At 39.6% G+C, this 144179-nt stretch overlaps 4 protein-coding genes, 3 non-coding genes and 2 pseudogenes across 20 annotated transcripts; 7 read left to right on the forward strand and 2 right to left on the reverse strand.

Annotated features, from left to right (window-relative positions):
- The first annotated feature begins 5705 nt into the window (after positions 1-5705).
- On the forward strand, positions 5706-38905 carry CCNT1 (cyclin T1). Of its 2 annotated transcripts, XM_032645814.1 has the most exons (9): positions 5726-6025; positions 9583-9664; positions 16144-16272; positions 18386-18446; positions 20057-20119; positions 21868-21913; positions 23064-23227; positions 23392-23462; positions 32911-38905. In XM_032645814.1, exons 1-9 carry the CDS (start codon positions 5865-5867, stop codon positions 34315-34317), a joined length of 2184 nt encoding a protein of 727 aa, XP_032501705.1. In that variant the 5' UTR covers positions 5726-5864; the 3' UTR covers positions 34318-38905. The 2 variants fall into 2 exon arrangements, with proteins under 2 accessions (XP_032501706.1, XP_032501705.1); XM_032645815.1 differs by lacking the exon at positions 23064-23227 and having other exon boundaries at positions 5706-6025; positions 32911-34312.
- Positions 38906-43303: 4398 nt separating this feature from the next.
- Positions 43304-62831, forward strand: KANSL2 (KAT8 regulatory NSL complex subunit 2). Of its 13 annotated transcripts, none has more exons than XM_032646171.1 (11): positions 43304-43369; positions 43929-44187; positions 44440-44472; positions 44982-45160; positions 45671-45785; positions 50386-50549; positions 50760-50926; positions 52251-52347; positions 56314-56567; positions 61323-61442; positions 62129-62831. In XM_032646171.1, the coding sequence occupies exons 2-11, from the start codon at positions 43937-43939 to the stop codon at positions 62258-62260; spliced, it is 1512 nt and encodes a 503-aa protein (XP_032502062.1). In that variant the 5' UTR covers positions 43304-43369; positions 43929-43936; the 3' UTR covers positions 62261-62831. The 13 variants fall into 13 exon arrangements, with proteins under 13 accessions (XP_032502062.1, XP_032502067.1, XP_032502066.1 ...); XM_032646176.1 differs by having other exon boundaries at positions 56314-56465; XM_032646179.1 differs by having other exon boundaries at positions 43319-43369; positions 43929-43998.
- On the forward strand, positions 52438-52574 carry LOC116761401. The gene has a single exon (XR_004351972.1). It is a non-coding gene; the product is annotated as a small nucleolar RNA SNORA2/SNORA34 family (small nucleolar RNA).
- LOC116761403 lies at positions 60014-60145 on the forward strand. Its single transcript, XR_004351974.1, has one exon. It is a non-coding gene; the product is annotated as a small nucleolar RNA SNORA2/SNORA34 family (small nucleolar RNA).
- LOC116761402 lies at positions 61773-61909 on the forward strand. The gene has a single exon (XR_004351973.1). It is a non-coding gene; the product is annotated as a small nucleolar RNA SNORA2/SNORA34 family (small nucleolar RNA).
- Positions 62832-86445: 23614 nt separating the features above from the next.
- Positions 86446-87235, reverse strand: LOC116761182 (annotated as a pseudogene).
- A 16038-nt stretch (positions 87236-103273) lies between these two features.
- LALBA (lactalbumin alpha) lies at positions 103274-105279 on the forward strand. The gene is made up of 4 exons (XM_032646039.1): positions 103274-103426; positions 103751-103909; positions 104387-104462; positions 104947-105279. Exons 1-4 carry the CDS (start codon positions 103297-103299, stop codon positions 105005-105007), a joined length of 426 nt encoding a protein of 141 aa, XP_032501930.1. The 5' UTR covers positions 103274-103296; the 3' UTR covers positions 105008-105279.
- A 3883-nt stretch (positions 105280-109162) lies between these two features.
- On the reverse strand, positions 109163-110510 carry LOC116761183 (annotated as a pseudogene).
- Positions 110511-137111: 26601 nt separating this feature from the next.
- Positions 137112-138110, forward strand: LOC116761184 (olfactory receptor 8S1). The gene has a single exon (XM_032646948.1). It carries the CDS (start codon positions 137193-137195, stop codon positions 138108-138110), a length of 918 nt encoding a protein of 305 aa, XP_032502839.1. The 5' UTR covers positions 137112-137192.
- The last annotated feature ends 6069 nt before the right edge of the window (positions 138111-144179 follow it).

Raw genomic sequence — 144179 nt, forward strand, 5'->3', positions numbered from 1 at the left:
TTCTGTTACAGTGTTTTTGATTTCTAGCCTTTCCTTTTGCTTCTTATCGAGTTTTCATCCCTCTGCTTACATCACTCATTTATTCTTGCATGTTATCCACTTTTTCCATTTGAGTCCTTAGCATATTAATTATAGTTTAATTCCTAGTTTTATAATCCCTAAGTTTTTGCCACATATGAGTCTGGTTCTAATGCTTACTTTGTCTCTTTAGACTGTGTTTTTTGCCTTTTAGCATGCCTTGTAATTTTTTTATAGAAAGTGAGACATGATATATTGGGTCAAAGGAACTGAGGTTCTATGTTTATCTGGCTGGGAGTTAAGCTGTGTTTCCTGTTTGTTATAGCTGTAGGTGTCAGAGGCTAAAATTTCCTCTGATGTCCTTGTCTTTGTCTTCCCTGTTGTCTTTGGGTTTCCCAAGAAACTCCTTCTTTTTTTAAAAAAAATTAATTATATTTTTGGCTGCATTGGGTCTTCGTTGCTGCACGTGGGCTCTCTCTAGTTGCATCAAGTGGAGGCCACTCTTCGTTGTGGTGTGCAGTCTTCTCATTGCGGTGGCTTCTCTTGTTGCGGAGCACGGGCTCTAGGTGCGTGGGCTTCAGTAGTTGTAGCACGTGGGCTCAGTAGTTGTGGCATGCGGGCCCTAGAGTGCAGGCTCAGTAGTTGTGGTGCATGGGCTTAGTTGCTCCTCGGCATGTGGGATCTTCCCAGACCAGGGCTCAAACCTGTGTCCCTGCATTGGCAGGTGGATTCTCAACCACTGCACCACCAGGGAAACCCTAGAAACCCTTTTTTTTTTTTTTTTTTTTGTCTCTCACCATTTTTATTCAACATTGTATGGGTGATTCTACTCAGGGCGATTAGGTAAGAAAGAGAAATTTTTTAATTAGTGGTTGCTTAGGGTTTGGGGAGTGGGGGTAGGAGGGTGATAGCTAAAGTAGAAACTCCTTCTTAAATAGGGTCTGAGTTTATAGTTCTTTCATATGTAGTTACCTGTTACAGCAGCCCAACTGATGTGTTGGTGAAGTGCAGGGGAGGGGAAGTGTCCTATAATTCTATTCGGTCTGGGTCTTTTAGTGAACTTGTGTCCCTGGTCTGTGACCTTCACAGGTGCTTCTTGTCTTTTTTCCCTCTTAGATGAAACAAGACAGCTATAGGAAGCTGGAGTTGGTTATTTTCCTTCTCCCACGTTGGTTAGGCTCTGTTAAATAGTTTCCCTTGAGGGAAGGTCTTTGTTAAGGAGAATGGAATGCTGTGGTATATTTCAAAATGGCTACTTTTTCCCTCTCCCTGCTGGAAGGATGAAGGGATTTTTCTCCAATCTTCATAGTAAGACCTGTGGGGCTCCTAGAGGTAAAACTCATGAAAATGTGGGCAACCCCTTAGGCTGGGCCTCCAGAAGTTTTTAAAAAAATCTTTCAATCTAGTTCAGTCTCCACCAATTAGTCAATTGCCCTTTAAGTATTCCTGTCAGTTGCTGGTTCCAGTAGTAGTTTTTGCTCCTAGTAAGCCATGATTCTGTGTTCTGCCTGTTCTGATCTTGCCTGTCTCTCTAGTTTTTGTGGTGGAGATTTGCCCTGTCACTTCAATTCTCTGATGGATCTAAGAAGGGTTATTGATTTTCAGTTTGTTCAGTTTTTTTGTTGTTGTGAAAACAGGAGTGATAATTTCCAAGCTCTTTACATGTCAGATGGGAAACCAGAAGTCCCTGTCTATTGCACCTGTATGGAGGAAATACTATGTGATGGTATGTTCGTTCATCTCTTCCCAATTTCATGATCAGTGATGTCACATTGGTAGTTTGAAATTGACCATGGTGGGAGAGTTTACACTATAGAAATTGGCAAATACTACAAACAAGGTCTTAATTTGTTTTGTTGATTGTCAAGAAAGTGATCAAGAAAATGTTAATAATGTAGGTTAAGTTTAAAAGTGTATCATATCTGTAGCCATTACATTGTCAAAAGCACAAAAAATCGAAATATTTTTGCAGTATTCAAAAACTATTATCCAATTCAGCAAAGATGTTGCTCAAGTCATTAACAAATAAGTGAAGTTCCAACATAAGTCTCATTGTTTCACTTTCATCTTATTAATGCAAATGAAAATGTCAACCAGAAATCAAAGCTATACAGGCATCCCTCATTTTACTGCACTTTGCCTTACTGCACTTTGCAGATACTATGCTTTTTACAAATTGAAGGTTTGTGACAACACTGCATTGAGCAAGTCTACTGGCTCAGACTTTTTTTCCAACAGCATTTGCTCACTTTGTGTTTCTGTGTCACGTTTTGGTAATTCTCGCAATATTTCTTTTTCATTATTATTATATTTGTTATAGAGATCTGTGGTCAGTGATGCTACTATTGCAAAAAGATTACAACTCACTGAAGGCTCAGATGGTGGTTAGCATTTTTTAGCAACAAAAAAATATATATATATATTTTAATGAAATCCTTTATTTATTTATTTTTGCTGTGTTGGGTCTCCGTTTCTGTGCAAGGGCTTTCTCTAGCTGCGGCAAGCGGGGGCCACTCTTCATCGCAGTGCACAGGCCTCTCACTATCGCGGCCTCTCTCGTCGCGGAGCACAGGCTCCAGACGCGCAGGCTCAGTAGCTGTGGCTCACAGGCCCAGTTGTTCCGCGGCACGTGGGATCCTCCCAGACCAGGGCTTGAACCCGTGTCCCCTGCACTAGCAGGCAGACCCTCAACCACTGCGCCACCAGGGAAGCCCCCAAAATATTTTTTAATTAAGATGGTAGTTAGCATTTTTTAGCAACAAACTATTTTTTAATTAAGGTATGTATATTGTTTTCTAGACATAATGCTATTGCACACTTAATAGACTACAGTACACATAACTTCTTATGACTGGGAAACCAAAATATTCGTGTGACTCACTTTACTGCAATATTCGCTTTATTGTGGTGGTCTGGAACTGAACCCACAATATCTTCAAGGTATGCCTGTATTCATTTGTCAAATGCCATCATAGGTTGGTTCTTGATTCAAGAGTTTGGCAAAAGTCAATGAAAGCATTCTGTGAGAATCAGTTGGCTATGAGAAATTTATGATAAAGAATATTGTATATTGTAATTTTTGTAAATTGCATGCTATACATCCTTTCAATCAGTAGATTTTACAATAAACTTATGTAAATATACACATCACTGAACATGGAGTTGGGGATAGTTATGAATAGCACACCATCCTTTCATATTTTAGTTTGGAGACTATATGAATGTTGGGGAGAAACTGTTTGAAAAGTAGTAAATGGTAATGTGTGACATGACTGAAATATGACATTCACAAGCACAAAACAAAAAAGATCAAACCATGAAATATCATCCTGTACCCAGAATAAGTAGCCTTACAAGTGTGAGTTACAGGGAATGGAGTCCTATTTAAAATTTTAAAAAAGGACAGGAAAATTCCTCTGGTCTAAGATTTTTGTCAATTGTTCTTTAAGGGCAATGTATCTGAAAGCTAACATCTTTGACAATAAGCATGTATTGAACACCCACCATATGTCAGATGGTGTTCTGTTCAGGATGACCCTTATGATCACACAGCTAGTTAATACAGTAACTGGGAAATTTTAGGACATTATACTAAGTGAAATAATCCAGTCACAGAAAGACGAATACTGTATGATTCCACTTATACGAAATATCTAAAGTAGTCAAACTCAAAGAAACAGAAAGCAGAATGGGAGTTGTCAGGGCTGGGCGTAGGCGGAAATGGGGAGTTGTTCAATGGGTATAGAGTTTCAGTTTTGCAAAAAGAAAAAGTTGTAGATACCTGTTGCCTAACAATGTGAAATATAGTTGACACTACTGAACCGTACACTTAAAAGTGGTTGAGATAGTTTAAAAAAAAAAAAGAATAGCGGGGCTTTGAAACCAGGCCTGAATCAAAAACTCATGTTTAGCAATTATGTAATCACAGCTGCCTACTTTCAAATAATTTCATCTTCAGTCAAAGAATATTTCTGTTCTCTGATTTACACAGGTCCCCCTCTTCTGTATGGCAGGGTAGCAAGCCATTGGCTAGCAGCTGCATTGCCTGAAGCCTGTCAGATACCAGAACGTTTTCTTGGAAGATTGGTACACAGCCACCATTGCAAATTCAAAATGGGGTCATCAATCCAAGAGATTTAGTGGAGAAACAAACACAGGTCAGAGAAATAGGCAAAAGGAGTCTGGGAGAAATAATTTTGGCTGTTTAAAAGACAAAATTCATGATGACATAACTGAGAATGTGCTTTTCTATTAAAAGAAAAAAGTCTGTCATGGAAGAGGTTTGAAGTCATAATATTTTAAATGTTATAACTTGAAGTATTTTTTCCTGAATTCTTCCAGAGTAAAACAGAGCTAAAGCTAATTATAGGCAGTATATGGCAGAGGAGGGCCTGGAGTGGAAGAAAATACTTCTGAGAATGAATTAGAATCAAACTGAGTGGGAACAGCCATGTCTAGAAATGACAAAACACAAAATATTTATTATAAAAGACAAAAGATTCTAATATTACCGAAATTTAATCAAGGTGAATTGACTGTTCCAGAAAAGCAAGAGTACAGCTTGCTAGAATAGAAAGAACAATGGAATCAGACTTGATTTTAAAATCTACACTGATAAGTGGTGTAGTGTAGGACAAACTACTTAATCTTCCCAAGCCTGTTTCTCTACTGTAGGTTGTTGTGAGCAGTTGTTTGACAAACACTTATTGACTACTAGGGCCAGGACTGACTGCGTAGGTGCTCGGGATACAAAAATGAAGATGGTATTATTCTTGCCGTCAACTTCAATATAATGTAATAAATATTATGAGAAAATCTACTGAATGTTTTCTACGTGCCCGGTACTAATATAAATGCTTTAAACTCATTAAATCTTCATTTAAACCTTTTCAGAAACTAAACCATATGTACTACACCATTTACAAGAGGCACAGAGAAGTTAAGTATCTTGCCTAGGATCAAACAGCCCTCAAACAGCTGGGATTCATCTTGACAGGTGGCAGGAATTTACAAATCTGTGCGTGCGCAGGGTGGGAGTGGAAGCTTTCCACCCGGAAGGAGTTCACCCGTTCGCAAAATAGGGATTAAAATATCACTACCTCTTGGGGTTGTATCAATTAAATGAGATAGTATATTTAAGAGTCAGCATTGTGGTAAGCCCTAAATTATTTCCATTAATTCCATTTTATTCCTTTAAGTTGGCTCACCGTGGCGAAGGAATGTTTTCAAGGCTTTAGCTACATATTGCAACGCGGCTTTTCAAATGGGTAATTTATACTGCTACCAACAGTGCAAGAGCTTTCCAGTTGCTTTATGTTCTAATATACGGTAGGGCTACTCTCTTTGATTACTTTTTTCAGTTTTTGACAGTCTCACCCCTTTTCTCTGTTAAGTTCGCCATCTGCCCAGTTTTATACCGTCACCTACGTCACAAGCGAAGTTCTCCGAGGAACCGCCCAGCGGCGCGTGAGCGGACGCCGCATTCCGCTTTGCTCAGCGCGCGAAGGCAGAACCCAGTTCTCGCGGGAAGAGACGTGGTTTATTTTTGAACGAGAACTCCTAACCGCACCTTGCCTCTCAAGGGTCACATGACTGGCGCCTGTGTCCTCGACGCAAGGTGTTTCCTGCTGCCCGTTAACTCGGCTACAGAGCGACCCGAGGTCCGTTCCGGAAGTGGATTCTTTAACTTAGCAACCCGTCGGCGGAAGCGTGTCACAATCTAGCCGTCCTCCCCTGGCGGAAGTTTGTCACGTCGCAGTTGTCTCCGTACAGCGGATGCGTGTCGCCGCTTAGGTGACGCTGGGAAGTGCTTGCAGCCGCCGCCGCTGCCTTTTGGTTGAAGCACTATGGAGGGAGAGAGAAAGAACAACAATAAACGGTGGTATTTTACTCGAGAACAGCTGGAAAATAGCCCATCCCGTCGTTTTGGCCTGGACCCCGATAAAGAACTTTCTTATCGCCAGCAGGCGGCCAATCTGCTCCAGGACATGGGCCAACGTCTTAACGTGTATCCTTGCGGCCTAGGCCTTCGGCCTTGGAGTAGGTCCCGCCCTGTTTGGGCGTCCAGGCTTCAAGGTCTGTCAGAAGGGAAGAGGGTGGGCAGGGACTGGATGTCTAGTTAGGAGAGCCTACGATGGGGCGAACTGAAGTTAAGCGTTCGCTGGAGGGAAGCGAGGCCGAGTTAATTTCCCGCTCGCTCACCCGTGCCATCAACCTTGCTGGGAACGCGTATCCTTTCCGCTTTGTGTTTTAACTCCTCTTCCTCATAGTCTGTTTTCAGTGAGTTCTGATCTCCTACTCTGGTGACTTCGAGATTCTGCTTTTCTACTATGCCCTAGGGATCTGGTGGAGATTGCACTGTTGATGGCTGCCTCTTGAACTTAGTGTGTAAAGAGAGTTTTGAGAAATTTCGATACCTGAAGGTCTTATAAAGAGAGTGGTCTAGAATTAATGCCCCAGCTTTGGCTTAAAATCCGTTCCTTCCCCATACTAGTTGTTTAAGAAACCTGTCGAATTCTTGGTTTTCTTGTCTGTAAAATGGGGGTGATAACTCATGAATTTGATTTCTATGCCCAACACAATGCTTGGCACTCATATGTTAAAGTAGCTACTGTTAAAAGAGTTTTCTAGCATTTCAGAGGAAGGAAGGATGTCAGTGTAGATTTGTAGGGATGTAGACCTACAGATCTAATGTTCTAAAAAACCTTTTATAAAATACTGTGTTTTAAAGTTACTCAGAGTGCTAATGTATATTCGTTTTCCTCATATTTCAAAGATTTATTGATTTTTTTCCCCTTTAAGTGTTTTTGTTTGTCAGAAAACCTACTCACTTTGTAGCAGAGAAAGCTATATAAAGTTCTTTCCACTCAGGAAATGAAAATTTATTCTTGGGTGCAGCTTCCATTTAAATGTGTTGCTGGCTGTATGTTTGTGTCTTAAGGTTGTGCTCACTTCAAAAGTGGTGTCCTCTTTGGTGCCTGTATCCAGTTTGTTTCCTAAGCATCCAGTCAGTACTGAGTTAAACCTTTTTTTTTTTTTTTTTTTTTTAATTCTGTTTCAGTGCATCCTAGCACTTTCCTTTTTACATGTGTGTTATTAAGGTTGTTGCCATTGTGGTACTGTCTTATCTCTGTATATCCCACATTGTTTTCTGAGGTCTTTATAATAAGACATTCAAAAGTTTCTCTTTTCAAGGGAACCCTTGTACACTGTTGGTGGGAGTGTAGCTTGGTGCAGTCACTGTGGAAAACAGTATGGAGGTTTCTCAAAAAGCTAAAAATAGAACTGCTGTTTGACCCAGCAATTCCACACCTGGGTATATATCTGAAAAAAACAAAAACACATATTTGAAAATATACATGCACCCCAGTGTTCATAGCAGCATTATTTATAATTGCCAAGGTATGGAAGCAACCTGAATGTTCATTGAAGGATGAATGGATAAGGAAGATGTGGTATATATACACAATGGAATACTACTCAGCCATAAAAAAGAATGAAATAATGCCATTTGCAGCAACATGGATGGACCTAGAGATTATCATACTAAGTGAAGTAGTCAGAGAAAGACAAATATGTGATATCATTTATATGTGGAACCTAAGAAATACAACAAACTAGTGAAAACAAAAAGGCATATTCACAGATATAGAGAACAGACTAGTGGTTACCAGTGGGGAGAGAAGGGAGGGGCAAACTACTGGCTGTAAGTTAGGCTATAAGGATTTATTGCACAACAAGGGACTGTAGCCAATATTTTGTAATAACTAGAAATGGAGCTCTTTAAAAATTAAAATCAGAAAAAATGTTTTTCTTTTTAGTGAGTATCAAATAACTCACTGAATGAATATCAAATCATAGTGTTTCTGGTCCCGGGGATCACCTTATGAGTGCCAGAGAGAAGTAGAACTGAAAAGGTAATTGCTGGAGCTTAGAAGGTGAGGAGATAAGTGGAGACATACCTAGGGGGCAGATCAGGGAGAGTGTTGTAAATCATTTGAAGAGATATCCTGTGCAAGTATATCACCTTGGCAGGATTTTCAGTAGGCAAGTAACAGGTTTAGGTCTTATATAGTTTTGTTCATATTCCTTCTTGATCCACATGCTGAGAAGCTTTGCTTGTTTATTAATTCAGCAACTTTATAGTGAATATCTGTTACATATAAGACAGTGTGTTAAGTGTCAATTGGAAGTTAATTGATGAAAGAACAGATTTGCTTTTTAATTCTTAGAGGAAAGTATGATTTTCTTTTTTTTTTTAAAGTTGAAGTATAGATGTACAACGTTATGTTAGTTTCAGGTGTACAGCAAAGTGATTCAGTTATACATATATATACATAGTTTTTTTTTTTTTTTTTTTTTTTTTTTGCCACACCACACAGCTTGTGGGCTCTTAGTTCCCCGACCAGTGATTGAACCCAGGCCGACAGCAGTGAAAGCACTGAGTCCTAACCACTGGACTGCCAGGGAATTCCCTACATATTCTTTTTCATATTCTTTTCCATTATGGTTTATTACAGGATATTGAATATAGTTCCCTGTGCTATACAGTAGGACCTTGTTGTTTATTATATATATAGTCATTTGTATCTGCTAATCCCAAACTCCTAATTTATCCCTTTTCCCCCTTTGGTAACCTTAAGTTTGATTTTTGGGTCTGTGAGTTTGTTTCTGTTTCATAAATGAGTTCATTTGTGTCATATTTTAGATTCCACATTTAAGTGATATCATATGGTATTTGTCATTCTCTTTCTGACTGACTTAGTGTGATAATCTCTAGGTCCATCCATGTTGCTGCAAATGGCATTATTTCATTCTTTTTTTTATGGCTGAGTAGTATTCCATTCTGTATATATACACTACATCTTCTTTATCCATTCATCTGTTGATGGACATTTAGGTTGTTTCCATGCCTTGGCTATTGTAAATAGTGCTGCTATGAACATTGGGGTGCATGCACCTTTTCTTCCTTTTTTTAAAAAAATTTATTTTATTTATTTATTTTTGGCTGTGTTGGGTCTTCGTTGCTGCGTGCGGGCTTTCTCTTGTTGTGGCGAGTGGGGGCTATTCTTCGTTGAGGTATGCAGGCTTCTCATTGCGCTGGCTTCTCTTGTTGCGGAGCACGGGCCCTAGGTGCGCGGGCTTCAGTAGTTGTGGTGCGTGGGCTCAGTAGCTGTGTCTCGTGGGCTCTAGAGCGCAGGCTCAGTAGTTGTGGCACACGGGCTTAATTGCTTCACGGCATGTGGGAATCTTCCTGGACCAGGGCTCGAACCAGTGTCCTCTGCATTGGGAGGCGGGTTCTTAACCACTGCTCCACCAGGGAAGTCCCTATTTTTAGTTTTTTAAGGAACCTCCATACTGTTTTTCATAGCGCTGCATCAATTTGCGTTTCCACTAAGAATGTAGGAGGTGTCCCTTTCTCCACACCCCTGAGAGGTAAGTATGATTTTCATTTAGGGGCATCCACTGTGCTTGGCTGCATGGTCCTTTTGGGAGGATATAGAGGTTGTATTTTTGGGAATTGTACTGCCCGTCTGTTTTGGGACCTTAACTTGAACACTTTAGCTCACAATTGACCATCAACACTGCTATAGTGTACATGCATCGATTCTACATGATTCAGTCCTTTACACAGTTCCATCGAAATGTAAGTATAATTTTTATATATGGTGTAATCCTTTTGTGATTAATCTCAACTTCATATTTCTTTTATGGTTGATCTTTGCTGCTGAACTGGGATTTGAAGTTTAGAGTTTATGATTGATCACTTTCATTATGTGTCACACTGCTGTTCTGAATCCAGCCTTCCAGTTTTCCTGTGAAGTGTCTAGCTAGTTGTTTAGCTTTAGTGCATCCTTAGAGTAGGTGGATTCTCTAATAAAATAGATTATTGAACATTTAAACTTAACATTTTTGGATTGGGAGAGTAGCATTAAAGTTGGGTAGCATTACACTTAATTTAAGTGTGATTTTTGAAATGTTTAATAATAATATGGGCACAGGAAAACAAGTGAATGTTAAGTCATTTACATTTTCTAAAAACCTTTGATAAAATTCCCATCAATGACCAGTTGGAAGGGGAAGGTGTGTTATGTGATAACTGGGGGATGACTTTTAAGACAGAAAAAAGAAAATAATAGTAATAAAGGGATTTTTTTTTTTCTGGACAGAATTGTAAATAGTGCTATTTTCAGTTTTGCTACCTGAAATGGTCCTATTTAACATTATTGTAAATGACTTGGAAGCGAGTGCATAGTGATATCCCAGTTGCAGGTAAGCTTATATTTGTTTAATAAAATCACAAGGTAATAGGGCTAAACTTGAACACTTCATATGGATTTGTGAGTCAAATATTTCATTATTTTTTTAAGAAAAGGTTACGTTTTGAGGAAAGGTGTTTCAGACTTTTCCTTAGGATGATAGTTTTTTTTTTTTTTAATAAATTTATTTATTTTTGGCTGCATTGGGTCTTCATTGCTGCGCTCAGGCTTTCTCTAGTTGTGGCGAGCGGGGGTTACTCTTCGTTACGGTGTGTGGGCTTCTCGTTGCGATGGCTTCTCTTGTTGTGGAGCACGGGCTCTAGGTGCCCGGGCTTCAGTAGTTGTGGCTCGTGGGCTCTAGAGCACAGGCTCAGTAGTTGTGCACGGGCTTAGTTGCTCCACGGCATGCGGGATCTTCCCGGACCAGGGCTCAAGCCCATGACCCCTGCATTGGCAGGCAGATTCTTAACCACTGTGCCACCAGGGAAGTCCCAGGATGATAGGTTTTGAATTTTTATGCCATAGGAAGAGAAACTGGAAAGTTAGATATTGCTCTTGTAAGATATTGGTGGACTCAGTATTGGGAATAATTGCACAGGAAACCCTTTAGAGTGTGGATTAACTATTCCCAATTTTTGCTGATTATTCAATCAGTTGGGCTGTCTCCTACCCTTAACCTCCCTACCTCCTCTGATTGCAAGGAACACACTCTTAATAAGAGAGAGAGAAAAACATTTAATGAGGCTGTCTGATAGCTCTAGAATAGAAAGTAGTGGATAAAGAACAGAATTTGAAGAGGAAGTCCATAGTTGTCTTGCCCATTATGAAAGTTTTCTACATTTCTTTTATTATGGTAAAGGTTTGAAATCCAGGGTGAACTACATCTCAAATCAATTTGTCCATTCTATGCATATGTATGTGTGTGTGTATGTATATTTCCCCTATTTTTACCTTTTAAATTATATCTTGTTTTATTTTCTATGCGTTTATCTTAGCAAGGACAGAGACTCACTTTTCTGTGTATCCTCTAAAGCACTTTCAGTAAACTTGTTGAATGAATGAATGATCTGGTAATTATCCAATATAAAGAGATTCTTCTGGAGTTTATGACCTTTTCCAAAATCCAATTTTTTTTTTTTTTTTTTTTTTTTGCGGTACGCGGGCCTCTCACTGTTGTGGCCTCTCCCGTTGCGGAGCACAGGCTCTGGACGCGCAGGCTGAGCGGCCATGGGTCATGGGCCCAGACGCTCCGCGGCATGTGGGATCTTCTTGGACCGGGGCACGAACCCGCGTCCCCTGCATCGGCAGGCGGACTCTAAACCACTGCGCCACCAGGGAAGCCCCAGTGATTCTTTTAGTTTGAGGTTATTGGTCCTCTTTAGAGAATTGGTTTTAGGCACATTCTGGAATTAACAGATGAAAAATATCACTCCTTTAGTGTGTTAATTCTAGGAGTTTAGCTGTGATGAGTCCAAATTCAAATTTGAGGGGACTTAATACATTGTTGTGGCATTGAAATGTAGTATGTAGTGGGAAGTGCTCATACATTTTTCTTGTTATTTTTTCTTATTACAAAGGTAGTAAGTGCTCATGGTAAAAATTAAAACAGTACAGAAATGTGTAAGGCAGAAAGTGAAAGCTCTTCTGTAATCCCATCCTCCAGAAGTAACCTTTGATAAACATTTTGGTAATAGTGTCTCAGACATTTTTCTGTGCATATAGTACCAGCATTTATGTATTTCTATAAAAATCATTTCTTACTGTACCACTCTTACACAGTTGCCTTTATTGCTTAACAGTATGTATGTATTGGACATTTTCTTATTGGTTTCTCATTTTAAGTGGCCACATAGTATTTATTTGAGTAGTTACTATAATTTATTTTACCAGCTCTCTATTGGTGGATATTGGGGTTGTTTATAGTTTATTGTATTATAAATAATGTTACATAAGTTAGTCTGGTACATATATCATGCACTTATATGACTATTTTATAAATTCCTATAGGTGGAATTGCTGTGTCCAAGGGTATGCATTTAAACGTTTTTTTGTGTCAGTTTGCTCTACTGAAAGATTATATCAACATACATTGTTTCTAGCACTGTGGGGGAGGGTTCTTTCCTCTGCATCCTCACTAACAACAAATACTCATTACTTCAAGAAATATTAAGTTCTAACTACTTGTCAAGCACTAGGGCTAGAGTGGTGAGCAAGATAGTGGAAGCCCTAAGTTATTTTCTTAATTTACATTTCTTCAATTAGTGAAGTTGAACTTCTGATGCCTATTTTTTTTTGGTCATTGTTCTTGTGAAATTGAAGAATTGACTTAAAAATTGTCTGTTGTTTCTTTTTGCCCCTGTTTTATTTTTTTTGATTTTCTCATTTAAATGAGCTCTTTATATATCAGAGCCGTATGTCATGTGCTGTGAATACTTTTTTCGTTTTGTTGTAACTCTTCGTTTATAGTGTTTTCAAGCCTAGAGTCCTTGCCTTTTTAAAAAAATTTTAAAATTTTTGTTGAGGCATAACATAAAGCACAAAAGTCTGAGGTGTGCAGCATGATTACTTTTTGCATTATATACACATAACCATCACTCAGAACAAGATATAGTATATTTCCAATACCTTGGAAGGTAGAGAAGCTGTCTTTTGATTGAAATAAACTTTATTTCTTAGCAGACATGATTAAATGACTGGTTTATTCTCACTTAAATCCTGCCATTGCATTTACTCTCTTTTTGAAAAGAAATTCAACCTCATTAATTGAATTTCTGTATGTACTGTCCTAAAAGTTTTCAAGTGGGGGAATGTAAAAGTAGTGGTGAGCAACTTGGTGTGTGTGTATTTATTCTGTATTTTATAATATATTTGATATACAGGTGTTGTCTTTTAATAGCTGACAAATTTCGGTGTATATTATTCTCATTAGCTGACTCTTAAAAGGTCAAGTTTAGTGGTTAAGAGGATGGGCTCTGGAGTCAGACTTGTCTGGATGCGGATCCTTGCTGCACTGCCTACCAGCTATATGCCTTTGAGCAAGTTACCATACGCCTCAGTTTTCTCATCTCTTTGGGGTCAATAATAGTGCCTACCTAGTGCCTAGTAGGATATAGGTGAATTAATTTACAAAGTGTCTGCATATAGCAAACAAATAAGTATTAGCTAGAATTATTATTGTTCTTTTAAAATGGAGAAAATCTTATACTCTTACCTGGAATTCCTCTGGGAAACTGCCTTTGATGGGAAAATAGTTTGATAAGCTAGCTTGGTATATGATTCCATGAGGAGCTATGAGTATTTATATGGTTGATTGGACAAAAAGGAGGTTGAAATTTATCTCTTGTGGTCTTTCACTTAACAGATATTATCTTGCCTTGTAAGCCATTGTTTGTATATCATATTTTAGTTAGAGTCTTTCAAATATATTCTTAGCCTCTTGAAAGCAAAGTTGTAGGCTTAAAATCTTAAGTGTTGTCTCTGAGTTGTCCTTTTCCTTTTCCCCTGTGTCCAATCAGTTATAAAGTCCCGTTAATTTTTATAGTGGTACAATTTTTTCTTCCCCTATAAATATATATTGTCATCATAAAGTTAAAAGAGGACAGGGACTTCCCTGGTGGTGCAGTGGTTTAGAATCCACCTTCCAATGCAGGGGATGTGGGTTCGATCCCTGGCCTGGAAGATCCCACATTGCCACGGAGCAACTAAGCCTGTGTGCCACAACTAGTGAGCCTGCGTTCTAAAGCCCACGAGCCACAACTACTGGCCCGTGTGCCACAACTACTGAGCCCACGCACCACAACTACTGAAGCCCGCGCGCCTAGAGCCCATGCTCCACAACAAGAGAAGCCAGCGCAATGAGAGGCCTGTGCACCGCAACGAAGAGTAGCCCTTGCTCACCACAACTAGAGAAAAAAGCCCATGTGCAGCCACAAAGACCCAATGCAGCCAAAAAAAAAAAAAAAAAAAAATTGAAAGAGGACAGATTAAAGGAGAAAGTGATGGTTTCCCTATAACTCAGTGTTCAGAGATAATCCTGATAACGTTTTGGTGTATATTCCATTAGAATTTTTTTCTCTGTATACAAATACATATATTTACTGAAAACCTATTCGTTTTCCAAGGTGAAAGCTGGGTTTCTTTTTTACTTTATTTCTACTGCTAGTGCCTACTCTAAACTTTATTTCCTAATGCCTGTGTTATCATTATTGTTGTTTTAATATTTATTTGTTTATTTTATTCATTTATTTGGTTGTGCCGGGTCTTAGTTGTGGCAGGCGGCCTCCTTAGTTGGGGCATGCATGTGGGCTCTAGTTCTCCGACAAGGGATCGAACCTGGGCCCATTGCATTGGGAGCACGGAGTCTTAACTACTGTGCCACCTGGGAAGTCCCTGCCTGTATTATTAAAATTTTCTCTTTAATAAAATTAACTTTTAATGTATCTATCCTTTCCATTTAGTACCACCTACCTCTGGATTAACCTTTCCAAATATTTCTTAAACTCTGCATTTTTTTTTCTAAAATCTGTAATGTCACTCTCTTCTTAAAAATCTTTTGTGTCCCACATCACTTTATTTATATCTTTTAACTAAACTTCTCAGTTTAGTGTTCAAAATGTGCTTTATGCCCCGATTTCTCACACATTTGTTCATGCCCATTTTCCTCTGGTTTTTCTTTCTTTATCCTAAGGTCTAGTAGAATATATGTAGCAAGCTCCATATATAACTGCAACAAATATGAAGGAAGAGAATTGTTATTCTGAATTGAATTTGTGGAGAAAAATCTATTCTAGCAAAGTATAACAGATAACTGCAGGGATACAAATAAGTGTTAGAATGCATGTCAGTTCTACTCAGTAAATAGATATTTCACTTTTATAAAATTATTTATTGCTTTCTTTAACTCCTGGTGAATTGTAGTTCATGCCATTGCCATCTTTGATTCATTGAAATATTCTTAAGGTTCTAGAGACGTTGTGCTTCCTGAGGTTTCCCAGATCACCAGGCTATGTTTATGTCCTATTGCTCTGATTTCTTGTTTAGTGTCTGAGTTTTCTGTCTGCTTGTGGATTGGCTTGACTTTTTTATTTTGGCTGTGCTTCGAGGCTTACAGTATCTTAGTTCCCCAACCAGGGATGGAACCCTGGTCCTGGCAGTGAGAGTGCCAAGTCCTAACCACTGGACTGCCAGGGAATTCCCTGGCTTGACTTTTTTTTTCCCCTCTAAGTACCTTCTACTTATAAGCCGTTGAATATAATACTATACTTTGAATTCTTTTTTAAAGATTTGTGCTCCTCTCCATATGTAAGTATAATTGAGGTAATTCGCATACAATAAATTTCCTCTTTTGGGTGTACAATTCACTGGTTCTTAGTATATTCAGAGTTGGGCAACCATCACCATGATCTAATTTCAGAGCATTTACATTACCCCAGAAAGAAACCCCTCATGCTTTAGCAGTCACTCCCATTCCTCTCTTCTCCCAGCCCCCGGCAACCACTAATCTACTTCTGTCTCCATGGATTTGCTGATTCTGGACATTTCAGTTTACTCTTTAAAAAAAGTATATAGAGTGCTTTGATAAAACTTAATAATCTCATTTTAAATAGAAAGCTGTCTATTTACATCTAGTGGTTTCTTGAATAGGTAGCTTTTAATGAGAGTTTGTTGAAGGATTGGTTTTCAGAAGTGGACGTGGTTAATGGATAGGAGAGGAGAAGATATTTAAGTAGAGGAGGAGAAAGCATAAGCAAGAGGTGACGAAGTTGAGGTAAGCAAAGAAGTTGGTTTAAGACTTAGTTCTTTTTTAGATCTACCTTACTCTAGAAATAAACAAATAATAAATGTGATTTATTTTCTCTTCATCCAGTCTGTGGCTCCAGCAGCCTTATTTTTAGCAGCCAAAGTAGAGGAGCAGCCCAAAAAATTGGAACACGTCATCAAGGTAGCACATGCTTGTCTCCATCCACAGGAATCACTTCCTGATACTAGGAGTGAGGTAGGGGATAAATTACACACATCTGTCTTTCTTAATTTATTTTGATCATAACTTAGTTTTTTAACTTTGATTTACTGAAGTCTGAATTGGGGCTGTTAAAGGAACTTTTAGTGTTTGTTTTTTCCTTAACAAAAACATCCCAGAAATTTATGGCAAAAGTTAATTGATTTCATTCTGGTAAAATTGGAAAATGCAGAAAAAGAAGAAAATATATTACCTAGATGTAATTTGTACCACAGATATATAAATGAACCAGTATTTCCAGCTTCTTTTCTATGAGTAGCTACACATGTATATATTTTATACCTGCTTTTTTCACTTACTGTATGACAAATATTTTCCCATCAATTCTCTGCTTCCTTTAAATATTGATATCGTATTTTGTCATAAACATACATATATTTTAACCATTTTCTGTTAAGATAATTTCCAGCTTTTAACCACTATAATATCACTATGAGGAAAATTCTTTTAGATTTTTTGTTAATGAATTTTTTTTAAGTGAATCTTGTCACTGGTGCATGTGTGCTTAACTTTTTAAGAAATTACAAGTATGCTCATTATAAAAGAACCCAAACACTAAAGAATCATTTAAAGTCAAAGGTAAAGCTCATCTCCCCTCCTTCTCCTAGGAGGATACTGCCGATTCCAGTTCAGATATATATTCTTCCACACCTTTATCCTATGTGTATACATATAGCTTTTTTTCCCTTTCCATCCTTCCTTGACCTTCTAAAGAAGGGAAACTCTCCCGGCTTTAGAAATCAGTGATTGGGGAATGATGAGTTTGGAGAAAAATTATGGATTTCTGTTACTAGATTATTTGTCTGTTACAGTGGGTGCATGAGTCATCCATTATCAGATTAAGTGGAATTGTGTGTTCTTCTGATCATATTGGGCAAAGTGGCTGTGGGGACGGTTTGTTTTGATAATAGCCCCTTATTATGTAAATTAAGTGTTTTGCATAGTAGTGTCTTGACTTACTTTGTTTTCTCTTTGGGCTGCACCAGTAGTTTTGTTGAATAGCTGTTGGTCTGGACTTTTATTTACGTTAGAGACTACTAACTGCCACTGGTCTATAGAATTGACCAAATAAAACTTTATTTTAACAAAATAAAACAAAAAATAAAATCCCTACTTTATTTTTTTTTCTTTCAAGTATATTTACATGACTTCTCACCTGAGCCTCTCTTATCAGGTGACTAGGAGAATATACTTTCTTCACTATATGGAAAGGGGAACTAGCATAGTTTAAGTCCTTACTGGACTTATTCAAGATCATAAGGTTCAGAGGAAAGTTAGCAGCAACATAAGTCTCTTAACTCCTAGCTCAAATCTCATTCTCCTAGAGTTCTAGACCAGTGCTGTCCAATAGAAATATAGGGGAAGTCACATACGTAATTAAATATTTTAAACTTTTCATTAAGCTTTATATAAAAATCTTTACTTAAAAAAATTAAGATTAATTTTAATATATTATATTTTATATATTATTTTCTTTAACCCCAAAATATAGTCATTTCAGCATATAATCAATTTTAAAACATTATTAATGAAGTGGTTTACATTATTATTTCTTAACTAAGTCTTCACAATTCAGTGTGTATTCTACACTCATAACACATTTCAAGTGCTCGATAGCCATGTGTGGATAGTGGCTACAGTAATGGCCAGTACAAATCTGAAAGAATTTTTTGTTTGTTCCCTTTTCCTTTGAACCCATTTATGAATTTTAAAAACCTAGCATTACTCCAAAAGGAAGGTTTAACAGGAGTCAAATGTTTGAGATTGCCTATTGCCTGTAGGATTCTGTGTACATCATATGAACTTTAGAACCTAAAATGTCAGTCTGAAAATGAACTAGATCTCTGGTGCTTTTTCTGTAGCCATTTGTAAATAAAGTGACATCTCTCACTATACCACTTTTTTTTTTTTTTTTTTTTTAAGGAGAATCTGTTAGGAATAAGGGTTAATTTCAGTTCCTACTCTCCCTCATAACCCCACCCTTGCCTTTTGAGGCTTTGATTCCCCTTGGAGGTTGTTAGAATTTGCCTACACTTTATATATTATATATTGTATCTTTTGGGGGAGTAATTTGACTTCTCACCTGCAGGCTTACCTGCAACAAGTTCAAGATCTGGTGATATTAGAAAGCATAATTCTGCAGACTTTAGGTAAGTTTATTTTCCTTTAAAACATTAAAGAAATATGTACATAATGTAATGATTTTAAAATTTGCAATATAGGAAATAGGAAGAGAATTTCTTGGGAAGGTTTTTGCACATTTTAGAGGTCATTTAACCCTGGCCTATACCAGAGAGAATGCAGGCACGGCTGACCTTTGAAATAGCGGTTAGCAGGGGTTTTTTGTTTGTTTGTTTTATATTCTAGGATTCATGATTTGCTTGTTAAGATTTGGCAGTTTTTTAACTTTCTGATAAATAATGACAGAAACTATCTAAACAACTTTTTTTCCTTCCATGGATTTTTATAGTCTGCTTGTCATTATATTTAGTTAACAGCATTTGTTTTTAAAATTGATAGTCAGTGTTCAGAACAGTGGAGTGGAGGTGGAGGAATTCAAGCTATAGCAGTTGATGGGCTAAAGAACTGATGATGTTCTGCTATTATCTATTATTATTTTCATCAAAGAGACTGCCTTTAAAAGCTTAGCAAATATGGAAAATAAAGATTTTCTAGTTCTTTTGGGCTATCATTTTTCTCTTTAGGTAGGGGAGTATTTCATGAGTTATGTTGGAAAGTTACTGGTAGGGCTGTATTTTTGCATGTACAAACATACAGTGAATTCTTCAAAGTTTGTCTCTGAAGTTAGTGTCTGTGAATTTTTACTTTAAATTAGTTTTCTTCAAGGTAGCCATATTTTAGGGGACAATGATATTTTCCTGGTGGAGTAAATTTTTATTAATATTTTAATGTGGAAAGCAGTAAGATCTAATTAGCAAGAATCAATTATACTTTTAGAATAATTTGCATCAAGTAAATTTCTCAATAGAATTTTTTTTTCTTTTAATCAGTTTGTCTCAGACTTTATTTTTATTTTTAAAATTTTTTGGCTGCGGCACGCAACTTGTGGGATTTTAGTTCCCCGACCAGGGATTGAACCCAGGCCCTCTGTAGTGAAAGTGCCAAGTCCTAACCACTGGACCGCCAGGGAATTCCCTAGAATTTCCTTACTTGTACTGGAAAATTTTATTTGCATACTCAAAAAGAGAAATTTCATTGAAAATTTTAATTTATATACTCAAAAAGAGAAACTCCATTGAAAATTTTTGTAGACATACCGATCTTCCTTAAGTAATTTTGGTAAAGATCATTTAGAGTTAGATAAAATGATCAGTACTTACAGTAATTGAGATGATGAAAAGGGACAAAACTGAGGTAAGAGAGGAATAGGGTTCAAAATGTTTTCTCAAGGTTAAGCTTTCGAAGATAATTATTACATGAGTAATTGCTTCTTCCAACCATGTATTATATTCTATTGTCCCTAAGAAAATGTTTTGTGTTTAGAAGTTTTTGGTAGCTCAGGGATCTTGAGACTGCATTAGCTTTATTATCTGAGTGGTGCCTTCTAGCTCAAAACATAAGCACCTTTGAAGATAATCTTAAAGAAGAGTGTGCTCCATACTTTGACTCTTTTAGCCTCTAAACAGGCAGGTTTGGGACCAGAAAATGAGGGAGGCCTTCAATGATGACTCAGATAAAAGAAATATAAAATATTTTGAGTATCTTTAGCTTTTTAACCAGTTACCTTTTTTGTTTTTAGGCTTTGAACTAACAATTGATCACCCACATACACATGTGGTAAAGTGCACTCAACTTGTTCGAGGTAAGGAATCCCAACTTGAGATGCTGTCTTAAATTGTTTTACCATTTAGAGGCTAAGATTTGCTCTGGACAAATACAGAACACAGCTGCTTTGGCCAAAATTTAAATTAAAAAACCTACCTGGCTTAAATCAAAATGAGTGGTTGGAGTTTTTCTGTTGGGTTCTTATAATGTTTTTCGGTGATCTCCAGATAAAGAGAGTTAGTTTCTTATGGATGTTTGTCAAAGCTGGGGGCAGATTTTGAAAAGTCACCAAATCATAAGTATCTAACAGCAATTTTAAGGATGTCTTGGGGGTTAATTTGATTCTAGGGTTGATTGTCCTAGGCACTCTTAAGGCCACCCAGAGGATCATCTAGAATTTATTTGAACTTATTTTCATCTTTGTTAATTCCCTGGCAGGACTTGTTTTTTTTTTTTTGTTTGTTTGTTTTGTGGTACGCGGGCCTCTCACTATTGTGGCCTCTCCCGTTGTGGAGCACAGGCTCCGGACGCGCAGGCTCAGCGGCCATGGCTCACAGGCCCAGCCGGTCCGCGGCATGTGGGATCTTCCCGGACCGGGGCACGAACCCGTGTCCCCTGCATCGGCAGGCGGACTCTCAACCACTGCGCCACCAGGGAAGCCCAGGACTTGGTTTTTATTCCGATTTAACTTTAGTAGCTGTAATTGCACAAAACCTAGTTCTTATTTATTTAAATAGTAGTATCAAGGCTATCTAGACACCACTGTGCGTTTAAATGCCATTTTTCATTTTGTAGAGTTAACTGATTGACAATTGGCCTTATTTGTGTGTTTCATCTGAAAACTCAGTTTTCCCTGAGTTCTTATATTTTGAAAGCATTAAAAGGTTTACACTAACAGAGATGGATAAATGCTAATATTTAATCTAAGGAAGGTTAAAATTTGCTTTGTTACCCAGAGCATTTTTTTTTTTGAAGGAGGAATTTTTATATTTGTTTATTTATTTTATTTTTTTGGCTGCATTGGGTCTTTGTTGCTGTGTGCGGGCTTTCTCTAGTTGCGGTGAGCGAGGGCTACTCTTCGTTGCGGTGTGTGGGCTTCTCATTGTGGTAGCTTCTCTTGTTGCAGAGCACGGGCTCTAGGTGGCCGCAGGCTCAGTAGCTGTGGCGCGTGGGCTTAGTTGCTCCGCGGCATGTGGGAACTTCCCAGACCAGGGCTCGAATCCGTGTCCCCTGCATCGGCAGGCGATTCTTAACCACTGCGCCACCAGGGAAGCCTGAAGGAGGAATTTTAAAAATTGTAATATATATGAATAATTTGTGTTATTTGCTAATTTTTTCCAGATATAGCAAGGTCTTCTGGATTCTGATCTTGCCTCCAAATTAGTTCATCCCCTAGCTTAGAATTTCTCAGTGAACCCTTGTATCAGGATCTCTGAGTTACTAACAAGTAAAAATGTTTGTTACATTCTTCTCCAAATGTGTTGAGTCAAACTCTAGGGAGGATGCCCAGGAATTGCATTTTAAACATGTACCCCTTATACCTGATGTGCAGAATAAAGCTTAGGTCTCTAAGTTGGGAAGCAGCATAATTATTAATATTATAATTAAAAATCACTCAAACTGTTTTCTTTGACAGTAGAATGTAAACATCAGGTGGTCAGGGACCATGCCTGCCTCATTTACCACTATATTCTCTGCCTTGCAAATATTACATGCTTACTAAATAATTGTTTAGAATGAATGGAACTAATAACCTTCTCCTCCTCCCCCCTTTCTTTTTTTTAGCAAGCAAGGACTTAGCACAGACTTCTTACTTCATGGCAACCAACAGGTTTATATTTTAATATTTTTCTCTTCTGTTTTTGGGATAGTACTTTACTTGCATTAGAATTGTCACTTTTTGATGGGTATATGGAAAGATGACAGGTCTTGCACTTAGTAAACTAGAAGCCAAAGACCTAGGCAAGGATCTCTGATTCAATGTGTTATAGACAATTCTATGGTAAAGGTTGATTTTTCTGCAGTTTTCATGTGTACCTTAAAATTTCCATGCTGCTCTTTTAATTTGTTAAAGTGATATATTTATTTATTGCTGATCATTTGATACCCTACTTAATTCTGCATTTGTTACTTTGCTTTAACATATCCAAGAGCATAATTCTGAAAGTTTGTTTAAACTTGGGGTTCATTGACAGTGACTAAAATCTAATTTGGAGGATTCTGCTGTTACTATATTTTAAGACTCTTTTTTTCTTCACCCACGCCCAGATAAATGGGCATGTATATGTGCAAAGAGTTGTGATACTTCCTTTTTTAAAGAAAAAAATTAATACATAACTTGTATTACCAAATGACTTGCTTATTCTCATCTCCAGTCTACTGGTTGTTCATGGAAACCAAAGATACTCCTAATGACTGTCAGGGCTAAGAAGTTCATTTTGATAGCCTGGTGGGAGAAATTTTAAAAGTAAACTGTCAAGAATATTGACACTTGAGAGAATGGTTGTCTATTCATTATTTTAAAGAGACCAGACCTATGATTGGCATGAGACAAGATAATTTTTAGAATATTTCCTTAGGTATTTGATTTAGGGATTATACATATCAAAAATCTTATAATTTTCCTTAAGTTCTGAGCTTATTCTCAGGATAATTAATCCTTATTTTAAAAAACTGAATGCTCAGTCTTTTATTTTTGTTTTTATTTTTTCCAGTCCTTCATTAGTGTGTGGATTAAATGATATGTAGTCAGAAAAATTAGAAAAGTTGTTACCTGAGCCGGTGGGTTAATGGAAAAAAATCATGTTGGGTGCTGGGTCAGAGCACTGGATATTTCTTGCCCTTCTTGCTCTCCAGTGGGTTTCTTATTTTTTTAACTCTTTTTTTTTTTAACTTTTTTTTTAAAGTAATGGAGAGTTTTAACTTTGGGTTCAGAATTGAGAGCTCATGACACTCTCTTGTTTCCTTCCCTCTGATGTCAGCCTGCATTTGACCACATTTAGCCTGCAGTACACACCTCCTGTGGTGGCCTGTGTCTGCATTCATCTGGCTTGCAAGTGGTCCAACTGGGAGATCCCAGTCTCAACTGATGGGAAGCACTGGTGGGAGTATGTTGACGCCACTGTGACCTTGGAACTTTTAGATGGTAAGTTTTAGAGTAAGGGACCTTGAATAGCACTAGCTCTTGATCTGTCACATATCTGGCCAAAGGTGACTTGATTTCAGATGAATATAGTTAGTTGAGGTTATTCTTATTTCTTTACTTCTGCCTCTCTGAGTTTTTCTTAAATGTTCTAATTTCATTTGTAGAACTGACACATGAATTTCTACAGATTCTGGAGAAAACCCCCAACAGGCTCAAACGAATTCGGAATTGGAGGGTAAGAATTATTGCTGTCAGTTTGTGGAACAAACCATTTTCTTCCTTTGACCACACCAGTGAAAATACCAGATATGGATATGTACCCTCGGTCTGGAATTTCCCTTTTTGTAGTTATGCAATAGTCATAATTTCAACTTCATAGCTTGGCTTCTGGCCCAGAAATCCATTGCTGTAGGCGATGGTGAGATTTTTTTTGGTGTTTTGCAACTCTTGTGATTTAGTCATTTGGTCAGCAACATTGGTTATTTTTTTGTGTGGAGAGTGTTAAGGGGAAAAATTTGGCTTTTCTGAGTCACAGAATGTTGGCTTCTGGTATAGGAAAGATTCAGAGTTAGGAGATTAGAACTGGTATTATAATTTTGTCTTTGACATTACCTGCTTTTAAATGGATTTTAGAATTTTGTTTTTATATAGATTGCAGTCTAAAGTTGTATTTCAGATATTTTTCAAAGTCTTATTTATGTATAGTGGAATTAGCACCATTTGTTGAGAAGACTGTCCTTTCCCCATTGAATGGTCTTGGCACCCTTGTCAAAAATCATTTGGCCATGTATGTGAAGGTTTATTTCTGGGCTTTCTATTCTGTTTTGATTACTGTGGCTTTGTAGTAAGTTTTGGAATCAGGAGGTGTGAGTCTTTCTGTTTTGTTCTTCATTTTCAAGATTGTTTTGACTATTCAGGGTCCTTTGAGATTCCATATGAATTCTAGGATTTTTTCTTTTTTTTAATTTATTTTGGCTGTGCAGGGTCTTAGTTGCAGCACACGGGATCTTTGTTGCGGCATGTAGGCTTCTTAGTTGCAGCATGTGGACTCTTAGTTGCAGCATGCAGACTCTTAGTTGTGGCATGTATGCGGGATCTAGTTCCCTGACCAGGGATCAAACCCGGGCCCCCTGCATTGGGAGTGCAGAGTCTTAACCACTGGACCACCAGGGAAGTCCCCCCACATTTTAACAGTATTAATGTTTGAATTAATCTTTGGATCCAGAACATAGGTGAGTTTCCAGTTATGTTTTATTTAATTTATTTCAGCAGTGTTTTGCAGTTTTCATTGTACAAGTTTTTTACTTCCTTGGTTAATTCCCAAGTAGTTTATTCTTTTTGGTGCTGTTGTAAATGGAATTGTTTTCATAATTTCCTTTTTAGATTGTTTATTCATGTAGAGAAATGTAACTGAATTTTATTTGTTGACTTTGTATCCTGTTACTTTGCCCAATTCATTTATTAATTCTAATAAAATCAGAAAGAATAAATTCTTTTTGGTTGAGTCTTTAGAGTTTTCTACATATAAGTTCATGTCATCTGCAAACAGAGATAATTTTACTTCTTCTTTTCCAATTTGATGCTGTTTCTTTTTCTTGCCTGATTGCTGTGGCTAGAACTTCCAGTACAGTGTTGAATGGAAGTGGTGAAAGTGAACATCTTTTCCTTATTCCTGATCTTAAAGAAAACTTCCAGTCTTTCACCATTGAATATGATGTTCACTGTGGGTTTTTTATATGTGACTTTTATTATGTTGAGGTAGTTTCCTCTTTATGTTCCTAGTTTGTTGACTGTTTTTATCATGAAAGTGTGTTGAATTTTGTCAAATGCTTTCTCTGCACAAATTGAGATGATCATGTGATTTGTTTCCTTCATTCTGTTTGTGTGACATATTACATCAGTTGATTTCCATATGTTGAACCCTCCTTATATTCCAGGAATAAATTCCACTTGGTCATGCATGATATGTAATTTTTTTTAAATGCCACCAAATTCATCTTGCTAGTATTTTGTTGATGATTTTTGCATCCGTGGTTATAAGGGATATTGGCCTGTAGTTTTCCTTTCTTGTAGTGTTTTCTTCTAGCTTTGGTATCAGGGTAATGCTTGCCTCATAGAATGAGTTGAGAAGTGTTCCCTCCTCTTCAAATTTTTGGAAAGTTTGAAAAGGAGTGGCATTACTTCGTTAAATGATTGATAGGATTAACCAGTAAGTCTTTTTTTCCTTTGGAGATTTTTGATTACTGATTTAATTTTATTTATTTATTTTTAAAAATTTATTTATTTATTTTGGGCTGTGTTGGGTCTTCATTGCTGCACACAGGCTTTCTCTAGTTGCGGGGAGCGGGGGCTACTCTTTGTTGCAGTGGGCAGGCTTCTCATTGCAGTGGCTTCTCTTGTTGTGGAGCATGGGCTCTAGGCGCGTGTGGGCTCAGTAGTTGTGGCTCGCGGGTTCTAGAGTGCAGGCTCAGTAGTTGTGGCACATGGGCTTAGTTGCTCCGCAGCATGTGGGATCTTCCCGGACCAGGGCTCGAACCTGTGTCCCCTGCATTGGCAGGCAGATTCTTAACCACTGGGCCACCAGGGAAGTCCTGATTCAATTTTATTACTAGCTGTAAGTCTATTCAGATTTTCTGTTTCTTCATGATTTAGTCTTGATAGGTTTTGTGTTTCTAGGAATTTGTCCCTTTTGTCTGGGTTATTCAATTTGTTGATATACAGTTTGTTCTGTTAGAATGGTAGCAATGTCTCCACTTTTATTTCTGATTTTAGTAGTTTGAGTCTTCCCTCTTTTTTTCTTAGTCTGTCTAGCTAAAGATTTGTCAGTTTTGTTGATGTTCTCAAGGAACCAATTTTTGTTTTGGTTTTTCTCTATTTTATCTCTGCTCTAATCTTTATTATATCTTTCCTTCTGCTAGCTAGCTTTGTGTTCAGTTCTTTTTCTAGTTCCTTAAGTTATAAAGTTAGTTTGTTATTTTGAGATGTTTCTTGGTTGTTTTTTTTTTTTTGGCCACATTGCACAGCTTGTGGGATTTTTAGTTCCCCGACCAGGGATTGAACCCAGGCCCCCCAGGCAGTGAGCTCACGGAGTCCTAACCACTGGGCTGCTAGGGAATTCCCAGTTTCTTGTTTTTTTATTAAGTATGTTTTACTTTTTAAATTTTTATTTTTTTGGCTACTCTGTGTGGCATACTGGATCTTAGTTCCTCAACCAGGGACTGAACTCATAGCTCCTGCATTGGGAGTGCAGAGTCTTAACCATTGGACCGCCAGGGAAGTCCCTGGTTTTTTTAATGTAGTGTTTATAGCTATAAATTTCTCCCTTAGCACCACTTTTGCTGCATACCTTACGTTTGATATGTTGTGTTTTGTTTTTCTTGGTCTCTAAGTATTTTCTAATTTCCCTTTTGATTTCTTTGATCCATTGGTTTAATTTCTACAATTTTGTGATTTTTTTTTTCCCCGATTTTCTTTCTGATACTGATTTCTAACTTTATCTTGTTGTGGTCAGAAAAAATACATGATGTGATATGTATCTTTTAAAATCTATTGACTAAGTTTGCAGCCTAACATATGGTCTGTTCTGGATAATGTCCCATATGCACTTGAAGAATGTATGTGCTGCTGTTTTTGGGGAGAGTGTTCTGTGTATGTCTGTAGATCTAGTTAGTTTATTAAGTCCTACTTCCTTATCTTCTGCTTGATCTATTATTGTGAGTGGGGTATTGAAGTCTCCAACTATTACTGTAAAGCTGTCTATTTCTCTTTAATTCTGTTAGGTTTTGGCCTCATATTTTGATGGCCTGTCATTAGGTGTGTAAATGTTTATAATTGCTGTGTCTAATTTCTGTAGCTAGCCTTTTAAAATATATAATGCTCTTTTTTGTCTCTTGAAATCTTTTTTTATTTCAAGTCTATTTTGTCTGCTATTAGTATAGCCATGCATGCTCTCTTTTGGTTACTGTTTGCATTGTATACCTTTTTCCGTCCTTTCACTTTCAGCCCGTTTGGGTCTTTGGATCTCAGCCTCTTGTAGATAGCATATAGTTGGATCATATGTTTTTATCCATTCTACAAATCTCTGTCTTTTCCTTAAGAGTTTAATCCATTTACACTTAAAGTAATTACATATAAGGAGAGATTTACTTCTGTCACTTAATGCTATTTGATTTTTAGACAGGCATACCTTGTTTTATTGAACTTTGCAGATATTGCATTTTTTATATTGAAGGTTTGTGGCAGCCCTGCGTCAAGCAAGTCTGTTGACGCCATTTTCCCAACAGTATTTGCTTACTTCGTGTCTCTGTTACACATTGGTAATTATGGCAGTATGCTGAACTTTTTCATTATCATTGTATCTGTTATGGTGATATGTGATCAGTAATCTTTAGTATTACTACTACAGCTCACTGAAGGCTCAAATGATGGTTAGCATTTTTTAGCAATAAGGTATTTTAAATTAAGGTATGTCCATTTTTTTTTAGACATAATGCTATTGCACATTTAATAGACTGTAGTGTAAACACAATTTTTTTTTTTTTTTTTTTTTTTTTTTTTTGCGGTACATGGGCCTCTCACTGCTGTGGCCTCTCCCGTTGCGGAGCACAGGCTCCGGACGCGCAGGCTTAGCGGCCGTGGCTCATGGGCCCAGCCGCTCTGAGGCATGTGGGATCTTCCCGGACCGGGTCACAAACCCGCATCCCCTGCATCGGCAGGCAGACTCTCAACCACTGCGCCACCAGGGAAGCCCTAAACACAATTTTTATATGCACTGGGAAACCAAAACATTTGTGTGGCTCACTTTATTGTGATATTTGCTTTATTGAGATGGTCTGGAACGGAACCCACAGTATCTCCAAGGTATGCCTACTGTATGCCTTACGGCTTTTTTGTCCCTCATTTCCTGCATTATACTGTCTTTTGTGCTTAGTTGATTTTTCATAGTGAAAAATTTTAGATTCCTTTTTCATTCATTTTTTTGTATTAACATACAAAATTTGTCTCCTTTACAGCTGCATCCTCATCCCTTTTGGTTGTTGATGTTACAAAATTAAATAATTGTGTGCCCCCCGAAAACTAATAATTCTTTTAGATGCATTAGGCTCTTATACTATATAAAAAATAAGATTTGGAATTATAAGACAAAGTTATAGTAATACTAGGTTTTACACTAATTTTTTTTTTCCCTGAGAATGTGTTAGTCTCCTAAATCATGTAGAAAGCAAAATGTGCAATTACACACCATTGTTACAATACCAGCTTTTATAATTGCCCATGTATTTACTTTTATTGAGGTCTTTATTTCTCCATATGGCTTGAAGTTACTGTCTTGGAGGACTCCCTTGAGCCTTTCTTGTATAGCTGGTCTAGCGGTCACGAATCCCCTCACCTTTTTTTTTTTTTTTTTTTGGCGGTACACAGGCCTTTCACTGTTGTGGCCTCTCCCGTTGCAGAGCACAGGCTCCAGACGTGCAGGCTCAGCGGCCATGGCTCACGGGCCCAACTGCTCTGTGGCATGTGGGATCCTCCCGGACCGGGGCACGAACCCGTGTCCCCTGCATCGGCAGGCGACTCTCAACCACTGCGCCACCAGGGAAGCCCCCCTCAGCTATTGTTTACCTGGAGATAATTAATTTCTCCTTCACTTTTTTGAAGGACATTCTTACTAGATATAGGATGCTTGGCCGACAGTTTTTTTCTTTTAGTACTTGGGATGTATCAGCTCACTATCTTGTGGCCTCCGAAGTTTCTGTTGAGAAATCTCATGATCTTATTGAGGATCCCTTATATGTGACAGTTTGCTTCTTGCTGCTTTCAAAATTCTGTCTTTGGCTTTTGAAAGTTTGAGTATGATATGTCTTTTTTTTTTTAATACCATGATTTTAAGAATTGAGGTGTAGTGGATGTACAATATTATATCAATTTCAGGTGTATAACAAAATGATTCACAGTTTTTAAAGGTTATATTCCATTTATACTTATTATAAAATATTGGCTATATTCCCTGTGTTGTACTATATATCCTCGTAGCTTATTTATTTTATACATAGTAGTTTGTACCTCTTAATCCCCTACCCTTATCTTGCCCCTTCCCCCTTCCCTCTCCCCGCTGGTAACCACTGGTTTGTTGCCTATATCTGTGAGTCTGTATCTATTTTGTTATATTCATTAATTTTATTTTTTAAATTCCACATATAAGTGGTAACATACAGTATTTTAGCCTAATACCCTCCAAGTTCATCTATGTTGTTGCAAATGGCAAAATGTCCTTCCTTTCTATGACTGAGTTGTATTCCATCATATATATACCACATCTTCTTTACCCATTCATCTGTTTTTTTTTTTTTTTTTTTAATTGAAGTATAGTTGGGGAGTTAGCTGGTGGTCTAGTGGTTAGGATTTGGCGCTTTCACTGCCACGGCTTGGGTTCAATCCCTGGTCGGGGAACAGATCCTGCAAGCTGTGTGGTGTGGCAAAAAAAGAAAAAAAAAATAGAAGTGTAGTTGATTTACAATGTTGTGTTAATTTCTGCTGTACATCAAAGTGGTTCATTTATACATATATATACATTCTTTTTCATATTCTTTTACATTATAGTTTATCAGAGGATATTGAATATAGTTCCTTGTGCTGTATAGTAGGACCTTGTTGTTTATCAATTCTATATATAATAGTTTGCATCTGCTAACCCCAAAATCCCACTCCATCCCTCCCTCATCCCCCTCCCCCTTGGCAACCCTAAGTCTGTTCTTTATGTCTGTGAGTCTGTTTCTGTTTTGTAGATAAGTTCATTTGTGTCATATTTTAGATTCCACGTATAAATGATATCATATGATATTTGTCTTTGTCTGACTTTAACTTCACTTAGTATGATAATCTCTAGGTCCATCCATGTTGCTGCAAACGACATTATTTTGTTCTTTTTTAATGGCTGAGTAGTATTCCATTGTATATATGTACCACATCGTCTTATCGATTCATCTGTCAATGGACATTTAGGTTGTTTCCATGTTTTGGCTATTGTGAATAGTGCTGCTATGAACATTGGGGTGCATGTATCTTTTTGAACTATAGTTTTGTCCGGATGTATGCCCAGGAGTGGGATTGCTGCATGATACGGCAACTCTATTTTTAGCTTTTTGAGGAACCTCCATACTGCTTTCCATAGTGGCTGCACCATCTTACATTCCCACCAACAGTGTAGGAGGGTTCCCTTTTCTCCATACCCTTTCTAGCATTTGTTATTTGTAGACTTTAATGATGGCCATTCTGACTGGTATGAGGTGGTACCTCTTTGTAGTTTTATTTGCATTTCTCTGATAAGTAGTGATGTTGAGCATCTTTTCATGTGCCTGTTGGCCATCTGTATATCTTCTTTGGAGAAATGTGTATTTAGGTCTTCTTCCCATGTTTGGATTGGGTTGTTTGTTTTTTTGTTGTTGAGTTGTATGAGCTGTTTTTATATTTTGGAAATTAAGCCCTTATCAGTCACATGATTTGCAAATATTTTCTCCTTGTCCATAGGTTATCTTTTCGTTTTGTTTACTGTTTCCTTTGCTATGCAAAAGCTTGTATTTGATTAGGTCCATTTGTTTATTTTTGCTTTTATTTCTATTGCCTTGGGAGACTGACCTAAGAAAACCTTGGTACATTTATGTCAGAGGATGTTTTGCTTATGTTCTTATCTAGGAGTTTTATGGTGTCATGTCTTATGTTTAAGTCTTTAAGCCATTTTGAGTTTATTTTTGTGTATGGTGTGAGGGTGTGTTCTAACTTCATTGAATTACATGTGGCTATCCAACTTTCCCAACACCACTTGTTGAAGAGACTGTATATTCTTGCCTCCTTTGCCAAAGATTAATTGACTGTAGGCATGTGTGTTTATTTATGGGCTCTCTATTCTGTTCCATTGATCCAGATGTCTGATTTTGTGCCAGTACCACACTGATTACTGATAGCTTTGTAGTACTCTCTGAAGTCTGGGAGGGTTAAGTATGATATGTCTTGATGTGAGTCTCTTTGAGTTCATCCTGGAGTTCACTGAGGTTCTTGGATATCTATGTTCATGTTTTTTCATCAGATTTGGAGAGTTCTGAGCTGCTGTATCTTCACATATTCTCTGCCTCTTTCTCTTTCTTTTCATTTTCTGGAATTCCCACAATGCATACATTGGTCTATTTGATGGTGTCCCATAGGTCCCTTAGGCTCTGTTCACTTGCTTCAGTCTTTTTTCTTTCTGTTCCTCAGACTTGATAATTTCCATTGTCCTATTTTAAAGTTTGCTGATTCTTCTGCCTGTTCAGATCTGCCTTTGAATCCCTCCAGTGCATTTTTCATTTCAGTTATTGTACTTTTCAGCTCCAGGATTTCTTTCTGGTTTCTTTTAAAGTTTTTAATCTCTTTTTTGATACTTTAATTTTGTTCACATGTTGTTTTCTTGACTTTTTGACATTTTCATTTCCTTGAGTATCTTTAAGGCAGTTAATGTCTTTGCCTAGTAGATCTGCCATTGGGTCTTTTTCAGTGACAATTTCTGTTGATTTTTTTTTTTCCTTTGAATGGACTATACTTTCGTGTTTCTTTATGTGCCTTGTGATTTTTTTGTTGAAGACTGGACATTTGAATCTAGTAACATGGTAACTCTGGAAATCAGATTCTCTCCCTTTCCTGGGGTTTGCTGGGATTTTTTTTTTTTTTTTTTTTTTTTTGTATATTTGGGGTGGGGGCTTGATTTTGAAGGATATTTCTGTGCTGAGGATCAGCTTGATGTATAAAATTAATGTCTTCTCAGTTCTTATCTGAGCCTTTTCCTGGACATTTCTGTAGGGACAGTGTTTTTTTTAATGTTCTACTCTAATATCTGGCTCCCAAAGGGAGAAAAAGCAAAAAATGAAGTGGGGGAGGAAGGGGGCTGGCCCTTTATATCCAGGGAAGTCACTTCAGCCAGAGGGGGAGGGGATTACAACAATGGAGGGAGGTGCAACAACAATGGCTACCTTTTTCTTTGTACCTCTGTGATTGAAAGCAGCAGTCAGCATCAGACCACAGATCTCCAATATTTGGAAAATAGAGCTCTTTTTGCCTAACGGGTCCCCCAAGCTGTGTGCAAGCGACTCCAGGAACAGCTGCACAGCTGACTGGGGCTGAGAGCTGAAATTGAGGGAAATTAACTTCAGTTTATTGTCCAGGGCTTACCCTGGCAGCTGCAAGCCTTCAACAGACTGCAAAGTTCCAAAATAGTTATGTCAGACAGATTCTGCCTTTGCAGTTGTTGTCTAGGTGGGACAGATTCCTGGTGCTTCCTACTCTGCTGTCTTCACAGAATCTTCCTCCGTTTTTAAGGCTAAAGGTATTTCATTGTATATATAGACCACATTTTTTAAAATACATTCATTTATTGATGGACACTTGGGTTGCTTTCATACCTTAGGTATTGTGAAAAGTGCTGCAACGAACATGGGAGTTCAGATACCTCTTTGAGATCTTGTGATGCTTGATTGAAGGTTTAAAAAATCGTATCTCTCCTGATGGTAATAATTATCAGTCTCATGTTAGAGTAACCTCCTGGTTATGGGGTATCCCAAACTCCCAATGTCACAGCAAACACAGTCTACTCGTTTCAGTGTTTTTTTTCCATTTGATAAATTACCTGAAGTGAAAAGATGCTATTTGCTTCATTCTAGGCATGCCAGGCTGCCAAGAAAACAAAAACGGATGACCGAGGAGCAGATGAAAACACTTCAGAGCAGACAATCCTTAATATGATTTCCCAGAGCTCTTCAGATACAACTATTGCAGGTTTAATGAGTATGTCAGCTTCTTCTACCACAAGTGCAGTGCCTTCCCTTCCAGCCACTGAAGAGTCAACCAGTAACTTAAGCAATGTGGAGATGTTGCCGAGTGAGCGTTGGCTGTCCTCCCACCCTCCTTTTAAGGTAGAACCTGCTCAGGGTCATCGGACTAGTGAGAATTTAGCACTTATAGGAGTTGATCATTCCTTGCAACAGGATGGTTCAAATGCCTTTGTTTCCCAGAAGCAGAATAGTAAGAGTGTGCCATCAGCTAAAGTATCACTGAAAGAATACCGTGCAAAGCATGCAGAAGAGTTGGCTGCCCAGAAGAGGCAACTGGAGAACATGGAGGCCAATGTGAAGTCACAGTATGCCTTCGCTGCCCAGAATCTTCTGGCTCACCATGATAGCCATTCTTCCATCCTTCTGAAAATGCCCATAGAGGGCTCAGAAAACCCTGAGCGGCCTTTTCTGGAAAAGACTGACAAAACAGCTCTCAAAATGAGAATCCCAATGACAAGTGGAGATAAAGCTGCCACTTCAAAACCAGAGGAGATAAAAATGCGCATCAAAGTTCACACTGCAGCTGACAAGCACAATTCTGTAGATGACAGTGTCACAAAGAGCCGTGAGCACAAAGAAAAGCACAAGACTCACCCATCTAATCATCATCATCATCATAATCACCACTCACACAAACACTCTCACTCCCAGCTTCCAGCTAGTACTGGGAACAAACGTCCAGGTGATCCAAAACATAGTAGCCAGACAAGCACCTTAGCACACAAGCCCTATAGCTTGTCCAGCTCTTTCTCCTCTTCCAGTTCTTCTCGTAAAAGGCCCTTCCCTGAAGAGACTGGAGCGGCAGTGTTTGATCATTCAGCTAAGACTGCCAAGAATACTAAATCCTCTTCCATAAATTTCTCCTTCCCTCCTCTTCCTACAATGGCCCAGTTGCCTGGGCATAGCTCAGACACAAGTGGCCTTACTTTTTCACAGCCCAGCTGTAAAACTCGAGTTCCTCACATGAAATTGGATAAAGGCTCCACTGGGGCCAATGGTCACAATGCAACCCAGACCATAGACTATCAAGATACTGTGAATATGCTTCACTCCCTTCTCCATGCCCAAGGTGTTCAGCCCACTCAGCCACCTGCGTTTGAATATGTTCATTCTTATGGAGAATATCTGAATCCACGGGCTGGTGGAATGTCCTCCAGACCTGGCAATACAGACAAACCCCGGCTACCACCTCTACCATCAGAACCTCCTCCACCACTTCCACCCCTTCCCAAGTAAAAAAGAAAAAGACGAGGAGAAAAAAACTTTAAAAACACATCTTTTTTTTTTTTTTTTTTTAAACTACTGATTCTGGACTAAGAAAATTACTTCCCTTATGAAACATGTCACCCTTGTTGGACTAGAAATAAATTTATATTGAGACATGGGAAGGTGGTAGAGGGCCTTGGTTATTATATCGCCTGCCTCAGAAATTTAACTATTTTATTATAGTTTTTACTGAGAGGTGAGAATGTGTTAAAGCTGTGAAGGATTCAGAATACTTTCTCTGTTCTTGGCCTCTCCACCTCCTAATTAGGTCGATTAGAGTTGATATCTTCCCTCTTCTTGCCAGGACTGAAGTATGGAGGGTTTGTTTTATCAAACAGTTGTGGATCCTTTTGGTGTTTAATATATCAGAAGAGAGGAAGTATTTAAATGTCAAAATCTTTTAAGAGACTTTAAAAAAATAATTTAAAGAAAGTAAGTTATCTGTTTAGTTTTTTTATATAATTGGGGAAGGGATAGGGATTTTGCTGTGTGTATGAGATACACGGCAGTGAGTCCTGGGGGGTGGGATTGGAGGGTGGGGTGTGTGTGTGTAGTGGGGATGGGAGGATAGGATTTTGGCCGTGAGTTCTGAGATCAGCTCTGGCCACTTGAAGTGTTTCGACCTTTAAGTGTGTATGTAAGTGTGGGTATGTGTGTTTTTAGTGTGTGTGTTTAAAAATCATGTTTTATCTTTCCTTCCCTGTACTTCACCATTTTAACTTCCTAACAGTCTACTAGAGAGAACACGGTGTGGCCTTTAAAACATAAAGGAAGGAAGAGGCCTGTATTTGACATTTCTCTTTCTTTATGTTGTAATTGAGGGTAGCCTTCTAAATTCTAGTTTGGGCAGGTGCAGCCAATGGTCTGACTCTGGACTCCATTATAAAAACTTCCTTTTTACCCCCTTTTTCCTTTTGATACAGAACAAAGGTGGGGTTGAGGAAGAAGGCTGGAGAGCTAGGCTGGCTTCTGCCCTACAGAATTGGATGTCCTTTTTTTCATATTGGGCTTTGGGAAAGTGTTCAAGTAAGAGCAGTCTCAGGGTCTCTGAAGGGTAGGGGCATGTGCTATCCTTCCTGTGGAAGCCCAGACTATATGTGAGAATAGATCTGGGAGAAGCCATGGAGCTAAAGGATACTGAAAACAATGAAAACTGTGATTGGGAATTTTTAGGACATTGTATTTTAAATTATATTATGGATGTAAGACTTGACTTTTATCTGTATGTCTGAAGGGAGGCAGCTGCATCCTCAGTTTTTGCAGCCCATATGACTTCAGAGATTGGAGCTTATGAATTTAACAGTGCTGGCGCCATGAGGGTGAGCAAGCCTAGCCTTCAGATACTGTTATGTTTAGATTGTGCATCTTTGGTGGTTTTAGCTTCTAGGCAGAAGTTCTTCTGTAGATTTCTAAGAGTCCTTTAGAAAAATGGATCAGGAGTCCTATTCTAATGGGTGCTTAATTATCCCATATTTTAGGAGTGAACATTTTTGTTGAGGAAAGAAATCTTTCAAGGGGCCAGAAAGAATTCTAATCCAAGTTGTCCAGCTGAAAATGCCACCTAGCCACAGATTATTTAATGTGATATTTTTTCAGTCTTCATGGTGTTTTTTGCCATGGAAAAGATGATGCAATTTGAATTTGTCTTCTTGATTTTAACGCAGCGTCTTTCACACCAAATATTCTTTGTGGATAAATTGAATTTTTTCATTGGTAGTCATAGGGAGATAGGAGTTGTACATGTGCTGCTGCTTGCCAGGAACAGGTTGGGGAGAAAACTGAGACAGTTGGAATTGATGATGCACTGGCCTAATATAGGAGGGAATTCGTTCAGTAAGCCTTAACTGAAGGTGAATTAGTATCCTGCGCTTCTGCATATTTGAACTGTCTGGAGTGCCTGCCATTGCTGTGTAAAGTGAGCTCTGTGCTGATCGATACACCAGTAATACTTTTGACTTGGAATGTCACTTTACTTTTATGGATGACATTTTCCTCTTTCTCCTTGATATTTTCTGTGTTGTGCTAGGTAATTGGTAATTGGTAGATGCGTGGTGTGTTTACTAAATTTAGGCTGTTTAGATTTTGTTTGGCGGAGTCAGCTTTCCTTTCTGACCTTCCCAAAAGGTTATTTAGTTTGCATCTGTATCTTGTGGAATTGATGATCACTGATTTATGAAAATGCCTTTCACAGCTTTCAGTTTTTCTCATCAAATGTCACATATTTTCTAATCACATTCACTCTCTCACCACAGAGATACATATCCACTTGGCCTCAGCAGTTCTCCGTGGCAGTCTGTAGTTCCTTAGAACTTTGTCAGGAGTGACCTTGAAAAAAGTGCTTACTAGAGCCTAAGAGCTGCTTTACCCTGCATAGTCTGGCCTTTGCACTAGTAGATCATTGCTGATATAGGTCAATTTAGAGACTTTTTTATATTAGTGCCTCCTGATACTGTTTTAAGATACCTACAGTGTCCGCTTTTATATCTATGCATATGTCATGAAACTTCTTACGGGCTCTGCATGAAGCTGCTTACTGCATTGTCTTTGGGTTAGCAGATGTGCCAGTCAGCTAGCATGCATGTTGTCCAGATTCCATAAGCTTAGGCTTCAGAAGATGGTGTGGTTTCTAAATGCTGTGTCTTCTCTTACCCTCACCACTTCAAAGGGTGAGAAACAGGATTTATACATGCAAAGTTAGTCTAGTAAACAGGGCTTTTTCCCCCCTCCTTTTAACCTTATCAAGGGTAAGTGGTGGTAAGCAGGCCTGGAGCCTCAAGTTCTGTAAATTTCATTCCTATAACTTTGCTTGAATCTCATGTTGGCAAAAACAAATACCTGTGAATTGTCATTAGGGCTTTTAATCAGATACCTGTGTTGCTGTTAGCTGAACTCTAGTGAAGCATTAATCTAAAGCTACATTGGTCTTCTGAAGTATCAGTTATGCTTTTTGGGTTTAGAAAATACGTAGGAATTAGTCTAGTCTTTTCACTTGAATCAATGTGTTTCCATATCTGAGACCCTCAGCTTCCTCTTTTTTTTTTTTAAATGATTTTAGTGTTTTGATTTAATGTGTCCTTTTACATAGTTCTGTATTATTGGCTTCACCAATATTGATAGAAAAAATTTAAATCTCCAGTTGGAAACAGCAATGGATTAGAATATAGAAATAAAATCATGGTAACATCAGTGCTGGATTTACTTAAGCCTCTGCTACTTAATTCCCCATATTGAAAATCCATACCCCTTATGCCTTGTTTCTGGACAAAGGCAATTAGAGGAGTCTTATCCCAGTATGGTTGGATTTTAAACATATCTGTGTTTCCCCCGCAGAAACACAGGACTGTGGGAACTTGGGAACTGATTAAATTTTAAAAGGATTAGTCCTTTGTTGATGATCTATTTTGATACTTAATGCCAGGAAAAGGGATTCTAGGACATCTTGAAGTTGGAATACAAATATTATTCTCTTGGGTTTGGGAGAATTTAAGCAGTCTATGCAACCCTTCACATGGTGAGAAATAAGCCCTGTGCAGTCCCACGAAACTTTCAATGACTTTGATGCCTCCCCAAATTTCTTGTGTTGCTGCTTGTTAACACCCAGCTTTTAACTGAGTGTTTGTTCCTGGTGGTTTAAAAAATATTCATGTTTTAACACACTGTCAAGTTTTATCTTTTTATCCCTCTGTGGGATAAAAAGCATGGTACTATAATCCTGCCTGATAGAGTGGTCTGGAGTGAGAATTATTTTTTAAGTGGGAGACCATTCCATTTTAATGTTTCTAAAGTTTTTAGCATGAACTTGGCATTGGAAAAGGGAGGGCAGAAAAGGAACGTTTACTAAAAAGTGGTGTCTACTCTTCCCCTTTATGAGTGTGTATTCGTGGTGAATGAAAAGAAGAGAAAGACTTGAGAGCATGCTAATTGAAGCCAGAGCAAGTATGTCTTCATCAGGTTATCAGGAACTCTTCAGTTGAAAGCTGAGGCCTTAACCGATTAGTGGTTGATCACATTGGAATTGGTTATAAGATGGAAGTGCTGGCTGGGTTAAGCACCCAAAGAAAAGAATGCAGCCCACTAACTTAGTGTTAATCTAGGTTTCTGGATTTGAAACTGACCTCCCCACCCTACTCCACACACCTAAAACTGTCTTCTTATCAGACCAAAGAGCAAAGAAGGAAAAAAAAAAGTAAAACACTTTTCCAATCTATGTCACTCAGGTACAATTTTGTGGTGATATTTTTGTCTGTTTTCTTTGTATTGCTCTTAAGAGCCCTTTCTCGGCATATTATTCTATTCTCGCCTCTGTCCTCCTTGGGGCACCTCAGTTCTGGATGCTACCCCTGGGATCTCTACTGCTGTTATGTGAATGGTAAGATATAAGTGACCATTATAGTAAGGGCTCTTTGTAAAACATTAAAAAAATTTTTTTAAAAATTTAAAAAAGGATGTTGTATACATTTTATAGTCTGGCTATCAGTTTGATATCTTGCTGTCAAGTATGTTTCTCAATCTGTATTTATCCATCCCATCAATAAATGTTAATGATAAAACAATCATCTGATTATTGTTTATGTGTACTGAGTCTTCAAGTTAGTCTTTAACTGTCATTTGATTGATATGATAATAGTTTTAGTTTTGGTAATATAGTATGTACTTTCTTACTGCACAAGATCCTATGGGAATTGAGTTCATTGGAAATAGCTAACTAAGATTTGATCGTTACAGTGAACCTGATGGTATCTAAAGTATGATGTGGCAGAGGGGGAAAACCCCTCATTCTGTACTGTCGCATGGATACCTGGAAGGGTGACTGGTACACAGAAAAATATATAGCTCTAACAGATGATAGCAACATGTACTGCTTATCTAGCAAGCACTATCAGTGATTCATAATTGTATATTTGGTTCTTTGAAAACTGAAATGTTGGTATAGACAGCAGTGCTTTTGGAAGAAAAAATTAATAGCCTTCTTGGTGGTGCCTGGAAAAGCTGATAGGGAATACTCACCCTTTTCTTGGGACATAATAAAACCACACACACAAGGTAAATCTTGCAAATTACCCATTTAAATGGAAAGAATTTTTATGCTATAATGCTCAAATTATATAAAAAAATGTTAGGAGTAGCTATAGTTTAAAAACTCTAAAAGGAACAAAATATGAATTTAACAGAATGTTCAACACTTCTGGAAAAAAAAATCACTTGAGTCTTGAGTTCTGTTCATTCCGTCCTTCCATTTTCTGAAATAAGACAACTTAAGATTTTTGTTTGCTGTGCCTCTCCTGAAACTTTTGTGGAAGCTGCCGATGTTTTAGGAATTTTGGTCTGGTTTGAATGGAAGAATAGAGAAGTAGTAAATGAACGATGTGAGAATGGATGATATTATAAATTTATTATAAAGTCATAAATAGTGATTTGCTTTTGTTAAAAGAGATATCAACTGTGTCATCCTTGGCAATAGATGAGGTATAAATCAATGTAAACTTCCAAACAGCTGGATCCCCAATTATAGAGGTTTGTTAAACTAACTGGGATAGAGCTACGTTTCATCTTACGATCAGTGCCTAAATCATCCTGGTCTCTCTGACACTTTTGAGAGCCAATAAGATTGGCTTGATCTCTGTCATTCAACTTTCTGTAGAAAGTTTGAAGCCCTTTCTATGACTTCTGTGGATTCCCTTAGAGACTTGTATTTATTGTAATCTCTAGCTCTGGCACCTACTTTTGCTGAATTGATTTGATTTGTGGATTGTCACATGTCTTACTTGTGCTACCTTTTTTGCATTGTGGAATCTTAACCCCTTTTCTTAACTTCACATAACACTCAAAACCAACGGGTAACCAAAAAATCACAGTGATGAAAACAAGTTAAAATTGAAAACTAGATCCATCTTTTCTGAAAAGTAGTTTCAGGCATTTCCCTGCTTTTCATTTATCCCTTCATTAGAAAATAATATCTACCAAGTACTATATACTGTTTACAGATGATAATATGGCAGTAAACAAAGCAAGCATCTTGCCCTCATAGAACTTACATTCTAGTTGTAGGGGAGACAAGTAAAACATAATATGCTAGATGATAAGTACTTTGGAGAATGTAAAGCAGGGAAGGAGGGACAGGGATTTTGTGTGTGCATGTAGGTCAGTAGGATTGTTGAAATTGGAAATAAGATGGCTAGGGAGGAAGGCCTTACGAAATCATAGTTCAGCAAAGACCTGAAAGAGGTGAGAGAGCAAGCCACAGGAATATTTGTGGGTAAGATCATTCCAGGAAACAAGTGCAAAGGTTCTGAGGTGAGAAGATACCGGCACGTTTGAGAAAGAGCAAGGAGGCCAGTGTAGCTAGTATAGAATTGAGTGAGGAGGAGAGAGTAAGTAGTAGGATAATGTGGTTAGAGAAGCAGCAAAAGGCCAGATACAGTAGGGCCTTGTAAGCCATTAGGAAGAGACAGTGAAATGGAGCACCATTGACAAGTGTTGAGTAGAGAAGTAACATGATCTAGCTTGGGTTTTAAAATGATCATTTGGCGGGGAATTCCCTGGCAGTCCAGTGGTTAGGACTTGGCGCTTTCACTGCCAGGGCCCGGGTTCAATCCCAGGTCGGGGAAATATAGATCCTGCACCATTGCAAGCAGCGAGGCATGGCCAAAAAAAAAAAGTGTTCATTTGGCTTCTGTGTTGAAAAATGGACTATATAGAGTCAAGGGTAAGGAGACTCACAATAATTAAGGGAACAGATGCGAGTGGCTTGGACCAGGTTGGAAGCGCTGAAGGTAATGAGAAGTTACGTATCTTGAAGTTGGAGCCAGTAGGATCTGCTATAAGATAGGAAGAGAAGTCGAGGATGACTCCCAGTGTCATGAGGATGACTATAGAAAGTGCAGGATTTTGGCATTTATTTATCTCCACTCTCTCTCTCTCTCACACACAAACACACTTTTTCTCTGGGATTAGCCCCCAAAAGTCCGAATTAAAAATTCTCTTTCCTTTAAGAATTCATCTTTCCTAGCCGCTATTTACAAACAGCCTCAGGTCTACTTTAACCTATTCAGTAGCTAGCAAAGTGTTAATTGGATTAAAAACAGCCATCTACTTTGTTAAAAAGCACAAAGAATTTGCTAATATCTTGGCCATTTAATATCTCTCCCCCACTTAGAAGGAAGTGGGGTTTTTTTTGGCTGCTTTGGGCCTTGGTTGCGCGCAGGCTTTCTCTAGTTGCGGCGAGCGCGGGCTACTCTTCGTTGTAGTGCGAGGGCTTCTCATTGCAGTGGCTTCTCTTGTTGTGGAGCACGGGCTCTAGGCGCATGGGCTTCAGTAGTTGTGGCTCATGGGCTCTAGAGCGCAGGCCCAGTAGTTGTGGCGCCTGGGCTTAGTCGCTCCGCGGCATATGGGATCAAACTCGTGTCCCCTGCATTGGCAGGCGGATTCTTAACCACTGCGCAACTAGGGGAGCCCGGAAGTGGTTCTAAATAGCATTTTTTGGTCTGTTTTGGGCTTAGCAGAAAGATTTTTTTTCCCCCCAAGACCTTCAGTAGACGCTCTAATTAAAGCCTTTGTTGCATCTCTATCTAGTCCCTAATGCCTCTTTACATTGTTCCCTATAGTAGCTTTAATATTCCTTTTTGATTTCACTGCATTTGGTTGAAAATTCCCATATTTTCTGTAATGTGGCTTCCTCTCCTAGTTTTGAGTTATAGAGTGTTTATAACAAATGTCTTTGTACCTCTTCTGAGGGTTGGAGTGTTTGCTTATGTATATAACTCATAGCTGCTATTTAATGGCTGTATTGCATCCACAATCCCAAACTACTCTAGAATATTTACTCCGAAAGAGCAGGTTTATTGTTCTTGTTCTCCCTGTATCCCCAGTGCCTGGCCTTTAGGTGCTCAATAAATGAATGAATCTCATGAAATGGCCTTCTAGGACTGCCCTAATCTCTGGGAAACGGGAGGTATCAGCTCTCCTTTTCCCATTTCGGTTTTAATCACTTCTTATGCCTAAACTGCTGTTCTCCAGCTTTGTAGATTCTCTACGCTCACCACTGAACCACGCTCACCTGCTCATTGGTAATGGAGAAATAGCTTACTTAAATGAAACTGACAGCAGGTGAGAGCTTGGGAAGGTTGGGATGCAAAAAAGATCCAGAAGGGTTATGGGGAGAAAATGTTGGTTCATGTCTACCAGAGGCATGGTGGAGATGAAAGAAGGGAGAGATGCTTTTAACTAAAGATGCTTAGAGGATGATAAAATTGGGATTGTGTCTGCCATTTCTATATACCTGCATTATTTAGCACGGAATTGTAGAGAATTCTAGAGAATCAAGGCCGCAACGAGAACTCATATTTCCTAATTCTCAATCCAATGCTCTTCACTATATGAGAGGGAATAAAAGGGATAAAAAATGAGGGCTGGGTTCAAATTCGCCTTCTTCCCCTAATTACCAGATATGGGCTCATTCTGTTCCTCTATTATCTGTAAAATGGAGATTATAGCTTCTTCCTCTTAGGATTGTTCTGAAAATTAAATGTTTATATATGTAATTTCCCAGACTTAAACATTCAAAAAATGTTTCCATCAGTGAACTATTCACAAAACTAAAGCCTTTTCCTGTAAACACTGAGAGTCAAATGTACAGTGATCCTTTGGCCTCTATATGTCGATTTTGTACCTACTGTTTAGGGGTGGTGAGGTAGCCGCGGCCTAGGACCACAGACAGAGAGGCCAAATGCGGCCTGAACACCAGCGATGATGGGAGATGGAAAGTCATCGTTTTCAGCGAGCGCGTTCCATAGCCCGCGCTCTCCCCGCCTCACTCTCTCTGGAGCTGAGTTACCGACAGACAGCTCTTCTAGCCACCCAGCCGCGCCTTTTCTCAGCGCCCCGCCCTCCCAGGCTTGATAGGTAGCCAATGGTGACACAGAGTTGTAGGCGCAGTAGCCAATCAGCGGTTGGGAGCCCGGAAAGGAATGGTTAGAAGCGACTGGCGCTGCCAGACCGTAAGCAGCGCAGCGTGGCTGCAAAGGTAAGATGGCGGCGGCGCTTGCTCTTCGCATTTGCGGTTAAGCTGCTGCTTGCCTCGTCTGTCCGTTCCGAGCTGCTACTCTGCCTCAAGTCAGCGTCAGAGTCAGTCTCCTCTAGGCTCCCAGAACCCAGATTCTCCGGTGCCCGGAGCTTTAGGACAAAATGGCGCTTGCACGGGCCGCCGAGGATGGGCAGGGCCCAGCCGTGAGCTCTGAGGCGGGCCGGGACAAAGGCGGCGTGCGCGGAGGCGGGGGTGGCGGGTGGCCCTGCGGGTTTGCCGTGCCGCGTCGGGCCGGCGCTGGCGCTTCGCCCTCGTGCCGCGGCTGTGCGAGCCCTTGAGATGCTTTCAGCCTGGCGGTGGTCGGGGTGGGGGGTGGGCTTGGACTGGGAAGTTGAGGTGAGGCAAATTCACTAACGCCTGGGGGGACCTGGGCGGAGGGGAGTTAAGGAGCGTGACTTCCGCTTGTCTTTTAGAAGCCATGCGCAGTCTGCCCAGATATCGTGGAGCAGGAATTTTCGGGAAGGGTAAGGGCTTTTTGATCTTTTGTGTGACCCTGCAGGTTTTGGTATGAACAGGATTCGGATCCACGTCTTGCCGACCAGTCGGGGAAGGATCACCCCAGTGCCCAGGTCTCAGGAGCCCCTATCTTGTTCGTTTACTCATCGCCCATGCTCGCAACCTCGTCTGGAGGGGCAGGAGTTTTGCATTAAGCATATACTTGAAGACAAGAATGCCCCTTTCAAGCAGTGTAGTTATATATCTACGAAGAATGGAAAAAGATGTCCCAGTGCTGCCCCAAAGCCTGAGAAGAAAGATGGGTATATATGTATAGATATCTGTCGTTTGTACTTTCAGTTTTTAAGTGAGAGGAGGATGTGGCATGATGTGGGTTGGGAATAGCTGCCTAGTTTTTTATGTCACGTGCTTGTAAAATTGAGGTTATGGGTATATCCTTCGAAAATTTTAAAAAATGGTGAAAACTGTAAGGAGACAACTCCCAGTTGGGTCACTTTGTTATCTCTTTGGATCTTTTCCCTTATCTGTAAAATAAGGATTATTCTTAACCCTAGGTTCCACGACTCTTGGCTGTCCTTGAACCTTAGGTAATAATGCAAAATTGTATTAATATATATGTATTTTTCTGGGAAAAACTTCATAGCTTTCATCATTTAAGCAAAAGTATCTATGCAGAAACATAACTTGACTAGATAATTCTGCATATATCATTTGGTTTTAAAATTGTGTCTTACATCTTATTACCTACAGTGGATTGATACTGAAGTAAAATGTTGTCTTCCAGACCAATTTTGAAAGATGAAAGTGAATCTCTTTGATTTGTTGTGAAATGATGTCAGCATTTTTAGAGATGGAATGTTTTGTTTGATGGATAGAGCACTACTAGGTTATGCTACCTGCATTTCCCATTAGTAATACCAAATGAGTTGACCTTGGGCCAGTTATATTATTTAGCTTTACTGGCATTTTTAATTTATAAATGAAGATAATAGTCATTTTAATTTCCTGAAAATGATCTAAAGATCATTGTCTGTGAAAATAGTTGAACTCTTTTAAGAGAACCAGAGTATAAAATGTTAATATTTTGTCTCCTTAGGGTGTCCTTCTGTGCTGAACATGCCCGTAGGAATGCCCTTGCACTTCATGCTCAAGTGAAGAAGACCAATACAGGGCCTGTGGGTGAAACACTCTTATGCCAGCTGAGCTCATATGCCAAGTCAGAGCTGGGTTCTCAGACTCCAGAAAGTAGCCGCAGTGAAGCCAGCCGAATTCTGGGTAAGGGTCTTCTCTCCCAGAATGAAAAAGGAGGAAAAAAGTTAACAAAGAACTTAATTTGGTTTAGCACAGTGCCTTGAACATATGTGGCACTTGATAGTACAATATTATTGTTAATTCGTAGGCAATTTGGTGAGAATTCAGGATTGCCATGTTGTTCACCATTCTTTTTGGTTTTAAGTAGTGGGTGCTTAGGTTTACTACCCTGAGTTTGACTCTTTCCTTCAATGCTGTTTTTATACTTACCATCTTTGCTAGGTCAGGTAATTTCAGGAAACAGAATAATTTTGAGTTGGCCTTTCTGTCCCTTTGAGGGCATGGTTAACTCATTTGTATTATAAGTACTCATACTTGGGATGTATTTTCTTAAGCCGTTTTTGTTTGTCAGTGCCTCTGTACTAAGCTTTTTTAATTTTAAGATTTGGGTTGATGTGTTAAGTAATCTAGTTTTGTGTGGTGGAGTTACAGAGGTGGGAAGTCTTAATGGCTGCTCTCCCTTCCTTGCCTCAGATGAAGACAGCTGGAGTGATGGGGAGCAGGAACCCATTACTGTGGATCAGACATGGAGAGGTGACCCTGACAGTGAAGCTGATAGCATAGACAGTGATCAAGAAGATCCCCTAAAGTAAGTTGTAACTCCACATAGGGCTTTTAAATATTTTAGTAGTTAGTATGTGGAATGTAGTACTGCATGCTGTTTAGTAGATTAATAACCTAGGAGGGTTGAAGATAGCTATTTGTGAGCAGTAATAAATAGCTTCTGCATATTAAAGTGTCATTGTTCATCACCATCTTGCTTCAGGGTAGGATTTGATTCTTTTTTTAGAAGTCTTGTAATTTGGGAAAATTTTGGGACATCAGATTCTACACATGAGAAAGTGTAGGGGAGAAAATAGATTTCTTGGACATGGGAGTGGGAGGTGGGTGGAGATCAGTTAAGAGAAGAGAAAATTGATGTGAATTGGTTCTTGGCTTAAACCTCAGGAATAATAAAGTGATTATATTTGAATAACTACTTTTTTTTTGCAAAGTTCTGTCTGATTCATTTATTTGTTTAAGAAAAAATTAAAAGGTGTTCAGGAGCTTCCTTTGGTTTCATGCCTAAGAAAGAGAAACTGATTTAGAAACCCAGAAGTGAGTAATCAACCTAATTATATCTTACTAAGGTTCTGCTCGTTACTTAACCCATGTTCGCTTTGGAGTTGTAGACATATTGCCACTCAGAAGTCTCATGTTTCTATGTCTCATGGTTTGGGTTGAGTTTTTGTTTTCTTTCTGATTTCTGTCTCATGACACTTCTCACTGACAGTTCAGGTGGAAGAACTCTGAATAGTGGGAGGGGTAATGAATTTCTAGATTGACTGTGTTTGACAAATTCTTAGAATAGCATTTTCTTCATTCCTTGGATTCTGAAGTTTATAAGAGGTCATTTACGATTACACTTTCTGAGTAGAATAATTTCATCTGTTTAAGTAATCTCGATGTAGTAAGCTATTCAGGAAGTACTTGTTTGGAGAGTCCATCTAAGTAGTTTGAGAAGGAATGTTTGTTTCAGGGTTCTTTTACAGTAGAAGCTTTATACCAAGCAACATACATGTTGTTTTTTTTTCCCACCCCTCCTCCATTGTGCTTCTAGAAATGCCAAACTTGCTTCTTTGAGGAGGTGTACACACTGTAGGGTCACAGAGTGACTGTCTTTTGGTGTGGTAAACGCTCAGTTTTGAAGGTCCAGAAACTCGATTTTGTCAGTAGTAATCTACAGTGGATCAGTCTCTAGCAGGCACATTCATTCTAATCTGACTTAACAAGAGATTGCTATATAAACCGAAATACCAGTTAATTTTATGAGAAGTATAAATGTTAAGAGGACTAGGTACTTGATGTTAGTTTCCTTTAAAAGAAACATTCTAAGGGGAAAATAAAGCCCCAGATGTGCTCAACTATTAGGTAACTAAATATAAGGCTTTCCTTAATTCTCTCAGTGATACTATTTAAAAAAATTTTTGACCAACGAAAATCCAGTTGTCCCTCATAATTTGAGGGGGATTGGTTCCAGGATCTGACCCGGGTACCAAAATGCAAGGATGCTCAAGTCCCATAGTTGGTCCTCCATACCTGGAGATACCCACCAGCGGGAGTAAATAGTACTATACGTATATGCATTTTTAGAGGTGTGAATACAGTTGTTAATTGTCTGCTTACAATATTTAATTCATTAATGTGGTTACATATTATATTTAATATAAGTAATGAAATTCTTTTAATTAAGAATTTTCATCTTTGGTGCTAATTTTTATTTATTTATTTTTGGCTGCGTTGGGTCTTTGTTACTGCATGCGGGGCTTTCTCTACTTGCGTCAAGTGGGGGTTACTTTCGTTGCGGTGTGTGGGCTTCTCATTGCGGTGGCTTCTCTTATTGTGCAGCCCGGGCTCTAGGCACACGGGTTTCAGTAGTTGTGGCTGGCGGGCTCTAGAGCACAGGCTCAGTAGTTGTAGCTCATGGGCTTAATTGCTCCGTGGCATGTAGGATCTTCCCAGACTAGGGCTCGAACTCGTGTCCCCTCCATTGGCAGGTGGATTCTTAACCACGGTGCCACCAGGGAAGTCCCGGTGCCAATGTTTTTTTTTTTTTTTTTTTTTTTTTTTTTTTTGGTGCCAATGTTTTTGTCATCATTTTTGAATCATTAACAGTGTATAGCATATATCTTCACTTGCTTGTTTCAGAAAGGGTTCTTTTTGAATTGTTTATGATGATGTCATAGAGATTTTATCCTAACTAGAATTATTATTGGCATATTTTTTCCCCATTGTAGGTACATATATGTGATTTCTCTCAAAATAATCATTTACTTAATTGCTTTGTAAAAAGTAATCTTTAAAAGCTTGTTTCCAGGATCATCCAACACTGGTGAAATTTTAGCTTAAGAGTAATTGTTAAATCTTTCCCTATTTAAAAAGTAAGTTTTATCATGTGACCTCTACACGCATCCAGAACTTGTTTTGGTAAAGGTCATTTCAGGTTATTGAGTCTTCATCATTGTTATCAAAATGAAGAAATTTGAGAGAATGCACTTTTAAGAAGAGGCACTATTTAATAGAATATAAGGTGACTCTCTTTTTTGAAGTTGAATTCTAATAATAAACCCTAGATTTATATTTGTGTGTATCAGAGCAAGAAGAATTAGTACATGACTTTAATAACTAGCTGTGAATGTCTGGGACATCCATCTTTAAATAAATGATCCATTTTTCACATGAACTAGGCATTCATATTAGTTAGGGTGCTCATCCTCTCCCACCCCCACCCCAAATGATTTGTAGTAAATCCTAATTGTAGTGGCTTCCCATTTATAAATTATAGTCCCCAGATCATTGGTTAAATTCTCTTCTGACAGGGTACAATGAAATTAATTTCATTTTAACAAACTTGGTACTAGGTTAAGGCCTCAGTATTTTAGGGGGTACAGACATATTAATGCAGACATGCCCCATTTTCCTGAATATGAATAACCTAGTCACCTTTTTTAGACCTTAGATATTTTTAAAACCTTTTCACATTTTCTGATAGTCTTAGATTTTGTCATTTCTGTAATTTTCTGGGTTTTTTTTCATGTTTTGGTTCTTAATTTCTTTTCACTTATTTTTATCAGAGTACTTTGTGGTTGTAGTTCTCTTATACACAGGTAGTTTTGTCTCCTATTTATATTTAGGAAAAGTTTTTGGCAGAGATTACTTGCTTTCAGTCCTAAAGTTAATTTTATTCTGTGTATTTCAGTGATTGAAGAGTTAAATTTTAAAGAGCACATATTTTTGGATTCAAAATTAGTATGTAATTTGTGTGTATTGCCTTTTAAATAACAGAAATAATTTTTACTCAGTCAAAATATGAAAATAGCAAGTCAGGGTATATATCTAGCTTGTTCTTTCTGTTTATATAATGATCATATAAGACAAATGGAACCAAAAATCTTTTAAATTTGCAGTTAATCCCTTAAACTTTGAGTTAAATCAGAGGCAGGAACCAGTCTTTAATTAAACTGACATTTAAACTGATTTGCTTATGCGACCTCATTAATCACTAGAATAAGTTTTTTTTTTTAAGTTCTGTTGATTCATATAGTTGGTGGCAAAACTTAATAAAGTTGGGCTTCCCTGGTGGCACAGTGGTTGGGAATCCACCTGCCAAGGCGGGGGACACGGGTTCAAGCCCTGGTCGGGGAATATCCCGCGTGCCGCAGACCAACTAAGCCTGTGAGCCACAACTACTGAAGCCCGTGCGCCTAGAGCCCGTGCTCCGCAACAAAGAGAGGCCACCGCGATGAGAAGCCCGTGCACTGCAACGAAGAGTGGCCCCTGCTCACCGCAACCAGAGAAAGCCCGCGCGTAACAAGGAAGACCCAACGCAGCCAAAAATAAATAATAAATAAATTTATTAAAAAAAAAAAACTTAATAAAGTTGATGTGGATCTAGATCTTTGGCAAAGGGTTACTCCAGGGTACGATATTTTGAGAATATTGTCAAAATGAGCTGAGGACATTGACTAGCCATTGTGACCAGTGTTTTGAGGGCCTGTGTAAACTCCAAAATACAAGTGTATTTTTATTTCTATTTAATTTTAATTAATTAATTTATTTTTGGCTGTGTGGCTTGTGGGATCTTAGTTCCTGGACCAGGGGTTGAACCCGGGCCCTCAGCAGTGAGAGCACGGAGTCCTGACCACTGGACCGCCAGTGTTATTTCCCTACGAGTATATTTTTAAATTAGAAGTCATAATTGTTTGTTATCTTTTGTGCTTTAATTAAAATGTATTGAGATACATGCTGCTAAATTAAACACTTTTAAGCTGTCCTGACTGTGATTTTTCTGTATTAAATTATTAAATGGAACAAGAATGTAGATTAATAAAAATTTTGAGTATTCTATATCTTTACTCCTATTTAAACATAATGCAAATAACTGGGGAAAATAATGAAACATTTCCCCTTTCCCATATTGTGATGTCATACATTAGTATCCATTCTTGGGAATTTTCTTTTTTGTTTTGTTTTTGAGTAACAACTTGAATGGTAAAATGCTGTGTGAAAACATTCCTGTTTAATAAGGTGATTGTCTCAGCACTGACTGTTGAATAGCAAATCTAAGTCTCACCTTCACTCCTTTTTCCTTCTAAGCTTGGGTTTTATTGTGCTTTCTTATCCTTCTTGAATTGTCTCTTTTATTTTAGGCATGCTGGTGTCTACACAGCGGAAGAAGTGGCCCTGATTATGCGTGAGAAGCTTATTCGTTTGCAGTCTTTGTACATTGACCAGTTTAAACGACTTCAGCATCTACTCAAAGAGAAGAAGCGACGTTACTTACACAATCGCAAAGTGGAACATGAAGCTCTAGGCAAGTTTTATGCCAGCTCCGATAAGCTGTTGTGGGTTCACTTGTGAATTTCGTAGTAGTTGGACTTCTGTCTTGTTACCTGGACTGGAGAAGGATTTGCTTTTGAAACTGTTGTATGGGCAGATTTCTCTGTTTTCTTCTTGTTAGTTTGGGGACGCATCCTTGATTGGTTGCTTGGCAGATAACATCTTGACTGTTGTGACGTTCTAGGTAGTAGTCTCCTGACTGGCCCAGAGGGACTTCTTGCCAAAGAACGAGAGAACTTAAAGCGTCTAAAATGTCTTCGGCGGTACCGTCAGCGCTATGGAGTGGAAGCCTTACTACATAGGCAGCTGAAGGAGCGCAGAATGCTGGCCACAGATGGTGCCGCCCAACAGGTAATTTTTGTATATACCTCTTAAGGTGTTACATTTGTTTTATTTACAGAGTTAGGGTAATTGTCAAAACACTGTTGTACAGTCTTGGTTCTGAAATCTAACTTACTGGACGTGGGGTATATTGAAAAAGAGCACTTATCTGGAAGTGCAGAGACATGGGTTTTGGTTCCCTTCTGATCAATTCTGTGCCTGCACTGATAACTGAACTCTGTTTTCATCTGCATATTGAAGGGTTGCCGTAATTTCTAAGTTATTTGGTTCAGAAATTCTTCAGAAACAGGCACAGAATGCCTAATAGATTGGGACTCTTGTTTTAGAAGGCAGGAAGATAGGAGCAGTGAAGGTCAGGAAGTAGGGTTGACAAGCAGAGTTAAGCGATTATTCTTAAATTTGTTCTTCAAGCCCCTGGTCTCTGCATCAGTAAGAGTAAGTCCATTTTTGGGCTTCTCTGGTGGCATAGTGGTTGAGAATCCGCCTGCCAATGCAGGGGACACAGGTTCAAAACCTGGTCCCGGAAGATCCCACATGCTGTGGAGCAACCAAGCCTGTGTGCCTCAACTACTGAGCCTGCACTCTAGAGCCCTTGAGACACTACTACTGAGCCCGTGCACCACAACTACTGAAGCCCACGAGCCTAGAGCCCGTACTCCGCAACAAGAGGAGTCACTGCAATGAGAAGCCTGCACACTGCAACAAAGAGTAGCCCACTCTCGATGCAACTATAGAAAGCCAGCAACATAGACCAAATGCAGCCAAAAATAAAATAAAATTAATAAACAAATTTAAAAAAAAGAAAGAGAATTCCATTTTTTTTTTTTTTTTTTGCGGTACGTGGGCCTCTCACTGTTGTGGCCTCTCCCGTTGTGGAGCACAGGCTCCGGAGGCGCAGGCTCAGCGGCCATGGCTCACGGGCCCAGCCGCTCTGCGGCATGTGGGATCTTCCCGGACTGGGGCACGAACCCGTGTCCCCTGCATCTGCAGGCGGACTCTCAACCACTGCGTCACCAGGGAAGCCCTATCTTTTCTATTTTTTGAGGCTCGACGTAAAATTATGATTTAAAAAGGGTTTTGCTAAAAGACAAAATAGTTTGAAAACCATTAGGCTGTGTATCACACACTTTCGTAATACGGAGGAATTGTATTTCGAATTATGGTTGATTCATTATTTGGACTTGAGGTTTACATTTTTTTTTCCTTTTGCATAGTATTGGTGAATAAATTTGTTAAATGTTCAAGTTTCTAGGCTTTAAGGATACAGTTTTCTTATATAAGTAAGTGTTTTCATAGATAATTTGTTTTGACTGACCTGTTTTCTCCATTTTAGGCCCATACCACTCGTTCCAGTCAGAGGTGCTTGGCCTTTGTGGATGATGTTCGTTGTTCCAATCAGTCTCTTCCAATGACCAGACACTGCCTTACCCGTATCTTTTTGCTCTGTTCAGTTTGCTAGCTAGACTGAAGGCTAGTGGGGATCTGTGATAGTTTAGTTAATTGAAGGTCTTTGTTTTCCTTTGGCCCTGAATCAAGGCCAGCAGTTTGCTGAAGCTGTTGGTTTCAAGCAGGAGCCTAAAGAAGTCTCTTTCTATGGTCTGTTGGCCATTTCAGAACTTTGGAAATGTAATGGTCAATTCATTAGAAAGAAACATCTCAGTCATTGGTGATAGATATGGGCTAATACTTACTTGTAGTTGATTAATATTGGGATTCCAAAATTTAGAGATCCCTGATTTATTAACTTATTCATTAGAATTATAATACTGTTAAATCCATTACTACAAAAAAAAATTGCTGAGGATCCAGAAACAGTCGGATGATTCTGAAATGTGATCTTTCTTTGAATATTATCCTTTTATGGTCAGGGCCCTGACTTGTGTACTTTAGACTTCATTCAAATAGGAAACTTACATTTACTACTGGGCTGTAAAATTTTTTGAGCTGTATATTGAATTGTGAAAGTGCATCTATATGGTGGACATTGAGAAAGTTACTTTCACAGTAAATGCACTATTTAAATATGGTGATCTTCATTATATGAAAGGCATAAATCTTGCTGGATTTCATTTGCCTGGCAAGGTATACAAATATTTGGAAAGTAAAATGTATTTTTTTAATAAGGGAAGGAAGACTTTCTTGCTCTTTTGAAAGGAAAACTGATTTTTTCTCTATTCTGCTTATTAAATATCTTACCAATTTATTAATTATTGTAACAAATGTCTGGTAAAGGATTACTATCCTTAATATATAAAATTCTTGTGCAGAGTAATTAAAAACTAAAGATAAATGCTCAAAACATAATTGGGCAAAAGCTATCTGTAGACAGATTAAAAGTAGAAGTGGCTGATAGTTGAAAAGTATTTACCTTTACAATAAATAAGTGAAATAGGAAATAAAACAAGTTTTTTTAATCCATACTTTTTTTTTTTTTTTGGCTGTGCCGCACGGCTTGTGGGATCTTAGTTTCCGGACCAGGGGTTAAACTTGGGCCCTGGCAGTGAGAGCCCTGAGTCCTAACCACTGCACTGCCAGGGAATTCCCTAATCTATAAATTTGAGACTTATCTATGTATGAGATTTAATGAGAAAGTTTCAGAAGTTTGTGAGGGAATGGTGAAATGGGCCCTTCTAAACTCTGCCAGTGGGACTGTAAAGTGGCACAGGCTTTTAGAAAGCAGTTTGAGAATATTCATATTCTTTGATATGATAACGTCACCTCTGAGAATTTATTTTAAGACGATAATCAAATACAGACGATTATTGTTACACAGAATTCCTCCAACCGGAGAGAGCCTTAAAATTTTCAGAGATGGGGAATAGAGAGGAAAATTGTGACACAGCATAGTATGGAATATGTTCAGGAATTAAACATTATATTTAACAAAATTTATGAATGACATAGGAAAATGTTTGATAGTGACAAAAATAGAGTATGGAATTCGGTAGAGTATGTTTTAACTACATGGAACTAATACTAGGAGGGAATGTAACAGAAATGTGACTATTTTTGGATGGTGGGGTTATGAACGCCCTTTTTCCCTCTGCTTTGTACTTATCAGGTTTTCTTCAGTGACCTTGAATTACTTTATAAAGCAAAAAACCCAGTTTATGGATATTGAGTATTTTAGACTTACAGCACTATACTAAGATAGTTTATTAGAATATTAATATTTTAAAAAGCAAAGTTGAAAATGTATGTGAAAAGAGAAGGGAAGTGTTATTTTTCTCTTTTATGCTCTTTTCCTTTCCACTCTGTAGTTGCCTAAGTCACTTACCCTTCCTTAAGTCCTTATCCCAGAGAAAGATGCGACTGCCATTGGTGACCTGTTAACTCTTTACTCTGGTCTAATGGAGACACCACTGGACTGAAAGTGAAGGACCCAGACTCTAGTTGTAGGTCAACCATTCCCTTCTTTGTCTGTTGTCCCTATCTGAAAGGAAAGGGGGTGGAGGAGGATGGGGGAGGGCTTTTCAAGGATACTGTGATATTAAATAAATAAGAGACTTGTGAAAATCCTTCGAATTCCATGAAAAAGGTTCCAATTGAAACAATTTAATGGATTCACATTTAAAATTTTAATAATTTAAATAAGATTGAGCTTCTTAAGCACATAGAGATTGCAAATCTGATTGTTCCCATCAGATTCATGTTTGTTCATTTGAGCGCTGATTTTCATTGAATAATTATTTGTTTACTTTGAGCTATATATTGTTCCTTTAGAGTAGTGGTTCTCAGCCGGGGCCACTTTGTACCCCATTTGGCAGTGTGTGGAGACATTTTTGTTTTGTCTTAATTCTGACGGGGGTGCTACTGACATCTAGTGGCCAGAGGCCAGGAATGCTGCTAATAAGCATTCTGCAGTGCACAGATAGATAGATAGCCGTAATGCCAGTGGTGGCAATGCTATGAAACTCTACATTAGAGTTTATGAAGTTCTAAGGAATGGATTGAAAAAAATGGCTTTTCTTCGAGAGGGTTTATTAGGTTTAAAATCTATAATGTACATTAGATTTTTTAACTTCAAAAAATTACCTTAAAATTTGGGGGATAAAAATTACCCATTCTTCCATAATCCTGGGTACAGTTTACAGAAAATTTTGCTTTCTGGTTTAAAAAATAGGCCCAAGTTTGAAATAATAGTTGTCTATTAATCTAGGGAAAATAACCATGTAGTTAGGATTTCAGGAAATGATAAAACTTGAGTAAAATATTTTGTAGAGTGACTCAAATCAGAATTTTGTTATCTAATCATGATTTCAATGTTGATTCATCCTACAGAACTTCTTTGCCAACTTGGAAATATAGCCTTTTTCTGCTTCTACCCTTAAGAGAAGTTGTTAGGGCTCCTGGAGCATTCCTGGAGTACTTCTTTCCATGCGCCATAAGCAGTTATTTTCTTCTTCCCTTTCTTTTTTTAAAATTTTTTTTTTTTTTTTTTTGGCTGCATTGGGTCTTTGTTGCTGTGCGCGGGCTTTCTCTGGTTGCGGCGAGCGGGGGCTACTCTTCCTTGCGGTGCGGTGGCTTCTCTTGTTGCAAAGCATGGGCTCTAGGCACGCGGGCTCCAGTAGTTGTGGCACGTGAGCTCTAGAGCGCAGGCTCAGTAGTGTGGTGCACGAGCTTAGTTGCTCCGCGGCATGTGGGATCTTCCCGGGTCAGGGCTTGAATCCGTGTCCCCTGCATTGGCAGGCGGATTCTTAGCCACTGCGCCACCAGGGAAGTGCTCTTCTTCCCTTTGTTTTTGGGATCATAACAGGACTCCAGTGATACCACCCCCCTGAAAAAGGGTGTGTGTGTGGAAATTTAATTTTATTTCCTGTCAGGGTAGGATACCTAGTTACTATTACTGGAGCTTCTATTTAACAAACAATTGTTTGTTAAATAGAATTGTTTGCTTCTTTAAACAAACGTATCATGTAAACATTTTGGAAACAAGGTTCAAAAAGTTTTGAGGAAGTTTTTGCTCCTCTGCTTAACAGCAGAAACAACATTGTATCTCTTGACTCTTGGAAGGGGTTGCTAGGGGCCTCTGCAAGCTATTTGCATGTACCATGACATGTTTCTTCTGAATAGGTACAGATTTCTAGGATTGTTAACTGCTGTTTGCTTAGCACTATGTTTTGAAATGTTTTGCATTTGACCCTCATAGGGAGAACAAGATTAGTGTCTCTACTTTAAATGGAGGTTGGGGACTAGTTTTACATTACTGGTAGAGCTAGAGTTATGCTAGTAAATGACAATTTGAGAAGTAACTTTAAAAATTGCTACCTGCATTTGGTTCTGTATCAGATGTAACCAAATATCATGTGTTGTCCAGACCTTGAATTTTACATGGCAGACACCTTTTTTGTGCCTCCGATAGATCCATTTTATTTCCCTTGACCGTTTTTCTACAGATATTTGTCAGGACACGAATCAGGTTCTCTTCAAATGCTGCCAGGGGTCTGAAGAGGTACCCTGCAACAAACCAGTTCCTGTAAGCCTCTCTGAGGATCCCTGCTGCCCACTGCATTTCCAGTTGCCTCCTCAGATGTATAAGCCCGAGCAGGTACTGTCTGTGCCAGACGATCTGGAAGCCGGCCCCATGGATCTGTACTTGAGTGCTGCTGAGCTTCAGCCCACTGAGAGTTTACCTCTGGAGTTCAGTGATGTAAGTTAGAGAAGCTCTGCTCTGGTTGGCCCTTGAGGCAAGGCCTTATTTATTAATGGTGAGAATAGGTTAGTCTTTTGTGGTTTAAAAAAAAAGAAAACAACTTGGATAAGTTTTTTGAAATGATATGTGTATGGTTGTATTTGTATGTTAACATATTCATTTAGAGACAGTTTAAATTTACAGAAGTTTTTTTTTCCTGAGGGAATGATAAGGGAAATTTTAAACTAAGGGAAATTGGAAAGTCAAGATTATGGTTGGATTTGTGTAGCTGGGAAATTCGGTGCCCATCCACAAGGTAAGTAATTCACTTGAATCTAAATAATACAAATGAATTCTGATATCTACTTGACAATGTAAATTTGTGTTTTGGCCCTATAAGCGTTCTCATTTTCAGATTAATGTGTCCCCCCCTAAAAATGACTCTAAACTTAGCTCTGCATACTGTTTTTCATTTTTGATATGGTATTAAAGATTCTGTTGTGAATGGACCAGAACAACAGTGATCTCCCTAAATATTTACTTTTATAGCCTCCTAAGTGTGTACACTACTCTACCTTTTTCAGTCTGCTCCTTGATTGGTCCCAGCGCATAAACCCATCTCTGATTGCATTCGTTTCCTTAATTAGCACTACCCTACTATATCATTCACTTCAGGGATCAGTTGACATTCCATCTCTTTTTGGCACTTTGCTTAATCTTTAGCCTTTTGGATAAAGGTCTTCATTATTTATTCTGAAGATAATTCTTCTGAATTTCATAATAAAGGTGTCTTGTATCAATATATAACTGTGACATATTTAAAGTGACAAATCTAAATGGAAAATTCAGTATAGGTTGCAAGATTGTTTGCCTAGGGGTAGAAGCAGGATTTGGGTGGCCTCGAGTGTTGCTCACTAAAGAAGATATATCAGGACAGGCTAATATCTGAAAAAGTGGCACTAAGAGTAAACTGATTCCAGGGAATTCCCTGGTGGTCCAGTGGTTAGGACCTGGCACTTTCACTGCTGTGGCCTGGGTTCAGTCCCTGGTGGGGGAACTAAGATCCCACAAGCTGTGCAGAGTGGCCCCCAAAAAGAGTAAACTGATGCCAATTAACTGCGCCCCCTCCTTTTTTGGTTGTATACTGTTTGTAGGATTAGTGAACTTGATTTTTGTCACTTCATTTATAACAAACTTATAATTTTTGTTATAATCCTGATTATAATTGCTTTTTAAAAAGTTTCTTTCAAACAGATTCATAGAATATGAGAACCTTAGAGATTATATACTCCAGTGCTTCCCAGAGTTTTCCAATGAGATTATGTTGAAGAGAGTAAATGAATAGATAGCCCTAGATTGATACAGATTTTTGTCCACTTCCCTTCATTTTACGTGTAAAGAAAACCCAAAGAGGTGCCATCTTTCCTTTTTTTTTTTTAAACTTAGTAACGAGCAGATTTATAGGGTCTAAAAAATAACCTAATCACTACATTGCCAAATTCCCTTCAAATATTAATGTACATATGTAGTAACTAACTAGCACATGGGTTTTACATAGATGTACTAGGTTATTAACTTTTATTTCATCTGATGGTTAATTTCTAGAGCCATTGCTGTTTTGACCTTTTTGCTTTTCCCCTTTCACCTGTTTTTGCGTTAGTTTTAAATAGTGTTTTCTTAAACTTTTGATGATCTAGAGCTAAGAAAATATGACTGTTCCAGTATGTTTGAAGATTATGTTCTTGTTTGCTCTTTGGAGAATAGTAACACAAAATATTAGAGATTATAAGATGTGATCATAGCCTAAAAGTGACATTTAAGGAATCTTAATTTTTAAACATTTAAAAATATATTGTCAGATCTTTTAATATTTATTTTATGGTGTGAATTTTTTAAAGAATGTATGAGAAGTAAGTTTATTTTTGAGAATCTCATGGGTTTTTAAGATGGACCTTTGTTAGAGGTTTAAAAATGATAATCGGCTATTTGTACTTGATCATCTATTATGTTTGTATTAATGTACTTTAGATGAACCACATTGATCGTTGAAAGGTAGTTTTATTCTTAATCTTTGGAGGTAAAAATTCTCCACAAAATGTTGAAACAGTTCTGTTTTAGAAAAGAGTTTTTGTCCTCCCATAAATTCTGGATATATTTAACTAGTCTTTTGCTGGGTAAAAATAATTTCTTAATTATATGAATTCCACCCAGCAATCTTACCTATGTTCTTTCTTAGATATCATTTCTGTTATACTTATTAATAATTTCTGGTAACTTGTGGGAGGACCAGGTATCAGATATTCATATGGGTAAAAGTTCAGCCTTTCATTCTGGATATTAACACTTGCCTGTTTTCTGTCCTTTGATCCGAGGATATTTGACAAATAAGAATTTAATACCTTAATCCTATTACTTTGAGCTTGCTCTCTTTTTGTGTTTGTTTTTTGAGCTCTGTTTTTGACATAGAACAAAATGGATGCTGTCTTTGTGTCCTGATTCATTCCTCTTAGGATGGGCATTTCTGCTGATCCTTTCTTCTTTTATTTTAGGTTCCTGTTCCCAATTTTAATTCTTATAAAAGACAACACTGAAAAAAAATAAAAATAAAAAAGACAACACTGAATATGTGAGGAAAGCCTTTTCAGTATCTGTTTTGTTTGAAAAATTTCTGTACCACTGTTATCTTGAGACTTGGAAACCTTTTGCCACACTGCTTAAATGGGTTCTTTTAAATTTCAAGTTAATTATTTATACAGTTGACCCTTGAATAACACGGGCTTGAACTGTGCAGGTCCACTTATACACAGCTTTTTTTCCCAGTAAATTCTTACTACAGTCTACATGATCCACAGTTGGTTGAATCTGAGGGTATAGAACCATGGACAGAGAGGGCTGACTGAAGTTATACATGGATTTCTGACTGTGGGCATCGGTGCCCCTGACCACGGCGTTGTTCAAGGATCAAGTGCATAATAATTGTGCATACTAAAAGAATCGGAGAAAACAGTTCACAGTCTTACTTAACAGTGTGAGAACATGGTGGTTTCTGTGGATAGTACAGAAGTTTCTAACACATCTGACGGTAGATGTTAGGTAGCCAGCTGTACCCTTTTCCTTACGTTTCTGCTTAAGTTGAGCAGCTTTAAGTCCAGCACGTCCTTTAATTATGTTCTTTTCTTTACCTTAATTATCTTGAGGATGTGATTCTTGTTTTCGGTGATCAGCACAGCAAAGAAAGGGAAAGGATTTCAAACTCTTAGACTTATTTTAAAAGCACAGAACTTAGCTTTTCTCAAGAAGCTCAATTACTGGAAACATAGAGCCTCTATATAGTAGCTTGGACACAGGAGAGTACAAACCCTTGGGTAGTTTTCACTCTTGGGAAGCAGAGTTTAGCAGTAGATGCTTAGACAGCAGAGGGATGAAAGTCAGTTTGACATATTGTCTGAGCCTTTATAGTGCTTTAGACCCTGAATCAAGACCAGTAGTTTGCTGTAGCTGTTGGTTTCACGCAGGAGCCAAGAGAAGTGTCTTCCTATGGTCTGTTGGCTTCAGCCCCTCTGCGGGAATGGCCAGTTCAGTTGGAAGAAACATAGTCTGTAGAATACTATGTTTTGTGCGTGTGTGTGTGTGTGTGTGTGTGTGTGTGTTTTATTATTTATTTGGCTGTGCCGGGTCTTAGTTGTGGCACTCGGGATCTTCCTCACTGCGTGTGGGATCTTAGTTGCGGCACGTGGGATCTAGTTCCCTGACCAGGGATTGAACCCGGGTCCCCTGCATTGGGAGCGCAGAGTCTTAACCACTGGACCACCAGGGAAGTCCCCCTGTGTGTGGGTGTTTTAAAGAGCAATTGGATATGTTAGGTTTAAGAATCAGGGACTTTTCTCTGTGTGGATAGGGACTTAACTAAAATATTTCCTGGCCATTCGGAAGGACTTTGAGTTTTTCGTCTTCCTTATTTCTTCTCCCATCCCCTTTCTTCTTTTGCTCCCTGGCTCGCTTTGTGGCCATTAGAATATTAATCAAGTGGTCTCATATTGTCCAATCTATTAAGTCAGTATTTCATTTTAATTTGCATGTATGCTGATTGTCCATATTAGGTTCATCACTGGTGAACTTAGATGTTGACTACAGTTAGTCTTAGAAGTATATGCCTTTTTTTTTTTTTTTTTTTTGGTCACGTGGATCCTAGTTTCCCAACCAGGGATTGAACCTGTGCCCTTGGCAGTGAAAGTGCAGAGTCCTAACCACTGGACCACCAGGGAGTTCCAGTATATGCTTTTTAAAAATATTTCTTTTTGTGGTAAGATACTTGTAATGTAAGGTTTACCATTTTAAAGTGTACAGTTCAGTGGTGTGAAGTACATTCAAAACATTGTGCAACCATCACCACTGTCAATTTCCAGGGCTTTTCAGGCAGTGCAGACAGAGACTGTACTCATTAAACTGTAACTCCCACTCCCCCTCTATCTCCAGCCCCTGGTAGCTCCTGTTCTACCTTTGCCTCTGAATTTTTCTGTTCAAAAAAGATATGCTTTTTAAAGCTACTATAGTGGTCTGTGCTTTATATTTGGCAGCAAGGAAAAAATTCTCAGTGCTTTTCAATCTTATGCCATTTGTTGCACACTCTGGGGAACTCGTTATTTGTTTTTAAGGTAGGCAAGGGGTGAGGGAAGTAAGGGAGAATTCTTCGAGGTTTGCTGAAAAATGCCAACTTTAGCTTATTGGTCCCCTTGATATTGCTGATAGGCTTTTTTCTCTTTCTTTTCCTAGGACTTGGATGTTGTGGGTGACGGTATGCAGTGCCCTCCTTCACCCTTGCTTTTTGATCCTTCACTGACCCTTGAAGATCATCCTGTAAAAGAAATTGCTGAAGGCCCAGTGGATATTTTGGCAAGTGAAGAATACCTCCAGCCAGGCAGAGGGTCCCCTGCTGGCTGTGGCCAGCATGTACTCCTGGGGGTCGGGGTTGTCACCACTGGCTGTGCAGGTGCTCCAGATGGCAGTTCTCCAGATGGGCCTTAGAGAGAACACTTACTAGCTCCTGGTCCCCGTATCTGGGAGAGCAGGACAAGTTTATTTAGTTAACTAGAAAAGGTTGAGACAAGGAGTGTAAGAAACTTGTTGCTTTAAGGGAGAGTTCAGCCCTGGAATTGTTTTCATCAGAGTTAAGCACAAGCAGCACGATTTGGCTTCTTTCTTTGAGCTTTGGGTGGGACACTCATGGCTCTGACTGAAGACCTGCAGTTATACTACAGCTGTTGGTTTCAAACAGAGGCCCAGAGGACTGTCTTCCTGTGATCTGTTGGCTGTTCTGGAAACTCAGCAGAGAATGGCTATTTCATTTGGAAGAAACAACCCACAGCTCTCCTTTCCATTGGGAGGGCCTCAGGAATGCTACAAGTAATGACTTCTGACTCCGAGGGTCAGGGATAGTTAAGTATGGGAAGAGCAGCCGCATAGAGTTGTATCTGCTGTCTTGTTCTTGCTGCTGCTGTGCATGGGCGTTACATACGTCAGATTCATGCTTCAGGCCACAGTTAACGAGCTCGTAACCAAAGTGACTTTTCTTCTAACAGGGCCAGATGCAGATGGCTGGAGATGGGTGCAGATCACAGGGGTCCCGAAATTCTGAGAAAGCCTCTGCGCCGTTGCCTCAGAGTGGAGTGGCTACTGCAAACGGAAAGCCAGAACCTGCTTCTGTCAGTTGATAGTTTGCTTTGGGAACCAGTTGACTTTGGAGGATTTGTATTTCCCATTTAAACAAGTATTTCTGACCGTCTCTCACTAAAGGACAACCTGGACTACCTTGTTTTTCTTCTGGGTTACTGAGTGCTATAGTCAAACCACATGTTGGGGGAAGGGACCAATAGTGTCTAAAAATTGTGGAAGTCTTCCCACTCTAGGCAAGGAAGAGAGGTGATTCCCATCCGAGCTGCTGAGGTTGAGAGTATTTTGGGACCGTGCCTAAGGGGAGAGAGAGTTTTGTAATGCTGTTTCCCAAGTCTAGGGATGTTGATGGACCCAATGGCTGTTTATCTCTGTCTAGCAGCCTGTTTTAGCCTTTCCTCACTTCTCACCTAATTGGGTAATCTGAAGCCCCTCCCCTCAGTGAACTCTGACCTATAGCCTCTGAGAAAATAGCCCACAGGACTGGGCCCTCCTTAACCATCCATCTTGCTTCTAACCTATGTAAATTTCTGTAGTGGCTATCTTATGTAAGATACAATAAAAAATTATCGTACATAGTTTCTATTAAATGTTAAAATGTTATGAAAGCAATCACTTGAATGCATGTTTTGTTTGTGTTTGAGAGAGAGTGTGTCTGTGTGTATTTTGGGTTTTTAGGGAGCTGCCTCTGATGGGAAAGGGAAAACAGGACACATACACTTCCATCCCAGGAAGTAAAGACATTTTCAGTAACTTAATTTGTTTCTGGTTTTGGTTGGGAGGATAAGTTAAAAACCATGTAAGAAGTAAATGGAAAGGGTGGGACTTCCTTATTAAAGCCTACCTACCCAGAGTTACGTTATTTCTGCAAATATCTCCCAGATGTCTTCTTTTTACCCTCTGTGCCGCACCCCTGCTCCCACTCCCATTTCTTTCTCACAATTAATGCCTGATTATTGTTGCAAAATTCTCTAAGGCTAGGAATGTGTGTGTATGTGTGTGTGTGTGTGTATATATATATATATATATAAAACCTCTAGAGAAGTTGGGCCTGATGCTGGATCACAGACATAAACTGTCAAGATTATTTTGATGATGAATCTAAGGGTAGGGTTAAAACAGACGTTTAGGTAGGGTTAATTTACCTATGCTAGAAGTTGTCTGTTACTATAATGCAATATGACAAGAGGCCAAAAGATTACCTTTTATAAGAACTGAACTGAGGAACAGAGAAGGGTTGTACAGTTAACACCATCACCGCCACCACCTTGGCTTTAGTTTAAATATTTACTGCCAGGGAATGGTCAGGAAATGACTCAGAAGACCCATCAGGTGAATCCTGAGATCACCTGTAATAGGGCTTGCAGTATACTTTTGTTCAATTTGTTGTTCCCATTGCTTTCTTGTCTGGTACTTTTTACCCTGTATCCACAAAGACAGACATTACTTCTTAAGCAGCTTGAACATACCTGCTTCTGCAACAGGATTAGAGATTAAAACATCCTCTTCCCATTGTTTTATTTTTTTTCTTCCCCTTGTTTATTTATTTGTTTATTTTTGGCCACTCTGTGTGGCATACAGGATCTTAGTTCCCCGACCAGGGATCAAACCCGTGCCACCTGCAGTGGAAGCGTGGAGTCCGAACCGCTGGACGGCCAGGGAAGTCCCATCTTCCCATTGTTTTAAAAAGTAACCTGCAAACCACTAGCATCCACGTCACCCAGTGTGATTGTTTTGTAAACTCCAGTTTCTCTGGAGTTCAACTCTTATTAAGTCCCCAGCATGCTCCTCAGCTGAGTGTGCTCTTATGCTGCAGGTGATAAGGGCCCCCTTTTAAGGAACCCCTCTGGCTCTCTCACCCTTCAGCTATCTTTAAAAATTAACTGTACATTACATCCCCAGAATGTATTAATCTTATAACCGGAAGTTTGTACCTTTTGACTACCTTCACCCATTCCCCCTATCCCCACCCCTCCATCCCCCTTCACCTCCGGCAACCACAAATCTGCTTTCTGTTTCTGTTTCTTTCTCCTCTACCTATGTCTCATGACTTAGTGAATGGTATACCATCCACTCAGTGCCTAAACTGGAAGCCTAGCAGTCATCCATTGTCCTTCCTCTCCTCTATAGCCCACATCTGATTGATTACTATCTGGTTGATTCTTCCTTCATAATATCCCTTGAGTTTGTCCCCATTATCTCTACTGACATTACCTTATTTTGAACCACAGGTTGCAAACTGGTGACGTTTGCACCAGATTTGGCCATTTGATTGGGTTTAGTTTTGCACAATTTTAAAAATAAAAAAATTTTCTTGAAAATTTGTAAGATCTAGCAATACCGGGCAGTATTCTTGCATGAAGACTATTAATTGGAGCTGAATAGTGGCTATCTTTTTAAAGAAGTTACGTGCTTTTGATTTCTCACAGTTCCCACCATTCCCTATTGTCTTTAGAACCTGCCTGCTTCACTCGTTTTTGTTACATGTCTGGCTTCTGCAGGGGCTGGAATCTGTGACCCCTTGTTTTCTCTCAAGAGAAAACCTTCTAACTGGTTTCCCAGCCTGAAGTTTTACCCTTCTTTAACCCATACTGCAGCCAGAATGATCTTGGTAAGAAACTTTATCCAGTCACTCCACTGCTTATGCCAACCTCTAGCCTTCAGTGGTATCTCACTGTTGTCAGGAACAAACAAACAGCTCTTTAGTATGATGACATTTAAGACCCTTCGTGATCTGACCTTACTTATCTAATGTCAGTCAGCTCAAGGAAATGTTCCTTCTCTTACACATTACTCTCCAGCCATATTCAACTTCTTGGATTTATTTGAAAAGAAAGCATTAAAATGTGGCCGTGTGTCTGGGGTTTGGATCAGAAGGATATGGACTTAAGAAATTTGCTGCAGGTTTTTTTTTGGCAGATACTATCAGGTTAGCAAGTTTCCTTTCTATTCCTGGTTTGCTAAATTGAAAAAAAAAATCACATACACTGAAATTTTTCAGAAGAATTCTGCGTCTATTGAGATGACTATGATTTTTCTTTTTTTATGTCTAATATGTTGCAAGACATTTCTAATTATATGCATATTTTTTTATTCCTCATATAAACCCTACTGGTCATATTTTATTATTCTTTTTAGACATTCTTGGATTTAGGCGCTGTCTCTCCTCTATGTTTATATATGTATGTTTTGGAATTTTTACATCTGAGCTTATAAATGAAATTGGTTGGTAATTTTTTTGTTTTGCTATCATGGTTATGCTACTCATAAAGTGAGTTGGGCTTCTATCCTTTTTTCACATTCTTTGGAATAGTTTGTGTAAGATTTGAATTATTTGTTTTTCCTTGAATATTTAGTCGAACTTGCCTATGGAGCCATATGAGGCTAAAGTTTTCTTTGTGGAAAGACTTGTTTTCTGATTCAATTTATCTAATGATACATGATTACTAAAATTTACTGTTTCTCCTTGTGTTGGTTTTGGTAAGTTATGTATTTTCTAGGAATCTGCCCATTTCACATAAATCTTCAAACTTATTAGTTATTTATAATATCTTATCTATTTTAAGACTGAATAACATTTAGTGATTCTCTTTGTTTCATTCCTGTTATTGACTATCAGTGCATTCTCCCTTTTTTTCCTTAGTCTCTCCAGATATTTATCAATTTCATTAGTTTTTCATTAGACTTTTGGTTGAGTTGTCCTTTTCTAATGGATTTTTGTTTTCTATTTTATGTAATTGTGCTCTTATCTTTATTATTTCTTCCTACTTTCTTTCTGCCTCAAATAATCTATTATTTTTACATCTAGTACTGCTTTTGCCTAAAAGTACAGGCATATCTCATTTTATTTTACTTTGCTTTATTGTGCTTTGCACATACCGTTTTTTTTTTTTAACAAATTAAAGGTTTGTGGCAACCCCATGTCAAGCAAGTCTATTGGCACCATTTTTTCCAACAGTATTTGCTCCCTTTGTGTCTCTGTCACATTTTGATAATTTTCACAATATTTCAGACTTTCTCGAGGCGAGACCCTCCACCAACAAAGAGATTACGACTTGCTGAAGGCTCAGATGATGGTTAGCATTTTTTAGCAATAAAGTATTTTTAAAGTATGTACATTGTTTTTTTAGACATACTGCGGTTACATACTTAATAGACTATAGTATAATATAAACTAAACTTTTATATGCATTGGGAAACCAAAAACGTTGTGTGACTCACTATTGTGATATTGGCTTTAATGTGGTGGTCTGGAACTGAACGTGCAATATCTCTGAGGTATGCTTGTTTATTTGGCCTCCCATTAACATATGTATATCAGCTTTCCTGCTCTCTCTTTAAAAAAAAATTTTTTTTAACTTTTACGTTTTGAAGTAATTATAGATTTTTCTCAGGAAGTTGCAAAGATTGTACAGAGAGATCCTGTGTATACTCTAACCAGTTCTCTCCAGTGGTTACATCTTACATAACTATAGTACGATATCAAAATCAGGAATTTGACATTGGTACAATGTGTGTGTATAGTTCTTTTTCATCTTATCACATGTATGTATAGATTTGTGTAACGACCACTGCAATCAAGATATAGAACTGTTCTATCACCACAAGATCTCTTTCATGCTACCCCTTTTATAGTCACAGCCACCCTCTCCTTCCCATCATACCTAACTTTGGGCAAGTACTAATTTGTTCTCTGCCTTTATAGTTCTGTAATTTAAAAATGTTGTATAAATGGAATCATACAGTCTGTGACCTTTTGAGATTGTTTTCATTCTGCAAAATGCCCTTGAGATCCATCTAATTTAATTTACCTGTATCGGTACTTGGTTCCTTTTATTGCTGAGTAGTATTTCATCATATTGATGTGTTCTATAGTTTAAATGTTCACTTAATTTTTAAAATTGAAATATGGTTGATTTACAATATTATATTAGTTTCAGGTGTATGTCAGAGGTGAAGCAGTTCTAGGTGATGGCAAGATTCAAGATGAGGCCATGGGAATGGGTGACTGAAGTGGAGCAGAGGTGAGGCTTATTGTGTTGAGGAGGCTATGTTTTGGAGAGGACACTCATGGATGTTTGAATCACTTGGGGGTAGGAGTAGATCTTGGGTTGGAGAGGAATTCTATGAAGTAAGTTCCAGTGTTCTCAAGGAATGAGGGAGAGTAACCAAAGGGAGATGGTAGGCATATGGCCAAAATACGTAAACCTCAAAGAAACAAGAGACTTTAAAAGAAGGTGGAGTTAGTGATGGTCTTAAAGTGCCAGGAGTAGCTTTTGCACAGCAAAGTAAACTATAAACAAAATGAAAAGACAACCTATGGACTGGGAGAAAATATTTGCAAACAATGTGACTGACAAGAGCTTAATTTTGAAAATATGCAAATAGCTCACACAGCTCAATAACAAACAAAATGAAACAAACAAAAAAGAAAAACAAGCAACCCGATAAAAAAATGGGCAGAAGGCCTAAAAAGACATTTCTCCAAAGAAGATACCCAGATGGCCAATAAGCACATGAAAAGATGCTCAACACCGCTAATTATTAGAGAAATGCAAATCAGAACTACAATGAGGTACCACCTCACACTAGTCAGGATGGCCATCATCAAAAAGTCTGCCAATTATAAATGCTGGAGAGGGTGTGGAGAAAAGGGAACACTCGTACACTGTTGGTGGGAATGAAAATTGGTGCAGCCACTGTGGAGAACAGTATGGAGGTTCCTCAGAAAACTAAAAACAGTTCCCATGTGATCCAGCAGTCCCACTCCTGGGCGTACATCTGGACAAAACTCTAATTTGAAAAGATACATGCACCCCATCAGCAGCACTATTTACAATAGTCAAGACATGGAAGCAACCTAAATGTCCATTGACAGATGAATGGATAAAGAAGATGTGGTATATGTATATACAATGGAATACTACTCAGCCATAAAAAAAGAATGAAATAATGCCATTTGCAGCAACATGGATGGACTTAGAGATTATCATACTAGGTGAAGTAAGACAGAAAGAGAAAGAGAAATACCATATGACATTACTTATATGTGGAATCTAAAAACTTATACAAATGAACTTATTACAAAACAGAAAGAGATTCACATAGAAAACAAACTTATGGTTACCAAAGGAGAAAGGTGGCGGGGGGAGAGATAAATTAGGAATTAGCAGATACAAACTACTATACATAAAATAGATAAACAGCAAGGTCCTACTGTATAGCACAAGGAAGTATATTCAATGTCTTGTAATAAACTATAATGGAAAAGAATCTGAAAAAGAATATTTTATATATATATATGTATGTATATAACTGAATCACTTTGCTGTACACCAGAAACTAATAAAACATTGTAAATCATCTATATTTCAATTTTTAAAAAAAGTGCCAGGAGTGAGATTGATTACTTCTAGATCCAGATATACCTGGGTTTGGGAGAATAAGTAGTCTCTACTTGAGACTATTTTTACAGAGGATTTTGAATTTGTGTGTATTATTTCTATGCAGATTTTCATGTCTTTATTATACATGTATATACCCACAACAATATATGTATTGTTTTGTATGGTTTTAAACTTTAAACAAATGGCATAATACTCTGCATATTATTCTGTACCTTGTTTTTCATTCAATTTGTTTTAAGGTTTATTCATGTTGATACTTGCTCTCACTCACATTAACTACAATATTTAATGGTATTGCTACCTGTTTTGTATTCATTCTTCTGTTGGAGTATGATTGTTTCACAATTTTGTGTTAGTTTCTGCTGTATAACAAAGTGAATCAGTTATACATATATCTATATCCCCATATGTCCTCCCTCTTGCGTCTCCCTCTCACCCTCCCTATCCCACTCCTCTAGGTGGTCACAAAGCACCGAGCTGATCTCCCTGTGCTATGCAGCTGCTTCCCACTAGCTATCTATTTTATATTTGGTAGTGTATATATGTCAGTGCTACTCTCTCACTTCGTCCCAGCTTACCCTTCCCCCTCCCATGTCCTCAAGTCCATTCTCTATGTCTGTGTCTTTATTCCTGCCCTGCCCCTAGGTTCGTCAGAACCATTTTTTTCCCCTTTATATTCCATATATATGTGTTAGCAAACGGTATTTGTTTTTCTCTTTCTTTTTTTTTTTTTTTTTTTGTGGTACGCGGGCCTCTCACTGTTGTGGCCTCTCCCGTTGCGGAGCACAGGCTCCTGATGCACAGGCTCAGCGGCCATGGCTCATGAGCCCAGCCGCTCCACGGCATGTGGGATCTTCCCGGACGGGGGCACGAACCCGTGTGCCCTGCATCGGCAGGCGGACTTTCAACCACTGCGCCACCAGGGAAGCCCTGTTTGTTTTTTGATATTGAGCTGCATGAGCTGCTTGTATATTTTGGAGAGTAATCCTTTGTCAGTTGCTTCCTTTGCAAATATTTCTCCCAGCCTGAGGGTTGTCTTTTCGTCTTGTTTATGGTTTCCTTTGCTGTGCAAAAGCTTTGAAGTTTCATTAGGTCCCATTTGTTTATTTTTGTTTTTATTTCTTGTTTTATTTCTCTAGGAGGTGGGTCTAAAAGGATCTTGCTCTGATTTATGTCATAGAGTGTTCTGCCTATGTTTTCCTCTAAGAGTATTGAAGAGACTGTCTTTCCTCCTTTATTTAGCTCATGCTTTTTGTTTAAGCAAGAAGGGAGATTTATTAGAAGAAAACTAAGAACAAGTTATGGAACCATAAAAGACCCAGAATTGCCAAAGCAATCCTGAGGAAAAAAAAACAAAAGTAAGAGGCATAACTCTCCCATACTTCATACAATACTACAAAGCTACAGTAATAAAAACAGTGTGGTATTGGTACAAAAACAGACATATGGATCAATGGAACAGAATAAAGAGCCCAGAAATAAACCCACACACCTATGGTCAATTAATCTTTGACAAAGGAGGCAAGAATATAAAATGGGAAATAAGTCTCTTCAGCAAGTGGTGCTGGGAAAGTTGGATAGCTGCATGTAAATCAGTAAAGTTAGAATACACCTTGACACCATGCACAAAAACAAACTCAAAATGCCTTAAAGACTTAAACATAAGACATGACACCATAAAACTCCTAGAAGAGAGCATTGCAAAACATTCTCTGACATAAACCACACCAGTGTTTTCTTAGATCAGTCTCCCAAGGCAATAGATATAAAAACAAAAATATACAAATGAGACTTAATCAAACTTACCAAGTTTTGCACAGCAAGGAAACCATAAAAAAAAAATGAAAAGACTACCTACAGAATGGGAGAAAATATTTGAAAATGATGTGACAGACAAGGGCTTAACCTCCAAAATATACAAACAGCTCATACAACTCAACAACAGAAAACCAAACAACCCAACTGAAAAATGGGCAGAAGACCTTAATAGACATTTCTCCAAAAAAGACATACAGATGGCCAGTAGGCACAAGAAAAGATGCTCAATGTCACTAATTATTTGAGAAATGCAAATCAAAACTACAATGAGGTACCACCTCACAGCAGTCAGAATGGCCATCATTAAAAAGTCTACAAATAACAAATACTGGAGAGGCTGTGGAGAAAAGGGAACCTTCCTACACTGTTGGTGGGAATGTAAATTGGTGCAGCCACTATGGAAAATAGTGCGGAGGTTCCTTATAAAACTAAAAATAGAATTACCATATGATCCAAAAATACCACTCCTGGGCATATACCTGGACAAAACTATAAGGAAAGACACACGCACCCTGTACGTTCATGGCAGCACTATTCACAATAGCCAAAACATGGAAACAATCTAAATGTCCATCGACAGATGAATAGTTAAAGAAGATGTGGTACATATATACCATGGAATACTACTCAGCCATAAAAAAGAATGAAATAATGCCATTTGCAGCAACATGGATGTAACTAGAGGTTATCATACTAAGTGAAGTAAGTCGGAAAGAGAAAGACAAATAATATATGATATCACTTATATGTGGAATCTAAAATATGGCACAAATGAACCTATCTACAAAACTGAAACAGACTCATAGAGAACAAACTAGTGGTTGCCAAGGTGGGGAGTGGGGGAGGGAAGGACTGGGAATTTGGGATTAGCAGATGTAAGCTGTTATATATAGTATAGGTAAACAACAAAGTCCTACTGTATAACACAGGGAACTATCTTCAATATCCTGTGATAAACCAGAATGGAAAAGAATATTTAAAAAAAGTCAATATGTGTATAACCGAGTCACTTTGCTGTACAGCAGAGATTGGCACAACATGTAAATCAAGTTTACTTCAATAAAAAAAAAGATAACATCATCATGGTTTCATAGTGATGCTTCTAGTTCAAATGCAGAACTATATAGGATTTTAATTTAACCTCATCAATCTTATACTTGCTTCTCCTTTTCACACACTGAAATTTTTAGGGTCGGACTTTCCTGGTGGCACACGGGTTAAGAATCTGCCTGCCAAGGCAGGGGACATGGTTCGATCCCTGGTTGGGGAAGATCCCACATGCCATGGAGCAGCTAAGCCCGTGCGCCACAACTACTGAGCCTGAGCTCTAGAGCCCGCTAGCCCCAACTGCTGAGCCCGTGAACCACAACTACTGAAGCCTGTGGACCTAAAGCCCGTGCTCCACAACAAGAGAAGCCACCGCAATGAGAAGCCCGCGCACCGCAACGAAGAGTAGCCCCCACTCGCCGCAACTAAAGAAAGCCTGTGCACAGCAATGAAGACTCAACGGACACACCATACACAAAAATAAACTCAAAATGGATTAAAGACCTAAATGTAAGGCCAGAAACTATCAAACTCTTAGGGGAAAACATAGGGAGAACACTCTATGACATAAATCACAGCAAGATCCTTTCTGACCCACCTTCTAGAGAAATGGAAATAAAAATAAACAAATGGGACCTAATTAAACTTAAAAGCTTTTGCACAGCAAAGGAAACCATAAACAAGACAAAAAGACAACGCTCAAATGGGAGAAAATATTTGCAAATGAAGCAACTGACAAAGGATTACTTTCCAAAATATACAAGCAGCTCATGCAGCTCAATATCAAAAAAACAACCCAATCCAAAAATGGGCAGAAGATCTAGATAGACATCTCTCCAAAGAAGATATACAGATTGCCAACAAATACATGAAAGGATGTTCAACATCACTAATCATTAGAGAAATGCAAGTCAAAACTACAGTGAGGTATCACCTCACACCAGTCAGAATGGCCACCATCAAAAAATTTACAAACAATAAATGCTGGAGAAGGTGTGGAGGAAAGGGAACCCTCTTGCACTGTTGGTGGGAATGTAAATTGATACAGCCACTATGGAGAATAGTATGGGGGTTCCTTAAAAAACTAAAAATAGAATTACCATACGACCCAGCAATCCCACTACTGGGCATATACCCAGAGAAAACCATAATTCAAAAAGAGTCATGTACCACAATGTTCATTGCAGCTCTATTTACAATAGCCAGGACATGGAAGCAACCTAAGTGTCCATTGACAGATGAATGGATAAAGAAGACGTGGCACATATATACAATGGAATATTACTCAGCCATAAAATGAAACGAAATTGAGTTATTTGTAGTGAGATGGATGGACCTAGAGTCTGTCATACAGAGTGAAGTAAGTCAGAAAGAGAAAAACAAATACCATGTATTGTCACATATATATGGAATCTAAAAAAAAAAAATGTTCTGAGGAACCTAGGGGCAAGACAGGAATAAAGACGCAGACGTAGAGAATGGACTTGAGGACACAGGGAGGGGAAAGGGTAAGCTGGGACGAAGTGAGAGAGTGGCATGGACATATATACACTACCAAACGTAAAATAGATAGCTAGTGGGAAGCAGCCACATAGTACAGGGAGATCAGCTGGGTACTTTGTGACCACCTAGAGGGGCGGGATATGGAGGGTTGGAGGGAGACACAAGAGGGAGGGGATATATGTATACGTATAGCTGATTCACTTTGTTATACAGCAGAAACGAACACACCATTGTAAAACAATTATACTCCAATAAAGATGTTAAAGAAAAAAAAGTAAGATCTGTAAAATATGAAAATGATTGGTTCAGACAATCAGGCCTTCTGCTATCTGGAGAAAGAAGACATGACTGTGTCTGGGATGTTAAAGTGATGCTTCATTAAAGAGGTTGAACGGCAATTCGAGGTTGGTGAAAGAGTAAACGAGTCTGGAAGACAGAGGACAGATGATCCTTCAGCCCACGGTCAGAAGAAGTTTAGCAGAAGCAGAGTTCATGGCAGAGAGCAGTAAGAAATAAGGTTGGAAAGTAAAAATGGGAAAAACTGTGAAGGAAATGAAATGTGATGTTGGGAATTTTTCTTGAAGGCTTCTCAGGCTTTAGTGTACATGTGAATAACCAGGAGAGATTAATTAAGGCACAAAACGCAGGGCTCCACTTCCTGAATTTCTGACTCAGTAGGTCTGAGGCGGGGATCCAGATACTTCATTTGTAACAAGTGCTATGGACTGAATTGTGTCCCCCCAAATTCATATGTTGAAGTCCTAAACCCCAGTGTGACTGTATTTGAGATAGGGCTTTTAGGAAGTAATTAATGTTAAATGATGTCATATGGCTGCGTTCCTAAGTTGATGGGATTGGTGGCTTATAAAAAGAGGAAGAGCCAGGAAGAGAGCTCTCACCAGAAAGCAAACTGGCCAACACCTTGATCTTGGACTTCTAGCCTCCAGAACTGTAAGTAAACAAACGTCTGCTGTTTACTCCACCCATCCTGAAGTATTTTGTTGTGGCGGCCTGAGCAGACTAGTAGAGAGCTCCCAGGTGATGATGAAATTGCTGGTCTAGAGACCACTCTGAGAACCATGGCTGTGGGCAATGGAAATCCATTAAGGTCCCTACAACTGTTTTTCTGTTGACCTTCACTTATCACAGCCTTTTATTTTTTTAATTAAAAATTTTTTTTTTATTTTTTAAAAACTGGATCCTGTTTCCAGTTCCAGAAAAGTCAACCAAAGATTATAGAAAATCTGGGGCACTAGGCACAATTAATGAGTCCCATCAGCTTGTCTGCATGCAGTTTCATGAGTAAGGGCTCCTTGTTGAAGTTCATTCCAAAGATTTCAGTCAATCACTCTCCAGTCCTGGAGGGGATGGCGGTGAGGGAAAATTGCTAGCCAGAAAAATAGCTTGGTACCATCAGCTTTATTTTCTTCCATTTTTCTATTAAACTCCAAAGTCAACTTTTACTGTTTGAATTTTACTCTGGTGGTTAAAAAACAAATGCAACTTCCAAATAAGTTTAACTGAACTAACACAATCGGCTATATAATACTGTACTGTAATATATAGGTTTATAATACTTTTCACACAAATAATACATACAAATCAAACAAAAACTAAGGACATTTTTTTTGTTTTGTTTTTTTTTGCGGTACGCGGGCCTCTCACTGTTGTGGCCTCTCCTCCGCAGGACTCTCAACCACTGCGCCACCAGGGAAGCCCAGGAAAACATTTTTAATCCTATAGTACAGTACCTTGAAAAGTACAGTAGTATAGTATAACAGCTGGCATCCAGGGGCTGGCTTTGAGTGAACAGGGTAGAAGAGTTACTGACTGGAGGAGGGAGAAGTGGGAGATGGCAGAGCTGAAGGATCTTCAGCATTAGGAGACGGAGGGCAAGCTGCAATTTCACTCACGCCTGACGTTGATGGAACGCATGCTCGCATCTTTGAAGGTTCACAACTTGAAGGTTTGTACGTAGGGGACTTACTGTAATTTATAAGGTTTTCATGTTAACATAGGAAGTATTAAGGAAATAATGCCAACTAGAGCAGAGAAAAAAATGTGTCCTTCCTGAATGAATAGTCATTGCACGTAGATCTCCTAAACTGGCACAAAGCTTTTAAATTGGGTATCACTACACATACATTATCCAAACTAACAAAAGGTGGCAAAAAGGTGAATGAAGGTAGTAGATGATTTTAAAATGAATATTTGGCTTTGGAATGTTTTAACATAATTTTTAGATATGAGTACCTAATATCTAAAAATGTACTCTAAACGTGATACTGAAGTTACAGGATATTCAATGGCAGTGACTTCTTCCTCCTTCTGTCCCTAGGCAATTTATTCTTCTTCTTTCCAATCTTGGAATAGATATTGTTCAGATTAAGCAAAGCACCCACAGTGTCTGTCTGTCTGTCTGTCTGTCTCTATTTTTTTCACCCATTGGGGCAGGTACCAGTGCATGTGTCTCTGTCTCTATAATAATGTATCTATATGTGTTTTAAATACATAAATAACACACACACACACACACACAAACATACACACAACCTCCATGGTTCCAAAAATAACCTAGTCAAATTGAACTCTTCTATCAAACTGTCCCTGAAATGAGAAACTGGTTAGTTCTGATAGGTTTCCATACTATATGTCACAGACTTCTTTTCTTTAAAAAAAAAAAATCAAGGAATTGATTAATTAAGTTTTGGCTGCATTGGGTCTTCGTTGCTGCGCACAGGCTTTCTCTAGTTGTGGCAAGTGGGGGCTACTCTCCGTTGTGGTGCGCGGGCTTCTCATAGCAGTGGCTTCTCTTGTTGCAGAGCACGGGCTCTAGGCGCCCAGGTTTCAGTAGTTGGGGCACGCGGGCTTAGTTGCTCCACGGCATGTGGGATCTTTGCAGACCAGGGCTTGAACCCATGTCCCCTGCATTGGCAGGCAGATTCTTAACCACTGCGCCACCAGGGAAGTCCCTATGGCACACACTTCTTGAAAGTAACACTACACAGAGCATATTTGAAACGCAAATGAATCAAATTACGTATATGGAATAGGTGTCTGCTATTAAAGTTGACAATGACATTTGTGGGGAGAATAATCAGGCTGATTGGCTGCAATTTACTAAATTGATAATTATAAATGAATTTAAATTAAAAGTGACAGAGGTGGAAAAAATTAAAACTAAATGCTACCAGATACCATACATCTGAAACCAGAGTATTTTACCAACAGAGATATATTCAGTGGGGAGGGATTGGCTTTGGTCAAATATGAGAGATAAATATCTAAAGTAACATAGACCAAATATAAATTTAAAAATAAGCTGGGATAAGAATAGTGTGAAAATGTGTAACCAAAAAAATTTTAATCAGTTTTTCTACTACCACTCAGAATTGCTGTTATCCTGTCTTGAGTATCAGCTCAAGATAGGAACAATGCAACTCAGGCGAAATGTAGAAAATATGTGCACGCATGGTTCAGAGAAATAAAAGAAAGCATAAATGACATGAGGAGGAGAGATATAAGTGGAGTTTTACATGTAGGAGAAAGGTCTATAAAAATGAAGTCCTTGAGAAAATAAAAATGTTGAACCACCTTGGAAATTTCACTTTTAATGAGAAAGCAGAAAAACAAAGAAACCGGGCTTCACTTATATTAGAAAGGATTTAGTAGAGATTTTTCTCTGAAGCAACTTCTTAGAATAGTACAGTATAGATGAAATGCTTGCCTATGCATAGAAGTTTCAGAAAGGAAAAGAAATTTAGCTTGCTGCATCAAATTCTGGGAGCTGAAATTAGATCACATGGAGATGTCTCAAAGGCTGTCTCTCAAGATATCTGACGTTACCTTAATGAGTTTTCTACGATTCAGAGTCAGATTCTTATGATAGAACTTGATTTATCAGCACGCTGTAGTTTGATCTCAGATATAATCAGTGTCTGTAACACTGAGATCTAAAATCAAAATGCCAATATATTAATTTACAATGAGAAGAGTAAATGCTGAAGGGATAGGATTGACTAGCCAGCACATTCTCTGCAGGCAAGGATGTGGAGAGCCAAATTATAACTCTCCTCAATGCTCTGTGGTGACCCAAATGGGAAGGAAATCCAAAAAGGAGGGTGTATATGTATACGTATAGCTGATTCACTTTGCTGTACAGCAGAAACTAACACAACATTGTAAAGCAACTATACTTTAATAAAAATTAAAAAAAAAGATGTGAGTACTTATATCCAGACCTCTGTCTTCAAGGGTCTGCTTCTTGGTTGTGGTTGTTATAAACCTATCTAAACCAATTTTCTAATGATACATGTGTCTATCCTGGGCCCCTTTCCTGTACTTTCCTGCCCTCCTCTCCCAGCCGTATCTTAGATATAATGCACCTGTTAACCCAGCCCCAAACTTTAATAGTTTCATTATTTTCCCTTCCTTTGTCTCAAGAACTCAAATATTTTCTATTGCATATTTGATGTAATTTTCAGAGAATATAACGTCATTTTTCTTTCTGTAACTCTTCTCACATTCTTGCATTTTAACTTTAAGCTGTATTTTTTATTTCTGGAAACAGAATTTTGGCCAAAGAAATGTTTAACCCAGTTCAGTAAAGGTCAGTTCCCCACTTTAAGCCATAGTCCATGCTGACTACAGCAACCTCATTGAGTTCTTTAATAGTGGAATTTGGTAGTAGTGGGCTACTACAAGGCTTTGGTGAAAATTCCTCTGCTCTGACCTTCCAAATTCAGCTGCTTCTCTGGTGATTGCTTTTTTTTAAAATTTAATATTTATTTAGCTGCATCAGGTCTTAGTCGTGGCATGCGGGATCTTCATTGTGGCATGCAGGCTCTTTGTTGCGGTGCGCGGGCTTTTCTCTAGCTGTGAGGTGCAGACTCCAGAGCGCGAGGGCTCAGTAGCTGCGGTGCATGGGTTTAGTGGTCCCCCGGCATGTGGGATCTTAGTTCTCCAACCAGGGATTGAACCCGCATTCCCTGCATTGGAAAGCGGATTCTTAACCGCTGGACTGCCAGGGAAGTCCCCCTGGTGATTGCTTTTTGGTCTGAAGCAATCACCCTCTAGTCTACCAGCTTGTACCATTCCGTAACACCACCCTAGTAGTAGGTTTGACTTACATTCCAGTCACCAAAGCCTTTTGCCCTTCACACCTATGTCACTAATAAACGTACCAAGGCCCTCTCCCTAAGTGGTCCATCATCTTACCTCTCAGGAGATACACTTCATCTTGGAGATCTTGTAGCCTTGCAAGAAGGGCCAGTCAATCCTTTCTTAGTAAATTCAATACTAATTTTCAACTTATTTTCTGTAATGGCCATATATTAATCAAATACACCCTCCCCCAATCTGATTTCTATAACGTAAATGCGGTATCAGACACTTTGCCAATAAATTTAACCCTCCCCTCTTCAGGGACTCTTTGTCCTTTACAAACCAGTTCCAGATTCTCCATCTCCATCACTGCTTAGAGGATGACATCCCAGTGTTGTCAGGAGTCATTTAGCCCACCGATGGGATGGCGCAGCCACTACATCTGCTCCCAAATCAAGGGGCGGATTAACTGTGCATTCTAGCTCTTGGCAAGAGTTAGAGTAGATAATAAAATTAGAGTAGCTAATAAAATAAAATAAAATAAGAGTCAGACAGGAAATTTAGATAAAACTGCTTGGGAAATGTAGCTAAGCAAGATCATCTAACTTATAATTAGTCCGGAACCTCAGGCCTACCATCCCTAAAGGCTGCTTTTTTTGCAGAGAGATAAGTGATACCATCCAATAGCAGATGGTACTCTTATACGAGTGCGAGTGAGTGATGGACACTTCTTACCTTAAGAGTAGCCTGCTCAGAGTTTGGTTTAGAAATTCCTATGGGTGCTAACTCGCCCACTTAATAGTTATTTCTGGTTGTCATCTATTCCTTTGGGCTAGTGCAATTATTACATTAAAAAAAAAGAGTTCTGGCAAATCTCGGTAATATCTCTATAGGCCTATTGGCCTCTATCATCTGATTACCTAAAACTACCTAGCAAATTAACACAACCTAGGAAAGTCAAAACTCGATTAATTTGAATACGACTCCAACAATTTTTGCTACATTTCAATTTTATTCCTTAAAAATTCTATTGCTATGCTTCATTTTATAGAAAAGAGAAAATTATTCAAGTCTAGAAGTGTGATTTTTACCCCACTGAATGCTCCTGCTTCAAAGGCCCTTGCATGTGGCTCTGTAAGCAGCCCTGTAATTACAACATTGTTTTAAAAAAAAGCTAAATGATATCCCCTAGGTTCAAGAAATGTACTGTGGAGAGAGGGTGACCCAGTACCACAAAGGGTTTATGGCTTATGTTTACACAATAGGCAAGGTTAAATATGATGGAAGTTCTAGTTTGTTCTTTCCTTTGTTCTATAATAGGCATTTTAGAGGCATCTGATTGCAGAAAGTAACCTGGCCAAAAGCCTGCTGTGTGTAGGAAATGGTTTTCAGTTGTGTTTCTCACATGAAGTGGTGTCCTGGAATTACTAGTTTGTATATTCTTGGTATGTATAATCACAAAGGAGTTTAGCTTTTAAAACCCTTTATTTCTAAATGTAGACTTGTCATTTATTTACCCTTTCATCCATCCTGCAACTCTTTTATTCTTTGTACCAAGATTTGCTGAATATCTATGCTATGTAAGTTATTGATTTTTTTTCTAAATCTGTGGAGAATAAAGTCCAGTTTTCTGATAGCAAAATCCGTCTAATTGCTAAGACATCAAGAGAGTATTAAACTGATATAAAATTTCCATTTTATTTCAGAGGTGGAAAGGCATAGTAGTGAAATAATTTAAAACAGAAAAGGTTTTGTACAATCACATGTATACACAAATATATATGATTAATATATAAGTGTATATTTATGCATGCATAGGTAGATGTAGTTTTATATATAGATAAAATTTTAGTAGTAAACATGATTTCCCATAATTACTTTAATGATAACAACAACAAAAAATGACTCAGAAGATTTCCATTCATAAGACAATCAAGTAATTATTCATTTTTGGAATACAAGGAGAACAGCCATAACAAGTTACCTTAAGCTTTAGATTAGGGCTTCCTAGCCTTTTTGGGATTGAGAATGTTAGCGCCATAAGAACAGGGCTGCTGTCTTTGTAGTTCATTACTGTATTACCAGCATTTAGAACTGTGCGCAGCATATAGTAATAAACATTACCATAATAAACATTAGTTCAATGATTGAAGGACAGAATGCAAAACCCTTTCAATGATCTGCAAAAACACACAAAGCATCTCCACAGGGAAGTGACACGGGTCCGCACACCATTCTGTGTACATTTCAGGGAAGCAATGGGCTCTTTTAACCCTCACCCACAGCTGTCAGGTTAAGAACCCCAGCCTTAGCTGAAAGAAAAGAAAAAAGACAAGATGTATACAAAAGAACACCAGCCCAAAGCAGAGAGCGCACCTGCTGTCACGGGCCAAGCTATCCCTGAAATGTCCATGTGATACTAGGAGGTATTTTTTTATCTACAGTAGATTTGCTGTGAAGTAATTTATTTTTTAAATCAGCTGTAAGTGCTATTCCAAAATTATCCCAAATATTCAGAGTAAATACAGTGGGAGAAGGAGAAGCTCATGCTTTGAAGGGCGGGGGCACAGATAGTGAGCCATGTTTAACATCATCTTCCACAGGCATCATCTTTCACTTTAAATAATACTGTAGGGAAGAAAAATAATACTGTAGGGGAGAAAACTTCTCTATTAAAGTATCATTTTGTTCCTTCTTAAGATTAAAATCATTTAAATATTTGAAAATTTTTCCTACATCCCCCCCAACAATGTAATTTGTGTCCCTCAAATTCATCTGTTGAACCTTGAACCCCAGTCCCTCAGAATGTGACTGTATTTGCAGATAGAACCCTTACAGAGGTAATTAAGGTAAGATTAAAATGAGGCTGTGGGAGTGGGCTCTAATCCAGTGTGACTGTTGTCTTTATAAGAAGAGATTAGGACACAGAGAGACACCAGAAATGTGTACAGAGGAGGGACCACGTGAGGGCACAACAGTGAGATGGACATCTGCAAGCCAAGGAGAGAGGCCTTGGAAAAAACAAAACTGTCATCACCTTTATCTTGGGCCTTCAGCCTCCAGAGCTGTGAGAAAATAGATTTCTGTTGTTTAAGGCACCCAGTCTGTGGAATCTTGTTATGGCAGCCCTGGCAAACGTATATATATCTTCTTTCATCTTATAGATCAATTAAAAAACAAGAATAAGATTTATCATCTTACTTCAAATCATGTGGTTTTAATGTCCAGTTCCTAAGACTCTACCTAGAAGAGCAGCTATTTTGAAAGTTATATTGTGAATAAATAATACCATGATATTGTTAAATTTCCTTTCCATATACAAGGGAAAGAAGGAAAGTATTAAACTTATATAATATCAACTCTTTGCTAGACAGCTGCATGTTATCTGTTTTATTGTTTAAAGAATGTTGGGAGGTAGATACTGTTAGTGATATTATAGGGATAAGAAAAATGAGGTCCTGGTAGGTTTAGAATGTGTTAGTAGTGCCGTTGAGATGCTAACTGGCAAAGCCGGTGCTCAGAGCCACACTTGGACTCTGACACCACACTGATCATTTCTCTGGGTCAACCTGTTCTAAAGTATACCCGAGATGCTTGCTTGTTAAAGTGAGATTGGAGTGTTAGTTGTCACTTAGTTTTAATGTGTGAAGTGATGACACTGGAAATGTAAAAGCAGGTTTTCTTTTCTATCTGTGATGACACCAAAAAATTAACTTTTTTCATTTTTTTTCCGTATGGAGAAACATACCCAGCAATTAATGTAAAAAGAAAGAAATGTGACTATCCGGATCCATTCTTGCATTTGTACTGAAAGGTCAGGGGACATGTAGTCAAGACTAATTGATTAAATTGTTCATCTTGCCCCTAAGAAAGATGGGCAGTTCAAAAAAGTCAGTTTAGCACAAGATAATTTTTAATACTTAAAAGATATAGGTTTAGCATGTTTTATCAATGTTTATATTCTTATGTACCTCACAATTACAGTAAGAATATTGTGGAGTTGTTTGTCATATTCTCTGAGAACAAAAATTGCCTTATAAGTCTATAGAAGTAGAACTTAATGGGTGTTATACAAGTTCTTTTAGTTTTTTTTATTAGCACATATGTCAAAGTTCCCCAAAATCAGCATAATGGTTGGTATTCTTTTGATGTAATGCAAGCACAGCTCCAATTTTATTTCTCTGGAAAAATTTTTTATATATTTGAGGAATTTTTAAAAAAGATCTAACAGTACTAATCTGGTTGGATGAAATTTCTTGATCCATTTTATTCATTATCCCTCAATACGGTGATTTCTCAACATATTCTAATACTTACAATTGTCAAAATCTTTATCTTGACTTTATAGGGTCTTTCGTGGTCTGGCCCATGACTGTATCTGGCCTAATCTGTTGCTCTCCTTGTTGCTTATGTAGCCAGGAGCCACAAAACGGGGATTCAAATCCCGTTCTATCTGGTTCTGAACCCAGTGCTCTTAGCCAATGCCCTACACTACCTTTGTAAGCGCCTCACCTCTTTGCCACAGAGTGTATACAGGTTCCAGGTGGCTCACAGGTGTAACTCCAACTCCTGTCTCCACCTCAAAGCAGCTCTTTTCTTGAAGTCTAATTTGTTAAAGTATAATATCCATTGAGGTGTATGTAAAAATCATAGGTGTAAAGCTTGATTACTTTTCACAAAGTAAATACACTCAGGTAACCAGGAACCAGACCAAGAAAAGAAATATTACTGTGTCCCAGCAGAGCCCATGACCACCCTTCCAGAACGTATTTCCCCCAGGGCAACCACTTTACTGAATTCTGAAACCACCAGTGTTTTCCTGTTGAACTTTATAGGACCTCTTCCTTTGCTGTCAGTAGCAAAAACTGGCCCTTCAGCTATAATCACACACCAAAGAGCTCCATTTTTCTCCATTTTTCAAATTATATCTCATGAAGTTAGTGTCCAATGATGTTCATTTGAGAATTTAAAAGTTATTTGTTCAAAATAACTAGGTTGATTTACTTTACTGTAATAAACATTTTGAATTCCTTAGAATGCAATATGGAATATGTTTTAAAATGTTTCCACAGAACAGCTAATAACAAGTGGAATACTAATATTCATCATGATATGGTGGGTGAAGCTTGACTCTGGGGATCTTCTGTGGGGTTCTCAAGAGTTCCTCCTCACAGTTTATTCCCTTCCCCATGATCCTCTGGCAGTGACCCATTCCCCACTGCAGGGAAGGACAGGCTAACTTGAATGGAACGGCCCCAAGTTAATGGACCAGGGTATGCTTGTCCCTGGATAGGGGCTACACATGCTTACAGGACTGGTGATTCAACCTTCCCTTCAGCTCATTAACCACAGCAGATAGTATGAAGGACCATTTAAAGGGGGCTGTTGTTTTCCCCCACATTAAGGGAAGCTCACTGTGTCTCCTTTTTGCAGAGAATTCATTAGACAATCAGATATTGGTCTGAGGCAAATGTTGGTTTGGACACTCAAGAGATTTTGTTTTTTCCTACTAACTGAAAATTTTTTAAAAATTAAAAAAAAAATGGAAGTATAGTTGATTTACAATATCGTGTTAGTTTCAGGTGTACAGCAAAGTGATTCAGATATACGTATTCTTTTTCAGATTCTTTTCCCTTATAGGTTATTACAAAATATTGAGTAGAGTTCCCTGTGCTATACAGTAGGTCCTTGTTGGTTATCTAGTTTATATATAGCAGTGTGTATGTTAATCCCAACCTCCTAATTTATCCCTCCCTCACCCCCCTTTCCCTTTTGGTAACAATAAGTTTGTTTCCTATGTCTGTGAATCTGTTTCTGTTTTGTAAATAAGTTCATTTGTATCATTTTTTTTAGATTCCACATATAAGCGATATCATATGATATTTGTCTTTGGCTTACTGCACTTAGTATGATAATCTCTAGGTCCATCCATGTTGCTGCATATGGCATTATTTCATTCCTTTTTATGACTAATACTACATCATATATAAAAATACCACATCTTCGGGGCTTCCCTGGTGGCACAGTGGTTGAGAGTCCGCCTGCCGATGCAGGGGACACGGGTTCGTGCCCCGGTCTGGGAGGATCCCACATGCCGCGGAGCGGCTGGGCCCATGAGCCATGGCCCCTGAGCCTGCGCGTCCGGAGCCTGTGCTCCACGGCGGGGTAGGCCACAGTGGCGAGAGGCCCGTGTACCGCAAAAAAAAAAAAAAAAAAAAAAATACCACATCTTCTTTATCCATTCCTCTGTTGATGGACACTTAGGTTGCTTCCATGTCTTGGCTATTGTAACTTGTGCTGCTAGGAACATTGGGGTGCATGTGTCTGTTCCATCCAGCAGGGGTGTGGGGACAAAAGGGAGAGGCTCAGCTGGAAAGGGAAGAAGGAAGTTTGGGGAGAACTCTCCAGAAAGAGGGCACAGGGAAGAACACAGCCTGCCCACCAAAATACCACCACTTTTACATGTTCCAAGTTCACGTCCACCATCCCTATTTCCCATATGCCACCACTCACGCAGGCCTGCAGCTTGAAAACTGCAAGCACAAGACTCAAGCCGGGTATTTCTGGGTCCAGAGTACTGCCTCTGGAGAAACAAAAGGCAGTCAGACCGCAGACAGCCTGTGAGGCTGTCTGGCCACTGGGCCACTCGACCAGGCTGGAAGTGACCACGTCAGATGCTGAAGGCAGACTTCTGTCGCCTCTGTGAGGCGAGACAATGTGGGTCGGAGAGTCAGAGGCGTCCGGTAATCAACCCCTATCCTCTGGGCACCTCTTTGGGGTCTGCCAACCCCATCTCCGAGGCTGGAAATCGGGCCCCAGAGCCTCAGGTGGGCTCCGCCGGTGCTCTGGTGCCCTCTAGTGGCCATCCGCTAGGACGCCAACTCTGAGGCCTTCTGCCACCCTCTCCAGCACATCTCCCTCTCCCTTTCCTGCCACATCCCAGACCAGAAGAGCTCCTGCCAAGGTGTGTTGCTCCCTAGAGGTGCTGATGGGTTGGACCAGGCCCCTGAGGCCATGCCCTGGGGTGATCCCAGGCTGCTGGGCACTTTTCTTTTGTCCACATCTCTAGCCAGCTTCCTGCCACTGGCCAAATGAGGAGTTTGCAATGAGGTGGGCCCACGTCTGGGATGCTCCTGAGGAGGCCCACCCGTGGGAGGAGGGTCCTGTCTGTTCCGCCCTCCGATGGGCCCCAGGCTCCAGGCGGGAAGCTCTCAGCCAGTGTCTGAACACAGGATGCTGCATCCTCATTCTTTGTAAACGCTTGGAGTTACCTCAATACCATTTTTTAAATGGATCTCCCAGTTGGCATATTTATGAGATAAAGAACTTCCCTCATTAAAATTTACGAACAACATATTATTAGAACGAGCAGGAAGACACAAATGATCTATTACTTGGAGGATTTAAAAATTCTAACGAGAAGACACTCACTCTTCACCCTCTTGGGCATTAGCACAAGGCAAGAATCGGCTGCCCTCTTTATCCTTCTGATTTCTCCAGAACCTTCCCTTCGAGGAGAAATCTCTGGACTCTGCGGGGACTGTGAGTGGTGACAGTCAGCTAACTCTGAAACTGAAAAGCTGGAGGAAACGAGACAGGTGAAGGAGATGAGGAGTGGTGACAGGGAACAGCAGGGACGTCACGTTCAATCTGAGGCTGAGAGTCTGGGTTAATCTCCAGCGAAGGTAAGGGCCACCAGGAGCTGGCCCCACTGGCCTTGTCACATGGGGTGGGGATGGGGGACAGCCAAACCGTCATGGCCACTTTCAGAGAAATGAAGAAGAGTGGAAGGGCGTCCCTGGGAGCCCGTTTGAAAACGGTCACTGTTGTGAAAGAATAAGATGCACTTTTCAGAAAAGTGAAGACTATTCTCTTGGTTTTCAAAGACTTGCAAATACTGTGTGTTCTTCCGGAGGCATGCTGAAGCCCCCAGCCTTTGAGGGCAGAAATGGGAAGTAATCTGGGTTCAAAACAATCCAGCACTCACTCCTTGAGGGTGTTGAGGATGACCAGTGTCCACCCCTCGGGTGCTGTGGGGCCTGAAATCCCCTTACCACCTGGGATGGGAGGGGCCACGCAGGTACCCCACTGGGCAGCAGGGGGCTTGGCTGGTGGGCTACAGACCATTATCAGATACGTGATTTGCAAATATCTTGTGCCATTTTAGATGGTGGATTATCCTTTTCTTTTCTCCAAGAGATCCTAAACCTCTGTAGGGCACTTCGTTGCACTTAGAGGGAGAGGAGGAACGAAATCAGGCTGACAGGTGCCCAAGGCCAGTGCAGCCCCTAGGGCTGGGGAGGGAGGCAGGAGGAAGGGCTGAGAGTTGGCATTAGAGCAGATGGCCACTAGAGGGCGCCAGAGCACCAGTGGAGTCCACCTGCGGCTCTCAGGCTGGATCTCCAGGCTCGGAGGTGAGAGGAACAGGTAGAGAGGGCTTTCTGCTTTCCATAGCTTGAAGGTATTCGCAGCGCAGCGCTTAGAATAAAGGCATAGGATGCCACAATCCACAGGAAGGGGACCAGTGTCAGGAAACCTGAGATGCTCTCTCCAGCTCCCCACATCACCATAGAATAGCCCTACAACTGGAGCAAACTCACAGAAGTTGTGGTCCATCTCCCTGCTGCCAGGGCAGAGAGGCAGAGGGGCTGCCAGGGCCAGAGTGAAGGCAGAGAAGGAGAAGCCACTGAACTAGGCTCCAGGCAGCCATACGACCCTGCTCATCACGGCAGGGTAGCGAAGGGCGTGGCAGATGGCCAAGTAGTATCATGGGACGTGGCAGCAGTAGCAGGCACTCAGCTGCAGTCAGTGAGACAAAAGAGTAGAACTGGACCAGATGGTGACCAGCGAGATGGTTTCCCGCCCATCCAGGAAGCTCTGCAACAGCTGAGGCACGCTGTTTGAGGTACAGCCAATCTCCAGCAGGGAGAAGCGGCAGAGGAAAAAGTACATGGGTGTGTGAAAAGTCCGACTGGAGGCCACAGCCAGCACGATGAGGTTGCTGCCCCCGACTGTCACCACATAGACGGCCAGAAAGAGGGTGAACGGGAGAAAGCCCAGGTGTTGCAGCTCCTCAAAGCCCTCTAGGGTTAGCCAGGTGGTCTGCTTCTTGCTATCACTACTGGGCTGCTTTCTCATCTAGATTTGTCCTCAAGAGAACAGAGGAAGGTAATATGAACCAAGACTGAATTATGACCACACACCATGTTTGGCTTATTAATTTATTCATCAAGCAAGCACTGGGTACAGGCTTTATTGCCTCCTGTTTATAGAAGAGAAACTGAGACGCAGTGAGTTTAAGTCGATTATTCAAGGTCATTATGGTGGAGTCATGATTTGAACCCAAGTTTGCTTGACTCCAAAGCTGCTAACTACTATCCTACAGTGCTTTTGGAAATCCTTTCGGAGTGATAGAAATGTCCATATCAGAGAGCAGTATAGGGCTCTTCCAACCAGCTATTTACCTGACAATCTTCGCTGAACATCAACAGGAGAACAATCCCTGGTAAACTCTTCTGGAAGGGTAGGAAGAGGGCCCAGGACTTCTTGGGAGGTGGTCCTGCTCTAGGTCATGCACATTCCTGAAGCAGTCACTCATCTCAGACTATTTTCCCTTCCCAAGAAAACGAGACGGAAGTCCTGACAAAAAATGTATATCATCTACTCCGTGAGAGATGCCATATAGAAAGATCTGGATTAACCTAGATCCCACTCTCCTGGGAAGCCATTCTTTCTCCTTGGACAAGTGCCCTGGTGACTGTTGGTAAAGCCATTTTCAAACTTTGCGCAGTCTCTAATCAGTCTTCTGGAAGCTGGGGAAACTTTCTTTTTCTTGATTCTCCTGCCTTATGTCCCCTGTACAGGCCAAAATGTTCAGCTTATCTCACCTAACTGTAGATTCTTTAGAAATTTCTACCCTGGTTTGTTTTCTCTCAGTTATTGCAGGAAGATAATACCAACACACAGGGAGATCTTGGTAAGTACTTGTGGAATATATGAAAAAATAAATAAATGAATTAGTTATAATAAATTTCCAATAGCAAATTGCCATGGAAACTTTCAGCATCTGAAATTAATGCTTGGGCTAGAGAAAGAGACATTTAAGTGATTACCAAGAGAGAAGGAATCTTTGGTCCCTCCCCTAACTGAGGGAATATTGGAATATTGCTACTCAGAGCTTGAGATGGAACCATGATTAAGATTGTAGGTGGAAGTCAAAGAGATGTGTGTGTGTGTGTGTGTGTGTGTGTTAAGCTGAAGAAACCAGAAAGCCCAACACAACATAGAGTTTTCTCATTTATTTTTATATTTATTTATTTATTTATTTTTGTGGTACGCGGGCCTCTCCCATTGCAGAGCGCAGGCTCAGTGGCCGTGGCTCACGGTCCCAGCCGCTTCGCGGCATGTGGGATCTTCCCGGACCGGGGCATGAACCCGCGTCCCCGGCATCGGCAGGCGGACTCTCAATCACTGCGCCACCAGGGAAGCCTCCAGTTTTCTCATTCTTAAAGTTAAGAAAGATGACTTTCCACATTGGCAGATGGCAGCAAGAACACAGGGTTTTTGTGTTCTTTTCCTGGTCTACCTGTTCTTCTGGACTTGAGCTTACACCATGCAGACACACATTGGTCACATGGGCAGTACAGACAAAGAGCAAATAGAGTACTTTCATATGTTTTTGAACATATTTTGTCTTCTATGTACTAGTGACTTCTTAAAGAACTAGGGAGAGACTTGAAATGAGAATGGAAGAGGACTCCCGATTTAGCAGAGAGATGGAGCAAGGGAAGAAGCTAGTAAAACTAACCAAACCAACAAACCAGTCAACTGACCCAAAACGTTTCAAATCTGGACTCTGAATCGATGCTTATGATCAAAAAGTTATTATTGTTCTTGCTAACCAGTGAATTTGACCTTGGTCCGTGTTAAAATTCTTTAATAGATGTTTTACAGAACATTTGGAATTCTCATAAGGAGATATCATTAGGAGCTATATAATGCGAATTACAGTGTGAAACCTCACATAATGTCTTTTATCGATAGTATTAGTAATTTAGTAGATCAAAAAATAATTTAGTAATCAGGAGAAAGGGGTAGGAAGAGGGCATATTAATTTCAGTAAAGTTTAACAGAAAACATGATGACCGTGAGCTTCAAGAGAATACTCTTAGTTTGCTTACTATATAGCAAAAGTATTCATTAATGACCCTCTGAAGGTCTGAGAAAGATGTCTAGTGAAAAGGAGAAAGTTTTGTAGATCTTGTTTCATTCACCTATCTAGACATAGCAAATATGCATGGCTCATGAAACTTCAGATGATATGAATCAAAGAGGGGTAACCAATATTATAGGTGATAGAATTATAATTCAAAATAATCGTGTCTTTTGGAATGCTAAAGACAAGATGAAATTTAACAAGGGCACATATAAACTCTGCAGATAGGCTTTAACAATCAGTTGAAAAATTACAGGAAGGATAAGACCTGACTTGGTAGCCACTTCTGTGAGAATGATTTGAGATTCTTTTTTTGACCATCGTGAATTAGGACCTAGTAGGTATAAAGTAGGAGGAACATATGAAGAGTGTGGAGAGGTTCAACCTGGAAAAGACTAAACTAATGGAAGACTATGATAGCTGTTTTCAATATTGGAGGGATTCTTATGAAGAAGAGGCATTATAGTTATCCCATAGAAGCTCAGAGGGCAGAACCAGGACCGTGGGGGTGGTGGTGGTAGAAACCCCATACCCACCTACCTGTGCTGGTTTCACAGAGGGGATTCTTATGGGGCTTACAATTGTTATTTACAGCATGATTTTGGGGGGTACAAAAATAAGGTAAGGCTCACTTTAAGAGAGGGTAAGAGTGGGGACAATGAAGTTTCTTCCTAGAGCCTCTACAAGTTTGTTGGCAAGTGTGGGCCCCATTCATTGGAAGTACTTGGAACAAACACAAGACATTAGAAAAAATATGGCATGCTTCCGAATTTGTTTAGGCTGTGTCAGAGGTGGTCCTCTCTGGAGGTAGAGAGTAGTCTGGGCCCAGATAAATTCTAGATACTCAGGTTCAGTAGAGAGGGGACATGACCTGCTTTGGGCTTGGAGTCAATGCCTTCTCCCCTGGTTGTCTTACCCCTGGACTAAATTCTTCTGCCAGCTTACAGATCTGTGGACTTTCTGCTTCTCTCCTGTGAAGGCTCCATGTTATTGGCTTCTCCCCACTCCAAGGTAGTCATGGAAGCTGTTGACCCTATTCTATATATGCTGCTATGGACACTACTGCCTTTTCTAGAGCAAGACAGCCTCCTTCCCTTCTGGGGGTTGAAGAAAAGCCTCCCTAAGGAGGAGATGTATCTTGGAGTCAACCAGATCAGCTGCATCTATGTTTTTGTTCCAGGGAAATGTTTTGGTTCATTCATCAGGGACCACATCCATATGTTTCACTCAAATCTAATGACCTCTTCCTTATGAGATAGAGAAAAACTGGAAAGACATAAGAATATCCATGATTAAAACCAATATTTAATACTTTATAATTCATAAAGCAAATATTAACTTACTTAATAAGTATCTGATATTCAGAATGAACCCCAATGTGAAATGCGTGTATGCTATCATTTGTTCTTGCATCATTGGGACGGATTATCTAGAGTATGACCTCTAAGGGGTAGATTAGCAGTCTTCCTACTCTGGCATGGGTCAAGACCTGGGCCCTGCTTTAATCTCTAAACAGGGAGGAGGCAGGAGAAAACAGCCATATAATTCTTTTTTAAAAAATATATCTTTATTGGAGTATAAATGCTTTACAGTGTTGTGTTAGTTTCTGCTGTACAACAAAGTGAATCAGCTATACGTATACATATATCCCTATCTCCCCTCCCTCTTGAGCCTCCCTCCCACCCTCCCTATCCCACCCCTCTAGGGGGTCACAAAGCATCGAGCCGACAGCGATATGATTCTGTAGATAATTTTTTCTGTTTAGTTTGATAGTTTTTAACATCACAGATTTACATAAACCAGGTCAGTCCTCTTTTTTTTTTTTTTTTTTTCAGGTCAGTCCTCTTAAAGAGAGTCCAGGCAGATAGTAAAATGCAGTTGAATGACAGATACAAAGAAGAAATCTTGCTCCAGGAATACAGCACTGAGTTCCTTCCATATGAAAGCAGAGAGGGGACCTAGGCCAGAAGGAAGACAGCACAGGGCCACAGCAGAGGTTGGATTTTTCCTAGTAACAGACTAGAATGGCTCCTCCTGGAGGAGACTGGACAAGTGTCTTACTTTGACAGCTGAAAGGCAGAGTGGAAAGACTTGGATGAGGAAAAGGTGACCTGCAAGGAAGTAACTATAATATTGTTTTTGAGAGAGTAGCTGAGAGTAAATATGGCTGCCTCAGTCTTGGGTTGCTGTAAAGAGCCTGAGAGAGATGCCAGTTGAGAAGCAGAATAAGAGACTTTTCCAGGTAGAAAGGAAGTCCAGTGTTTATTAATGTAGAATTTATGATAATAGTAATAAAAATATCCAACTTGTGTTTAAAAGTTTAATTTCAGCTTTTTTCCCCCTGAAGTGTTATCTGTGAGTTGAAAGTGGAAATGAAGGGTCTACATGCTGTTTCCTAGGTATTAGATTAGTTTTTGTATAAAACCGTGCCATACATTAATTAATTCAAGAAATATTGTACTTACCAAGTATTTATGACCTGTCAGACACTGTTCTAGACTCTAGGTATAAGGCAGTGAACAAAACAAAATTTGGTTAGCGGAGTTATCTGAACTACCTTCAGATACCCGCGTCTTGATGTTGGATACATATTACCCTCATCAGAAACCTCTTTCATCCAGAGCTGGCTTTCCTGAATGCAGAAATCCTGCCTGGGAAAAAAATTCATCTTCATAGGACTAGCTTCCCGTGTCCCTCATATCAACTAACTGATACAAGCATCAAGAATGAATGGAGAGAATATAAAGAGGAAGATATGTTAAGACCAGAAAACAAAATAACGATACTAAAAGAGATCATTTAGTGAATATCTCTTATGTGTGAGGCACTCTGATAAGAGTTTTACAAAATTATCTCATTGAAGCCTCACAAGAATTGAGGAAGGTAGTTATTATCATTACCTACAATTTACATATATCAGGTAAGTATAGCATAGAGAGATTTGAGTACGTTGTCCAGGATCATACAATCAGTAACTGGTGAAGCCCAAATTCAAAGCTGACATTCCACAGTATTGCCTTTGGATAATAGAGAAGGGTAAATAGAAGATATTAAGGAAAAGAAGAAAACTGTGATGGGTTGGCCTGGAAATATGATCAAGTTGGTCCATAAAAACTATCTTCAGACGCTTGCTACCTCCAAAGTATTGTGGAACAGACACACAGATCTACAGACATACATGAAATGTACCCTAACTTGGCTTCTATTGATTGTCAAAATTTCATCTTGGAAAAAATAAATAAAGTGGATGTTATCAAACAATGGCCTCAGTCATTAACAAACAAAGTCTCTATAAAACACTCTTAACAATACCTCACTATGACAGTAAAACTTCCTGGTGAGCTCATCAGGATAAACTTCTTGCAACTACATGAACTAATTTTCTCAACAAGACTGTTAGTTTGATCCAGTAAGATGTTGGAGGATATTTAATAAAAATAAAGTTTGGCTTTTGGAATTACTGATCATCCTATGTCATCCTTCATGAAGGTAGTTAGATAGCCAGGCCAACTGTCTTTCAAGACTAATTTTGGATCATGGCAATAAAAACATGTGAACAGCACATATACATTAAAATAACTCCATCACCAAAAATTTTTTTCCTTCCAGTTTTTTTATATGCATTCTTTATATAGTTGTAATTATCATCATACATAAAATTTTAATCCTAATATTTCACCTAGCATTTTATTGTAAGCATTTTATATTATTTTTTAAAAATTTTACAGTTAAAAAAAATTTATTTATTATTTATTTATTTTTGGCTGCGTTGGGTCTTCGTTGCTGTGCGCGGGCTTCTCATTGTGATGACTTCTCTTGTTGTGGAGCACGAGCTCTAGGAACATGGGCTTCAGTAGTTGTGGCACGTGGGCTCAGTAGTTGTGGCTTGTGGGCTCTAGAGCACAGGCTCAGTAGTTGTGGCACACGGGCTCAGTTGCTCCATGGCATGTGGGATCTTCCCAGACCAGGGCTCGAACCCCTGTCCCCTGCATTGACAGGTAGATTTCCAATCACTGCGCCACCAGGGAAGTCCCAGCATTTTGTATTATTTCTTCATTTAAAATAATCATACAATATTCATTATGTAGATACAGCACCATTTGCTGAACCATTTTTTCATTGAAACTTTGAGTCTATATATAGACCATATATATAGACCATATATATTCCAACCTTTCACTAAGTGGCAGGGTCATTTATCTTCTTCTTATATATTTCTACTGATAAGAAGACAACATATTTTCGGGTATCTCATTTATTCAACAAATGTAGTTTTGAACCCCATGACATGTAGGGCATTATTGGTTGGTCAAGACACAGAATTTTCCTGTAGATAACTATGGTACATTATGGAATGGGATAACTGCCACAAAAGAGCTACATAGTTTGTTGAAATTATAGAGAAGGGAGTAAAGGAAATAAATGGATAGAGTGGAATGTGAACTAGACTTTAAAGGATAGCAAAAGTTTTAGAAAGTTAAAAATGAGGGTAAGTGTCTTCAGCTTCCACCTCTTAAGGAGTAAACTGGTACCAGATTAGGTCTTCTAATGTAAGCAATTACATATGGACACAATAGATCAAGTATCTGTTTGCAGCTATTGGAAAACATACAGCACAGGACTGTAACCCCTGAGAGAAGGGAAACCACTGAAGTGAGCTATGCCACCACCTTGGCTTTCTGTCTTCACACACTTTTGAGACCCAAGGTCAAAGAAGGGGCAAGGCAGGATTTTCTCGCTGAGTTGAAGAGACAGAGAGATCAGAGTTTGGGGAGGCAGAGATAGTTTGAATCTGTGGGCAGCAGAGGAGGGAGATATGCAGAGACAGTATTCTAGAAGCTTGTATATGGATACCCACAAGACTTTAGCTACGTATTATTAGGAGTGTAAATTGAGTAACTACTCGAATTCACACAGAGTGGGAGATATTTAAGGTCTAATCAACCAGAGTGGAGACATCTCATTGAAAACTTGGAGCATTCAGTAGACACCTCAGAAAGGCTACACTTGAATAGGGTTAAATTAGCCCAAGGATAAAGGCTAATCTTGACCTGCTCTCACAAAGTTTAAAAACAAGTCTTAAAAGATTAAACTGAACATTAAGTATCCTAACTGTCTACCAGTACAAAGCCAAAACTCTTTAAAGGAAGAAAACAAAATTCAGACGCTCAATAACAGAACACCCATAATGTCCAGCATCCAATAAAACAATTAGTAGAAATACAAAGAAGCAGAGAAATGTGACCGCTAGGCAGAGAAAAATGAGGCAATAAAGGACATCAGCAAGACTGCAGAATTGGAAACACCAGACCTTCCTTCACGCACGGAGACAGGGATTTAACAATATATGAACAAGTTGCTTTTGTTAGAAAATCAGAAACCAGCTAAGAGATTCCTGGATAGAGATCTTCCTGTTAGATTTTGGGAGTTCAGATTCTTTTTCTGCTTCAGCTACTAACTGGCTGCCCTCTTCGCCTTTCAATAAGATGATGAACGGAAACAATGCAAACAGAGTAATCCAGTGCTTTACTTCATTAAAACTTGGAAGGTCCCAATGATATGGGAAACCCTGGTTCTCCTCAGGTTTGGTGAGTGGGTAAAATGTCCTTCCTCAACTCTCCTGCTGGTGATTCCACAAGACTAGCCTGCAGGTTTTTCCATCATAGCTGGAGATAGAACTGCCCTGAGTGTTGAGACGGTGGCACCAAACTGCTCTCCAAATGCTTATGAAGAGAGGTATCTTCCATTCCTCATTTCTTCTTTTTTTTTCAATTTATTTATTTTTGGCTGTGTTGGGTCTTCGTTGCTGCGTGTGGGCTTTCTCTAGTTGCTGTGAGCAGGGGCTACTCTTCGTTGTGGTGTGCAGGCTTCTCACTGCGGTGGCTTCTCTTGTTGTGGAGCACGGGCTCTAGGCTCGCGGGCTTCAGTAGTTGTGGCGCGCGGGCTTAGTTGCTCCGCGGCATGGGGGATCTTCCCGGGCCAGGGATCGAACCCTGGTCGTTCCCTGCATTGGCAGGCAGATTCTTAACCACTGTGCCACCAGGGAAGTCCCAATTCCTCATTTCTTATATCAGAGGAAGAACTGTGGATATTTGTAAGAATAAGTCATTTGTGGTTTTCTGAAAGTGAACACCTCAGATCTGAAAGCTTATGCCAATTAGGTGTATTCCTGAAAATGGGTGCAAACTGTTATGTCTAATCTTTTGAGGCCAGCAGACAGTAAACAGGGGTAAACAGAAAATATATATTTCTATTTTTGGCCTGAAAGTGGTAAAAGCTATTTTGTGTTTAAAAAAGAGAGAGAGAGGGAGAAATTTCTGCATCCCAGGCAAGCATGAAGTCCTGCAGGAAAATTCTTGCATTCATTCACCAGAGGACTTCTCCTCAGCATGGCTTGGCAGGATTAAGAGAAACCTCCAACTCCTGACTTCTTCCCCGGGAGGGAATGGAATGGAACGTATATCCAGTGTTCTTTGTGTGGTGCTGCCAAGGGACTGGTTTCTGTCTTACCCGAGTCTAAGCACTGAGAGGAATGGGATGTCACGTCATAGAGAACAGAGGCAATCAAGGTGGCTTGGCCTAGCACCAGAGTCTGCACAGATAGACACTAGGTGGAACTCCAATACTGCAACTTTCTACAGTACCAGAGAGGCTGAAGTATTGCAGACAGACACAAGGAGGAGATCTTAAGTAGAAACTGGTAAGCCTCTTAATTAGGAGATGACATGTGCAAACCCAAAGAGGATGCATACCCAGAAAAGGCTTGAGAGGTCTCCACATTCTCTAGCTGGGCTGATTGGAGAAGGTCCTCCCTGTGGAAACCAGACCACAAAGACTGAGAGAGGTAGCTGAGTTTTCAAATGCTTAAGTCCCAACAGAAACAGAAACACATAGCCTATTCAAAGGAACAGATTAAACCTCCAGAAACCAACCCTAAAGAAACGGCAATATGTGAATGACCAGACAAAGAATTCAAAACAACTATCATAAGATGTTCATGAATTAAAAGAGAACACAGATGGACGACTAAATGAAATCAGGAAAACAATGCATGAATAAAATGAGAATACCAACACAGAGATAAAATTATCAAGAAGAACCGAACAGAAATTCTGGAACTGAAAAATACAATAACTGGATTGTACTAGAAAGGACTCAACAACGGACTTTACCAGGCAGAAGAAAGAATCAGCTAATTTAGGAGTTTTGAAATTACTGAGGCAGAGGAGCTAAAAGAAAAAAGAAAGAAGAAACATGAAGATAGCCTGAGGGACTTATGGGACACCATCGTGCAGAGCAACATATGCACTATGGGAGTCACAGAAGGAGGAAAAAGAGAGAAAGGGGCAGAGAGCCTATCTGAAGAAATAAGTGCTGAACACTTCCTAAATCTGTGGAGAGAACTGGACATACAATTTCAAGAAGCTCAAAAAACTCCAAGTAGGATCAGTCTAAAGAGACCCACATTAAGACATATCATAACCAAACTGGCAAAAGTCACAAAGGGAGAATCTTGAAAGCAGTTAGAGAAAAGTGACTTGTCACATAAAAGAGAGCTCCTACTATATTACCATCCTATTTCTCAGTAGAAACCTCACAAGATAGCGGGAGTGGGATGATATAGTCAAAGTGCTAAAAGAAAAAACCTGCCAACCAGAATACTGTATCCAGCAAAACTGTCCTTCAAAAACAGAGAAATCAAGACTCTCCCAGCTAAACAGAAACTGAAGGAGTTGATACCACTAGACCGGCCCTACAAGAAATACGGAAGAAGGCCCTTCAAGTTGAAGCAAAAGGATGATAAACGGCAACACAAAGCCATACCAAAGTATAAAACTCTCTGGTAAAGGTAAATATATAGACAAATACAGAATCCTATAGTATGGTAATGTAGGTGTGTAAATCATTTTCAAATCTGGTATAGAATTTAAAGAACAAACGCATAAAAAGTCATTATAAATCTATGTTAGTAGATATACAATATAAAAGGGGCATTTTCTCTGACCACAGGAGAGTAAATTAAAAATCAATAGCATTGCTCTTCCAGGCGGCGGGGAAAGAGGTGGCCCTGGCGGGTCCGCGCGGCCTTGGGGCCGGAGCCCGGGCCCCCGCCCGCCCCAGCGCCCGCCCCAGCGCCCGCCGCCGGCCGAGCCCCGCGCCCCGCGCCTCCGTCCTGGGTCGCGGTGGACGGAGGTGCGCCCGGGTCCGCGGGCCAGGCGGGCGCAGAGGTCGCTTGTGTGTGTGGGGTGGTGCGACGAGGTTCCGGTGCCTCCGCGGAGCATTGTGGGTCCGGGGCAGGGGCGCCGCGGCCTGCTATGCTCTCCGCACTTTCCCGGCTCTGAAGCCTCGAGAACACGGCTAGGCAGCAGTAGTTTAATGGGGAGTTTGTCTGCTGGGAACTAGGGGCTTGCTGGGGTCTCAGTTCTTTTTTTTTTTTTTTTTGCGGTATGCGGGCCTCTCACTGTTGTGGCCTGTCCCGTTGCGGAGCACAGGCTCCAGAGGCGCAGGCTCAGCGGCCATGGCTCACGGGCCCAGCCGCTCCGCGGCATGTGGGATCCTCCCGGATCGGGGCATGAACCCGTGTCCCCTGAATCAGCAGGCGGACTCTCAACCACTGCGCCACCAGGGAAGCCCTGGGGTCTCAGTTCTTGGCTGGCCCCGGAACACGAGTTTGCCAGGCGTGTGACGGCCGCAGGTAGGAGTGAGCCGCTGGTGCAGTGATGAGCAGGAGAGGAAGGACGGCGGCTGTTGGCCTGTGAACCTAGGCAAGAATGACCAGCCAACACAACCCAGACCAAGGTCAGTGGGCCCAGCTCGGTCCTGTGCGGCTGGTCAGTGGAATAGAACTGCAGGTGTGGCTCTTGTCACTCTAGGACTGGCTTCAGGACAGATCCTGCTGATGAGGCCAGGGCACCGTCCTCAGTTCTCCAGGAGAGTGTGCTGGAGTGGAACCAGTGGCGGGGGGCGGGGGCGGGGGGGGGGTGCCGGGGGGAGGGTGCCCGACTCAGCACTGCGACCACGCAAGTCTAGTCTGCTGGCAAGGGCAGTGGGGAGCCGGGGGAAGTCATGGCCTTGGGAATGTCCTCTGATGAAAAAGAACCAGCAGGCTTATAAAATAACTTTTGTGTGGAACGTTGGTGTGTTGAAAAGCAGTTCTGTGTGCTTTTCCCCCTTGCTGTGGATCAGCAGTGCTGAGGCAGCAGGCGTGATACAGAAGTGTGAGCAGAGACCGTCTGGAATCCCCAAACTCCAGGGAAACTAAAGGTGACAGCCAGCCTAGTGAAGAGGAGAGGAGTTGGGGGTGGGGGCGGTGGAGGCAGCCAGCAGGTGCCCCTCATCTCAGGGCCCCCCTAATCCTGGCTCCAGCTAGCTGGCCAGGGGCGCTGCAAGGTCTTCTGGGCGAGCAGAGCCCACGGTCCTGAGCTGTTCTTTGCTGTGTTTGGGTTATCTCCCACCATCCAAGGGGAGAAATCTAGATGAGATTTAAGAATCAGTGCTTTACGAATGTGGATCTCATAGTTGAAACCTCAGAACACGTGTTTTCAGCACAAGGTTTCATAGTTGAAACCTCGGAACATGTGTTTTCAGCACAAGGTGTTAAAGTGAACGGAAGGATTCAACCCCTTTTCAAGGAGGGTGTCTCCCTGTGGGCAGAGCTAGAGAATAAATGGGTCTTGAATATAAAAAAAAAAAATCAATAGCATTAAAATATCTAGGAACATCTCTAAATATTTAGAATTTAAGCAATATACTTAAAAAATTGAGATATAATTGACATGTAGCATTATATTAGTTTCAGGTGTACAACGTAATAATTTGATATTTGTATATATTGCAAAATGATCGCCACGGTAAGTCTAGTTAATATTCATCACCACACATAGTTACAAAAAATTGTTTTGTGTGTCATGAGAACTTTTAATATCTACTCTCTTAGCAACTTTCGAGTATTCAGTACAGTATTATTAACTACAGCAACATATTGTTAAATAACTGAAGTGTAAAGGAAGACATCACAAGGGAAATTAGAATATATCAAAATGATGCAGTGAAAGCAGTGCTTAGAAGGAACTTTATATCTTTAAATGGTTATATAGGAAAAGAAAATTTTAAAATTTTAATCTAAGCTTACACCTCGAGAAGCTAGATAAAGAAGAGCAAGGTAAACTTAAAGAAATAGAACAAAGGAAATACTGGAATACAAAATGAAATAATGGAAATCAATGAAATACAAAAGGAACCAATAATAGAGAAAAATCAACAAAGCAAAAAATTAGATCTTTGACGTATCAATAAAGTTGATAAATATTCAGCTAGATTGATTAAAAACAGATTAAGCACAAAATATTAATATGAAAGAAGAATCACTGCAGATCCTTAAAATATTAATGGAATAAAAAGGTAGTATTATGAACAAACTTATGCCAATAAATTTGACAATTTAAATGGAATGGAAAAATTATTTGAAGGATACCAGTGGCCAAAACTGGCACAAGAATTAATAAAAATCAGAATAGCTGTATATCTACAAAATAATTAAATTCACAATTGAAAACCTTCCCACTATGAAAACTCCAGACTCAGATTAGTTCACTGGTGAATTCTATAAAACTTTAAGTAAGAAATAATAAATAATACTGGCCCTTCAGATACTCTCTCAGAAACTAGAGGAGGAGGGAACACTTTATAACTTTTTTTGTGAGACCAGAATAATCCTAATATCAAAACCTAACAGAGACATTATAGAAGAAAATCACAGATCAATGTACCTTATGAACATAGACACAAAAATCCTCAATAGAATTTTAGCAAAATAATTCCAGCAACATACAAATATGCTTATGTGCCATGAGCAAGTGTGGTTTATTTCAGGAATGCACAATTTGTTTAATATTCAAAAATTAATCAGTGTTATTCAGAGGAGGAAGGAATTCCCTGGCCGTCCAGTGGTTAGGACTCTATGCTTGCACTATAGGAGGCAAAGTAAGAGGTATAGAAATAGATGGACACATACATTTTCAATTGATTTTTGATAAAGATGCCAAGGTAATTCGTTGGGGAGAAGAGAGTTTGTCATTTCAGCAAATGTTCTAGAACAACTGGGTATATGTAAAAAAACTTATAGAACAACTGTCCATATTGGGGAAAAAAACAACAAAACCAAACCAAACCCTGACTCCTATCTCAAACCATACACAAAAATTAACTCAAAGGTATTATAGCTCTAACTGAAAAATATAAAATGATAACACTTCTGGAGAAAAACATAGGAGAAAATCTTGGTGACTTGGAGTATGTAGGCAAAAATTTCTAAGTTGGGCTATAAAAGGCATTAAATAAAAAAGAGAAAAGTGATAAATTGGATTTGATCAAAATAAAAAAACTTTTATTCAAATTACTCTATTAAGAAAATAAAAAGGCAAGCCATAGATTGAGTGAAAATATTTACAATAAATATATCTGAAGAAGAACTTGGATCTAGTATATACCAAAAAGTCTTCCAACTTAATTAGAAGACAATGTAAAAAAAAGTGGGCAAAAGATATGAACAGGAGCTTTAGAAAAGGAGGCTTAAGATTGGCCAATTGTTACATAGTCAATATTTTATGATAACTTTGTATGAAATATAACCTATAAAAATATTGAATTAACTATGTTGTACTCCTGAAACTAATATAATAGTGTAAGTCAACTATATTTCAATAAAAAAATCATATAGTAAAAAAACCCTATAATACCCAAAAGACAACCTTTAGAATGGGAGAAAATATTTGCAAATGAAGCAAGTGACAAGGGATTAATCTCCAAAATTTACAAGAAGCTCATGTAGCTCAATATCAAAAAAACAAACAACCCAATCCAAAAATGGGCAGAAGACCTAAATAGACATTTCTCCAAAGAAGACATACAGATTGCCAACAAGCACATGAAAAGATGCTCAACATCACTAATCATTAGAGAAATGCAAATAAAAAGTGCAGTGAGGTATTACTTCACACCAGTCAGAATGGCCATCATCAAAATGAAATAAAAATCTACGAGCAATAAATGATTTTTACAAACATAAAATTTTTACAAACATAAAAATCTACAAACAATAGATGCTGGAGGGGGCGTGGAGAAAAGGGAACCCTCTTGCCCTGTTGTTGGAAATGTAAATTGATACAGCCACTATGGAGAACAGTATAGATGTTCCTAAAATACTAAAAATGGAACTACCATATGACCCAGCAATCCCACTACTGGGCATATACCCTGAGAAAACCATAATTCAAAAAGAGTCATGTACCACAATGTTCACTGCAGCACTATTTACAATAGCCAGGACATGGAAGCAACCTAAGTGTCCATCGACAGATGAATGGATAAAGAAGATGTGGCACATATATACAACGGAAAATTACTCAGCCATAAAAAGAAACTAAACTGAGTTATTTGTAATGAGGTGGATGGACCTAGAGTCTGTCATACAGAGTGAAGTAAGTCAGAGAGAAAAAAAACAAATACTGTGTGTTAACACATATATATGGAATCTAAAGAAAAAAAAAAAACAAAAAAACGGTTCTGATGAGCCTAGGGGAGGGACAGGAATAAAGACACATACACGGAGAATGGACTGAGGACACAGGGAGGGGGAAGGATAAGCTGGGACGAAGTGAGAGAGTAGCATTGACATATATACACTACCAAATGTAGAATAGGTAGTTAGTGGAAGCAATGTATCGCACAGGGAGATCAGCCAGGGCTTTGTGACCACCTAGAAGGGTGGATTAAGGAGGGTGGGAAGGAGATGCAAGAGGGAGGGGATTGGGGGATATATGTATACCTATAGCTGTTTCCATTTGTTATACAGCAGAAACTAACACAACATTGTAAAGCAGTTATACTCGAATAAAGATGTTAAAAAAAACATCAGGTTTAGACATTGAGGTAGAGAGAATGACCCCCTGCATGAAGGAAGCTAACGGCTATTGGCACCGTGACGTGAAGCTTGATGCCAGCAAGTCGAAGGAATCATCAGAGCTAGTATCCTAAACTCTACTGCTCAAGGATACTGATCCGAAAGCTCAGATCCAGAATCTTGTTTTATAGCCTCCAGATATATACTACTCCAACCTTCAATTGCTGGAAGTCCAATCTTCCCACTGGCTTGGGTCACTCTTTTTTTAACCTTCTGTGGCCAACTCTGAAGCTGTCTACAAGTTTATATGTTTATGAACAAGTCTGTTACAAGTTATTACTTTTAGGTTTACAATGTAGTGGTAGTGGTGGTTGGATGTGGGGAGGCTGATGATAGCTCATAGGGTAGCTAGATACTGTCATACACACTTTTCAGGTTCTCCATCTTCGTGACATAGGAAGTCTCTGGGTCCACGTTATATCTAATTCTCAGTCTATGTTGCCATATTCTCTCTCTATTCCTGAGCCCTCAGCCACGAACTGGCATATCAAGGAATTCTTCCTTTGTTTCATGCCTGGGTCGACTGGGCAAGTGGCAGCTCTGATCTTGGAACCATGACAAGTGGTGATATACACTCCTTTCCCAAATTCTGTATTTCTCTAAGGAGAAGCGGGAGTTGGCCATAGACCCTTTTTGTATTTTCTAATTGCTTCATCGTATTACCCCTGAGGCGTCCTTTGTTCCTGAAGTAGGTTGGGGACATCCTGCTTCCTAGAACCAACACTACAAGAAATAAAGGTATAAACAAAGCCAAATGGGAAACAGGATCATGCTTGTAACTCTCTCTGGACAGGTAACAATACCTAGTATGGTCTAGAGATTCTGGGAAGGAAGGGAATAATGGGGTGAAATTACGAAGGCAGCTGGCAGGCTAAATGTTTCTTTGTTGGCATGACCAGTCTCTCTTCATCCTCTTCCTGGATGTAGGGCTTGATGCCAGGACCCCTGAGGCTTTCTCCACAAATAAAAGGAGGTGAAGTTGTGTGGTGACCCCATTTCAGAATCTTGGGAGCAGCCAAAACGATGTCCTTTGTCTCTCTGCTCTTGGTGGGCATCCTGTTCCATGCCATCCAGGCAGAACAATTAACAAAATGTGAGTTGTTCCAGAGGCTGAAAGACCTGGATGGCTATGGAGGCGTCACTTTGCCTGAATGTGAGTTCTTTGCTATCTTGCTTTGTTCCATCCTTCATCTTCTTCTGTCTTCCCCACCCTTCTCTTCCTCCTCTTTTTTTCTCTATTTTTAAATCAATTATCTAACAATCCTCTTATCTGCTTATCTGTTTACTCTTTTATTACATTTATTCACCTATCTCTTCTTTCTCCCATTGTCTGATTGTTTTTTGGAACTCTTAATCTTATCAAGATACTCTGTGGTTGGCCATATTTGGAGATTGGCTGGAGAGCCTTTTTCTGTCTGTCCACATTTATGCTATATGTGGACATCCCTGTGATATCTCTCTTTCATCTTTCTTTCAGGGGTCTGTACCGTATTTCATACTAGTGGTTGTGACACACAAACCATAGTAAATAACAATGACAGCACAGAATATGGACTCTTCCAGATCAATAATAAAATTTGGTGCAGAGACAACCAGATCCCTCACTCAAGGGACATCTGTGGCATCTCCTGTGACAGTGAGTGACCACTTTTACCATGTTCCTGTGTTTTATTGGAGCCTACTCCTGGGATAATCTCCTTTTTTGGCGTCAAGCGCACCTCTAACTTCACTGCCTTGGACGCCACATCAACTGTGGGACTTCAATTGATAGTACGGAGTAAGAGGCTGTTAGAATTTTTCATTATCACCAAATCCCCAGACAGTCCCTTAAAGTTTGCATGTAGATGATTTGAACTGTTTGGGGATCTTGAAGTCTAATACCCTGCATTTTCAGAGTAAGTCAGTTGATGAAGTTGATAATTCTTCTAGAGATGCCCCCAGAGAAGCGAAGGGAGTCCTTACCTAGGGGGAGGCATTATTGTACTGGATCTATCATATAGAAAGGCAACAGGCATAAGCCTCTAGATCAAAGAAGGACCAGGCAAGAGGGAAGCTCATTACCTTTCTGGGTAATACTTAGCTCTCTCATTTTTCCCCCTGTAACTCCTGCCAGAGTTCCTGGATGATGACCTTACTGATGACATTATGTGTGTCAAGAAGATTCTGGATAATGTAGGAATTAACTACTGGTGAGTCCCCATTCTATTTTCTACTTTACCCTTCTCCTCCTTCTTCTCACCCCTTTAGTCCCAGCATCATCCCCCTTTCTCTCTATTTCCTGGTCTTTTAAGCTAGAATGTAGTCTTCAAAACAAAACTCATCAAACAGACTCAGGTTTTCAGTTTTCAAGCCTCGCTCACTCCACTCCTGTTTAGCAATTTTCCTAACAAGTGTTCCTTAATAGAGGGCTGAGACCCAGGATTTCCTTCACCTGGATTTGAATATTTAATTATAAAGCAAGCCCTTTGTACCACTGCCCTACAATTTTCTTGGGAGTTAAAAAAAAAATGAACCTTACTCCACTAGGTGGCTCAGTGTCCCTTGGCATCTGGCTAGGAAAGTGTAATTTTCACCCATACTCTTCCACCTCGTCCCTCCTGGGGATAAAGCTAGATGGAAGTTTGAACTAAGATCCGGCCAGTCAACTTGCCTTGTCTCTTTCTTCATGATCAGGTTGGCCCATAAAGCACTCTGTTTTGAGAAGCTGGATCAGTGGCGCTGCGAGAAGTGGTGAACACCTGCTGTCTTTGCTGCTTCTGCCCTTTTTCTGTTCCTGGAACTCCTCTTCCCTATGGCTACCTCGTTTTGCTTCTTTGTACCCCCTTGAAGCTAATTTGTCTCTGAGCCCTGAGCCCTGTAGTGACACCATTGGGCTATTGCAAGGACTGTTCTCCAGGGATGAGTGACTGGTGCTCTGGACTTTTGACCCTTGCTCAGTGCCCCCAGTGGCACTTTCATTACAACAGTGGATTCTCCCTCTATCCTGAATAAAGGGCCTGATTTTGAGTGGCTGGCTGTATTTTCTTCCTGGAGGGAGAGGGAGGAAATAGGATGAGTAGGTGGACATGGTCATGGGTCATAGCCACCTTCATCTCTGCTAAAGAGGAAATAGGCTGAACTTATAATAACTCAAAGATACAGATTACTTTCTGTGTCAATTCAATTCAACGAACATTTATTGATCACCGAGCGTATTAAAAAACTATGGAGGGGTACTACATTTGGCTAAAAGCATCTGTTGCCCCAAGGACTCGTAGGAAAGATAAGATAAACAGTAATAAATAATTAAAATACAAGAAAGAGTGTCATAAGTATCATGAGAGAGGTTAGAAATGTGCCCTGAGTATTCATAAGAGGAAAGATAATTTATATTTGGTGGAGGGCTGTGGGGAAAGGGCTCAAGGAAAGATTCATGACAGAAGTGACATTTAAGCTCGTTTGAAGTTGGGATTTTGACAGAGATGTAGGGTAGGAAAAGAACAGCAAGGGCAGGGGCTCCAAGAATCTGAAATGGGTGACTTGAGGGGGGTTGAGGTATTTCTTTACCCCTGAGATAATGAAATACCTTTCACAAATTGGTGTGAGAGGAACTCTTTCTAAAAAAAATAGATGAGAACAGCTCAGCAATTGAAGATTCAATCTGGACACCTGGGGCCTTTTCGTTGGGACCCTGCACTCCATGACCTCTTCTTGCTGCTTCGCTGGTCTTTAAGGAGGGATTTTGCGGAACTGTATTCTAATTTGATTATGAGAAATGGGAAAGAAGGAGAGCCAGGAGATTTGATTCCTAAAGTCTGTTTCTGTTTCTCATTGATGGTCCAAAGCTGGGTAAGTCATCTCTGTCTCTGCGGCTCAATTTCCTCATCTTTAAATGACAGTTTTAGTCTAGCAATTTTTCTGAGATCTCTTCCTGCTTTGAGAATCCAACATTCTAAGACTCCAATTTGAATTACCCCATTTCTGTATTAGCTAAGTTATATCTTCTAATTCCCTCCTCCTACCTTCTATACTCCCTGGGGCTTTAGGCATTCAGACCATATTTCTCTTGTCCCAGAGACCAGCAGCTCCCAAATGAATCCCCCATGGCCTGTTTAGGGACCTATACGGCCAGGCAAGGGGTGGACAGGCCATCCCTCTCCTATACTTAATGAAAACAAACTCTCAGGAAATAACTTGGTATTCATCATATGATTTTAGTCTGAATTTGAACACAATGTGACACATCTCCCAGGGGTATTGCATGCTATTCCCTCCCTAATTATGGGACAGAAGGCTTTTCCCCAAGTCTACAGGGTTTTAGGAATAACCCCTGTGCATGGTGGTGTGTGGGAGGGCAGGATTGAAGGGCCACTCCTCCCACTGATCTCACACATCTACTTACTACTTTGCCTCAGTTACACCCTCAGGAAGGTATATGCTCTGGAAAATATAAGGGACCAACTCCACCAAGTGGGCAGAGCAGAAATGCTACTAAAGCTGGGACTGTTTTGCTCGGCTCCATAGCCCTGGCCTTCATTCTGTAGAGAAATATCCTGATCTTGGAAATTTCACCTGTGAATGTACCATATATGAGGCCATGATTTTCAGAGGGTTTTGCTGAAGGAAACTGACAATTGCAGAGAGGATTTTAGCCTGAGGGTCAAAGGATCAAGAACAGGTAGAAGCTAGGGAGCTGGCATGGATGTGGTCTTGACTGATGCAGACCTCTCTGCCTTTGGGTAGAAGCAGGACAGAAAACTGCTTTTGTTCTCTTTCAGAGAACCCTCTTGGGAGCTGAATGGGAGGTGGGGTGGTAGCTGAGCATTTGTTCTGCTTTTTCTAACTCCTTCTCCTTCCTCTAGGCCTGGAAAAAGTCCTGAACCAGGCAGGGATCGGAAGTGGCCCAGACTAAGGTGGGTGGTGGAGAGACTCAGGGCAGGGGCTGTCAGAGTGCACACGTTTCACCGAGCTCTGTGTGAGGAGGACCCTGGATGGTGTCCCAAAATATGGACTCTTTTTCTCTCTTTCTATCCTGATCTCTCCTCCATGCTACTTTCCTCTGTCATCTATATTGTCATGAAGGCAGGAATTTTACTGGACAAAATTGTTTCTTTTCATATGTTCTTTTTCTCACCCCTCCTTCTCTCTCATTCATTCTTTTTTTTCCACACTAATTGAGAGCATATTAAGTGACAGGACAAACTAGACACTGGGGATACAGAATCTCTTAGGGATTTTGCTCTCAAGACTTACACTTTAGAGGAGAATACTCCCTCCTATTTCCTAGAATCATGCAACAGAAAGGACTCTTCAGACAGATCCATCGTTCATTCCTGCATTCACTCCTTAATCAACAAATAGTTATTGAGGATTTATTATTTGCTATGTTCTATTTAGGTGTTACTTGTTAAGAACAAAAACAGCAGGAGATACTGATTTTATTTCATTTCTTTCTAAGTTACTCTGGAGCTGTAACTTGCCAGAGGTTTTTTGGTATGGGAACAAAGGAGGAATTGGGTCTCAGTACTAAGAAGGGACTGTCCCAGAATTAAGTGGGATATTTGCTAGTGGTCAGATAGGTTGATTTACACTTTGTGCATAGACAAAGTAAAAAAGTGCAGGAGAGGCAGAAGGGGGGGGTGTAGAAAGGAAAAGAAACGAAAGGAAAAAGCAATAGCTGTGGAAATGGCTGGTGAAGCTGTGAAGATTTTCTTCACTTTTTTCCCCCAGTTTTATAGAGTTATTAGCAAAAGTCTAATTCTGCCACCCAGTGGCAGTTACTGGTATTTTGAATTAGAAAACTATGCTGTGACTAAGTGCAACCCACTTCAGACACAATTACTAGCATACTCTTAAGCTGTGGTGGAAATAGCTCATATGGCTGAAGGACAATTAATTACCAAGATATATATTTCGATATGAGTGATTGAAGAAAGACATTCATATAAAGAGAGAGCTGAACAACACAATTCCTTGATAAAATGTAAATGTTATATTTAGGAATATGCTGAGATGGAGTGTGTGTATCATATCCATGAGTAGGTAGCCTCTCTCTATCTGTAGGATCAATGACAGAACGCTCACTCATGCTTGTGAATGATCTGACTCTTATGACTCCCTTCTTGCTGAAGTGTAACAGGCTGCCTGCTCCACCATTGGGAGCTCAAGTATTGAAAAATGACATTTTGTATGGAAGTCTTCTGCTATGTGCCTAGCAGACAGTAAATTCTTAGTTGAAAAAGGCAAAAGTATTCTGCACAATGGGCTGAACTGAAAGCAACTCATGGAGCAGTACAAAAGTAATTTTGCTCTAGAACAAAGTCCTAATTCATATAAAATGCTACATACAAAAGTCAGGATATCACAGACTATTAGGCCATAGCCGATGGCCCAATGGTCTAGCTAATAAACGTTTGATGGATGAACAATTAAAGAATACTATGTGTGAAGAACACAGTTGTGGCAGGCCTATGGAATTTCAGAAGGAAAATTAGAGTAGATCATAGGGATGCTCAACAAAAGAACCCAATTACTGGCTCAGAGGAGAACCAGAATGCCAAGGTGGTGACTTGGTCGACTGTTTGCAGGTAGCCACTTGGATACATGACATGAGCAGGCATGGAAGAGTCCAAGCCATGCAACAATGTTTGTTACGAAAACATATTCCATTGTCATCCACCAAAGTCACTGCTGTGGAAGTTACTAATGTAATTTCCTGGATGATAATAGGAGAAAAACTACCCAAAATTGGTCTTGGGGAGAATCTCCCAAGATTGCTAGAAGGTGGTTGACATGGGGCCACTGCCAGTGTTTCTGAAGGATTCAAAAGAATTTCAATAAAAATAGGGACTTACTTCTCTTTGGTCTTTGCTTACTCTTTTTTTTAACTGAAATAGCAGCTGAAATACCATTAAGGTCCTGGAAATAGGCATTTTAAGGAACTTTAAGACGTATAGAGCAGTGACTTAACTGAACAATTGGAATGGGAGATTCAGACATTCTTATTAAAGATGTGATAAGATCATAAAGGGCTTCCTAGCTCAATTAGGTGAATTTGTGTCTGACCTGAAAATGAGGAGTGGTAAATGTGGAACCTTCTTAAAGAGATTTCTGGACATTGGGTTTTAAAAACATTAATTTAATTTTAATTTAATTAAAAAAAAATCAGCTCCAGTGGTCCCAGGCTCAGGACTATATCTGCATGTTTGAGCTAAGGGGAACATTGCTTCTCAAATGCTACTATCTCTATTCTTTTGAATAAGACTGCGTATTTCCCTAAGGCACCTCTGGATAGATTATTGATCTTGCCTCTTGTACAAACTAGAATTGATTGTAAGTGCCACCCCACTTCAATAATCTTTTGATGATTTACCTCTCCAACTCTTAACATCTCTCCCTGGAAAAGGACAAAGGACAGGCTCTGACAAGATTCCTATTGCTGCTTTACAAGCTTTCTTTTATTATTATTATTTTTTTTTATTTTTATTTTTTTGCGATACACAAGCCTCTCACTGCTGTGGCCTCTCCCGTTGCGGAGCACTGGCTCTGGACGCGCACGGGCCTAGCCGCTCCGTGGCATGTGGGATCTTCCTGGACTGGGGCACGAACCCGTGTCCCCTGCATTAGCAGGCGGACTCTCAACCACTGCGCTACCAGGGAAGTCTGAAGCCAAAGCTTTTATTTCATCTACACTCACATCTTCACAGTAGCGGACCCTTCCTTTGCAGGGCATGCAATGCTGGCTACTCTGGGCCCGGTAGCCCTCAGGGATCTCCCAGGAGCCGCTGTCGGCAGGATGGGGAAGGACAGGATCCGCACGTGGTTGCGGGGTTCCATGATTCTCAGCTTGCCACGCACCGGTTCCGCTTCTGCTCCTCGATCTCCCAGGTGTTGACGTCTGCCATCAGCTTGTCTTCCATGATGCGCTCTAGCACAGACCACGGTCGAAGAAGCCCTCCACCAGCTTGAAGAGGCTGTTTCATCGCAGTTGCTATGGTGTAGCCAGGTGGGCGGAGCCGGCCCGTGGAGTTGGACGGCTGCGCAGAGGCCAGGGCGCCGCCTGGCCCTGCGGAGGGACCACCGGGAGAGGCATGCTCTCGGAGGTCCTGGAGCGGGCTGCCTTTTAAGTTTCCAGCCTGCCTCCCTGTCCTCTCCCTCCTCGTCACCCGCCACCTGATCTGGAGGAGCGGGCTCAGCCTGTTGCTGCCAAACAACACGTGGAAACGGTGGTGTGGAAACGGTGGTGTGAAACCGGGCATCCCGCGCGCTGGGCCTGGGCCTCCTCTCGCCTCTCCTGGGCCCACCCGCGGGGTGCGGGGCGGCAGAGCAGCTCTCCCTTCATTTTTGAGGTACATTTTATTTCATTTTGGGGTACATTTTGATGTATAGAACTCTAGTTTGCATTTATTTTCTTTCATCATTATCAGAATATTACCCCATAAGACTTAAGGCTTCTATCACTTCTGTTGGGAAATCAATTTCAATGTAAAGTTGGCTCCTTCGAAGGCAGGCTCGCCTTTACTTATTTCCCGGGTAAAAAGTACAAATGGAGGTCCTTGACCCAAGGCTCTTCTTTGTCGCACCACTGGGTCTTCCATGAACTGAGAAAGTCAGTGCATTCTTCCGTAATTCAGCACACACCGTCGAGCGCCGTGCACACTCCCCACGCCTGGTGTGCACACTCCTCACACCTGGTGTGCTCGCTCCTGTGGAAAGAGGGCTGTGAGAACCGGAAATGGACCTGAGGCTGTTTGGGCAGGGATTTCTGAGGTCCAGCTCTTTGAAGCAGGAGATATAGAGTGTGCCGGCTGTGGGTGGGTGTATCAGCTAGACTCTGCAGGACCCTCACCCTGTGAAGAGTGATGGGTGGGAAGGAAGCCAAACAAGCCCTAAAACAGAAGTCCAGGCCTGGACCACAGTTGCCTGTGCCTAAAGGTGGTACTGTTATGGACCTGGGTTCTTAAACTATTTAATCAATATAAATTGATAATAGGCCAGACAAGAAATTCAGGCATGGCTTTACTGGGACTCGTGCTACAGCACGAGGGAGGGAAAACAAGTAACAGGTGCCCTTGCTCGCTCACTGAGGACGAGCTGTTCCCTTAAATGGGGTAAGGGTAGGGGCAGATCCGTGGGTCAGGCCAGCGGGTGGCTTAGGTGGTCTGCCCACTCCCTTGGTGGTGCTGTGTGCAGGGATCATGGGTAGTACCCTGTGTTTGCTCCTGACACCTCAGAAGTAGCAGTTGGGTTTTGGTCTTTCTGTTTTGCCCCAGCTGCCCACGCCTGCAGTTATTTTCAGCCCCTTATAGTTTCTTTGTATTCTGTTGCTGGAGGAGACTTTGTCCAGGTGCGAGCACTGCGGCAAAGGGTCCCAGGCCCCAGGTCCCAGCCTGTCTCAGTACTGTTTAAAGGTAATTTGTCTTTTGTCTCAGGCTGTTTAAAATTTTTTCTTTTTGCCTTTAGTTTTCAGTAGTTTCATATAAATGCCTAGATTTGTTTTCTTTTGTATTTATCTCGCTCGAGGTTCGTAGTGGTTATTAAACTACTCTCTCTTATCTCTAAACCCACCCTTATGCTTTGTGATGTGCAGAATATGGGAAGTATTTTCTTCTTTGACATCCAGCTCCTCTTAGGCTGTGGCACTAAAGGGAGACTACTTGCTGTTTCTGTTCGCATCACCCCAGCAATAGCTGGGGTTCCACTTTCAGCTTATTCTCAGCACTCCTGCCCTCTCAGCTATAGCAGGAACAAGGAAGCTCCCCTTCCCAGCTTCATAAGACCCCTTCTCTGAGCTCCTGAGATGGCAGCACAGATGGGCAGCACCCTGCTTAAGGATCTGAGTCCCAGCTCATGGAGAAACTCTTGCAGGCTTTCAGTTGATGGTCCAACCTCTTCTCTTTGTTCCCTTAGCCACAATTCTGTGATTACTATCTCTGTATTACCATAATGTTCCCTTTTCGCTTTTCCAATTTTTCAACTTCTGTTTAACTACATCTTCATATTAAATTATATTGCTCTGTCCCATTCTGTCTGTCCTTTCTATGACTCTAAATGTACATATATTAGAGCTTACCATTTCCCATAAGACTTTGATGATTTTATGCTGTATTTCTCATTTTTTTGGTCTCTGTCTTTCAGTCAGGATATTTTCTGTTGACCCACATTCTAGTTTTATTCATCTTCTCTTCTTCTGTTTCTAATCTGCTTAATTTTGGTTATTATATTTTTCAGTTCTAGAGTTGACTTTTGGTTCTGTTTTATAGAATCCAGTTCTCTAGAGACATTCTCCATTTTGCCACATATTTTCTTGAACACATTAATCAAACTCATTTAAAAGTGCATGTCTGAGTAGATAACAAGTATTGTCAAGGATGTGGAGAAAAAGGAACCCTTGTGCACTGTTGTTGGGAATGTAAATTAGTACAGCCATTATAGAAAACAGTAGGGAGAGCCCTCAAAAAATGAAAAATAGGACTGACATATGATTCAGCATCCTACTTCCGGCTATGTATCCAAATGAGGTGAAATCAGTATCTTGAAGAGATATCTGCATTACTGTGTTCATTGCAGCATTATTCACAATAGCCAAGACATGGAAACAGCCTAAGTGTATGCCAGTGAATGAATGGATAAAGAAAATGAGGTATAGCTATGCAATGGAATATTATTTGGCCATAGAAAGAAGGAAATCCTACCATTTGTGACAAAACGGATGGACCTAGAGGGCAGTATGGTAAGTGAAATAAGTCAGAAAGAAAGACAAATACTGTATGATCTCACTTATATGTAGAATCTCAAAAAGCTGAACTCTTAGAAACGGAGAGTAGAACGGTGGTTTCCAGGGGTTGGGGGAAATGAGGAGACGTTGGTCAAAGGGTACAAACTTCCAATTATAAGAAGAATAAGCTCTGGGGATCTAATGTACAGCATGATGGCTAGTTAATCTAGTAGAGTTAATACACTGTATTACATTCTTTAAATTTTCTGAGAGTAGATCTTAAATGTGAAGAGTGATGGGTGGGAAAATGGTACCACACAAAATGGTAATTACATGAGGCGATGGATGTGTTAACCTTATGGTGGTAATTATTTCACAATATACATGTATATCAAATCATCCTGCTGTGTGCTTTAAACTCACTCAATGTTGTTTGTCAATTATATAAAGCCAGAAAAAAGGCAAATGTTTATTGAACAGAGAGATGAATGAATATGAAAATGAGATAAAGTAAAATGAATGTCTGATAACTCTAATATCTGAGATCTCCAGTGGGTCTGTTCTGTGGTCTTTTATTTTCCATTTTTGGTCATTTGGTCCCGTCTTAAGGAATACCTGACATTTTGAGAAGTGAAACTGAGACCCTGGCTGATGTCATCTCAGTCCAGAAAAGGATAACTTTTGCTTTGTGCAGGCATTTAGAGTCAAATCATCTTAATCCAATCTGGCATTGAGCTGTTTCCAAATTGTGTTTCCAAATTGTTGTAAGACCGTTCTATTTCTTGTTCAGCATTACTCCTACGGTATAGTGCTTCTGTGACCTTCCATGGCTCTAGCTAAAGGGGTAATCACCACTTACCTCTTCTTGGTGGACCCTCAGCTCCAATTTCAAACTACAGTTATATCTGCTTGGCTTCTCAGCCTCACAGACTCTACTTTCTGTTCAGCTTTTTACCCTTTTATCATGTGCTACATATGGCATTTACGTATCTCATGGGGAACATGGATGGAGAATGTTGGGCTTACCTTAAAACATTTTGCTTCTTTTGGGGATCTTGACCCAACAAATCCTGCCTGCCTTGGTAGCCCTGAATTTTAAGTTGTGTGTCCATATACCCATGAACGGCCCAAAGCTCAGCTAAGGTTCTCAGCCTCTTAGCTATCAGTTTCTGCCAGGCTTCTCAGTCTCTTGGCCACGTACCACTTGCACATAGACAAAGGCCTTGAGGAGACAATTAATACAGAATATCAAGCTCGTCTCAGTACTCTTCTCTTCCCTCTGAGGTCTTGTTCTCTGCTGACTCTTGACAACCTTGTTAGACTTTCCAATACTTTCAAACAAATACTTTTTGCATTTCATTTATCTTTTTCTAGTTCTCAGAGGAATGTTGATAGATAAAGCTGGCTCTACGTGATCAGGAGTGAGGTGTCTACATTCTTTATAACTCAGAAAACATCAGATTTCTAGAATAATGGCCTAACTTTATAGGTAAAGCCTTGAATTCCCCAAAAATCTTAGTTTGGGCTGGATCAAATATTTCTCTGTCATTTCGCTCTCGGTGGCCTTTCTCTGGATGTTCCACTTTCATCTCTGTGATAACTTGATAGTGAGGTGATTTAAAGAGAAATTCCTTTCATTTTTCAAATGATTGTCAGGGGAGGGAGAAAGAAAGGGGGTGAAATCTGGCTTGACGGGAGCTGGCAAACCACTGCCTGTCCACCTCTGCACCTTTCTGTTATGCCCAGAAAAATTACACGCATTGATAGTACTCCTAATATTCCTATTCCAGGTTTCTAAATCTTTCAACAAAGTCCTTTAGGAACATCGGGATGCGCACCATCCCCTATTCAGAGATGACATTTGAGTGATTGCTTCTATTAATTTCTCTCATAAATATTCAACTCCCTGAGTATATATAGTTGAGGCTTGTTCCGCAAAAGACAGACGATGTCCTCAGGCACTTGTTACAGCGGTGGCCAAGTACTACACAGTTGCTGTCAAAATACGTTTGTTGTACAGTGGCTACTTGGATTCTCTATCTTTTCTTGCATAATTGGGATATTTTAAACATTTTCTCTTAACGGGGTGACAACACATTCCCAACTTTCCAATTTCTGCCTTGAAAAACTTTTACCAAACACAGGTTTGTATGCCTGATGCACAGTGAGGCCAAACAAACCAAAACGGCAGAGTCTCGAGCAGAGAAAGGTTGATTGCAGGGCTGTGCAGGGAGAATGGGTGACTCATGCCCCCCAAACCCCCGAACTCCCCAAAGGGTTTCAGCAAAGCATTTAAAAAAAATTTTATAATGAGACAGATTAAGTTGAAACATTACAGATTATATGAGCACTATTCTTTCTATGTCTTTTCTAGGTCTCCATATGTATAGTTTCCTCTAAATATATATGCTTTACTCTTTGCAAATAGTATTTTACCTGAAAGGTGAGGAAAGTCTGAATTCATGTTTAATTCACAGAATTGCCTCAACTCAACAAATGTTTGGACTTAAGAAAATTACGGTTAGGTCTCCAGGCATCCTTTTTTTTTTTTAACATCTTTATTGGAGTATAATTGCCTTACGTTGTAGTGTTAGTTTCTTCTGTATAACAAAGTGAATCAGCTATACGTATACATGTATCCCCATATCCCCTCTCTCTTGCGTCTCCCTCCCACCCTCCCTATCCTTCTCGGTGGTCACAAAGCACTGTGATGAGCTGATCTCCCTGTGCTATGCAGCTGCTTCCCAGTAGCTATCTATTTTACATTTATTTGGTAGCGTATATATGTCCATGCCACTCTCTCACTTTGTCTCAGCTTACCCTTCCCCCTCCCCGTGTCCTCAGGTCCATTCTCTACATCTGCGTCTTTATTCCTGTCATGCCCCTAGGTTCTTCAGAACCATTTTATTTTTTTAGATTCCATATATATACGGTATTTGTTTTTCTCTTTCTGAATTACTTCACTCTGTATAACAGACTCAAGGTCCATCCACCTCACTACAAATAACTCAATTTCGTTTCTTTTTATGGCTGAGTAATATTCCATTGTATATATGTGCCACATCTTTTTATTTTTTAACATCTTTATTGGAGTATAATTGCTTTACAATGGTGTGTTAGTTTCTGCTTTATAACAAAGTGAATCAGTTATACATATACATATGTTCCCATATCTCTTCCCTCTTGCATCTCCCTCCCTCACACCCTCCCTATCTCACCCCTCTAGGTGGTCACAAACAACCGAGCTGATCTCCCTGTGCTATGTGGCTGCTTTCCACTAGCTATCTATTTTACGTTTGGTAGTGTATATATGTCCATGCCACTCTCTCACTTTGTCACAGCTTACCCTTCCCCCTCCGCATATCCTCAAGTCCATTCTCTAGTAGGTCCGTGTCTTTATTCCCGTCTTACCCCTAGGTTCTTCATGACCTTTTTTCCCCTTAGATTCCATATATATGTGTTAGCATACGGTATTTGTTTTTCTCTTTCTGACTTACTTCACTCTGTATGACAGACTCTAGGTCCATCCACCTCACTACAAATATCTCAATTTCATTTCTTTTTATGGCTGAGTAATATTCCGTTGTATATATGTGCCACATCTTCTTTATCCATTCATCCGATGATGGACACTTAGGTTGCTTCCATGTCCTGGTTATTGTAAATAGAGCTGCAATGAACATTTTGGTACATGACTCTTTTTGAATTATGGTTTTCTCAGGGTATATGCCCAGCAGTGGGATTGCTGGGTCGTATGGTAGTTTTATTTTTAGTTTTTTAAGGAACCTCCATACTGTTCTCCATAGTGGCTGTATCAATTTACATTCCCACCAACAGTGCAAGAGTGTTCCCTTTTCTCCACACCCTCTCCAGCATTTATTGTTTCTAGATTTTTTGATGATGGCCATTCTGACTGGTGTGAGATGATATCTCATTGTAGTTTTGATTTGCATTTCTCTAATGATTAATGATGTTGAGCATTCTTTCATGTGTTTGTTGGCAGTCTGTATATCTTCTTCGGAGAAATGTCTGTTTAGGTCTTCTGCCCATTTGTGGATTGGGTTGTTTGTTTTTTTGTTGTTGAGCTGCATGAGCTGCTTATAAATTTTGGAGATTAATCCTTTGTCAGTTACTTCATTTGCAAATATTTTCTCCCATTCTGAGGGTTGTCTTTTGGTCTTGTTTATGGTTTCCTTTGCTGTGCAAAAGCTTTTAAATTTCATTAGGTCCCATTTGTTTATTTTTGTTTTTATTTCCATTTCCATTTCTCTAGGAGGTGGGTCAAAAAGGATCTAAGGATCTAAGAGTTTGATAGTATCTGGCCTTACATTTAGGTCTTTAATCCATTTTGAGTTTATTTTTGTGTATGGTGTTAGGGAGTGTTCTAATTTCATACTTTTAAATGTACCTGTCCAGTTTTCCCAGCACCACTTATTGAAGAGGCTGTGTTTTCTCCACTGTATATTCTTGCCTCCTTTATCAAAGATAAGGTGACCATATGTGCATGGGTTTATCTTTGGGCTCTCTATCCTGTTCCATTGATGTATATTTCTGTTTTTGTGCCAGTACCATACTGTCTTGATTACTGTAGCTTTGTAGTATAGTCTGAAGTCAGGGAGCCTGATTCCTCCAGCTCCATTTTTCATTCTCAAGATTGCTTTGGCTATTCGGGGTCTTTTGTGTTTCCATACAAATTGTGAAATTTTTTGTTCTAGTACTGTGAAATATGCCAGTGGTAGTTTGATAGGGATTGCATTGAATCTGTAGATTGCTTTGGGTAGTAGAGTCATTTTCACAACGTTCATTCTTCTAATCCAAGAACATGGTATATCTCTCCATCTGTTTGTATCATCTTTAATTTCTTTCATCAGTGTCTTATAATTTTCTGCATACAGGTCTTTTGTCTCCTTAGGTAGGTTTATTCCTAGATATTTTATTCTTTTTGTTGCAATGGTAAATGGGAGTGTTTTCTTAATTTCACTTTCAGATTTTTCATCATTAGTTTATAGGAATGCAAGAGATTTCTGTGCATTAATTTTGTATCCTGCTACTTTACCAAATTCATTGATTAGCTCTAGTAGTTTTCTGGTAGCATCTTTAGGATTCTCTATGTATAGTATCATGTCATCTGCAAACAGTGACAGCTTTACTTCTTCTTTTCTGATTTGGATTCCTTTTATTTCCTTTTTTCTCTGATTGCTGTGGCTAAAACTTCCAAAACTATGTTGAATAATAGTGGTGAGAGTGGGCAACCTTGTCTCGTTCCTGATCTTAGTTGAAATGGTTTCAGTTTTTCACCATTGAGGACGATGTTGGCTGTGGGTTTGTCATATATGGCCTTTATTATGTTGAGGAAAGTTGCCTCTATGCCTACTTTCTGCAGGGTTTTTATCATAAATGGGTGTTAAATTTTGTCAAAAGCTTTCTCTGCATCTATTGAGATGATCATATGGTTTTTCTCCTTCAGTTTGTTAATATGGTGTATCACGTTGATTGATTTGCGTATATTGAAGAATCCTTGCATTCCTGGAATAAACCCCACTTGATCATGGTGTATGATCCTTTTAATGTGCTGTTGGATTCTGTTTGCTAGTATTTTGTTGAGGATTTTTACATCTATGTTCATCAGTGATATTGGCCTGTAGTTTTCTTTCTTTGTGACATCCTCGTCTGGTTTTGGTATCAGGGTGATGGTGGCCTCGTAGAATGAGTTTAGGAGTGTTCCTCCCTCTGCTGTATTTTGGAAGAGTTTGAGAAGGAATGGTGTTAGCTCTTCTCTAAATGTTTGATAGAATTCGCCTGTGAAGCCATCTGGTCCTGGGCTTTTGTTTGTTGGAAGATTTTTAATCACAGTTTCAATGTCAGTGCTTGTGATTGGTCTGTTCATATTTTCTATTTCTTCCTGATTCAGTCTTGGCACGTTGTGCTTTTCTAAGAATTTGTCCATTTCCTCCAGGTTGTCCATTTTATTGGCATAGAGTTGCTTGTAGTAATCTCTCATGATCCTTTGTATTTCTGCAGTGTCAGTTGTTACTTCTCCTTTTTCATTTCTAATTCTTTTGATTTGAGTATTCTCCCTTTTTTTCTTGATGAGTCTGGCTAATGGTGTATCAATTTTGTTTATCTTCTCAAAGAACCAGCTTTTAGTTTTTTTTTTTTTTTTTCTGCGGTACGCAGGCCTCTCACTGTCATGGCCTCTCACTTTGCGGAGCACAGGCTCCGGACGCGCAGGCTCAGCGGCCATGGCTCACGGGCCCAGCCACTCTGCGGCATGTGGGATCTTCCTGGACCAGGGCACGAGCCCGTGTCCCCTGCATTGGCAGGCGGACTCTCAACCACTGCGCCACCAGGGAAGCCCTCAGCTTTTAGTTTTATTGATCTTTGCTATCATTTCCTTCATTTCTTTTTCATTTATTCCTGATCTGATCTTTATGATTTCGTTCTTTCTGCTAACTTAGGGGTTTTTTTGTTCTTCTTTCTCTAATTGCTTTAGGTGCAAGGTTAGGTTGTTTATTCGAGATGTTTCCTGTTTCTTAAGGTAGGATTATATTGCTATCAACTTCCCTCTTAGAACTGATTTTGTTGCATCCCATAGGTTTTGGGTCGTCGTGTCTCCATTGTCATTTGTTTCTGGGTATTTTTTGATTTCCTCTTTGATTTCTTTAGCGATCTCTTGATTATTAAGTAGTGTACTGTTTAGCCTCCATGTGTTTGTATTTTTTACAGATTTTTTCCTGTAATTGATATCTAGTCTTATAGTGTTGTGGTCGGAAAAGATACTTGATATGATTTCAATTTTCTTAAATTTACCAAGGCTTGATTTGTGACCCAGGATATGATCTATCCTGGAGAATGTTCCATGAGCACTTGAGAAAAATGTGTATTCTGTTGTTTTTGGATGGAATGTCCTGTAATATTAATTAAGTCCATCTTGTTTAATGTATCATTTAAGCAAGATGTGTTGTGTTTCCTTATTTATTTTCATTTTGGATGATCTGTCCATTGGTGAAAGTGGGATGTTAAAGTTCCCTACTATGATTGTGTTACTGTCAATTTCCCCTTTTATGGCTGTTAGTATTTGCCTTATGTATTGATGTGCTCCTATGTTGGGTGCATAAAAATTTACAATTGTTGTATCTTCTTCTTGGATCGATCCCTTGATCATTAAGTAGTGTCCTTCTTTGTCTCTTCTAATAGTCTTTATTTTAAAGTCTATTTTGACTGATATGAGAGTTGCTACTCCAGCTTTCTTTTGATTTCCATTTGCATGGAATATCTTTTTCCATCCCCTCACTTTCAGTCTGTATGTGTCCACAGGTCTGAAGTGGGTCTCTTGTAGACACCATATATATGGGTCTTGTTTTTGTATCCATTCAGCCAGTCTGTGTCTTTTGGTGGGAGTATTTAATCCATTTACATTTAAGGTAATTATCGGTATGTACGTTCCTATTCCCATTTTCTTAATTGTTTTGGGTTCGTTATTGTAGGTCTTTTCCTTCTCTTGTGTTTCTTGCCTAGAGAAGTTCCTTTAGCATTTGTTGTAAAGCTAGTTTTCTGGTGCTGAACTCTCTCAGCTTTTGCTTGTCTGTGAAGTTTTCAATTTCTCCATCAAATCTGAATGAGATCCTTGCTGGGTAGAGTAATCTTGGTTGTAGGTTTTTCTCCTTCATCACTTTAAATATGTCCTGCTACTCCCTTCTGGCTTGCAGAGTTTCTGCTGAAAGATTAGCTGGTAGCCTAATGGGGATTCCCTTGTGTGTTATTTGTTGTTTTTCCCTTGCTGCTTTTAATATGTGTTCTTTATATTTAATTTTTGACAGTTTGATTAATATGTGTCTTGGCGTGTTTCTCCTTATATTTATCCTGTATGGGACTCTCTGTGCTTCCTAGACTCGATTAACTATTTCCTTTCCCATATTAGGGGAGTTTTCAACTACAATCTCTTCAAATATTTTCTCAGTCCCTTTCTTTTTCTCTTCCTCTTCTGGAACCCCTATAATTCGAATGTTGGTGCGTTTAATGTTGTCCCAGAGGTCTCTGAGACTGTCCTCAGTTCTTTTCATTCTTTTTTCTTTATTCTGCTCTGCAGTGGTTATTTCCACTATTTTACCTTCGAGGTCACTTATCCGTTCTTCTGCCTCAGTTATTCTGCTATTGATCCCTTCTAGAGTATTTTTAATTTCACTTATTGTGTTGTTGATCGTTGCTTGTTTCCTCTTTAGTTCTTCTAGGTCCTTGTTAAATGTTTCTTGCATTTTCTCTATTCTATTTCCAAGATTTTGGATCTTTACTATCATTATTCTGAATTCTTTTTCAGGTATACTGCCTATTTCCTCTTCATTTGTTAGGTCTGGTGGGTTTTTATCTTGCTCCTTCATCTGCTGTGTGTTTTTCTGTCTTCTCATTTTGCTTATCTTACTGTGTTTGGGGTCTCCTTTTTGCAGGCTGCAGGTTCGTAGTTCCCATTGTTTTTGGTGTCTGTCCCCAGTGGCTAAGGTTGGTTCAGTGGCTTGTGTAGGCTTCCTGGTGGAGGGGACTAGTGCCTGTGTTCTGGTGGATGAGGCTGGATCTTGTCTTTCTGGTGGGCAGGTCCACATCTGGTGGTATGTTTTGAGGTGTCTGTGGACTTATTATGATTTTAGGCAGTCTCTCTGCTAATGGGTGGGGCTGTGTTCCTGTCTTGCTAGTCATTTGGCATAGGGTGTCCAGCACTGTAGCTTGTTGGTTGTTGAGTGAAGCTGGGTGTTGGTGTTGAGATGGAGATCTCTGGGAGATTTTCGCTGTTTGATATTACGTGGAGCTGGGAGGTCTGTTGTGGACCAGTGTCCTGAAGTTGGCTCTCCCACCTCAGAGGCACAGCACTGACTCCTGGCTGGAGCACCAAGAGCCTCTCATCCACACGGCTCAGATTAAAAGGGAGAAAACATAGAAAGAAGAAAGAAAGAAAGAGGATAAAATAAAATAACGTTATTAAAATAAAAAATAAATAATAATTATTAAGAAAAATAATTTTTTAAAGTAAAAAAAGAACCAAAAACAAAATGGACGGATAGAACCCTAGGACAAATGGTAAAAGCAAAGCTATACAGACAAAATCTCACACAGAAGCATACATATACACACTCACAAAAAGAGGAAAAGGGGAAAAAATAATAAATCTTGCTCTCAAAGTCCACCTTCTCAATTTGGGATGATTCGTTGTCTATTCAGGTATTCCACAGATGCAGGGTACATCAAGTTGATTGTGGAGATTTAATCCGCTGCTGCTGAGGCTGCTGGGAGAGATTTCCCTTTCTCTTCTTTGTTTGCACAGCTCCTGGGGTTCAGCTTTGGATTTGGCCCTGCCTCTGCATGTAGGTCGCCGGAGGGCGTCTGTTCTTAGCTCAGACAGGATGAGGTTAAAGGAGCCGCTGATTCGGGGGCTCTGGTTCACTCAGGCCAGGGGGAGGGAGGGGTACAGAGTGTGGGGCAAGCCTGCGGCGGCAGAGGCCGGTGTGATGTTGCACCAGCCTGAGGCGCGCTGTGTGTTCTCCCGGAGAAGTTGTCCCTGGGTCACGGGACCCTGGCAGTGGCGGGCTGCACAGGCTCCCCAGAAGGGAGGTGTGGAGAGTAACCTGTGCTCGCACACAGGCTTCTTGGTGGCGGTAGCAGCAGCCTTAGCATCTCATGCCTGTCTCTGGGGTCCGCGCTGTTAGCCGCGGCTCGCGCCCATCTCTGGAGCTCCTTTAAGCAGCGCTCTTAAACCCCTCTCCTCGCGCACCAGGAAACAAAGAGGGAAGAAAGAGTCTCTTGCCTCTTCAGCAGGTCCAGACTTTTTCCCGGACTCCTTCCCGGCTAGCCGTCGTGCACTAACCCCTTCAGGCTGTGTTCACGCCGCCAGTCCTCTCCCTGCTCTCCGACTGAAGCCTGATCCTCAGCTCCCAGTCCCACCCGCTCCCGCGGGTGAGCAGAGAAGCCTCTCGGGCTGGTAAGTGCTGGTCGGCACGGATCCTCTGTGCGGAAATCTCTCCGCTTTGCCCTCTGCACCCCTGTTGCTGTGCTCTCCTCCACGGCCTCGAAGCTCCCCCTCTCCGCCACCCGATGTCTCCGCCTGCAAAGGGGCTTCTAGTGTGTGGAAACCTTTCCTCCTTTACGGCTCAGTCCCACTGGTGCAGGTCCCGTCCCTATTCTTTTGTCTCTGTTTATTCTTTTTTCTTTTGCCCTACCCAGGTACGTGGGGAGCTTCTTGCCTTTTGGGAGGTCTGAGGTCTTCTGCCAGCATTCAGTAGGTGTTCTGTAGGAGTTGTTCCACATGTAGATGTATTTCTGATGTATCTGTGTGGAGGAAGGTGATCTCTGCGTCTTACTCTTCTGCCATCTTCCCCCTCTCCCCCCAGAAGCTCAGTATAATCCTTTTTATATATTGTTGAATTTGGTTTGGTGATATTTTATTGAGGATTTTTGCATATATATTCATTAGGAATATTGGCTTGTACTTTTCTTTTTATGTAGTGTCTTTGTCTACTTTTGGTATCAGGGTTATGGTGGCTTCATAGAATGAAATTGGAAGTGTTCCCTCCTCTTTAATTTTTTGGAATAGTTTGAAAAGTATAGGTATTAACTCTTCTTTATATGTTAGGTACAGTCCCCCTGTGAAGTCACGTGGGCTTGGTCTTTCGTTTGTTGGAATATTTTGGTTAGTGATTCAATTTAAGTACTAGTGATTGTTCTGTTCACACTACCTATTAATTCAGTCTTGGAAGATTGTATGTTTCTAGTAGTTTGGCCATTTCTTCTAGGTTGTCCAATTTGTTGGCATATAGTTCATAGTTTCTCTTATGATTGTTTGTGTCTCCGTGATAACAGTTGTTATTTCTCCTCTTTCATGTTTTATTTTGTTTATTTTGATTCTCTCTCTTTATTTCTTAATGAGCCTGGGTAAAGACTTATCAATTTTGTTTATCTTTTCAGAAAACCAGCTCTTGGTTTCATTGATCTTTTCTGTTGATTTGGGGGTCTCTATTTTATTTATTGCCTCTCTAATCTTTATTATTTCCCTCCTTCTTCTGACTTTGGGCTTTGTTATTTTCTAATTCCTTGAGATGGTAAATTAGGTTATTTGAGAGTTTTCTTGTTTCTTGAGGTACGCCTGTGTCACTATAAACTTCTCTCTTAAAACTGCTTTTGCGACATCCGATAGATTTGGGAAAGTTGTGTTTTTATTTTCATTTGTCTCAAAGTATTTTATGATATTTTATTTGATTTCTTCATTGACCAATAGTTTTTTTTTTTTTTTTTTTTTTTTTGCGGTACATGGGCCTCTCACTGTTGTGGCCTCTCCCGTTGCGGAGCACAGGCTCCAGACACGCAGGCTTAGTGGCCATGGCTCACGGGCCCAGCCGCTCCATGGCATGTGGGATCTTCCCGGACCGGGGCACGAACCCGTGTCCCCTGCATCCGCAGGCGGACTCTCAACAACTGCGCCACCAGGGAAGCCCTAGTTTATTTTTTTTTTTACTAGTATGTTGTTTAGTCTCCACGTGTTTGTGTTTTTCCCATTTTTCTTCCTGTATTTGACTGTATTATAGTATCCTACTTTGTGGCCAGAAAAGATGCTTGATATAATTTCTGTCCTCTTAAATTTGTTGAGACTTGTTTTGTGGCCTAGCATGTGCTCTCTCCTGGAGAACATTCAATGTGTAATTGAAGAGAATGTGTATTCTGCTGTTTTTGGATGTAATGTTGAATAGATATATTAAGTGCACCTGGTCTACTGTGTCATTTAATTCCAATGTTTCCTTATTGATTTTCTGTCTGAATGATATGTCCATTGATGTAAGTGGGGTGCTACGTCTCCTAGTATTTTTATATTAATGTTAATTTCTCCCTTTATGTCTGTTAATATTTGCTTTATATATTTAGGTGCTCTGATATTAGGTGCATATATGTTTATGAGTGTTATATCCTCTTTCTGGATTGACCTGTTTATTATTATGTAATGCCTTCTTTGTATTCAATTATAGACTGTTTTAAAGTCCAATTTGTCTGATATAAGTATTGCTACCCCAGTTTTCTTGTTGTTTCCATTTGCATGAAATATCTTTTTCCATCCCCTCACTTTCAGTCTGTGTCTTTAGCTCTAAAGTGAGTCTCTTGTAAGAAGTATATAGATGGATCTTTTTTTTTTATCCAATTAGCCACCCTGTGTCTTTCAATTGGAGTATTTTAGCCACCCTGTGTCTTTCAATTGGAGTATTTAGTCCATTCACGTTTAAAGTGATTATTAATTGATACATACTTCTTACAATTTTGTTACTTGTTTTCTGTTTGTTTTTGTACTTCTCCTCTGTTCCTATTTTCTTCTTTTAATTTTTTCCCTTATGGTTTGATGATTTTCTTTAGTGATATGCTTATACTCCTTTCTCTCTGGTTTTTGTGTAACTGTTGTAGGTTTTTGATTTGTGGTTACAATGGGGTTCATATATGTTGACCTATAACTATATGTGCTTGTTTTAAACTGATTGTCATTTAAGTTCAAACACATCCTAACAGCTCTACATTTTTTACTCCCCCTATCATATTTTGTGTTTTTAATGTCATATTTTATATCTTCATATCTACCCCTCAACTATGTATTGTATCTATAGCTGATTTTACAATTTTTGTCTTTGAACCTTTGTACTAGCTTATTTAAGTGGTTGATCCACAGCCTTTACTATATAGTTGCCTTTACCTGTGGAATTTTTCCCTTCCTATAATTTCTTATTTCTTATTGTAACCTTTTATTTTTCACTTAAAGAAGACCCTTTAACACTTCTTGTAAGGTCCATTTAGAATTGATGAACTCTTTTAGTTTTTTCATGTCTAAGAAGCTCTTTATCTCTCCTTCAGTTTTGATGTTAACCTTGTGGCGGAGTATCCTAGGTTCCAGGTTTTTACCTTTCAACACTTTAAATATATCATGCCACTCCCTTCTGTTCTTCAAAGTTTCTGGAAAAAATCAGCTGGTAGCCTTATGTGATTCTTTTTCTCCTCCTGCCTTTAGAATTCTCTCTTTATCTTTTTTTTTTTTTTTTTTTTTTTTCTCTCTTTATCTTTTAACTTTTGCCATTTTAATTATGATATGTCTTGGTGTGGGTCTGTTTGGGTTCATCTTGTTTGAGACCTTCTGTAATTCCCGTACCTGGATATTTGTTTCCTTCTTCAGGTTCAGTAAGTGTTCAGTCATAATTTCATCAAATACATTTTCTACCTTTTTATCTCTTCTCCTTTGGGACCTCTATAACTTGAATGTTAGTATACTTGATGTTGTCCCAGAGGTCCCTTCAACTATTCTCATTTTTTAAAATTTGTTTTTCTTTTTGCTCTTCTGATCCAGTGATTTTCATTATTCCGTCTTTCAGATTGCTATGTGTTCTTCTGTATCACCTAATCTGCTAATTCCCGCTAGTCTATTTTTTATTTCAGGTATTGAATTCTTCAGCTCTAACTGGCTCTTTTTTTATATTTTCCAGTTCTTTATTAAAATTCTCACTGTGTTCACCTGTTCTTTTACCCGGTTCAGTTAGCATTCTTTTTACTATTGCTCTGAACTGTTTGTTTATCATGTAAATTATTTATCTGTTTCATCAGTTTTTTTCTGGAGTTTTTTCTTGTTCATTTGAAACATATTCCTCTTTTTTCTCATTTTGTCTAACTTTCTCTGTCTCTATGAAGTTAGGTGAAACAGTTACTTATCCTGGTCTTGAGGGTGTGTCCTTGTGTTAGACCGTCCTTATGCAGTCTGCATGTGCCCGGTAGCTTTGGTGGGAGTGCTGGATCTGAAATCAGCACATTTCATATCTTCCCGTGGGTGGCGGACAGCCACCTGCTTAGTGGGAGGTAGGGCTCGAGTTCAGGGACCACAGCCAGGTGCAAGATAGGGCTTCTCCTGTGCTCAGTGACTGTCACCGCCCCATCAGGGGTAAAGGCAGGGCCCAAGGGGCTGGAGCAGACACTCTGAGGTAGTTGGGTTTCTCCTGGGTGTAATGGCAGTCTCTACCTATGTTTGGGGCATGGCCAGTGCCTGAGAGCTTGGGGCTGAGTTATTTCTGTGCTGGTTTCACTACCCAGCCCCTGCCCCAGTGTGCACACCTTAGTTAGAGGCTGGATAGGAGCTGGAGGGGGTGATGCCACAACACTGAGCTGGGCCTGCCCTCTCCCAAGTATGCACAGGGACATGTGTTCCTGTGATGGTGGTCTCCAACATGGAGCTAGCTTCATTCCTTCCATGTTGTGTGCAAGGATGCATGAGCTGGTGATGGTTGCCTCTGTCCTGGTCAGACGCAGGGCCATGGTCTGGGCTGGCTCTGTTCCCTCCCAGTGTGTACAATCTTGTTGGCAATAGCAGGCTCCCCTTTAGTGGGGAGTAGTGCCGGAGCAAGAGTGGCTGGAGTAGTAGCCCAGTGTGGGCTGGGGTGCGTGCTGGGTGGTCTTGGCAAGCTGGCCAGAGCCCCAGGCTGTTTTCAATTTGCTGCCTTCATGCTGTGACCAGAAATAAACACTCTTAAAGTGTGTGTGCCCTCTTTAAGAGCAGAGTCTTGGTTTCTTACAGCCCTCTGGTAAACCCCATTGGTTTTCAAACCAGCTAAGGGGGCTTGTCTTCCTGGTGTCAGACCCCAGGGCTGGGGTGTCTGATATGTGGCTCAAACCCCTCTCTTCCCAGGGAGGCTCTCCTAGCCTGTGATATCCCCCTTCTCTTTTTGTCCCCCATGGTGGTTGTGGTTCCTGACCAGATCACTTCTCTTTTCTTCTTACCAGACTCCATGTGGAAATTTCTTTACAGCCCTTGTTGTAGAAGAGCTGTTTTGCTAGTTCCCAAGTTGATTTTAGTGAGAGTTGCTCTATATGGAGTTGTAGTTTTGGTTTGTTCATGAGGGGAGGTGAGCCCAGTCCTTATATGCCACCATCTTGATCCCCTCCCAACTCCACATTTTCATGTTACTCAAGTCTTTTCTTCAACCTCTGCCCCTATACCTGGGAATCCTGAAAGAAAAATCTGGCTAATTCTCTGTTTGTGTGCCTGTCCCAAATTTCTGTTCTTCTCATGTCTCTCTGAGATATGTAACAACTCTCTTTTTATCCCAGGTCATGGCTTCTGTGACATTTATTGTCAAACCTGTGACTTGAAAAATAAACTTCCAATAATCAGAACTTGTCATTTTGGAATTTTACCACAAGGAGGCAGTGGTGTCCTAGCCATTAGGTCTGAACCAGCAGGCATATTTACTGTTATGCCGCCCCAGATTTATAACCTTGAGTTTTGCGTATTTCATTTATATATATAAAAAAGTAAATCTCTGTTACAATGGTTACTCAAACACTATTTTAAAAATATGATATTTGGAATCAATGTTAAAAAGCAGTAATTTTTTTTTTTTTTTTTTTTTTTTGCTGTACGCGGGCCTCTCACTGTTGTGGCCTCTCCCATTGCGGAGCACAGGCTCCGGACGCGCAGGCTCAGCGGCCATGGCTCACGGGCCCAGCCGCTCTGCGGCATGTGGGATCTTCCCAGACCGGGGCACGAACCCGTGTCCCCTGCATCAGCAGGCGGACTCTCAACCACTGCACCACCAGGGAAGCCCAAAAAGCAGTAATTTAAATGATTAAAAAGGCAGTATTTTTCTCTTAACTTATTCTAGCATCGTATGTTATCTCAATAGTGCCGAAAGGCACTCGATAAAATTCAGCACTTGTTCATTATAAAGATCTTTGCAAACTGGGAATAGTAGGGATCTTTCTTAATGTGATAGAGTAATTACAAAGCCTACAGTAAACTTTTGCTTAAACAATACATTTTAGAAATTTGTCTTCAATTAAGATAAGACAAGGATGGCCACTATCACTTATACAATTTAATATTGTATTGAAATTCCCAAGATAAGGAAATGAAAGAAATTAAAATTTAAGAATTGGAAAGAAAAAAAAAGGTTAGTTATTTGAAGATGATGTGCTTTTCTACATAGAAAATACTATAGAATCTACAGATAAACCCAAACATATCCAGATTCATCACATGTGCTCTAATCTTCTGAAAAATAAATAGAATGTGGTATACCTCTACAGTAGAACACTATCTAGCAATTAAATGAATGAACTATTTCTACATATCAACCTGGATAAATTTCTAAAACATGCTGACAAAATAAAAACTAATTTCAAAATGTTTCATGTAGTGGGAGACATTTATGTAGAGTTTAAAAAACGGACACGTGTAATAAAAAAATATAAAAGCATGCATGAAGAAGTGTATTAGTTTCCTATTGCTGTTGTGAAAAATTACCAAAAATTTAGCAAGTTAAAGCAATGCCTGTTTATTATCTCAAGGTTCTGTAGCTCAGAAGTCCACGTACAGCATGCTCAACTGTGTCCTCTGCTTAGAGTCTCAGCAGGTGGAAATCAAGGTGTCAGCAGGGCTACATTCTGGAGCCCTGGAGATTCCGGTGATGAATCCACTTCCAGGCTCAGATTGATGGCTGAATTCAGTTTCTTGACATTGTAGGACTAATAAGGTCCCTGTTTCTTTGCTGGCTCTCAGCTGGGGGCTAGGCTCTTCTAGGGGCTGGTTGCATTACTTCTCATGCTTTCTATGTATCCCTCCCCAAGAGATGATGAGCCAGGTCTTCTCATGCTTCCACTCCTCTTTGACTTCCATTTCTACCTCAGCTTTCTCATGCCAGTGAGAGAAAGTTCTCTGCTTTTAAGGGCTCGTATTATTAGATTGGGCTCACCTGGCTAATCCAAGATAATCTCCGTATTTTAAAGTCTGTACAAAGTCCCTTTTGCCATGTAAGGTAACACATTTACAGGTTCCAGAGATTAGAGAATGAACATCTTTGGGGGGCCATCCTGTCTACCACAGGAGGCTACTTTCTGACTTTAGGATGGTGGTTATCTATGGGTAGGGAGGAAGGGATTGGGAAATGGTATACAAAGAAGACTTCAGATCTATAGTGTCCTATTTTTGAAAAATAATCTGAAGTAAATATGGTAAAAGTTAAGATTTGTTAAGTATGCATGGTATGTACTGGATGTTATTTATGTTTCTCTAGTCATTATGTATATTTGAAATGTTACCTAATAAAAACACTTTTTAAAATAAATGAAAACAAAAACCATTAAAAATACCGAAAATGGTGTTTTATGCATCTCGGTGTTTTAGAACAAATTCATTCTTGTGTCGGAGATCATAAATAAACCATAGAGAAGCTTTAGAAGAGTGGTTGGTGCAGAAATGGTTGCCAGGTAATATCGTTATTACTTCAGTACATTTGGGTGTGAGAAAACGCAAGAATTAAGTCAGATGCTGTAAGGGTATGTGGGACTAGGAAAGTAGTTTTAGAAAATAATATATGCTATGAAAACACACACAAATAGAGAAGATAGTTTGAATGTGCTAACTGCTAAATGTAAAAGACAAATGGAGAGGAAAAATTGAATACCAACTAGAAAAATAGCAAGTTTGAGGGAGCTTGGTCCCAGAGGAAGCAGAATGGAAAAATATCTAAAGCATAGGTGGAGGCATTTGTCTTGGATTGAGAAGGACATCTCCTCTACTGTATTAGCTCAGTACATATTTTTCATTGCCAAATGCCATAGTCTGAGTGGTGGAGATTGAGAGAGAGCAAGCTCTCCTGTGTCTTTTCTTGTAAGGACACTAATCCCATGATGAGGGTCCCACCCTAATGACCTCATCTAAACCTAATTATCTCCTGAAGGCCACATCTCCAAATATCATCACATTGGGGCTTAGGACTGCACCATGTGAATTTTGTGGGACACCATTCAGACCATAGCATCTATCAAATGGAGGGAGTAAAAATAGTTCTATACAGAAGTATGTAGTCACAGATAGGAAGATAGGTAAACATGTTCTTACATATTGGATACCAAAAAATGCATTCAATGAAGTATCTAAGCTCTTAATCTATAACAAAAAAGGAAAGACAAATAGAAAGGTAAGGGTATCAGTGAGAATTCTAGCATACTACAGTAAAGACGTTCAAAATTAGGAAGGAAAGAAACATGCCATTTGGGAGGGGACACCATGGCTTGCCTATTTTATTATTTTGTTTTTTTACTTACTAACATCTCTCATTTTATTTAGATACCCAATAGTAGGGGGTACTTTGTTATTGTCTAAACCATTCATGAAATTCCACTCTCCTTTCCCAGATAATCAGCTTCCCAGTCTTCCTTGCAGCTAAGGGTATTCATGTGACACAGTATTAGCCAATGAGTCTGAGGAGCACCCTCTAGAGGAATAATCTTTGCACTCCTCTCTGACTTGAGGACACGGGGAGGGGGAAGGGTAAGCTGGGACGAAGTGAGAGAGTGGCATGGACATATGTGCACTACCAATCGTAAAATAGATAGTGGGAAGCAGCCTCATAGCACAGGGAGATCAGCTCAGTGCTTTGTGACCACCTAGAAGGGTGAGATAGGGAGGGTGGGAGGGAGATGCAAGAAGGAGATATGGGGATATATGTATATGTATAGCTGATTCACTTTGTTATAAAGCAGAAACTAACACACTATTGTAAAGCAATTATACTCCAATAAAGATGTTAAAAAAAAACTTACACAGTTAAAAAAAAAAAAGAATGTGATGCTAGGAGCTACAGAACCTGTAGTGTGAGACTATGAGGGAAAGGGAAAAATATCATAGTCACATTGAAGCAATAACTTTACTTATCGTGGAAATGCTGAATAAAACCCCAAATCTCATTACCGCCCCCCCATTCCCAGATTTCTCAAGTAAAAATAAACATTCTTATGGATTAGACTATGGCTATTTAAGTTTTCTCTTATTTTCATCCAAATGCATCCTAACTGATACGCAATGCTAAGATAGAGGAAGAAACCAATCTTGGAAAAAAAATAAACTAAGAAGCTTCAAATTCTTTGCATATACTTCTTTTGATAGAAATATGTAATAAGAACATCCATTGCTTTTAAAAAGGTAGGGGAGCAAAGAAAGAATGATAAAAATTGAGATTAGAGGAAAAGCAGACAGAAGAGTAAAGTATTATAAAATATGTAAATTAGCAATAGAAAATAATAATAATAGAATAGGAATGGACTAAAATTATCAGGGACTTTCACTTCGGGTAACTACTAACTAGATCACTTGGACCAACACACATTTAAACATTTTTTAAATAGCTAAACAGCATATTTTTAAGATCTGCTCTAAAGATATTTGAAAGCTAAGGAGGCAGTGAGTAATTATGGAGCTGTCATCCCAAAGAAGAAGAAAACCCAGAGAAGCAAGCTTTGCATTTAGGGGTCTCTTTTTCCTGTAAGGGCATCTTGAAGAGGTGGTTGAAAATGTGAAAAGTTATTTTGACAGTTTCCTAAAGTTAGTGGGGAAAATGGAATTCAGGGACCACAAGGGTGGGTTGGAACCTTAAAGGCAAGACCCTGAAGTAAAGGTGGATTGGAAGCAGAGAAGCTTTGTGTGGGTTGGAGCCCAGCTTCATTTCAGTCTCCAAATTACATGAGGGTCATCCAGTATTGCTGATGCCCATGGTTGTCTGACAGAAGCACGTAAAAATTTTCTCTGGAGGAAGAGAATATAATTCAGAGCCTTAAGTTATCTCCATAATTTTTCATAATAATATCCTATTCTCAATAGAAAAAATTTAACAAGAATATGGGGAGACAGAAACTAGAGACAGTGGAAGCAGATCCAGATGCTTAACTTTAAAATAAATATTTATAGAGATTAAAGAAAAGATTGAGAATTTTGGCATAATATTTCTGGGAACTATAAATAATCTTAGTGAAAATCTTGAAAAAGAAAAACTCAATGGCTGAATAAGATCTTAATGGATAAGTTTAAAGGAACTTAGTGTTGAGGAGTATACTAACTTATAGGATAGGCAAGAAGAAAATATATACAGTAAGGCACAGAAAGAATAAAGAAAAGAGTATGAGATACATAATGCATAGATGCAGAAGGATAACGTACATTTACATGGAGTTCTAAAGAAGAGGGAGAATTAGGCAATACCTAAGAAAATAGGGCAATATGTAAGACAACGAACGAAAATATTCCAAACTGAAAAATTATATCAACTATAAATGCTAGGAATTCTATAAATATACCCCAAGTATGATAAATTAAAAGAAAATCACACTTTGTCCCATCATAATAAAATTACTGAAAGTCAAAACAGAAAGTATTAAGAGTGGCAAGAGGGAAAGGAAAGACAAATTAGCTCCAAAGAAGTACAATTTAGACCAACAACTGACTTCTCAAGAGAAACATTAGACTAACAAGAAGACAGAAGACAATGAGGTAGTATCTTAAAAGTACTGAATTAAAAAAAAAAAAACAGCCCTCCCCCATTAGGATTCTGTGCCCAGTAAAACATCCTTTAAGAATGAAGGTGAAATAAATACATCACCTAGAAGACTTGCACTAAAGGGAAAATTAAAAGGAGTTCCTCAAGGAGAAGGAAAATGCCCACAGATGGAAGTTCTTATTTTCTTCTGGCTTATCTTCTGAGTCACCTCTTCAACTTTGTCTAATTTGTATTAAACTTATCCATTGAAATCTATTTTCAGGTATTGAACTTTCAATTCTAGATATAGGAAAAATTGAGCAAAAAAAAAAAAAGTCAAACATGTAGGTAAATTTAAATGACCATTGATCATATAATAGTGATAATGTCATGTATAATAATTATGTCTTCAATGTGTATCATGATAAAACACTTGACAACATTAGCAAAACTATCTAAAGGTAAGCTATGAGTCACTTAGCTTCAATGGTAATTCCCAGAGGGATCATCCAGTAACTGTTTTTAGCTAACAAGTCCAAAGTATACTTCAGTCTGAGCTTTCCAGCAATCAGGAAGGACCTAGATGCCGCCTGGGCTTTCAGGTTACACCTTGCCATCCCATTGGCCACCTTAACACACAGGGCCTTCTGGTAGACCTGAGCCTCCTTTGTTAGGATGCTGCTCGTAGCAGTATATCAACGGTAATAGAGATATGTAAAGAAATGATTGTGCAGTTATGCTAGGGGAAGTATGAGGTTGCTTTATTCCTTGTTAGGAATTTGAAGTTCTCAGTTTTCCTTTTCTTTGTCATTTTATGGGGTCATAAAGGATAAGACCAAAATGCTACCAAAGCTCAGAAGAGTTTTCTGAAGTCTTTATTTGCAGGGGCTTTTAAGGACTGAGCTTTATACATTTGTCTTTATGCACAAAATGTCTAATAGAAAAATCAATGTCAGTTTACACGGTGGGACAGTTGTGGTGCATTTTCTATCTTGTGAATTTCTCCTGCACTCAGAGGCATGCCCACCAGGATGTATTCTGCACCAGGAACAGAGAAACTTGGTAATGTTTTCCTTCTGTTTTCTGATGTTGTTTTCCTGTTCTTGTGCTCCCCGTTTCCCCTCAGTTCCCACCACTTCTTACCCTTCCCTCATCAGGCCCCTCCTTTCTCCTGCAGTTCTATCATCTTACCTTTGTTCCCCTGGGCTGAGGTAGTGCCCCCCTCAAGTCTCTCTGACATGGTGTTCATTTCTGTTACCTAGACTGTTGGTCTGTTCCTCAAAATTACTTCTTGTTCTCCTTTTGGGAAAATTAACCACTTGGGTTAGAGGTGAAGAAAAGAGAATGCAATGATTCTTCAGCACCTCCGTTGTCTTCAGCACCACTCTTCAGTTAGTAAGTTAAGTCCTCACAACACTCCAAGCTAATTATTTTTAGCTTTCATTTCACATATGGGACAATTAAGACAGGAGTTTCCCTATGTCTTACTATACTCCTTGTTTCTAATGGTGAAAGTCCACATTATACCAGAAACCTGGAAGCTTGGGGAGGCTAATACCTGAGAACTGTCTATAAGAAGGGGGAGGAGATCAGGAAAATGATAGACTTTGGGTACCTCATGACTCAAAAATAACCCTCTCCAAGCCCTCCAAACATATAGGGTCCAGAAACTAATTGTACCTTTAATGATAGGTATTCCCTATAATTATATACTCATAGGTATGTGGAAGTTGAGGGCACGAGACACTGCATTGGGGCAAACCTCTCCTGTTGGCAGAATTTTTCTCCTGTGCCCTTCCCACAACTGGTTTCATGCAAGCTCAGGATGTCTAAATCCGTTACAGGTTCCGAATCAGATCTGTTCTCTAGTAGTAGTAAAGCTCTAGACTACTCTCTTTCTGAGTTTTCTCCATTCACTTACTCATTCACTCATTTGTGCATTTATTTTAATTGTTAAGTAACATTTTTGAGCAACTCCTTGGGCCAGTCACAATGCTAGGTACTTTCGTATGTCCCATTCTAAAATGGACTCCTCTCAGGCCGTCTTTCTTTGGAAGTGATCTAGTCGGCTAACTCCACCTAATTACGATAACAACTGAAAACTTATAGTGGTAGCATTCTCAGAGCTGTTTCCATTCTCAATTTGGAATCTGAAGCATCGATTCTGAATAAATGAAGTATCAAGGACAGTGAAATTGCAGCACCAGGCAAAAAAAAAATAAGTGATTTTATTTATTTCTTTGACTGCTTCAAGTAACTCTAACACGGTACACCTCTACCTGTGAGGAAGTATGGTTCCTGATAGTGTACAGTTTCTAGGTTTGTCCTTCATGAAAATACCCTGTGCAAGATTTTCACTCTTTGGCTCTTATTTATAGGAGAATAAGTTTCCCCAAAGTTTAAGGAATTTCTAGTGCTAGTTAGTAGGGCTCCATTTAGAGATGAGTAAAATGGAGGGGACCTTTCTTTTTGTTGCCCTCCAAAATTACAATGGGTGCTTCTCTGTATTTCATGACTTGATTTTCCTGTGTCTTCTGCCAATGATGTGATATTCTCAGGATGAATCCAGGTTGCTGCAGCTAGAGCTACAGTGGTGAGTAAAAGAAAAAAAAGTAATAATAATAGAAAATTATTATAATCCCCACATGGGAGGAAGAATTGAGGTTTTTAGAAATAATATACACAACTTACCCTTTTATTTTCCTCCTTTAGAAATCAAGGAAGAGGTCTATATCCAACAGGAATTTTCAGACTCCATCTTAACTCTGAATTCTCACACCGACATTCAAATTTAGTCATCTTCTGGATCACTGGATTTGAAAAAGTTTTTGTTTAATTCTGTGCTAGATATCGCTCAACTAGGTGAGAAATACAGGTAATGTGAACTTGATTTCTAAGATAGCTCTAATTCTGGGTGTCTTTTGGCTATACATGGGAGAGAAATCATATTGGGTGGCAGTCTTGCAGTGTGAGCACAAAAGATAGAGCAGGTCAGGGTCGAGATGGTGGAGTCAGTAGTGTTGAAGCGTTATCCTGAATCTTTGGATGTAATTTGGATTGTCAGTTTAGAGTAGAGAAAAAGAAGGCCAAACTTTAGAAAGTTAGTGGGTAGTCTGTACTTACAACTGGCATGAAGGCACAGACAGGAGCTGAATCTGAATAGGTTACCCGAGCTGGGCATGGAGATTATGAGCAGAGTGTGTTCTCATATGGGTCAGCAGTTCCTTGTGATCAATTATATAACATCTAGGATATCTCTGTTCTACTTTCTCTCTAATTAATTCCCTTTCTCCTCACTCTGCAAATCTCCAGCCACTACCCCTCTTCACTTTCCATTAATGACCCTATTTAAATATTTAGCGAAAAAATAAAAGCCATTAGATGAGAACTGCTTCCTTCGTAACATCAGATCTATGGACTTCATGCATGTTTGATGAAGTAAACCCTCTCCTGCCTTTGGCCATGCTCTGCTTCTGCTCTGAGACCCAACTGCTCTCAGAGACACCATTTCTGCAATTTTCTCTTAAATTTCCTCCTGCAATTTCTCCCTCTCTACTAGTTTATTATCAACAGTTTATAAATATCCTCCAGTCACTTTAATAATAAAACAACAAAAAATAAACTCTAAGACATCAAAGAAAGAACAGTAAAGGTGGAGAGGGAGTTGATCTAGTGTTGGGACCCCACAGAAAAGATTATTACAGGTTTTGGTAAATCTGGAGACTTAGGGAAGTTTATCATTTCAGAACGTACATTTTTAAAAACATCTTTATTGGAGTATAATTGCTGAACGTACATTTTTGAGTAGGCATGAAACTTCGTGAATGGAGCGGGTTGAAACACTTGGATATTTGTTAGGCATCAGAAGAGACTTCACCTGATTTTTTTCTTGCATTCCAAAGAAAGTACTGAAGGCAATGAGAAACCACAGTGTTGTCTCTGAGTTCATCCTCCTTGGGCTGCCTGCTGACCCCCAAATCCAGGCTCTGCTCTTCGTGCTGTTCTTTGTTATTTATATCCTGACCCTTACGGGGAACCTGATGCTGCTGCTGGTGATAAGGGTAGATTCCCAGCTCCACAACCCCATGTACTTTTTCCTGGGACAACTGTCCTTCCTGGATCTCTGCCACTCTTCTGTCACTGTGCCCAAGCTGCTGGAGAACCTCCTGTCTGAGAAGAAAACCATCTCAGTCGAGGGCCGCATGGCTCAGGTCTTCTTTGTGTTTGCCACTGGAGGCACTGAATCCTGCCTACTTGCTGTCATGGCCTGTGACCGCTATGTTGCCATCAGTTCTGCTCTGCTGTATGGCCAGATGATGAACAGAAAGCTGTGTATGGGGCTGGTGTGGGGCTCATGGGGCTTGGCTTTTACGGATGCTCTCATCAATATCCTTGTAGCTCTCAATTTAGACTTCTGTGAGGCTCAAGATATTCACCACTTCAGCTGTGAGCTGCCCTCTCTCTACCCTTCGTCTTGTTCCGATGTGTCTGCAAGTTTTACTGCCTTGCTCTGCTCCAGCCTCCTGCATTTCTTTGGAAATTTCCTCTTGATATTTTTCTCCTATGTTTGCATTTTTTTCACCATCCTGAGCATCAGCTCAACTGAAGGCAGAAGCAAGGCCTTCTCCACCTGTTCCTCCCACCTCACTGCAGTGAGCTTCTTTTATGGCTCAGGTTTACTCCGCTATCTCATGCCAAATTCAGGATCCACTGAAGAGTTCATCTGCTCCTTGCAGGACAGTGTGATCACCCCCACGCTGAATCCCCTCATCTGCAGCCTGAAGAACAAGGAGGTGAAGGCAGCTGTGAGAAAAATGTTGAGAAAATGTTCCTAGTGTTTCAAATCATAGATTAAAAAATCAGAATGATGAGGAAATTGGGTAGAATTGCAATAACTAGTGCCTGCATATTAAGGAGAATTCTCTGATATAAGGATCTGCGCGATGCCGTACCTCTTTTCTTGAAAATACTTAAGAAAAGTTGAAGTTATTTTCTGGAATGATACCAGTTCAGTCCTAATCAGAGGAAGGTGGATAGATAAACATTTTGTCTAGCAATTTTTCTTGCAAAAATATTTAATTTATTACAGACAGTATGGTAGACATTGTTATTGTCTGCTTAGGCTATCTTTACCATTCTTCCAGTAACTAAACTCCGTGTGTTCAATGTGGTCCCAGAGAGACTGTTAATCACAGTGTCCCCAAATCCTCCCCCCTCCCCTTCTCATTATTCACTCATTCTTCCTGGCACAGTGGCTGATACAGGAGTGAGCACATGGTCAATGCTGGACCATTCACTCTCTTAGGATATTTGAAATTGTTTATTTGACCTACACGTGTCAATAGAGACTACAAATAAAACATTTGTGTATCATGCTTCAAACCATTTACATAGTGACCCACCATCTCCAGCTGTGAGGGGGCCCCATAACAAGAGAAGATTCCCTGGCTTGTACACACTGCTGGACAAATAGCTCTGCCACAGAGCTCTAGTGGTGCTGCAGAAAAGGCAGAAGGTGAGCAAATCAACAACAGAGCAAGTACTGTACAGGACCTTTGATAAACACCAGAAAGAAACCAAAGGGCTTTTCAACAAAGGCCCTTTAGATCGTGAAACACAATTAGAGCACTAGTGAGAAGGAGACTTAGGTGAGGTATATGGATTAAAATGATCATGGTCAAAAGTTAATTATTATTTCTTTCTGAACTTACCTTTTAGTTTTTACTTACTTACCAACTGTCAGCTGTCCTCCTCCCCTTCACTTTGCACTCCGCAGGAGCAGAGAATATAAACTCAAAGAGAGCAACGACATTTTCTGGCATCTTCACTACTTTTTCAAGAATATTAAAATAGTTTCAAACATGCCTGTTGCACAATGAATGTATTTTGAATGTATGAATCATGAGCAAGACACAGAGAATATATGTAGGATGAGTTCTCACCAGAGGGCCAAAGCAGTTTGAAATAGTTCTGTGAGTAGAATAGCCTATTATGTGAGTGCCAGTCTTTTCCTTCCTGGTGAGCCTAGTTCTGGTCCATGGATTCACAAAGAGTGTGGCCATGGCTGGGCAAGGTGGTGGTTATGCAAAGGTTCAACAACATTTTCATTCACCAAGGCCGATCTGCTGTTGCCACTGGTGAAAATTATTTTGCTAAAGGTCACACACAAATTTTGTTAGATGTATTATCAGATACCTTCCACTGTTTGTTTCTATTGTGAATTAACAATCCAATTACATTTACTCCTTGGTTATTTCTAGGAATGCTGTGGTATTTTGTATACAGATCTTGTATCTTGTTGAACTTGTACCTTGTCGAGCTATCTTCCTAGTTCTAATGGCTTGTTTATATATACACTGTTGGATTTTTAAAATTACATTTTAATTATTTTATCTTACATAAAGGAAAACAATTTTTTTCTTTTTCTATGCAGTTTTTGTATATCTCATTTTTATGCATAATTAGTGCAGTGGCCAGGGCCTCTACTACAAGCATCTTTCTATTGGGATCAGTAAGAAAGCTTCTAATATTTCAGCATTAAGGATGATTGTTCTGTTTTTGATCAATGCCTTTAACTTATTATAAGAGTTCTCTTCTAACAATATTTTCCTAAGAATTGGTGTGAAATTTTATCAAGTGCTTTTACTATTTCTATCGAGGATCCGGACTTTTTCTCTTTTGTTTACTAATGTGTAGTGTCCCTCACATAATAAGCATGCAATAAATACATGACGAATAAAAATAAATTTATTGAAATAATCGTATGGCTTTTATTGTTTACATTTTTCATAATAAATTTTTTTTTTTAAACATCTTTATTGGGGTATAATTGCTTTACAATGGTGTGTTAGTTTCTGCTTTATAACAAAGTGAATCAGCTATACATATACATATGTTCCCATATGTCTTCCCTCTTGCGTCTCCCTCCCTCCCACTCTCCCCATCCCACCCTTCCAGGCTGTCACAAAGCACCGAGCTAATATCCCTGTGCCTTGCGGCTGCTTCCCCCCAGCTATCTACCTTACTACGTTTGTTAGTGTGTATATGTCCATGACTCTCTCTCGCCCTGTCAAAACTCACCCTTCCCCCTCCCCATATCCTCAAGTCCGTTCTCCGGTAGGTCTGCGTCTTTATTCCTATCTTACCCCTAGGTTCTTCATGACATTTTTTCCCCTTAAATTCCATATATATGTGTTAGCATACGGTATTTGTCTTTTTCTTTCTGACTTACTTCACTCTGTATGACAGACTCTAGGTCTATCCATCTCATTACAAATAGCTCAATTTCATTTCTTTTTAAGGCTGAGTAATATTCCATTGTGTATATGTGCCACATCTTCTTTATCCATTCATCCGATGATGGGCGCTTAGGTTGTTTCCATGTCCTGGCTATTGTAAATAGAGCTGCAGTGAACATTTTGGTACATGACTCTTTTGGAATTTTGGTTTTCTCAGGGTATATGCCCAGTAGTGGGATTGCTGGGTCATATGGTAATTCTATTTGTAGTTTTTTAAGGAACCTCCATACTGTTCTCCACAGTGGCTGAACCAATTCACATTCCCACCAGCAGTGCAAGAGTGTCCCCTTTTCTCCACACCCTCTCCAGCATTTATTGTTTCTAGATTTTTTGATGATGGCCATTCTGACTGGTGTGAGATGATATCTCATTGTAGTTTTGATTTGCATTTCTCTAATGATTAATGATGTTGAGCATTCTTTCATGTGTTTGTTGGCATTCTGTATATCTTCTTTGGAGAAATGTCTATTTAGGTCTTCTGCCCATTTTTGGATGGGGTTGTTTGTTTTTTTGTTATTGAGCTGCATGAGCTGCTTGTAAATTTTGGAGATTAATCCTTTGTCAGTTGCTTCATTTGCAAATGTTTTCTCCCATTCTGAGGGTTGTCTTTTGGTCTTGGTTATGGTTTCCTTTGCTGTGCAAAAGCTTTGAAGTTTCATTAGGTCCCATTTGTTTATTTTTGTTTTTATTTCCATTACTCTAGGAGGTGGGTCAGAAAGGATCTTGCTGTGATTTATGTCATAGAGTGTTCTTCCTATGTTTTCTTCTAAGAGTTTGATAGTTTCTGGCCTTACATTTAGGTCTTTAATCCATTTTGAGCTTATTTTTGTGTATGGTGTTAGGGAGTGATCTAATCTCATACTTTTACATGTACCTGTCCAGTTTTCCCAGCACCATTTATTGAAGAGGCTGTCCTTTCTCCACTGTACATTCCTGCCTCCTTTATCAAAGATAAGGTGTCCATATGTGCGTGGGTTTATCTCTGGGCTTTCTATCCTGTTCCACTGATCTATCTTTCTGTTTTTGTGCCAGTACCATACTGTCTTGATTACTGTAGCTTTGTAGTATAGTCTGAAGTCAGGGAGCCTTATTCCTCCAGCTCCTTTTTTCGTTCTCAAGATTGCTTTGGCTATTCGGGGTCTTTTGTGTTTCCATACAAATTGCGAAATTTTTTGTTCTAGTTCTGTGAAAAATGCCAGTGGTAGTTTGATAGGGATTGCATTGAATCTGTAGATTGCTTTGGGTAGTAGAGTCATTTTCACAATGTTGATTCTTCCCATCCAAGAACATGGTATATCTCTCCATCTGTTTGTATCATCTTTAATTTCTTTCATCAGTGTCTTATAATTTTCTGCATACAGGTCTTTCGTATCCTTAGGTAGGTTTATTCCTAGATATTTTATTCTTTTTGTTGCAATGGTAAATGGGAGTGTTTTCTTGATTTCACTTTCAGATTTTTCATCATTAGTATATAGGAATGCCAGAGATTTCTGTGCATTAATTTTGTATCCTGCTACTTTACCAAATTCATTGATTAGCTCTAGTAGTTTTCTGGTAGCATCTTTAGGATTCTCTATGTATAGTATCATGTCATCTGCAAACAGTGACAGCTTTACTTCTTCTTTTCCGATTTGGATTCCTTTTGTTTCCTTTTCTTCTCTGATTGCTGTGGCTAAAACTTCCAAAACTATGTTGAATAAGAGTGGTGAGAGTGGGCAACCTTGTCTTGTTCCTGATCTTAGTGGAAATGCTTTCAGTTTTTCACCATTGAGGATGATGTTTGCTGTGGGCTTGTCATATTTGGCTTTTATTATGTTTAGGAAAGTTCCTTCTATGCCTACTTTCTGGAGGGTTTTTATCATAAATGGGTGTTGAATTTTGTCGAAAGCTTTCTCTGCATCTATTGAGATGATCATATGGTTTTTCTCCTTCAATTTGTTAATATGGTTTATCACATTGATAGATTTGCGTATATTGAAGAATCCTTGCATTCCTGGAATAAACCCCACTTGATCATGGTGTATGATCCTTTTAATGTGCTGTTGGATTCTGTTTGCTAGTATTTTGTTGAGGATTTTTGCATCTATGTTCATCAGTGATATTGGCCTGTAGTTTTCTTTCTTTGTGACATCCTTGTCTGGTTTTGGTATCAAGGTGATGGTGGCTTCGTAGAAGGAATTTGGGAGTGTTCCTCCCTCTGCTATATTTTGGAAGAGTTTGAGAAGGATAGGTGTTAGCTCTTCTCTAAACGTTTGATAGAATTCACCTGTGAAGCCATCTGGTCCTGGGCTTTTGTTTGTTGGAAGGTTTTTAATCACAGTTTCAATGTCAGTGCTTGTGATTGGTCTGTTCATATTTTCTATTTCTTCCTGATTCAGTCTTGGCAGGTTGTGCATTTCTAAGAATTTGTCCATTTTTTCCAGATTGTCCATTTTATTGGCATAGAGTTGCTTGTAGTAATCTCTCATGATTTTTTTTATTTCTGCAGTGTCAGTTGTTACTTCTCCTTTTTCATTTCTAATTCTATTGATTTGAGTCTTCTCCCTTTTTTTCTTGATGAGTCTGGCTAGTGGTTTATCTATTTTGTTTATCTTCTCAAAGAACCAGCTTTTAGTTTTATTGATCTTTGCTATTGTTTCCTTCATTTCTTTTTCATTTATTTCTGATCTGATTTTTATGATTTCTTTCCTTCTGCTAGCTTTGGGGTTTTTTTGTTCTTCTTTCTCTAATTGCTTGAGGTGCAAGGTTAGGTTGTTTATTCGAGATGTTTCCTGCTTCTTAAGGTGGGCTTGTATTGCTATAAACTTCCCCCTTAGAACTGCTTTTGCTGCATCCCATAGGTTTTGGGTTGTTGTGTCTCCATTGTCATTTGTTTCTAGGTATTTTTTTATTTCCTCTTTGATTTCTTCAGTGATCACTTCATTATTAAGTAGTGTATTGTTTAGCCTCCATGTGTTTGTATTTTTTACAGATCTTTTCCTGTAATTGATATCTAGTCTCATGGCGTTGTGGTCGGAAAAGATACTTGATACAATTTCCGTTTTCTTAAATTTACCAAGGCTTGATTTGTGACCCAAGATATGATCTATCCTGGAGAATGTTCCATGAGCACTTGAGAAAAATGTGTATTCTGTTGTTTTTGGATGGAGTGTCCTATAAATATCAATTAAGTCCATCTTGTTTAATGTATCATTTAAAGCTTGTGTTTCCTTATTTATTTTCATTTTGGATGATCTGTCCATGGGTGAAAGTGGGGTGTTAAAGTCCCCTACTATGAATGTGTTACTGTTGATCTCCCCTTTTATGGTTGTTAGTATTTGCCTTATGTATTGAGGTGCTCCTATGTTGGGTGCATAAATATTTACAATTGTTGTATCTTCTTCTTGGATCGATCCCTTGATCATTATGTAGTGTCCTTCTTTGTCCCTTTTAATAGTCCTTATTTTAAAGTCTATTTTGTCTGATATGAGAATTGCTACTCCAGCTTTCTTTTGGTTTCCATTTGCATGGAATATCTTTTTCCATCCCCTTACTTTCAGTCTGTATGTGTCTCTAGTTCTGAAGTGGGTCTCTTGTAGACAGCATATATAAGGGTCTTGTTTTTGT

The sequence above is a fragment of the Phocoena sinus genome, chromosome 10 (assembly GCF_008692025.1).
Source record: "Phocoena sinus isolate mPhoSin1 chromosome 10, mPhoSin1.pri, whole genome shotgun sequence".
In the NCBI taxonomy this organism is placed as follows: Eukaryota; Metazoa; Chordata; class Mammalia; order Artiodactyla; family Phocoenidae; genus Phocoena; species Phocoena sinus.

What these genes read in the sequence shown, in the direction of transcription:
- KANSL2 (XM_032646171.1), top strand. Translation starts at nt 43,937, where the DNA reads ATGAACAGGATTCGGATCCACGTCTTGCCGACCAGTCGGGGAAGGATC. An exon ending in AAGCCTGAGAAGAAAGATGG is followed by an intron (nt 44,188 to 44,439) that starts GTATATATGTAT and finishes TCTTAACCCTAG; the next exon opens with GTTCCACGACTCTTGGCTGT. An exon ending in AGTGGAACATGAAGCTCTAG is followed by an intron (nt 50,550 to 50,759) that starts GCAAGTTTTATG and finishes GTGACGTTCTAG; the next exon opens with GTAGTAGTCTCCTGACTGGC.
- LOC116761184 (XM_032646948.1), top strand. Translation starts at nt 137,193, where the DNA reads ATGAGAAACCACAGTGTTGTCTCTGAGTTCATCCTCCTTGGGCTGCCT.
- CCNT1 (XM_032645814.1), top strand. Translation starts at nt 5,865, where the DNA reads ATGGAGGGAGAGAGAAAGAACAACAATAAACGGTGGTATTTTACTCGA. An exon ending in TTACACAGTTCCATCGAAAT is followed by an intron (nt 9,665 to 16,143) that starts GTAAGTATAATT and finishes CTCTTCATCCAG; the next exon opens with TCTGTGGCTCCAGCAGCCTT. An exon ending in CATAATTCTGCAGACTTTAG is followed by an intron (nt 18,447 to 20,056) that starts GTAAGTTTATTT and finishes TTTTGTTTTTAG; the next exon opens with GCTTTGAACTAACAATTGAT.
- LALBA (XM_032646039.1), top strand. Translation starts at nt 103,297, where the DNA reads ATGTCCTTTGTCTCTCTGCTCTTGGTGGGCATCCTGTTCCATGCCATC. An exon ending in AGGCGTCACTTTGCCTGAAT is followed by an intron (nt 103,427 to 103,750) that starts GTGAGTTCTTTG and finishes TCTTTCTTTCAG; the next exon opens with GGGTCTGTACCGTATTTCAT. An exon ending in AATGTAGGAATTAACTACTG is followed by an intron (nt 104,463 to 104,946) that starts GTGAGTCCCCAT and finishes CTTCATGATCAG; the next exon opens with GTTGGCCCATAAAGCACTCT.